Source organism: Rhinopithecus roxellana, chromosome 13 (assembly GCF_007565055.1).
Source record: "Rhinopithecus roxellana isolate Shanxi Qingling chromosome 13, ASM756505v1, whole genome shotgun sequence".
Taxonomy (NCBI): domain Eukaryota; kingdom Metazoa; phylum Chordata; class Mammalia; order Primates; family Cercopithecidae; genus Rhinopithecus; species Rhinopithecus roxellana.
Window position 1 is genome coordinate 4476280 of NC_044561.1, and position 140042 is coordinate 4616321.

The following is a 140042-nucleotide window of genomic DNA, read 5'->3' on the forward strand; positions in this document are numbered from 1 at the left end:
GATGTCTTAATTTTAACTTATTTACCTCTGAGAAGAAACTATCCCGGAATAAGATGACATTCTGAGGTAGTAGGAGTTAGAACTTCAACATGTGAATTTAGTTGGGGGAACGAGTCACGATTCAATCCATTACAGTCCTACCCAATTGTGAGCTAACAATGGGTGCTATTTTAAGCTACTAAATTTGGTGTAATAGTGTGTGCCTGTAGTCCCAGCTACTCAGGAGGCTGAGGCAAGAGGATGGCTTGAGCCCAGGAGTTCAAGGCTGCAGTGAGCTATGACTGCTCCACAGTACCCTAGTCTGGGTGATCTTGTCTCTCACAAAAAAAAAAAAAAAAAACCCAACAACAACAACAAAAACAAAAAAAAAACCAGCCAGGCACCAGCGCCCACGCCTGGAATCCCAGCACTTTGGGAGGCCGAGGCGGGTGGGTCACGAGGTCAGGAGATCAAGACCATCCTGGCTCACACAGTGAAACCCCGTCTCGACTAAAAATACAAAAAATTAGCCAGGCGTGGTGGGTGGGCCCCTGTAACCACAGCTACCCGGGAGGCTGAGGCAGGAGCATCACGTGAAAACTGGAAGGCAGAGGTTGCAGTGGGCCGAGATTGCGTCACTTCACTCCAGCCTGGGCGACAAGAGTGAAACTCTGTCTCAAAAAAAAAAAGGGCCAGGCACGGTGGCTCATGCTCCTAATCCCAGCACTTTGGAAGACCAAGGCAGGGGGATCACCTAAGGTCAGGAGTTCGAGATCAGCCTGGCTAACATGGTGAAATCCCTACATGTTAGCCTGGCTAACATGGTGAAGTGTCTACTAAATATACAAAATTAGCTGGACGTGGTGGCACACGCCTGTCATCCCAGCTACTCTGGAGGCTGAGGCAGGAGAATCACTTGAACCCAGGAGGCAGAGGTTGCAGTGAGCCAAGATCACAGCCATTGCACTCCAGCCTGGGTGACAGAGCAAGACTCCATCTCCAAAAGAAAAAAAAGAAAAAAAAGAATTGTACCAGCCCCTGAGAATCACCAAAGGTAGCAGAGCAGGGCCAAGTCAAAGCCACGAGTGTAGAAGCCTCAGATGAAGTTCAAAGCCATACAGTCGTAAGGAATGCTAGGAGTCGGTAACACAGCGAGTGAATATCTTTGGGTAGACATGCGCAGCTACAGCTGTGGAATAAGATTCCTCCTCAGAGTGAAACTCTACAGTGAACACCAGCTACAGTGCATTGAAGCAGACATTATGCAAACACTTCAAGAGAAAGGGCACTTGGTCTCAGACCAGCGAAGGCCGTGGACCCTCGGTGTGATACTCTCAGTGTATCTGTAGGAAGAGTAAGTCAGTGGCTGGTCAGCATTAGATAAAACAGTCAACAGAGCCAGCTCTGGTTGTGCCCATAGCTCATGGCAAGTCACTTCCTCCAGCTGCTCGAGCCAACATCCGTGGGTCATTCATGACTCCTCAGACTCTCACAACACCCAGCAGCAAATCCTGTTGGCTCCACTTCAAAATGGATTCTGGGCCTGGCGCTGTGGTTCACCCCTGTAATCCCAGTACTTTGAGGGGCTGAGGAGGGTGGATGACATGAGGTCAGGAGTTTGAAAGCAGCCCCTGGCCAACATGATGAAACCCCATCTCTACCAAAAATACAAAAAATTAGCCGAGTGTGGTGGTGGGCGCCTGGAATCCCAGCTACTCAGAAGGCTGAGGCAGGAGAATAGCTTGAACCCGGGAGGCAGAGGTTGCAGTGAGCTGAGATTGCAGCACTGCACTCCAACCTGGGCGACAAAGCGAGACCTTGTCTCAAAAAAAAAAAAAAAAAAAAGGTTCTAAGAAATCCGGGGGGGAAGAAAAAGTAGAGAAAGGACATTAAAAATACAGCTGATCCTTAGATATATAAAAAATGATTAAGCCAATTTATAAAAAGAAAAAAATTCTAAGCACTGTAAGATACAATTTCTCACCTATCAAATTGACACAATTTCAAAGACTGATACTGTCATCTGCCAAGGCCATAGGGAAGGAGGCAAGCTTGTCTAGTGCAGGAGGGAAGCAGAATAAGACAGTCTGGTGATGCAGAAACATCTAGAAAATGACAAATGTGTTTAGCTTTTGCCCTGGCTCTCCCACCGCTGGGAAGTTATCTCACAGTTATCTCTGCTAGTCATTGGAGCATTGTCTGTAAAGCAAAACATGGGAAAGTTTCCAATATTCTCTCTGTAGAGGGTAGACAAATACAACCGTGGAATAGTCACCCAGCAGAAGACTTCACAAGTATAAAAAAGAATGAGGCAGCTTTGTGATTTTTGGGGTTTTTTTGTGTGACAAATATAGGAGAAGCTCAGGAATATATTGCTAAGGTGCAGAACAGCATATACAGCCAACCTCCTTTTATTTATTATTTTTTTTTTTTGAGATGGGGTCTCACTCTGTCACCCAGGCTGGAGTGCAGTGGCGCAATCTTGGCTCACTGCAACCTCTGCCTCCTGGGTTCCAGCGACTCTCCTGCCTCAGCCTCCAGAGTAGCTGGGATTACAGGCATGCGCCACCATGCCCTGGCTAATTTTTGTATTTTTTAGTAGAGACAGGGTTTTGCCATGTTGGCCAGGCTGGCTTGAACACCTGACCTCAGGTGATCCACCCGCCTTGGCCTCCCAAAGTGGTGGATTACAGGTGTGAACCACCACATCTGGCCAAAGAGGAAGTTTCTTAAAACAGATGGTGAAAATAGGGTGGACAGGAAGAGGGTAAAAACAAAGTAGCCCTGTTGGGCGCGGTGGCTCATGCCTGTAATCCCAGCACTTTGGGAGGCTGAAGTAGGCAGATCACTTGAGCTCAGGAGTTTGAGTCCAGCCTGGGCAACATGGTGAAACCCTGTCTCTACCAAAAATACAAAAATTAGACCAGGCACAGTGGCTCACGCCTGTAATCCCAACACTTGGGGAGGTGGAGGCAGGCGGATCACTTGAGGTCAGGAGTTCGAGACAAGCCTGGCCAACAGGGTGAAACCTTGTCTCTACTAAAAATACAAAAATTAGCCAGGCCTGGTGGCGCGCACCTGTAATCCCAGCTACTTAGGAAGCTGAGGCAGGAAAATTGCTTGAACCTGAGAGGTGGAGATTGCACTGAGGCACAGTCACACCACTGCACTCCAACCTGGGCAACAGAGCCAACTCTGTTCCAAAAATAATAAAATAAAATAACTCAATGAAAATGAAAATACAGCATGTCAAATTATATGGGACACAGCTAAAATTTTTTTAGAAAGTTAGAGCGTTAGGCCCGTGTGGTGGCTCATTCCTGTAATCCCAGCACTCTGAGAGGCTAAGGTGGGAGGATTGCTTAAGCCCAGGAGTTCAAGACTCAATCTCTACAAAAAAATCAAAAATCAGCCAGGCATGGTGGTGCATGCCTATAGTCTCAGCTACTTGGAAGGCTGAGGTAGGAGGATCATTGGAGCCCAGGAGGTCAAGGCTCCAGTGAGCCGTTACTGCGCCACTGCGGTCAGCCTGGGCAACAGAATGAGACCCTGTCTCAAAAGAAAAAGAAAAGAAAATTAGAGCATTAAATGCATGCATTGAAGCTGGGTGTAGTGGCGCATGCCTGTAGTTTCCAACTACTCTGGAGACCGAGGTGGAAGGATTACTTGAGCCTGGGAGTTTGAGGCTGCAGTGAACTGTGGCTGTGCCACGGCACTTCAGGCTGGGCGACAGAGCAAGACCTTTTCACTAAAAAGAAAAAAAACTGGCCAGGCCCAGTGGCTCACACCTGTAATCCCAGTACTATGGGAGGCCGAAGCAGGTGAATCACTTGAGGTCAGGAGTTCGAGACCAGCCTGACCAACATGATGAAGCCCTATCTCTACTAAAAATACAAAAATTAGCCGGGTACGGTGGCACATGCCTGTAATCCCAGCTACTTGGGAGGCTGAGGCGGGAGAATTGCTTGAGCCTAGGAGGCAGAGGTTGCAGTCAGCTGAGATTGCACCACTGCACTCCAGCCTGGGTGACAGAGCAAGACTCTGTCTCAAAAAAGAAAAGAAAGAGAGAGAGAGGAAAGAAAGAAAAGAGAGAAAGAAAGACAGAGAGAGAGAGAGAGAGAGGGCCGGGCGCGGTGGCTCAAGCCTGTAATCCCAGCACTTTGGGAGGCCGAGGCGGGTGGATCACGAGGTCAGGAGATCGAGACCCTCCTGGCTAACACGGTGAAACCCCGTCTCTACTAAAAATACAAAAAACTAGCCGGGCGAGGTGGCGGGAGCCTGTAGTCCCAGCTACTCGGAGGCTGAGGCAGGAGAATGGCGGGAACCCGGGAGGCGAAGCTTGCAGTGAGCCGAGATCACGCCACTGCACTCCAGCCTGGGCGACAGAGCGAGACTCCTCCTCAAAAAAAAAAAAAAAAAAAAAAAAGATTAGCTGGGCATCGTGGTCCGTTCCTGTAGCCCTAGCTACTTGGGAGATTGAAGTGAGGATCCCTTGAACCCAGGTGTTCAAGGCTACAGTGAGTAATGATTGCACCACTGCTCTTCAGCCTGGGTGACAGAGCAAGACCCTGTACAAAAAAAAAAAAAAAAAAAAAGTAAAGCAAAGCAAAACACGCTCATTAATACTCTCATTAATGACTGTACATTTTGGCCGGAGAGGTGGCTCACATCTGTAATCCCAGCAATTTGGGAGTCTGAGGCAGGGGGATCACCTGAGGTCAGGAGTTTGAGACCAGCCTGGCCAATATGGCGAAACCCCATCTCCACTAAAAATACAAACATTAGCCGGGCGTGGTGGAGGGTGCCTGTAATCCAAGCTACTCCGGAGGCTGCGGCAGGAAAATCACTGGAACCCGGGAGGCGGAGCTTGCAGTGAGCCGAGATCTCACCACTGCACTCCAGCGTGGGCGACAGAGCGAGACTACGCCTAAAAAAAATAAATAAATGACTGTACATTTCAGTGTACACATATTTGCTAGCCACCCCATGTTTGTTTGTCTTTAAATCTAATGTTCTTCACGGTGAAACCCTGTCTCTACTAAATATAAAAATTAGCTGGCCGTGGTGTCACATATCTGTAATCCCAGCTACTCGGGAGGCCGAGGCAGGAGAATTGCTTGAACCTGGGAGGCGGAGGATGCAGTGAGCCGAGATCGTGCCACTGCACTCAAGCCTGGGCAACAAGAGTAAATGTCTGTCTCACCAAAAAAAAATAAAAATAAAAATAAATAAATCTAATCTTCTTGGCCATGTCTATTCCAGGGTCCAGTCCAGGATACCACACTGCATTTAGTGTCAGCGATTGTTTTTATTTCACTGACTTAGCTTGGGGGCCTTGTCTTGCTGATGAAGGAGGAGCTCCTGGGAAACACTTCTGTCTCACAAGTGGTTATGTGAACACTTCATACACTCCTATCTCTCTGGATGCGGCTACTATGTTACCATAAATAATGGGTGAGAAGATAAGATCTTAAGAATTCCCGCCAGAATCCACACCCTCCCCCACCCCTGCTTGCTGCTGCTTTTGTGAGCCCTTTTAGGGAGGCTGGGAGAAGAAGTTCTTAGCAGTTCTCAGCCAATTCAACCTGCAGACATTGAGGCCCTACTGTGTGCAAGGTCCTCTAGTAGACGCTATTGGAAAAAACAAAGTCGAGTGAAACCTTCTTCCGCTTTTTAGGGCAGACATTCAGCCAGAGAGGCAGCCAGACCCAATGGACTGCCACACCAGGTAGGGGTGAGAGGCAGGTGGCAGCAGCAGTAATGGAGATGGGGAGATGCGTTTCACCTGGGAGGATCGTAGAGCGCCTCCTGGAGCAGGTGATTCTGAACCATGCCTTACAAGAAGGGTATGATTTCAATGGTAAAGGCAAAGGGGAACCGTGTTCTGGGCTGAAGAAACAGCGTAAGCAAGGATACAGGAGTGTGAAAATTGGGAGCAGGTGCATAGAATAGGTATCCCAACATTCCTGGAGTTGAATGTGGTATAAAGGAGAGAGGGCCCCAGAGAAGGCTTTCCATTCCGGGGCAGGAATCCACCTCCCTCCAGCAGGCGGTGAGAAGCACCAGAGACTCCCCCATAGGGAAGTAAGATCGGAGCTACGGCTGAGCTTCAGGGGGGAGCTGGTGGTATGGCGCGAAGTGATTTCTCTTGTCTTCTTGGGGTGAGGACAAGCCACCCCAGGGGGTGGGAGGAGGGGAGGGTCACAGGAATGGAAGTGAGGAGAGGCAGGTGGGGAAAGGCCCAGGTGTGATAACAGGATGTGAGTGTGAAGATGAGGATGGGGGGGTGGAAATGGGGGGACTGAGGCCACGAATAGTCTGGAGAGAGAAGAGGCTGGATGTGTCTGTGTTGAAGGAGCTGGTGGAGCCACAACAGATTGAGGTGAAGATGCCGGAACTCAGGTCCCCATCCCTGAGTCAGGCTGGAGCCTGGTGCCCAGGCATAAATTTGTTGTAATCAGTGAAGAGGGGGCGCCGATGGGTCCTCAAGGCAGAAGAGGAAAGAGACCAACCCACCTCACAGGGGTTCATGTCTCAATGCCTCTGTCACCCCAGGACCTTTAAAAGGGCTGTGTCTGCTCCCCAGGCCTGGTCCCGCGAGGACGTGGGGGCGGCCGTCAGGACTACCCAGGGATTGGGACCCTGCTGGCTTCCAGCCGGTGGGCGCGGACAAGGTGGTGCGAACGCGGGGCCTGGCGGGTGTGGCGGGGGCCTTCCTGGGGTGGAGCCGGCGGAGTGGAAGCAGGGCCCGCCAGGGCGCGCTGGCAGGGTGGTGAGAAGGCGAGGTCTTCTGAACGCGGACGGGGACTGTTGGAGTTGCAGGGCCTGCGTGGAGTGGGGCGGGGCGGGGCGGCCTAGGGGTGGGGCCGGCGGCCCCCGGAGCGGGGCCGGCCAGGGCGCAGAGAGGGCGGGGTGAAGGCGGGGCGTGAGGCGTGGAGGCGTGGCCTGCATGGGGCGGGGCGGGAGAGACTAGAGGCAGGGCCTGGAAGTACCGGCGTCTCTCCACTCCGGCGACTGAGCCAGGTGTGAGGGAGTGACGGCCGCGCATTCGCGGGAAAAGAGCGATGGGTGAGAACGCCGCACCAGGTATCCTTAGACCCCAGTGGGACTAGGAGGCCTCGAGCGAACGCCCCGCTGCCCACCCACCTGATTGGGACTGTGGAGGAGGGCGGGATGGAGCGGAGGGTTCGCCGACGGTGTCGCCCTCCTGGGTGTCGCAGCTCCTTCCTCGGCAGTCCCGGGGCGTGAGAGCGAGACCGGCCGGGAGGTAGGGGCCCCGGGACGCGGCCGCACGTGGCCTCACAGGGTTCCAGGAGCCCCTGAGTTAGCCGAGAATGCGCGTGGGGTCGGGGGCGCGCGAGTCTCCAGCCCGGCAGGGATGGCGGAGGCTGCGAGCTCTGGGGGCCGTAGTGGGTCCTGGAGTCCCACCGCCTGTCCTAAATTTCCACTCCTTCCCTGTCGCCCAGTGTGATGTTGGGCATGTACTGCAGCTCCCAGTGCCTCAGTTTCCCGCTCTGTGCAGTGAGAGTGACAGTGGTCCCACCTGCTGCATGTGTGAGGGTTTGGCACCCCTCTGGCCCTTGGGAAAGGCTAAGGAAACTGGCTGTTTACTCTGTTCACTCCTGTTTTACAGGAAAGGAAACTGAGTCTCAGGACAGTTCAGTACTTTATCCAAGGTCACTCAGCCTGCAAGTGGTAGGGTCCGGGCATGACCAGCGCATCTGCCCCAGCACATTCTAGAAGGTTCTGCCCCAGTTTAAGTGCGGTGCATGCTGTGAGGCCTGTCTTAGGTTTTTCTGGCTTAGCTTATCTTTCCCTCCTCTGGGAGTCTCCACACCCATGTCTGGCTCTCTCTCCCCCCGTAACCTTCTGGGGGCAACTAAAGGTCTGAGTCTCTCTGGACATGACCCCTGGCTCAAGCGCAGCAGGTAGAGATAAGGGGCTCAGGGAGCACCAGCTTCATGGATGAATGACGTAAGGAATGAAAGACCCAGCTCTGTCTTTCAGGTCTGATCTCAGAGCTGAAGCTGGCTGTGCCCTGGGGCCACATCACAGCCAAAGCCTGGGGCTCCCTGCAGGGCCCTCCAGTTCTCTGCCTGCATGGCTGGCTGGACAATGCCAACTCCTTCGACAGACTCATCCCTCTTCTCCCGCAAGGTGTGAGGCTGGAGCTGAAGGGAAGTCCAGGGGGAAAGTGGGCAAGAAGATGAGGGGGGAGGTCTGCAGGGGAGTGAGGAGGGTGGGGAGACAGCTGGCATAGACACCTCTTCCTACCCTCCAACCCGCTTCTCTGTTTCAGACTTTTATTATGTTGCCATGGATTTCGGAGGTCATGGGCTCTCGTCCCATTACAGCCCAGGTGTCCCATATTACCAACAGACTTTTGTGAGTGAGATCCGAAGAGTTGTGGCAGGTAAGAAGCAGTGTATTTTTCAGCGCGGGGTTGCCCTGGGACACCCCCTCTTATCATTGGAGTCGGGGTAGGATCCAGGAAGCTGCACTGGCCTGGAAGTGGGGCCTGGGCTCTGGCCCCAGGTCTGCCAGCAATTCACGGGAGATCTTAGGAAAGTTGAAGAGTTTGCTTCCTCCTGTGGTTCCCCCAAGCTGGTCTCCTGGGTGGACACTCCAGATGCTGGGAAGGGATTTCCTGAGCCCGGGTAGTAGAAGCGAAAAGGCGGGCTGAGCCTGTGCACAGCCGGACGTTCTGGCTCCTTATGTTTCCAGCCTTGAAATGGAATCAATTCTCCATTCTGGGCCACAGCTTCGGTGAGTACACTGACCAGCAGCCACATGGGCCTGGAGTTGGGCTGGGAGGGAAGGATAGGAGCTGCTGCCCCACCGCTTTCCCCTGCACTTATGAGATCTGCAGAGAGATGAGAGCATCAGATTGACCACTGTACCCTCTGACCTCAGGCAACTGCTGCAAGGGACACAGAGATGAGGGAAATGTGGTCTTTTGAGTGGTCGGGTCTGATGAAGGGGCCATCATGGCCCAGATACTGAGCCCCCAGCCACCCATATGGAGCCCCCCTCTCCCTCCACCACTGGTGGGAAGAAGCTTTAGGGTTTGCAGCTGGGGAGGGAGTGAGGGAATGTCACTCACGGCTCTTTTGTCCCCCAGGTGGCATTGTGGGCGGAATGGTGAGTAGATGGCTTTGTGTGGCCAACTGGGGGTCCGTAGGGTGGGGTAGGGAGGGGAGCACAGAGGAGGAAGGAGAAGGCACCTGGGACAAGGAAGTGCCTCCTCCTGTCACAGTAATAGTCATTATGCCAGGAAGTTGGTGTAAACAGTGGAAACTCCTGGTAGAGTTAATGTTTTCACGCCCCCATACCCTGTCCCAGAGCATCCTGGAGTCCAGCCATCACCAGGGTCTGGAGTTCAGTGCTAGGTGCAGACTTGGGGGTGGTGGGGGAAGGCACACCATAGGATAGAATATTCTCCTTCTGGCCCCTTGGTCAGCACCCACCCCCTAGCCTAAAAGATGTTTCCGGGAGCTCCAGGGTCCCCTGGGAAAGGTGGGCGTGTCCTTTCCTTCTTCCCCCTATTCATTCTCCCCTTCTGCTGTCCTCACAGTTTTCCTGTATCTTCCCCGAGATGGTGAATAAACTTATCTTGCTGGACTCGCCGCTACTTCTCCTGGAATCGAATGTGAGAAGCGGGGCTTTCATGCGTGCTGTCATTAGGGGGACCTGGACTCCGGGCAGTGCTCTCAGCCCTGTCTCCTTTGGTGGACATTAGGGAAGCAGGAGAAGGCGGCAGAGGGTGGGAAAGGGGAGTCAGGGACGCGCTCTCCACCAGAGGACAGCTTTCTGCTGCTTATACCCCTAGGAGTGGTCAGGAGAAGGGGTGTGGGGGACCCCTTGGAAACTGGATGTGTGGCTTGGGATCTGCAGAATGCCAGGCTGATCATGCAGTGGCAGGCGGTGGAAGAGGGCAGGAGCCATGGGTGGAGGATGTTGTAGGGCACACAGCTGGGCAGGCGCACTGCACTCACACCCAGTCGAATGCCTTTGCACTGTGTACACGTTGCACCACCACACATGACTGCCCTAAAAGTGAACTGATGGAACAAGTACTGACCCCTCTGGCCACCACTACCCATAACCAGTACTGTCCCTGCATCTGGGTCCTGGCCTGGTTGTTTACCTGCTGGGTGACCCCTGGCAAGTTACTTTGCCTCTCTGGGCCTTAGTTCCCGCACCTGTAAAAATGAAGTTGGGCTCAATGACCTGGCCAGCCCTGACATCCTGTCATTTTCTTGCCAAGGTCTCAGCCTCTCAGTTGTGACACAACTCCCATCAGTTTCAGTTTTTTTGTCCATAGAAGGACCACAGATCGGCCAGATGCGGTGGCTCATGCCTGTAATCCCAGCACTTTGGGAGGCCAAGGCGGGCGGATCACCTGAGGTCAGGAGTTCGAGACCAGCCTGACCAACATGGAGAAACCCCGTCTCTACTGAAAATACAAGATTAGCCAGGTGTGGTGGCGCATGACTGTAACCCCAGCTACTCGGGAGGCTAAGGCAGGAGAATCACTTGAACCCGGGAGGCGGAGGTTGTGGTGAGCTGAGATCGCGCCTTTGCACTCCAACCTGGGCAACAAGAGTGAAACTCCATCTTCAAAAAAGAAAAAAACAACGACTACAAATGCCATAAGGGCAAGAATCATGTCCATCTCTTTGTCACCACTCCCCAAATCCTGGCACCTAGGAAGGGCTCAGTAAATGTTCCTTGCATGAGCTCAGCTAGCTCAGGGACTATTGTGAGGATCCAGTTCACAGATGGCAGACAGCAGACACTCCCTTCTTTCTGCATTTCACCCACTGAATTGACAAGCACAGTGCCCCCGGCGGCTTCCTCCTGGGTGAGTCAAGAGGGGCATTTGTTCCTCTTGTCCTCCATTCTCAGGGGTGGGTAGATGGGAGTTGCCCCCTCTGCAGCCCCAGGCAGTGGGCCCGAGGCTGTCCTCACAGAATGAGCCACGCATCCTGGGGGAGCTCGGAAACCCCAAAACGGCACCCTTTCCGCCCCCCCTTCCTGCCACTGAGAATGACGGCATTTGTTGAACCAGAAGAAATTGCCAACCCCGATGGTTCATGGCCTCTGGGCCCTAATTTCATGCCTTTGCAAAGCACTTAGCAGTTGACACAGATTCCCCTTCCTCCCCATCATTCCACCTGATCTCTTCAACTGCCCGTGGCCGCAGGCAAGACCAGGCTGGCTGTGACTGAGATGAAGCAGAGACTCGTTCAGAATCGCAGGGCTGACTAGCCAGGGCTGGGTCTGTGTGCCCTTTGCCGAGAGGGGCTCAGCGAGAGCAGAGGGCAGTGCTGGGAGGGGCGGAGGCCTGGTCTGCAGCCTGGATCCCTGCCCACCCAGCCAACTGTGCCTCCTTAGGAAGTGGAGAACTTGCTGACCTACAAGCGGAGAGCCATAGAGCACATGCTACAGGTAGAGGCCTCCCAGGAGCCCTCGAGCGTGTTAAGCCTGAAGCAGCTGCTACAGAGGTGAGTTCCTGGTGTGGATGGGGAGCTGTGGGGTCCATGGGAGGACACCCTGTGAGACGTGGGGAAGCTCCTGTCTCCCTCTCACCCAACATTCCTGTTTCTCTCTGGGGTCACACTGAGCACCAGGCTTCCCAGGGTCTTCAGGGACGTTATCTCCTTTCCCTCTGCCCCTACTCCAGCCATGCCCCTTACTTACTCCAATACCCTCCCCACACCTCTCAGCCCCCGCCTCTCCCCGAGCACACGCTGCTTCCACACCACCTCTCCCCTCTGGGACTCCAGCCTGGGCTCCCTTAGCTGGAATTCTCCCCGGTGCTTGCTCACTGGCTTCCCCACTCCTGAGTGCCTCAGCTGGGAACTCTGCCCTTACACCCCCAGGCGAGCTGTCCCTCCCTGCCCTGCAGGTAACCACACTGTCCAGTAAGAGCCTACTGACTCCCCTGTTTCCCAAGGCCTGTGATCCCCGCAACCCCCGCTATGGCTGACTTGGTCATGTTTATGCCTCCTGCATCTGGCAGTGGGCCTGGTGGGTCGGAGCTCCACACATATTTGTTGTCTGAAAGAGGAGAAGCCCCCCACTGCCCCACCACACGCACGTGCACACACACACCCTGCCGCTGTAAATATGCCATTGAAACACGGGACACAGTCCAGGCGCAGTGGCTCACACCTGTAATCCCAGCACACTGGGAAGCTGAGGTGGAAGATAGCTTGTGCCCAGGAGTAGAGACTAGCCTTAGCGACACAGTGAAACCCTATATCAAAAACAAAAAAAAATTAGCTGGTCACGGTGGCACACGCCTGTGGTCCCAGCTACTCGGCACCCTTAGTTGGGAGGATTGTGCAGCCCCAGGAGGTTGAGGCGGAGACCCATGATCATGTCACTGCACTCCAGCCTGGGTGACAGAGTGAGACCCTGTCTCAATTAAAAAGAAGGGTCGGACGCAGTGGCTCAGGCCTGTAATCCCAGCACTTTGGGAGGCCGATGCAGGTGGATCATGAAGTCAGGAGATTGAGAGCATCCTGGCTAACATGGTAAAACCCTGTGTCTACTAAAAAATACAAAAAATTAGCCGGGCATGGTGGTGGGCACCTGTAGTCCCAGCTACTCGGGAGGCTGAGGCAGGAGAATGGTGTGAACCCGGGAGGCAGAGCTTGCAGTAAGCCAAGATTGCGCCACTGCACTCCAGCCTGGGTGACAGAGCGATGCTCCGTTTCACAAAAGAAGAAGAAGAAAAAACACAAAAAACCACGGAACACATGCACCCTTTGTGGGTGACCTCCCTTTTCCTCCCTTTTCCTCCCTTTCACTGCACTTCTTTTTCTTTTTTTTTTCTTTGAGACCAAATCTCGCTCTGTTCCCCAAGCTGGAGTGCAGTGCCATAATCTCAGTTCACTGCAACCTCTGCTTCTTGGGTTCAAGTGATTCTCATGCCTCAGCCTCCCAAGTAGCTGGGATTATAGGCACACACCACCACGTCCAGCTAAGTTTTATATTTTTAGTAGAGATTTTACCATGTTGGCCAGGCTGCTCTCGAACTCCAGACCTCAGGTGATTCGCCCATCTCGGCCTCCCAAAGTGCTGGGATTACAGGCATGAGCCACCATCCCCGGCCCTCCTCTCCTTTTCATCTGACGTCCTCTGACCTCCTCTTTATTGGCCTCCAGGCACCCAGCATCCTTCTGTCTCTCCCAGGTTACTGAAGACCAATAGCCACTTGAATGAGGAGTGCGGGGAGCTCCTTCTGCAAAGAGGAACCACAAAGGTGGCCACAGGTAAGGGACTTCACTGTCCAAGGCCGTTGTATATTTGTAACTATTCTTACTGAGGATGTCAAGGACTTGCCCTAGACTAGGCAGGATACTAAGCACTTTGCAAATAGCATCTCACTGAATCCCCCTCCTGCCTCACCCTCATCCCATTTACAGCAGGAGAAACTGAGGCTCAGTGTTGCCAAGTGACCCGGGCGAGGCCATACAGCTACTGCACATCCCAGAAAGCCACACTCTGGGAGAGTTTGGTCAAGTGTCTTGGACTAAATGTTGGTGAATGTTGCGGCCATGCTCTGCTCGACCTGGGGTGGGTGCCCAGCGTCAGGGGCAGGCTGTGAGGACATACCAGGGGCTGAGTGACTTGGGAGAGGCTTTTCACAATGGAGAGGTGGAGGTGGTGTGTCTTGGCTTCAGAGAAGCTTCTGGAACAAGCAATTTCTGCACTTTGCTTTTTACCCAGGAATTTTTTTTCTTTCGTTCGTTCTTCTTTTTGAGACAAGGTCTCACTCTGTCATCTAGGCTGGAGTGCGGTGGCACCATCGTGGCTCACTGCAGCCTCCACCTCCTGGGCTCCAGACATCGTCCCACTTCAGCCTCTAGAGTAGTTGGGACTACAGGTGTGAGCCACTGTGCCTGCCCAGGAAATCTTTTCTAAGGTGCGCTGCAGGCCCGGCTCAGTGAGGCTGCCGTGAGCAAGAATCCACTGTCCCTCTCTCAGTGGGGCCAGACCCCCAGCATCACAACTCCAGGGTCTGCCGCTCACAAATGGCGCCCCCTGGAGTTGAGCAAGGAGGAGTCCGGGCAGAGGCCTAGACTGTTGGAAGAGAAGCAGATGATAAACCGGTCAACAGGCACATGAGCGGTTGGACATTCTCTGGATATAACGAAGGAAATACACAGTGTTCTAGAAGAGACTCGTGGCAGGTCCTGCTCCAGAGGGGTGGTCCGGGAGGCAGCTCTCCCAAGGTGAGGGAACAGCTGGAGGGAGATAGTGTCGTCGGACGGAAAATGTGCTGAGTTGAGCGTAACAACCTGGCTTCCTGACACTGCCCGCTGAGTGAACCTGGGACAGTCCTTTCCCTTTTAAACTCCCCTTGTTTGCTCAGGTGACAAGCAAGGTCTTGGGTTTTTGCGCTCATCGGATCAGGCAAGGTGGGCATGTGCCTTCCCTTTATAAAGTGCTGAGTGATGCAGGGGTCAGAAACTCCGACACCTGGGGGCGGGGTGGGGGTGTGTTGTGGAGTCCACCATGCCGGCTGGGAGGGAGGCTATGGGATGCGTAGGGTCTTTGAAGCTGGAGTCAGCCCACCGTGGCAGGCAGCTGGGCCAGTGCTAGTCAAGTGAGAATTCAGTCTTGTGTGGCCAGAATTTCCAGTTGCTCAGCTCTGCAGTTGATCTGCTGAGTTGTGGATTTTTAGGTGTCATGAATCCAGAAATGGATATGAGGGTCTAAAGAGCGGCACCTGTGGGTTGTTTTGGCCTCAGTTGCCAGTTTGGGACCTGTTGGGTCTTTGTGATCATCTCTGAACCTTTATCTCGCTTCCCTGGAAACCCATCATGGGGAGGGGAGGTCAAGCACCCCGGGCCCAGGCTTCCTGGACATGCCTCACAGATGGCTGACCTAGGGAGCCCCAGGCACAGAAGTGAGCTAATCTGTGATGAGGCCGGGGAATCTGATTAGGTCCAGGTCACAGGAAACAGTGAATGCAGGATGCTGACCAGGAATCCCTATGTGGGTGTCAGGGGGGTGAGGGAACAGGCAAGAGGGAGGGCTGAGAAGGAGGTGACCCCCGGGTCTGGGGAAGCTGGCTGGAATGTTGTGTGCGGACGAGCCCTCTACAGCAGTTATGGCCTTTTGGGACCCAGCTGCTGTAAATGAAGGAAATAACCTAAAAGAAGACAGTACCCAGACCCCCACCCAGTGCCTCAAGGACTATGTCAGTTCCTCCCAAATCCTTCCCTCCAGCCCCAGAGCACCTGAGAGTTCACATTCTATCCTCCCCCGCCCCCATCATCCAAACTGATCCCTCCAGAATCTGGAGCTTAAACCACCAAGACATGTTTCCCCATAGTTCCGGAGTTCAGGGTCCAAGGTCAAGGCCTTGGCAGGGCTGGTTCCTTCCGAGGGCTGTGAGGGAGAATCTGTTCCCGCCTCTCTGGCTGCTGGGAGCCTCTGGAGCCCATTGGCTTGTCTGTGAGGTTCTCTGGATGGGTTACAGAGTGCGTGAGGAGGGGAGGGCTTGTGGAGGAGGCAGAGTCGGGAGGGCAGCGAGCATTGCTGGAGAGGCTGCAGCTCCACTTCCTCTTCTGAATAGGAGGGTCTGGGTGGGCCTCATGAGAAGGTGACTTTTGAGCAAAGCAGTGCAGGTGTGGGAGCTGCTCCTACGGACTCCAGGAGGAGAAAGGAGCTGGCAGGACAGGCCTGGAGGTGTGAGCGGGTGGTGCAGGATGGGGGAGAGAGCAGAGGAGATGAGGTCTTTATTTTCTCATCTAAGTTCAAGGCCCACAATACTGGCTTTGTGGAAACCATCTTGAAGTGTTCCCATGAAGGAGGGAGGAGCCCACTCTGCCTGTGGCGCCCTAAGGACAGAGGGATAGTTTGTGTCCGTATCTGGCCCCTGGCCAATCATATTCACACATGCCTGTAATCCCCGCATTTTGGGAGGCCAGGTAGGAGGATCACTTGAGGCAGGAGTTCAAGACCAGCCTGGACAATATAGGGAGACCTCCCCATCTCTACAAAAAATTCAAAATTAAACGGCATCACCATGGCGGCGCACCTATGCTCCCAGCTACTTGGGAGGCTGAAGCGGGAGACTCACATGAGCGCAGGAGTCGGAGGCCTCAGGGAACCATGATTGTGCCACTGCACTCTAGCAAGACCCTGTCTTTTTCCTGTGTTTTTTGTTTCGTTTTTTGTTTTTAAAAATCAGGGTCTTGGCCTGTCACTCAGGCTGGAATGCAGTGGCATGACCTTGGCTCACTAAAGCCTTGGCCTCATGGGATCAGGCGATCCTCCTACCTCAACCTCTTGAGTGGCTGGGACCACAGGTGTGCACCACCACACCTGGCTAATTTTTGTATTTTTCATAGAGATGGGGTTTCACCATGTTGCCCAGGCTAGTCTCGAACTCCTGAACTCTAATGATCCTACTGCCTCGACCTCCCAAAGTGCTGGGATTACAGGTGTGAGCCACCTGTGCCCAGCCAACCCTGTCTTAAAAACAAAACAAAAATAGCTGAGCCCTGAAGCCCCATGCTGTGGGGATGGTTCAGATCTTCATAAGCTGGGCTGCATTCAGGTTGCAGGTATGATTTGTTTAACTTGTGCAGTTTAAACAAAAACATTTGGTATGGGGGGAATTTTGAATAGATTGCCCAGATTTTATTTATTTTTTCTTGTGCTCTTTTTATGTTTTGGAGGAAGGGCACAAGGGCCCTTATTTTAAATGGAAATATTTTATGTAAAGGTACAGATTTCTAGGCCGGGCGTGATGGCTCATGCCTATAATCCCAGCATTTTGGGAGGCTGAGGTGGGCAAATCACCTGTGGTTGAGAGTTCGAGACCAGCCTGACCAACATGGAGAAACCCCATTTCTACTAAAAATACAAAATTAGCTGGACTTGATGGTGCATGCCTGTAATCCCAGGTACTTGGGAGGCTGAGGCAGGAGAATTGCTTAAACCCGGGAGGTGGAGGTTGCGGTGAGCTGAGATCACACCATTGCACTCCAGCCTGGGCAACGAGAGCGAAACTTCGTCTCAAAAAAGAAAAGAAAAGAAAATATGTCTTGTGTATGGTTTCTGGAATTTGAGTCATAGTTAAAAGGTCATGCTTGACACTAATACTATTTTGGGTCTGGTACTTGCATTTAAATATTTACTACATTGGATTCTTATCTGGTGTACAGGGTGAGGTTTGAATCTGACTTCATGTTTTTCCTGATGGCTCCTCAGCTGCCTAATGCCATTTTTAGACAAGTCTGTCTTTACCCTGTTCACGTAAGGGGCTGCCTTGGTCAGACACTGAACACCCATCTGTACTTGGGTCTGTCTCTGACTGCCTGTCTATGATCGTACTGTACCACACGCTTTAAGTTGAGGCCTGACAGAGGATTTTCTTTTGAGATGGAGTCTTGCTTTTGTTGTCCAAGCTAGAGTGCAATGGCACGATCTCGGCTCACTGCAACCTCCACACCCCAGGTTCGAGTAATTCTCCTGCCTCAGCCTCCCAAGTAGCTGGGATTACAGGTGTCCTCCACCATGCCCGACTAATTTTTGTATTTTTAGTAGAGATGGGGTTTCGCCATGTTGGCCAGGCTGGTCTCAAACTCCTGACCTCAGGTGATCCACCTGCCTTGGCCTCCCAAAGTACTGGGATTACAGGTGTGAGCCATCGTGCCTACCCTGAGGATTTTAATATCTGACGGGACCGTCTCCCTTCATGGCTCTTTTACAGAATTTTCTACTAGTCTTTTTTTCTTTTCCTTTTTTGAGACAGGGTCTTGCTCTGTTGCCCAGGCTGGATTTCAGTGGCAGGATCTCGGCTCACTGCAGCCTCTGCCTCCCTGGCTTAACCCTCCCACTTCAGTCTTCCCAGTAGCTGGGACTACAGGCGTTTGCCACCATGACTGGCGAATCTTTCAGCTTTTTGTGTAGAGATGGGGTCTTGCTCCATTACCCAGGCTGGTCTCAAGCGATCCTCCCACTTCGCCCTCCCAAAGTGCTGGAATTACAAGTGCCTGACCTCCTGCTATTCTTGCCTGTGTAATTTTTCCATGTGAACTTTAAAATCAGGTGGTTTAGGCCCCCCCATACAAATCTTGTTGGTATATCATATATGTATAGTTTAGTGTTTTTTTGTTTAATTATTTGAGACAGAGTCTTGCTCTGTCACCCAGGCTGGAGTGTAGTGGCACCATCTCAGCTCACCACAACGTCTGCCTCCCTGGTTCAGGCCATTCTCATGCCTCAGCCTCCCGAGTAGCTAGGACTACAGGCGCCCGCCATGACACCTGGCTAATTTTTTTGTACTTTATTAGTAGAGACGGGGTTTCACCATGTTGGCCAGGCTGGTCTCAAACTCCTGGCTTTAAGTGATCCACCCGCCTAGGCCTCCCGGAATGCTGGGATTACAGGCGCAAAACACAGTGCCCAGCCCATATATGTATGTTTAAATAATAAAGTAGTCTTAATAACAGTAACCTGTGCACCCATCACACAGCTAAACAATGACACAGCACCCGTTCCTTTGAACCCTCTCCAGCCCCTCCTGGGCCCCACCCAGAGGTAAACACCTGTCTATTCATTCAGCGAGCACTTTGGGAGCCCCTCCTATGTGGCAGGCACAGTTCTTGGTCCTGAGGATACAGCTGTGAACAAGGCAGACCAAACTGTCCTCGTGGAAGCTGAACTCTAGCAGAGGAGAGAAGCAGTCAATAGGCAAAGGATGAAGTGCCTTAGAAAGTGCTATGGGGGCTGGGCGTGATGGCTCACACCTGTAATCCCAGCACTTTAGGAGGTGGACAGGTCATCTGAGCTCAGGAGTTTGAGACCAGCCTGGTCAACATGGCAAAACACCGTCTCTACTAAAAATACAAAATCAGCTGGGCGTGGTGGCGGGTGCCTGTAGTACCAGCCACTCTGAGGTTTGAGGCAGGAGAATTACTTGAACCTGAGAGGCAGAGGTTGCAGGGAGCCGAGATCACATCACTGCACTCCAGCCTGAGCGACACAGGGGAACTCTGTCTCAAAAAGGAGAAACTGCAATGGAGAAAAATAAGAAGGGGTGGTGGGGAGGCCTGGCCATGCAGGTATTTGAGAAAGATTTATACGGGGGAGGGAGCGGCCCTGCCTCTTATCCTGGACACCTGCAGCTCTAGTCCCCGTGTGTCCTGCTGGACGGGTTCCTTACAAACACCCCTCAGTTCACGTCTCCATCCCTTCCGACCGCCGGCAGCTTCCAGCTTGCGATTACCCCCAGGGCCACAGGGGACCCTCTGCCCTTTCTGGACACTCCCATACAGGCCGTTCTTGAGGGGACATTGCTCGGGAAGGAACTGCCGCGTGTTCAGCCTGCAGCTGAGGCCGAGTTGTTGGCTACCATCGGGATGGGGGCAGAGAACCAAGTCAGCACCCGAAGCTGAAGCTGGCACCACCCAGGCCCCGCAACTCCGCTCATGTTTCTTTTTTCATTCAGTGTCTTCTCCACAAACGATGACACGATTGGTACTTACTTGCTTTTTCCTATGAATGAGTTTCTCAGAGACGAGAGCTCCAGCATCCACCCGGCTGTCAGCCTAAGCTCCTGCCCTCATTTTGCACCGGGCCTTTGGGGTGGCCGGTGAGGGCCCATGTGGGCTGACAGGTCCGTGGTCAGGTGGCCATGGTCGAGCCCTGGTCCAGCTGGACCCCAGGACAGGGAGTCCTGGGCAGCTGAGGACGTCGGGGGCAGGTGGGAGAAATGAGCCCTGGCTGGAAAGGCCTGGGGGGTCCCAGCAAAGTCACGGAGTGTCCCCTGACCCTGACGGACAGCATTGACGCCACTGTCTTTGTGCTTCTGCCTCCAGGTCTGGTTCTGAACAGAGACCAGAGGATCTCCTGGGTGAGTACCGCTGCCTCTGCGTCCCCCCTCCCACAGTTTGCCTGTTAGCATTTTTGTCGTTTTTGAAAATTACAGGCTGAGCGTGGTGACTCACGCCTGTAATCCCAGCACTTTGGGACGCCGAGGTAGGTGGATCACCTGAGGTCAGGAGTTTGAGACTAGCCTGGCCAACATGGTGAAACCCCTTCTCTACTAAAAATACAAAAACAACAACAAAAAAATTAGCTAGGCGTGGTAGCACACGCCTGTAATCCCAGCTACTCGGGAGGCTGAGGCAGGAGAATCGCTTGAATGGGAGGCAAGGTGCAGTGAGCCAAGATTGCACCACTGCACTGCAGCCTGGGCAACAGCGAGACTCCATCTCAAAAAAAATAAAGAAAAGAAAAAGAAAATTACATAGATAACATAATACATAATAACTGTCAATGTAAGCATTTGTAAGTGTGCACTTCAGTGGCATTAAATAGAGTCAGTGGAGGTGAGGAGAGGAGAGAGATATTCTAGGCACTGGCCACTGCACAGGGAAAAGCTGGAAGTCAGCTCGGTGCATCTGTTGAGAGCGGGATTCCTGATAGAGGCTGTGAAGAGGGGAGGGGCAGGATGCCAAAGTTCTCAAAAAACAGCGTCCCATTTGGAGGCCTGGAAGTGTGTCACTGGAGCACTTGTATTAATAGAAACTTGTCCATCTCTGCCACTGATGGGCTGTGTGACCTTGGGCAAGGTGCTTACCCTCTCTGAGCCTTGGTTGTCTCATGTGCAGAAAGAAAGTGCTTTCATTCATTCAGCTGGTTTCTGAGCAGCTTGGCTAGGGGAGCCACACCCTGGGCCTCCCTTTGAGGGGTTGTTGTCGAGACTAGGTGAGGTCATGTGTGTTGAGTGGCCTCACACACTGCTGTCGCTTCAGGTGCTCATGGCCTGTGCTATTTTGTGATTGTTCAAAAACGATAGAACACGGGACACGTGTGAGACACTGTCATTAGAGGTGGGGACGCTCTAACTGCAGAGAGACTGCTGAGAGCTGCTCCCCAGGCCCAGGCCAAGAGATGAGGCTTGGACCAGGGTGTCAGCCAATGGTCTGGGAATGTTAATGTGTTTGTCTTTGATCCATGTGGGATTTGTTTTTGAGCATGGTGTGAGGTAGTGATTCGTTTTCTTTCTTTCTTTTTTTTTTTTATGTTTTAAAAGTTCTATTTTTCTTTAATTTTATTATTATTATTATTATTATTATTATTATTATTATTGATACAGTGTCTTGCTCTTGTTGCCCAGGCTGGAGTGCAATGGCACGATCTCAGCTCACTGCAACCTTCGCCTCCCAGGTTCAAGCAATTGTCCTCCCTTAGCCCCCAAGTAGCTAGGATTACAGGCACCCACCACCACACCCGGCTAATTTTTGTATTATTGGTAGAGATGGGGTTTCACCATGTTGGCCAGTCTGGTCTCGAACTCTTGACCTCAGGTGATCCATTTGCCTCGACCTCCCAAAGTGCTCAGATTATAGGCGTGAGCCACCATGTTCAGTCTATTTATTTTAATTTTAAAGACAGGCTCTCCCTCTGTCACCCAGACTGGAGTGCCATGGCTCAATCATGGCTCACGCAGCCTCAAACTGCTGGCCTCAAGTGATCTTCCCACCTCAGCCTCCCGAGTAGCTAGGACTACAGGTGTGCACTATCACACACAGCTAAGTTTTTCACTTTTGTAGAGACAGGGTCTTGCCACGTTGCCCAGGCTAGTCTTGAATGCCTGGGCTCAAGCTATCCACCTGCCTCAGTTTCCAAAGTTTATAGGGATTACAGGTGTGAGCCATTGCACTCAGCCATTGTAATTGTTTTTCTAGATGAACAGCTAGTTATTCCAATACCCGCTGCTGGGTGGTCCTCCCTACCCACCAATACTCAGTCCCTGGTGGCTTGTCCCGTGTGTGTGCTGACCTTCGTGGTGGGAGTTTATTGCCAGATCCTAGTCAATCTGGCTTTTGGAGATGCCCCCTTCCCTGTCCTTAGGGACCATGGCATATGTGACCTGTTCTGTAGTGAGAGCCGTGGTCACCCATCATGCTGGGAGAGGCTTCCCAGGGATGAAAGATTTCGTTAGGACATAAACTAAGTTGCAGAAGATACACATTCCAAGATGGAGCTGGCCCAAAATCCTTTTTTTTTTTTTATTTTTTAAATTTCTGGCCAGGTGCAGTGGGTCACACCTGTAATCCCAGCACCGTGGGATGCTAAGACGGGCAGATGACTTGAGGCCAGGAGTTTAAGACCAGCCTGGCCAATGTGGTGAAACGTCTCTACCAAAAAATAAAAAAATTAGCCGGGAGTGGTGACACACATCTGTAGTCCCAGCTATCCGGGAGGCTGAGGCAGGAGAATCGCTTTAACCAGGGAGGTGGAGATTGCAGTGAGCCGAGATCGTACCAGTGCACTCCAGCCTGGGCGACAGAGTAAGACCTTGCCTCAAAACAAAACAAAACAAAACAAAATCTTTTTCATAAATTTTTTTCTTTTTTTTGAGACAGAGTCTCACTCTGTCACCTGGGCTGCAGTGCAGTGGTGCGATCTCAACTCACTGCAACCTCCACCTCCCGGGATCAAGCGATTGTCCTGCCTCAGCCTCCAGAGTAGCTGAGACTACAGGCGCCCTCTACCATGCTGGGCTAATTTTTTGTATTTTTGGTCGAGATGGGGTTTCACCATGTTGGGCAGCTGGTTTTGAACTCCTGACCTCAGGTAATCTGAATTTTTTTTTTTGGAAAGGAACATTTCACAAATCTTCGTAACATGCTTGTACAGGGGCCATGCTAATCTTCTCTTGTATTGTTCCAATTTGGCAGTATATGTGCTGATAAAGCAAAGCACCCACATTCTATTTATTTATTTAGAGACCAAGTCTTACTCTGTCATCCAGCCTGGGGTGCCATGGCCCAAATTTGGGTCAGTACAACTTCTGCCTCCCGGGTTCAAGCAATTTTCCTGCCTCAGCCTCCTGAGTAGCTGGGATTACAGGTCCCAGACACCATGCCCAACTACATTTTTGTAATTTTAGTAGAGATGTGGTTTCACTCTGTTTGCCAGGCTGGTCTCGAACTTCTGGCCTCAGGTGATCCACCTGCCTCAGCCTCCCAAAGTGCTGGGACTACAGGCATGAGCCACTGTGCCCAGCCTAATTGTGTTTTTAGTAGAGATGGGGTCAAGTTTACCTGTTCACCTTGTGCCCAGGAAGCCCCTCCTGTGTGCAGGCCTGAAAGGCTTGGTCACACCCCACTGTGAGATGTGGCAGCTGCCATATGAGAGCACGCAGGCCTTGAGGACAGTATGGGAACCCGTTTCAGGAAAGCCACCTCAGGTCATTTTAGTCTAAGTAGTAGAAAATAGCTGGAGGGCCAGGGTGGAACCAAGGCAGTGCGTTTTCTCAGGTATGTGTGTGTGTGTCTGTGTGTTCACAGCCATAGCAATTTTATATTTACGATGGTGGAGGTGGAGGAGTGTCAGCTGTCACTTAGTGGAGCTGGTCCTTGCAGGAGCTTCCCGGAATTAATCCACTCAGAATGCCCTGCTTGCTGCTGTGTGCTGAGAACTAGGGATAGAAAAAATGCTGAGAGCTCCTGCCCTTAGAGTCCTCAAATCAGAGCAGCACAGTCCGAAGGAAGCAGAGTGTGAGCCTCATGGAACTTAAAATTTGTCTAGCAGCTATATTAAAACAGGCCCAAGGCTGGGCGCAGTGGCTCACACCTGTAATCCCAGCACTTTGGGAGGCCAAGGCAGGCAGATCACCTGAGGTTAGGAGTTCAAGGCCAGCCTGACCAATATGGTGAAACCCTGTCTCTACTAAAAATACAAAATTAGCTGGGCATGGTGGCGGGTGCCTGTAATCCCAGCTACTCAGGAGGCTGAGGCAGGAGAATCGCTTGAAACCGGGAGGTGGAGGTTGTGGTGAGCTGAGATCACGCCATTGTACTCCTGCCTGGGTAACAAGAGTAAAACTCTGTCTCAAAAATAAATAGGCCGGGTGCGGTGGCTCAAGCCTGTAATCCCAGCACTTTGGGAGGCCGAGACGGGCGGATCACGAGGTCAGGAGATCGAGACCATCCTGGCTAACACAGGTGAAACCCCGTCTCTATGAAAAAAAAAAAAATACAAAAAACTAGCCGGGCGAGGTGGTGGGCGCCTGTAGTCCCAGCTACTCGGGAGACTGAGGCAGGAGAATGGCATAAACCCGGGAGGCGGAGCTTGCAGTGAGCTGAGATCCGGCCACTGCACTCCAGCCTGGGCGACAGAGCTAGACTCCGTCTCAAAAAAAATAAATAAAAATAAACTCTATCAATTGTTCTCATATTTTTATTTAACATCCACGATGTGATTTCAGATGTAATCAACATAAAGCTTGATTGCATTATTTTGCATGCTAAGTTTTCCAAATCCAGCTTAGTGTCACACCTACAGCACATCTCACTGGAGCTGGCCACACCCCCACCATCCAGATGTGAAACTGTCACAAGACAGGGCAGGCAGGTTGTGGAGGAGGGGCAAAGGCCATAATGGAGTGCCCATCCTGCACTGTGGTCCCAGCAAGTTTCTTCCTGCTGGCAAGAAGCCTGTCCCACGCTGGCAGGGGACAGCATGAGGTGCAGCCTACGGACTGGGAAAGGGGTGTGGAAGGGCCACACCTCAGTCCTAAAATCCAGGCCCAGAAGTGGCCCAAGTCACTTCTCTGACTTTAATCACACAGCCATACCCGGTGGCAAAGGAGTATGGGAAATGGAATCAGGCCGGGTAGCCAGGAGCCCAGGAAGAGGGGAGAACAGACTTGGAGAGGGTGGGAGTCTCTGGCCACCAGGGGCTAAAGAGCCTTCAATGAGGTGGTGATGTGGTGGGGTCTTGGGCTCAGACCCAGGGTGGAATTCACCATGCTTTTGTCTCTGCAGCCTGAGAACAGTGTTGACTTAGTCAGCAGGGAGCTGTATGCGCATTCCATCAGGAAGCTGCAGGCCCATGTCCTGTTCATCAAGTGAGTCTGGACCAAGTGCCCTTCAGTCACCCCCAAAAGACACACGGGCAACAGGAATCTCCGGGAGGGAGCCCTGGCATGAGGCTCTAAGTTCTCTGTGTTGACCACACTGCTGAGGCTCAAGATCTTTTTCGGGAAGCCCCCCTGGCAGCAGGGTCATGGAATGAGGAAGGTCAGAGCAGGGGAGGGCTCAGGCAGCAGGGGATGGGCCAGGGCCGTCCCATGCCTTTCCACAGGTGTCAGCGGGGGGCATGCCCAGGAAAGGCTCCATGACCAGTGAGCACAATCTTGGCTCACTGCAACCTCAGCCTCCCGGATTCAGGCGATTCTCCTTCCTCAGCCTCCCGAGTAGCTGGGACTACAAGTGCCCGCCACCACGCCTGACTTGTATTTTTTTTTTTTTTGGGACGGAGTCTCACTCTGTCACCCAGGCTGGAGTGCAGTGGCCAGATCTCAGCTCACTGCAAGCTCCGCCTCCCGGGTTCACGCCATTCTCCTGCCTCAGCCTCCCGAGTAGCTGGGACTACAGGCGCCCGCCACCTCGCCCGGCTAGGTTTTTGTATTTTTAGTAGAGACGGGGTTTCACCGTGTTAGCCAGGATGGTCTCGATCTCCTGACCTCATGATCCGCCCGTCTCGGCCTCCCAAAGTGCTGGGATTACAGGCTTGAGCCACCGCGCCTGGCCTGTATTTTTAGTAGAGATGAGATTTCACCATGTTGGCCAGGCTGATCTCCATCCCCTTACCCCATGATCCACCCGCCTTAGCCTCCCAAAGTGCTGGGATTACAGGCATGAGCCACTGTGCCTGACCCACCACAATTTTTAAGCCATAAAAAGAAACGAAGCACTGAGATGGGCTCCAGCATGGATGAACCTTCACGCTAAGTGGATGAAGTCAGACCCGACCCAACCATCTACGTGTTGTATGACTGCACTCACGCTCAAGTCCAAATAGGGTACACTACAGAGACAAAGCCAGTTAGTTCATGGTTGCTCAGGACTGGAAGCCTGTTGCAGGGTGTGTGTGTGTGTGTGTGTGTGTGTGTGTGTGTGTGTGAAAGCGCAGAGATTTGGGATTTCTTTGGGGGTGATGAAAATGTTCTGTAATTGTGACGATGGTCTCACAACTCAACGTATTAAAAACCACGGGATTGTTGACTTTCAATGGGAGGATTGTAAGATGTAAATTCTCTCAGAGCAAGTGTGGACTCCAGAGCCTGTTCAGATCCCAGCTCTGCTATTCAGGGCTGTGCCTGTGGACAAGTGCTGAACTCCCTGCGCCCCAGCAGGGCTGTACCTTAAGCACTCGCTTGCGCCTGGCTTGTGCCAGCTGAGTGTGAGCTGAGATTAACTGAACCTCAAATCCAACCCAGGGTCAAGGGACCCAGCTGTGGGAGGTGGGGTAGCCCAGGCTTTGGTTTCTCCTCAGAAGCCTGAACCCAGGGCAGGATGAGGGCAGTGCTGGGAGGCAGTTCTAAGATGAACCCCAACTCCTCACTTTCCAGAGCAGTCCACGGATATTTTGATGTGAGAAGAGAGAGTTACTCTGACAAGGAGTCCCTGTCGTTCATGATACACACGCTGAAGTCCACCCTCAAAGAGGTAAGGCGGGGCTCAGGCACCTGGTGTCCGGCCACTGTCACCCACTCTGGTCCCACCTCACCCATCTCTTCTGGTGCACTGGGAAGACTCCTGGTCTGGCCCCAGGCCCAACAAGTGACCGCCAGGATCTCTCAGGCCTCACGCTCCACTGTGGTCAGTCCCTAGAGGCCTGGGGACACACATCGTCAGAATTCAGGAAACAGAGACCTTTGGTGGGGAGAGTCTTTTATCATCCTCGAGCACCCACCCCCCTTCCTGGGCCAGGCACAATTAGATGACCCAACTGCCAGAGACAGGCCCACAGTTGTTATTTTATTTTTTGAGACAGGGTCTCATTCTGTTGCTCAGGCTGCAGTGCCATGGCTCAATCATAGCTCACTGCAGCCTCAAACTCCAGGGCTCAAGTGATCCTCCCACCTCAGCCTCCTGAATAGCTGCGACTACAGGCGCACACCATCATGCCCACCTTATAGTGTCACTTTTTTTTTTTTTTTCTTTTTTGAGATGGAGTCTCACTCTGTTGCCCAGGCTAGAGTGCAGTGGCAAGATCTCGGCTCACTGTAACCTACGCCTCCCGGGTTCAAGAGACTCTCACGCCTCAGCCTCCTGAGTAGCTGGGATTACAGGCATCTGCCACCATGCCCAGCTAATTTTTTTATTTTTAAGATACGGGATTTCACCATGTTGGCCAGGCTGGTCTCAAACTCCTGACCTCAGGCGATCTGCCCGACTTGGCCTCCTGAAGTGCTGCTTTTGCAGACAGGAGCCACCGCACCCAGCCTAGTCTCACATTTTATAGGCTCCCAAACCACAGCAGAACACCTGGCTGCCTCATCCCTCTGCACCCATCGTGCCAGTGGGTGTGCTGGCTGTAGGTGGGGGTGGCTGTGCCCGGGTTCCTGGGAGCACCTGGTGATTCACGGTCACCTACCCACAAACACCTGACTCTGGGGCCTCTGCAGGTTTCCTGGTGTTGTCACAAAGGGAAGAAGCGCACCTGTGGCTGGCCGGTCACCTAGGCAGGGCCCTCCCGTCTGGCTTCTTGAAGGCAGGCACACAAGTCTGCAGGCTGCTCAGGTCCCCATCTCATTATCTGTTCTCAAGGGGACCTCCTCTAATACAATCACAGCCAACCTGGCCTTAGCCCCGCCCTGTCTTCCCGTCATGTCCCCGTTCCCCTCCCTCTCCCCGCCATGCAACTTCACAACTCAGCTGGGAGGCCTCCAAGTCCCCAGGGCTTACACACCTCCTGGAGTACTATGGACTGACCCAGCTCCAAGACGTTGAGTGTGTGGGAAACTCACCATGGGAGGTGCTCCTGCCCTGCAGGGAGCCAGAAGGCTGTGGGAGGGCCCTGATCCCAGGGCCTATGGAGCTCCCTAGGCTCCTCTGGCCACACCTCACCACACACCCTCTCTCTCCTCCAGCGGTTCCAGTTTGTAGAAATTCCAGGCAATCACTATGTCCACATGAAGGAACCCCAGCACGTGGCCAATATCATCAGCTCCTTCTTACAGCGCAAACACACGCTCACAGCCTAGCTGTAGCTCTGGGCCTGGAACTATGAAGACCTCGTGCTGCCAGACTCAATATTGGGAATGTGAGTTCCCGAGCCCCGCAGCAAGGCCAGGCCTGTGAGGAAAAGAGATCAGACTGTTACTGTGTCTATGTAGAAAGAAGTAGACATAAGAGACTGCATCTTGTCTGTACTAAGCGAAAGTTTTCTGCCTTGAGATGCTGTTAATCTGTAACCCTAGCCCCAACCCTGTGCTTGCAGAGACATGTGATGTGTTGACTCAAGGTTTAATGGATTTAGGGCTATGCAGAATGTGCTTTGTTAAAAAAAGAGCTTGAAGGCAGTATGCTTGTTAAAAGTCACCACCATTCTCTAATCTCAAGTATCCAGGGACACAATACACTCCAGAAGGCGCAGGACCTCTGCCTAGGAAAGCCAGGTACTGTCCAAGGTTTCTCCCCATGTGATAACTTGAGAGATGGCCTCCTGGGAAGGGAAAGACCTGCCCCTCCCCCAGTCCCACACCCCCGTCAAGGGTCTGTGCTGAGGAGGATTAGTAAAAGAGGAAGGCCTCTTTGCAGTTAAGAGGAAGGCAGCTGTCTCCTGCTCATCCCTGGGAATAGAATAGAATGTCTCCGTGTAAAACCCAATTGTATGGTCCATTTACTGAGATAGGAGGAAACCACCTTACAGCTGGAAGTGAGAAATGCTGGTTGCAATACTGTTCTTTAATGCACGCCTATGTTTGTATACGTGCACAACAAAGCACAGCACCTTTCCTTAAACTTATGACACAGACCTTTGTTCACGTTTTCGTACTGACGCTCCCCCCACTATTACCTTAGGGGCAATGGTAAAGATTAATGATCAATAAATACTGAGGGAACTAAGAGAGCTGTGGGTTCTCATATGCTGAGCCTGAGTGCCGGTCCCCTGCGCCCACTTTTCTTTATACTTTGTCTCTCAGTCTCTCAAGAAATGGGGACAGGCCTCACTGGTCTTGAAGCCCAGTCTAGGATGTAGTCAGGGGAAGGAGTAAGATTCCAACTTCAACATCTGTGACCTCAAGGGGGAGACAGAGTCTGGGTTCGGAGGGCTGCTGTCTCCTGGCTAATAATCTCCAGCCAGCTGCAGGAAGGAAGGGCGGGCTGGGGCCACCGAGCCTTTCCCTGCTGCCCAACTGGGTGGAAAATGAAAGCTGCTGCATTCTCACTGCGTTCTCGCCGCCGCGTTCTCACCGCTTTCGAGGCTGTTTTGTTGCCAGCAAGGGCTTTTCCATTGAGGGAAAAGGGAAAACAGAGCGGATTCATGCAGGGTCCTTGACAGGAGGGTGTGGAGGCAGGAGGCGGAAGGGGCAAGTCGTCCTCTGCGCACGCCCAGGTCCCCAGGACTGCTGAAGCCCAAGACCCGAGGGGTGGCCTGGCCCTTACTCCTGGCCTGTGTGGACTCTCATGGGGCTGTCGGACGTGGTGGCCTCAACCTGGGGCCGTTTCCCAGAGCTCGGCCTCTCGGAGACGGCTGCAGGCCCTGCCTCACCTCATGTTCCTCCTGGCCCTGCACCTCCAGCCATCCACTGCGGCTCTCGCGGCTCAGTAGGGTCGGAATTTGCGCTGGGCCCGCAGCAGCTCGACCCTCTGCTTGTCCTCCTCGAACTTCTTACACAGCTGTGCTAGATGTGGGGGCGAGAGGAGGAGTGGGGCAGGGTCAGACAGCACACCCCCGGGGCAGCCGGCTTGCTCATGCCCCACCCCTCCTCCCAGTTATTGTGGGGCACGGGGGCATGTCTCCCTCACCGACCCAGCCCCCTTCTCAACTCTGCTTTGGGGGCAGGGTCTGGATCCTGTAATTTCCTTACAACCCGACAGCAGGCCAAGTCCAAGGGCAAGGCCAAAGTGGGAGACACTGGCACCCCGAGCCTGGAGATGAAGCCCTAGCAACAAAGCAAAGGCATCCGCCCCCACCCCGACCCCTGCGCAAGGGGGAGGGAGTCCTGACCGCTCGGCCTGGAGTGACCCTGAGAATCGGTAAAGGGACCCCACCCCTAGTGCTGGTGAATGCTGATGGCAACTCTGGTCACCAGGTGGCCCAGGTCAGTGGCAGGCTGATGGCATGGAGGGGAAAGCTGAGGGTCTAGAGCGAGCACAAGTGGGAGCCAAGAGGGCCAGCGAGGCAGGGAAAGCACCAGTGACTGGCCACCTGACACCACACATACATACCCCAACACACACAACCCCCTCATCCCACATACCCAGCCACACCCCTAACCAAACACACATACTCTGCAGCATCCTCCCTGCACCGACAGTGGGTTCGGAGGCCCCCTCTGCACTCGAACTCCTTGCTGGCTGGAGGCTGACGAGCGCCAGAACTAAGTGCACAGGGGCCCAGAGGTGGGCACTGATGACCCAGGGTCCCACCCACTGAGCAAATGCATCTGCCCCAGGGGGTGATGGGGGACCGCCACAGAGGGTGCTGCCAGGCTAGGCCTCTTTCCATAGAGCCTGGTGGGAGCCCTGTGCTTAGAGACGCCCTCCCTCTGTGACCACCAGGTTCAGTGCCCACCATCAGAAGCCCTGGCCAGAGGCCTCATCCGAGGCTGGGGCCAAGGCGGAGGGGCCTGAGGATGGGCTGGGCATGGCTTACGCTCCATCTTGCTCTCTCGGTGCTGCCAGGCGTAAAAGTTGAGCAGCTCTTTTTGGGCGCACTTCCGTCTCTCCCTCTCCAGCACCCACAGGCTGGCTGCTTCAGTCCAGGGGAGCACAGGCCGCCGGCCCCGGCCCCGGCCCCGGCGGGTCACCATCACCTAACCCTCCTCATCACGGACTCACTCCTCCTCCTTGGCCTTAGCTTCTTCCTGCAAGGAAGGTGATCCCGTCGTCCAGTCAGCGCCTGGGACCTCCTGCAGCCTCCAGCAGCCCACCCTCCACGCCCTCCTCCCAAAGTCAGAACCGCCCTGAGCCCCTGCAGGGGCGGGCTGCTCCCCTCCTCCCAGCACGGTGTTGGGGCTCAGGATGGCAGGGAGGGCATGGACCTGCTGGCGCTGCCTCCTTCTCCACTATAGACCATGTGGAGACTAGACGTGTCACCCAGCCAGGCAGCCCAGGATCCAGCAGGGAAAAAGGGAGCCTGGCCTCTACAGAGTGGCTAAGGACAGGCCGCCACCGCCCTCCCTCTGGGGCGCCACCTTCCCACAGCCACACGGGCGATGCGGTGCTCGGCCGACCCTGCGGAGCCTCTACCTCAGCGATCTTCTGGTCATACGCCTCCATGAACGTGTCCACTTCCACCCTCAGGGCCTCAGGGTCGGGCATGGAGTCTGCGTAGTCACTGATCCACTCTGAGGAAAAGGGAGGCAGGGAAACGGGGCTTCCTCAGGCCTGGCATTTGGGCCCCACCCCAGGGCCTGCCAGGCTAATGGAGACCTTTCCCCACAGGGCCTGGGGCGCAGGTGCTAAGGAAACCCCAAGGGCTGCAAACTGGGCCCTCGCTCTGCCTGCCCAGTATGCCTGTGCCGCGGTGCCAGGGGCTCAGGCTAACGACTCCCTGGGGACCCAGACACAGCCCCGCGGTCCTCTTGCCCAGGCCTCCACACGCCACTCTCAGGGAGCATGGACTTGGCTGGTGACATTCAGACATGTCCCCACAGAGTGTCCTGCCAACCCAGAGCCCAGAAAGGAGGTGCCAGTCACCCCCGCAGTACTCACTGTGAATGCCAGTCTTCACAGGGTGGCTCTCTGTGGACACCAGCAGGGGGCCCTTCAGGGCCAAGGCCGCTGACACCCCACTTGGCTTCTGGAACACCACGTAGGCTACCTGGAACCCCTGAAGAGAGAGAGATGTCAGAGGCTGGGGGCTCCTCCGCATGCCAGGCACAAGGTCTCCAGGCCCGCCCTCAGCCTACCCGGGGGCTACACCAGGGGAGACAGTGCTAGGCTATTCCTGAGCCATGGAGGGAACCAGAGGCCATCCCATAATCCAGGTCAAGGGCAGCCACACTTCCAGTGATCCTGCTTCTGCGGGAAGTGACAGCTGTTCCCAGCTCTTCCTCAGGAAGAGGGGACACACAGGCTGCCGTTCTTCCAGTCACAGGAGGGATGCTGTGAAACGCAGGGGTCGCCCTGGGCCAGGGCAGGCTTTTGGAAGCCAGGCCTGGGCACACACACCCTGCCAGATGCCACTGTGTGGGGAGGAGGTGTGGGCTCCAGGGCCACTGGGAAAGCTGTGAAGAACAGTGTTCCTGGAGACCCGGCTCTTAAGCCTGGGGAAGGAGCTCCCTCAGCGGGGGAAGCAGGAGGGCAGCCGGGGGAGGCCCTGCAGGCGCCCAGCAGAGACGGTCCCTGAGCATTAACACAGGACGGAAAAAGACAGGCAGGAACTGCAAGGATGTGGCAAATCTGAGAAGGAATCGTAGGCTTTGTCACCTGGACAGCCTCCTACACCACACACGGTGAGGACGGGCTCAGGACCACAGAATGCTCTGACGTCCCAGTGCCAGCTCCCCCAGCACCCTGGGGACAATGCCCGACCCCCCTCACTCTAGTGGAACCCCGTGCTTGGCGGCTCACCGGAACCGGCTTGGGATGAAAAAACTTCGACCTTGACTCCTCTGGGCCCTCGGCCAGGTCCGGCTCCTCCTGCAATTCTACAGACTGGACGAGGCCACAGAAGGACAGGAGGCGGGACAGACTCTCTTGCTGCAGGGAGAGGGAAGCCAAGTGTGATCATCTGTAGGGGCATCTGAAAGCCTCCCTCCACCATGGGTGGCACTGCCAGGGGTCCAGTGCCCCTGAAGGACTCAGAGCCACAGCCACATCTGCCCAAGCCGGGAGCCTGTGGGCACCACGGCCTCCGACCTGTTCTGCAGGGATAATAGGAGGTCAATATTCCTGCTCTTTCTCTTTTTTATTTTTTATTGAGTTGCAGTACTGCTCTGTCGCCCAGGCTGGAGTCCCATAGCGTGATCTCAGCTCACGGCAACCTCCACCTCCGGGTTTCAAGTGATTCTCGTGCCTCAGTCTCCCAGTAGCTGGGATTGCAGGCGCCGACCACCACACCCGGCTAATTTTTGTTATTTTGAGTAGAGACGGGGTTTTGCCACGTTGGCCAGGCTGGTCTTGAACTCCTGACCTCAGGTGATCCGCCCGTCTCGGCCTCCCAAAATGCTGGGATTACAGGCATGAGCCACCGTGCCCGGCATATTCCCGCTCTCTCTCATTGGAGACAGGTGGGGACATTCTTGCTGTTATTCTGATTTTATATATATGACAAGTTTTACTACCTGAATCAGCAGTAGTGACACTATACTGTGACAGTCAGGATGGAGGTTGTCTGAATCAGCAGTAGTGACCCTATGCTGTGACAGTCAGGATGGAGGTTGTCTGTCTGAATCAGCAGTAGTGACCCTATACTGTGATAGTCAGGATGGAGGTTGTCTGTCTGAATCAGCAGTAGTGACACTATACTGTGATAGTCAGGATGGAGGTTGTCTGAATCAGCAGTAGTGACCCTATGCTGTGACAGTCAGGATGGAAGTTGTCTAAATCAGCAGTAGTGACACTATACTGTGACAATCAGGATGGAGGTTGTCTGTCTGAATCAGCAGTGGTGACCCCATGCTGTGACAGTCAGGATGGAAGTTGTCTGTCTGAATCAGCAGTGGTGACCCTATGCTGTGACAGTCAAGATGGAGGTTGTCTGTCTGATCAGCAGTGGTGACCCTATGCTGTGACAGTCAGGATGGAGGTTGTCTGAATCAGCAGTAGTGACCCTATGCTGTGACAGTCAGGATGGAGGTTGTCTGTCTGAATCAGCAGTAGTGACCCTATGCTGTGACAGTCAGGATGGTGGTTATCAGTGGGGGTTCTGGGATGTGCTGCTGTGTGTCCACCTGGGTGCTGACTACACAGGTATGTTCTGTCTCTGGGATGCAGTGAGCTGGACACCTGCCACCGGGGCCCTTCCCTGTACACATGCTGCACTTCAAAAAGGTCAGAACTCACACCCCCTCTTCTATACGCTTCTTGTTTTCTCTAAGTTTAGAGGAATGTTTTAGAAATTAGGGTTTATTTTTGAAAACTAATCCAGGAATTCCCTTGGCCAGGGGCGGTGGCTCACGCATGTAATCCCAGCACTTTGGGAGGCTGAGGGGGTTGGATTACTTCAGGTCACAAGTTCGAGACCAGCCTGGCCAACATGGTGAAACCTTGTCTATACTAAAAATACAAAAATTAGCCGGGCATGGTGGTGGGCGCCTGTAATTCCAGCTGCTCGGGAGGCTGCGGCAGGAGAATTGCTGGAACCTGGAAGCGGAAGTCACAGTGAGCCGTGATTGCTGTGCTCTAGGCTGAGCAGCAACAGAGGGAGACTCCGTCTCAAAAAAAAAAAAAAAAAATCCAGCAATTCCCTTAGTTTAGTTTTTGTAAAAAAAAAAAAAAAAAAAAAAAAAATAGTTGTGTTTGGATAAAATTAGAGGCACTTTTCATTTTTTTATACTTTCCTACTTTCAAATTATGGACACATATAATCTCAAAGAAAACAAGTAATTCAAACAACTTCGGGTAATACGTAAAAAAGCCTTGGGCTACTTAGGATTACACTTTTTTTTTCCTTTTTTTTGTTTGAGTCAGAGTCTCACACTGTTGCCCAGGCTGGAGTGCAGTGGTGCGATCTTGGCTCACTGCAACCTCCACCTACCAGGGTCAAGCAGTTCTTGTGCCTCAATCTCCCAAGTAATTGGGATTACAGGCATGTGCCACCATGTCCGGCTAATTTTTGGGGTTTTTTGGGTTTTTTTGAGATGGAGTCTCACTCTGTCGCCTAGACTAGAGTGCAGTGGCACAATCTCGACTCACTGCAACCTCCACCTCCCGGGTTCAAGGGATTCTCATCCCTCAGCTTCCCCAGTAGTCAAGACTACCCGCACACGCCATCATGCCTGGCTAATTTTTTGTGTTTTTTAGTAGTGGCGGGGTTTCACCATGTTGGCCAGGTTCGTCTCGAACTCCTGACTTCAGGTGATCCACCCGCCTCAGCCTCCCAAAGTGCTGGGATTACAGGCACGAGCCACCATGCCTGGCAGGATTATACTTTTAAAGACATCTTTGAAAAGCCAGTTCCCTGACTGGAGATCAAGGCAGCCCTCTTGACACTCTCCTCTGGGGCTCCCATTAGCTGTGTCCCTCTCACCACCAAGGACTTGGTGGAGGCCAGAGGAGCCCCCACCTAGAGCCCACAGGTCCCTTCCCAGACACTAGCTCACCTCTGTGCAGTATGGGGGCACATTGAGGACAAAAAGAGTCCTCTTCTGAGGCCAGATGGACTTGGTGCCTTGTCGAACGCCGTGTGCTCTCACATAGAGGTAGTGAGAAGCCTGCTGCTTTTCGGAGAACTTGATTGGAATAGCTGGAAAGGAAATGGGAGGGGAGGGATGGCCAGGCTACCCTGAGCTGAGGCCAGCAAGACATTCACACAACTTCCTTTCTCCACATCCCTGTCTAGTCCTATCTGCTCATCGATCCATCCGTCCCTTCACCAACCCCCCCAACCCTACCCTTTGGCAAAGCCTGTGCGGGTTCTAAGAGTCTGCCCAGGAGGGCCTCCCAAGGTGGTGCAGGGAGAGAGAAGATAAATGGGAAATGATTACAGATAGGGGCGCAATGAAAGGGAAGCTCGAACCCTGCGGCTCTTGGAGTGAACACCCAAATCCTAACTGTGGCTGGAAGCTCCGAGACCCTGCCTGCCACTGTGGCCTCTTCTCGTACCATCTTCCCCCACCACCTTGGATTCTCCCTGTTCCCCTGGGTACACCAGGGCCTCACACACGCTGGCCTCTCTACCGGGTGCATCACCCTCTTCCCTCCTGCTAACCTTCAGGTTTAGCTCAAACCTCACTTCCTCAAGAGAGCCTTAGCATCATCCCCAGCCCCTCCTGCCAGGTCAGATCCCACTGCCTGTGCCTTCACAGCTTCTCTTAACAGTCTGTAGGCTATACTGATGAGATTCTTTGCTTAATCACTGCCACACCCATGACTGTAATCTCATAAAGCTAGGAACTGCTTCTATTTTTCTCACACCTCCGTCAGACTACCGGTTGGTGTAGAGCTGCGGTCCCGGAACTCAGCAAGCTCGGTTGCAATAACGGAGAAGACAATTACCAAGGAAGCATACAGCAAGCTTGTATCAATTATGAGAGAAACATTCCAGGGTCATGGGCTGGCAGAGGCCTTCTTTCCATCGGCTGTCAGGGATGGCCTCTTTGAGGGAGCAACATTAAAGCTCAGACCAGAGACGCCGCTGTGCAACAGACTGGCACAGCACGTGCAGAACCCACAGGGGGAAAAGCATGTTGCCTCAGATGAACAGAAAGAGCTTTAGGTCAGCACCAGCCGGACCACGTGGCCCACACAGGTTAAGAAGTCTGCTTTTTGTTTTAGAAGCTACCTGATAAAGCCACTGGAGGGAATGCAGTGGGTGTGGGGCCTATCGTGGGCGTGTGAGACATGATCTAATTTAAATGGCCTTAAAAAGAATATTCTAGCACGTGGGTGGAGAACAGAAGTAGCGGCAAGATGAGAAGGAGGAGGGCAACCAAGTAGGAGGGCCCGTAACAGCCCAGGTAAGAGCTTTTGGGGGCTGGACTAGGAGCAGAGACGATAAGAAGGGGATGGGCTCACCTGGATGAGCGGGTGTGGACGGAAATGGGTTTGCCCTGGGTGAGAGGTGCACAGAGGTGGGCTCACCCAAGGGAAGCGTGGACGAAGATGGGCTCGCCCCGGTAGAGTGGGAAGACAGAAGGGCGCCTCCTGCGTCCTCGGAGCCTCACAACCTCCCGAGCCTGGGGCCAGAGGCCGCCGGGGCTCACACCCAACCGTGCGGCCGCTCCTAGGGACTCTCGGCCGCCGCCAACCCCCAAACACCTCCTGGCGATGCCTGACCGCCCCCGGTCTCGCCTCCCGGAGCCCCTCACCTGCGTATCCCGGTGGGCTCGGGATACGGTCGTCCCGTTCCCGCGCCGGCCGCTTCCTCCTGCGCGCCACCATCCTACCGCCCGGGAGCGCGGGGAACGCCAGAAGTTGTGGTTCGGCGCAGGCGCGAGCGCGTTTCCGTGGCGTCTGTCCCGCCCCCTGGCTCCAGGCCCTCCTCTCCGGCCCCGCCCGCCAGGGTCCAACCTTCATCAGCTGAGTCAAATCAGCGCGCAAAGTGGGAGGGAATGTCAGCGTTGACCCCGGCCAGTCACGAGGGCGAACTCAGCTTTCCACTCATGCATTCACACATTGAATAGGCACTGTGAGAGAAATCCACGATGGCTGCTAGGTTTTCAGTCGGGCCAACTAAGAGGATGGTGTCGCCATTGACTGAGATGGGGAGACTGCAGGAGAGGGGCCAGCTTGGGGAAAATCGAGTGGATCAGTTCTCTGTGGGCCATGGTGAGACGCCCATTAGGCCTCTCAGGGGAGATGTCAGGTGGGCAGTTACATGTGAGACTCAGTAGTCAACTTTTGTTTTCCTGCAGTCTCACTCTGTTGCCCAGGCTGGAGTACAGTGGCATGATCACAGCTCACTGCTACCTCTGCCTCCTGGGTGCAAATGATCCTCCACTTTAGCCTCCTGAGTAGCTGAGGTCATTTTTCGTTTTTTCTTTTTGTTTTTTGTTTTGTAGAGATAGGGCTTCACTCTATTGCCCAAGCTGGTCTCGAACTCCTTACGCTCAAGTAATCTTCCTGCCTCTGCGTCCCAAAGTGCTGGGACTACAGGCATAAGCCACCATGCCCAGCAGAAAGTCAACTTTTTTTTTTTTCTTTTGAGAGTCTCGCTCTGTTGCCCAGGCTGGAGTGCAGTGGCATGATTTCACCTCACTGCAACCTCCACCTCTCGGGTTTAAGTGATTCTCCTGCCTCAGCCCCCCAGTAGCTGGGATTACAGGTGCCCACCACCATGCCCCTCTAATTTTTGTAATTTTTAGTACGGAAGGGGTTTTACCATGTTGGTCAGGCTGGTCTCAAAGCTCCTGACCTCATGTGATCCGCCTGCCTCGGCCTTGCAAACTGCTGGGATTACAGGAGTGAGTGAACGTGCTGGCCCCAATAGGCAACTTTTAATGTGGTGTGTCAAGGCTCCCAGAGAATGTTCCACGCACAGAAAATGGGGAAGTGACAGTCTTTGAACGGCTAGGCCCAGAAACGGCAGTCACATCTGGTCAAAGTAGTAACAGAGCACACTTGGGTTCAGGATGGGCATGGGACCCCATCTTCTGAAGAAAGGAGTATCAAATAATTTGCATCCCTGGAGGGGAGCAGTGGCTCATGCCTGTAACCCCAACACTTTGAGAGGCTGAAGCAGGAGGATCACTTGGGCCCAGGAGTTAAAGACCATCCTAGGTATCACATCAAGAACCTATTTTTTAAATAATTAAGTTGCACTCCAAATGTTGAAATCCCTGAAGATCAAAACCCTTGACTGAGCGTGGTGGCTCACGCCTGTAATTCCAACTTTCGGAGGCTGAGGCAGGCAGACCACCTGAGGTCAGGAGTTCAAGACCAGCCCTGTGCAACATGGTGAAACCCCATCTCTACAAAAATTAGCCAGGCATGGTGATGCACGCCTGTAGTCCCAGCTAATTGGGAGGCTGAGGTGGGGGGATTATTTGAGTCTGGCTGCGGAGGTTGCAGTGAGCCAAGATAGTGCCCCTGCACTTCAGCCTGGGCAATAAAGTGAGACTTTGTCTCAAAAAAAAAAAAAAAAAAAAGATAACTCAATGGTAGGAATAACAAATGTTTATTCAGAAATGGATAATACATAATCACCCTTCATCCCTTAATGCCTCTTCCTCTCCTTCTGCACAGGAGACACAGACGGGTAACACAGGGGCATGGGAAATGAAGGAGGACACAGGACTAGCCCACCACCTTCTCTTCCTGGTCTCCCAAGATTACTGCTTATAGAGTGGAGGAGGCAAACAGGTCCCCTCAGTGTACCAGATGGTCACCAACAGCACCGGCTCCAGACGGCCACGTGGCTGCAGCTGGACTCAATCAAACTGTGACAACCAGAAGATCCCTGCTTTGGGATCAGAGGGAGGGTAAAGCCATGCAGGCAGGATATTTACCGTCCCTACCCTAAGCAGAGTCCAAGCACTGAGTCCCCTGTTCCCAGTACCTGAAAAACCAGGTCCTACTGCCTTCTGGATGCTCTCTTGGGCCAGGAAGGGTAAAGTGTGGGAGGAATGTCTTCCAGCTGCTAACGAGAAGTCTGCACCCACTTGAAGGGGTTAAGAGAATAAAAAGCAGCATTCTTTAAAGAACTGGAAGTGGAGCACCACCGGGCCCCTTCCTTGGACTTTCCCGGCCTGGGCAGCCTCAGAGTCTACAGACTGAAGCTGAGTTCAAACCCTGGGTCCTTCCTGCCTGAAAGACTGACCTCTGGAAACATGAGTCTCTGGGTTTCTCTTCACTGGGTTAGCCTCAAGCAAGTCTCGGGAACTCTTGAGAATCTCTGGCATGCGCCTTTCCCAGCACTTGCTACTGATTTTACAGAGCTCCCAGAACTGTGCTCCCCAATTGGTTCCAGCTCTGCTAGCCTGGATTCCCTTCATTCCCAGCAAACCAGCAGGGGACCACTCAGTGACACCAGGGGCAACACTGGCCTGGTCATTCAGGGACTGCCCCGGGGCTCTATGGTTTTGTCCCAACTGCCTGTGCTGGGGAAACAGCTTGCCTGGTAGAGCTGCCCTGCTCCCTTGACTCCTCCTCTGCCAAGGCAGGAAAATAACCCTCTGGTCATGGATGGATGGGTCACTCACGTAAGTGGGAACAAACAGTGCCCCTTGGTGGCAGCTGGATATATGCCTCCAGGCACTCCTGACCACTGTCCTGTAGACAACTTAGGCCAGAAATGGAGAGTCAGGAGCAAACCGACCTCTTCCATTCAAATAAGCTCCAAACCCACAGCATTGCAGAATGGGAGGTTGAACCTTTGAAGGGCCCAACCGGAGGAGAGCTGGCAGCTGCACAAAACCAGGGTGTGATGAGTGCCAGGCGAGGTGAGAACCGGGAGGGCTCACAACACAACCCTCTCCTAGCAGAGACACCCAGAAAGGAAAGAGAGCTGGGGTGGGGCATTCAGCACAACTCAAGGAAAAAGGAAAGGTGAACTCTGGAGAACTTCCTCTGGGCAGAGACAGGACGGGCCTCCAAGCCAAGAGCTTGGACAGACTCTTCCCAGCGGTGCAGCCCCATCCTGCCCTTGCCATTAGTGAGGCCTGGAGCCACTGGGGAGAGGACAAGAGGCCTGAGACCCGCTCCCCGCCCAGGCACCTCCACTGACCAGGCAGAGGAGCGGCACAGCTCTCAGGCCGACCTGGCTCCCATCAGGATACCAGGGTTTTCCATCCCCTCCGTTGTCTGAAAAGCTTAATACACACAAAGGACAGGCAGCCCGTCGGCCCCTGGAAAAAGCAGGGTCCTTCAGACAGCCCCCGCCCTGCATCCCATGGGGCCACAGGAAAGCCACCCAGAGAATTCAGTGTACCATTTCCAGATAAGAAATCAGCTTGGGGCTGAGGCTGGCGGAGGCACACTGAAAAACACAAGCCTACCTTGGTGATGAGATGGAGAAGAAACATACTACAGGAAACGTTAACGTACAGAGAAGAGCACATGGCAGAACGCAACACAGAAAGGCGGGTCCCATCCAGTGAGGAAGCTCTTTACCCCTGGTGACCCTTCCCACAATCAGGGGTCTCCAGTCCGACGGCCCATTGGTCATAAGCTTTGCCTTGGGGAAACAGAGCCACCCTCCTCTGCCCCCACTTCCGGCTGCCTCACTCCCCTGCTCAAAGCTTGATTTTGAATTCTGTGGGCTGCGTAGTCACAGAGACCCCTGAGGACTTGAAGAGTGCCTTCAGGATGGTGTCAGGGTCCACTTCGGCAGGGGGGTTGGAGGAGGAGGCAGAGTTCACCCTGCGAGGCAGCTCACTCTCCTTTTTCACTGACGGGCTGTCACTCAGCCGCCTGTGGAGAGCAGAGAAGGGTCAAAAATTCTAGCCAGTTTTTCCTTAGATGGGGAGGGACCCACCACTTACTGGGTATCTGTCATGGGCTAGGCACTGGGTGTAGCGCTTTCCATACCCCTTCATCTCATTCCATCTTGCAGCAAACTCAATCACAGCTCACAGCAGCCGTGATCTCCCGGGCTCAAGCAGTTCTCCTGCCTCAGCCCCCGAGGAGCTAGGACTATAGGCGTGTACCACCATGCCTGGCTAATTTTTAAAAATTATTTGTAGAGACCAGGTCTCGCTATGTGACCCAGGCTGCATTTTTTTTTTTTTTTTTTTTTTTTTTTGAGACGGAGTCTCGCTCTGTCGCCCAGGCTGGAGTGCAGTGGCCGGATCTCAGCTCACTGCAAGCTCCGCCTCCCGGGTTCACGCCATTCTCCTGCCTCAGCCTCCCGAGTAGCTGGGACTACAGGCGCCCGCCACTTCACCCGGCTAGTTTTTTGTATTTTTTAGTAGCGACGGGGTTTCACCGTGTTAGCCAGGATGGTCTTGATCTCCTGACCTCGTGATCCGCCCGTCTCGGCCTCCCAAAGTGCTGGGATTACAGGCTTGAGCTACCGCGCCCGGCCAGGCTGCATTTTTCTTATTTACTTATGAGAAAATGGAGACGCAGGCAGTGCTGTATGTTCTAGGGTTTTGTGGGGTTTTTTTGAGACAGAGTCTTACTCTGCAACCCAGGTTGAAGTACAGTGGCATGATGATGGCTCACTACAGTCTCGATCTTCCAGGCTCAAGCAATCCTCCCACCCCAGCCTCCCAAGTAACTGTGACTGTAGGTACATGCCACCACACCTGGCTAATTGGGGTTTTAAGTTTAGGAAACACTGCATGTTCCTTCTGGATGGTAGTGTACATTAGCATAGCATACAATCTGAGAAGCCCAAAAGTGAAACAGATTTAACTCTGTTTAGCCCAGTGGTTCCCAAACTTATTAGGTCACAAAACCCTAAGAAATATTTCTTATTCCCAGCACACAGGTCAAGAACTTATCCAAATCACGTAATTCATTACCCAGGGTTCAAATCCTAGTCTTTTTCAATCTCAAAGTCTATTTCAGGCCTGCCCCACACTATCCCACTCACCCTGGCAAGTCAAACCTCTTCCCTGGTATCTGCTTCCTTATCTAGAATGTGAAGTCCTCACAGTCTCAACATTTTATGCATCTCAGGCTTCAAAACATCCCTCAGTCCTGGGCCAGACACGTATACTCAGCTGTGTGTAACAAAAGCCTTCAATGGCTTCCCATTGTACTTAAAACCAAATCCAGCTGGGCGTCATGGTGTGCACCTGTAGTCCCAGGTCCTCAGGAGGCTGAGACAAGAGGGTTGACCCCAGGAGTTTGAAACCAACCTGGGCAACACAGTGGGACTCTCAAAATAACAACAACAACAACAACAACAACAAAAAAAACCTAATTGGGGAACAAAATGAAGGGTAGCATCTGGCACTGTCTCCATCAGAGCCAATCATGAGGTGGAGTTCTGTGTTCCCAGAAGGATGATGATGCACACAGCTGGGAGACCCAGGCAGCCTCCCTCCACCTTCCCCTCAGATGTTTCTAAATCAGAAGGCTGAGAGCGAGATCATAATGCTGGCCCCTGTAGGGTCAACCCCTGGGGAAATGACAAAGCACACCATTCTGGTTGAGTTCAAGCATTTGAAACCACCAGCTGCCATCAGAACACAGGAAACGGGACGGGGGGATGAAGGGGAGCTGTGATGCAGGCAGTTTACCCATTAGAATACAAAGAGATGGACGGAGCTCCCTCTCCCCAGCACCCCGCCTTTGGAACTCACAGCAGGATGGGCTGGTCTGAGGTGATAACGTTCCCATTCATGTGAAGGTTGCACTTCATCGGCTGCCCTGAAAAACCAGAGAAAGACAAAGGCTCTGCTATGAGACCTCAGCTCCTCACACAAGAGGACACGGGCTGTACCTCCATTATCAATGGTCAGAACACCCACCACGGCAGTTCTGGCTCCACAGACGGAGACCTGGCTGCTAGGTTCCAATCAAGCCAGACACTAGGAAAATCCCAAGGCGTGAGAAAACCTCAGCAATGGAGCACCAAGAGGCAAAGTGGCCACAAACCTTGCTTCATACAGGAGGAGATGAGTGGAAGTGAAGGAGAAACCAGACTCAATGTGAAGCTATCCAAGTAGTAAGGGAAAAGGTTTATGCTATCAGATTTAGTGAAAAGATGATCAAAAGCATTCGTACAGGCTTCTACTCTGTCTACAAAGGATGAAGCACTAGGAAAACCACACTCCCACTGAATACAAAGCACAGTGTGTGTAATGGTAATAGCACAAAAAAGAGGAAGAAGGAACAAGGCCATTTGGGAGTAACATTTCCATATCTTACTCGAGTTAAGTCAGTGAATACATCATGAAAGGAATTAAAATATTAGGGAAAAAATGTGAAAGAAAAGCCACTGAAGACGAACAAAAAACTAAAATGTGGTCAGGCACGGTGGCTCACGACTGTAATCCCAGCACTTTGGGAGGCCAAGGCGGGCGGATCACGAGGTCAGGAGATCGAGACCATCCTGGCTAACACAGTGAAACCCCGTCTCTACTAAAAATACAAAAAATTTGCCAAGCATGGTGGCGGGCGCCTGTAGTCCTGGCTACTCGGGAGGCTGAGGCAGGAGAATGGCGTGAACTCGGGAGGCGGAGCCTGCAGTGAGCAGAGACCGCGCGCCACTGCACTTCAGCCCGGGCAACAGAGCGAGACTCTGTCTCAAACAAACAAACAAACAAAAAGTAAAATGGAAGAAATAAACCTAATTATCAATATTAAATATGAATGGATTAAATAATCCAATCCAAAGACAGATTGTCAGATTGAATTAAAATAAAAAATAATCAGTAAGAGCTAACTATACGCTCTCTACAGGAGACAGATTTTTCTTTCTTTTTTTTTGAGATGGAGTTTCGCTCTTATTGCCCAGGCTGGAGAGCAGTGGCACGATCTCAGCTCACGGCAACCTCCACCTCCCAGGTTCAGGCGATTCTCCTGCCTCAGCCTCCCGAGTAGCTGGGATTACAGGCGTGTACCACCATGCCTGGCTAATTTTGCAAAGTAGAGATGGAGTTTCCTCATATTGGTCAAGCTGGTCTTGAACTCCCAATCAGGTGATTCTCCTGGCTCAGCCTCCCAAAGTGCTGGGATTACAGGCGTGAGACACTACGCCCAGCCTAGGAAACACATTTTTACAGTCGATGAGAGAGAAAGATTATAGGCATGGTGGCTCATGCCTGTAATCCCAGCACTTTGCAAGGCTGAGATGGGCAGATCACTTGAAGCCAGGAGATTGAGAGCAGCCTGGCCCACATGGCAGAAACCCCATTTCTACTAAAAGTACTAAAAATTAGCCGGGTGTGGTGGTGGGCACCTGTAGTCTCAGCCACTCAGGAGGCTAAGGCACAAGAATCGCTTGAACCCGGGAGGCAGACGTTGCAGTGAGCCAAGATCACACCCCTGCATTCCAGCCTGGGTGACAGAGCGAGACTCCATCTCAAAAAAAAAAAAGAGTGAACAAAGATATATTACCCAAATACCAACCCTGGGAAAGCTGGTTTTTTCCTTATCAGCTATTAGTAATATAAAATGAAATAGACTTTAAAACAACAAAAAAAAGTTACTAGAGGTAAAGAGGGATTTAAATTTAATTAAAGGGTCAATTCATCAGGAAGAATACAATCAAACATATATGTAAGTAACAACAGAGCCTCAAATATATACAATAAAAATACACAGAAGTGAAAGGAACAGACAAACAGTAATAAAGATCTCACCGGGCGCAGTGGCTCACGCCTCTAATCCCAGCACTTTGGAAGGCCTAGGCGGATGGATCATTTGAGGTCAGGACTTTGAAACCAGCCTGGCCAACATGGTAAAAACCCCATCTCTACTAAAAATACAAAAATTAGCTGGGCGTGATCCCAGCTACTTGGGAGGCTGAGACAGGAGAACTGCTTGAACCCAGAAGGCAGAGGTAGCTGTGAGTCAAGATCATGCCACTGCACTCCAGACTGGGTGACAGAGGGAGACTCCGTCTCAAAAAAACAAAACAAAACACTCCATATTTCACTTTCAATACTAGATAGAACCGGGCAGATCAACAATGAAACAACACTTGAACAACATGACAAAGCAACTAGACATAATAGACATGTACAGAACACTCCACCCAACAACAAGAAAATACCTAGTTCTCCTTAAACACTCAAAGAAGAAAAGAAAATCTGGAAAATTCATGAATATATGGAAATTGAAACAATCCTAAATAACCAATGGGTCAAAGGAGAAATCACAAGGGAAATCAGAAAATAATTCAAGATGAATGAAAATGAAGGCATGATATGGAATGCAGTTAAAGCAATGCTTAGAATATATAGCTGTAAATGCACATACAGTCATGTATCATTTAACCATGGGAATACATTCCAGAGTGCAGTGGCATGATCACAGCTCACTACAGCCTCAACTTTCCAGGCTCAGGTGATCCTCCCACCTCAGCCTCCCCAGCATCTGGGACTACAGGCACATGCCACCATGCCCAGCTAATTTATTTTTTGAGACAGGGTCTTGCCACATTGCACAGGTTGGTCTCAAGTTTCTAGGCTCAAGTGATCCTTCTGCCTCAGCCTCCCAAAGTGCTGGAATTACAGGCTTGAGCCACCACACCTGGCTGTACAGCATGTTACTCTACTGAGTAGAGTAGGCAACTGTATTTGTACATCTAAACATAGAAAAAATACAGTAAAAATATGGTATTATAATGTTATGGGCCCACTGTCATATATGTGGTCTGCTGTTAACCAAAAAGTCCTTATACAGCATATGAATACATTAACAAGCAGAAGTAAAAAAACCTACAGAATGGGAGAAAGTATTGGTAAATCACTTATCTGATAAGGGACTTAAGAATATGTAAAGTACTTTTACAACTCAATAATAAAAAAGAAACCTAAAAGGCAGACAAAGATTCTGTACTGGCATTTCTCCAAAGAAGATAGCCGGGCACAGTGGCTCATGCCTATAATCCTAGCACTTTGGGAGGCCAAGGTGGGCAGATCACCTGAGGTCAGGAGTTTGAGACCAGCCTGGCCAACATGGTGAAACCCCATCTCTACTAAAAATACAAAAAAATTAGCTGGGTGTGGTGGCGCGTGCCTGTAGTCCCAGCAGGAGGCTGAGGCAGGAAAATCGCTTGAACATGGAAGGCAGAGGTTGCAGTGAGCCAAGATCATGCCACTGCACCCCAGCTACAGAGAGAAACTCAAAAAAAAAAAAAAAAAGAAGAAAAATAAGTATCTTTCCACATCCAATATGACAAAATAAGAAAAAACAAGAAAAATTTAAAATTTAAAACAAAATTTAAAATGATTTTTTTAATGACATACAAATGGCCAGTAAGCACATGAAAAGGTGCTCAACATTATTAGCCATGGGGAAATGCAAATCGGAACTCCACTGACTCACCCAGGGGAGTTCACCCAGGTGCCAAGATTTAGCCAAGGCTCCAGGTCTTTTATTTGTAATTTTTTTATTGTTGTATTGTTTTATTAGTCTCTGCTTCTCCACTTCTAGCACAGGGCCTTGGTCCACAGTAGGCACTCAATACATACTGAAAGAACAAATGAGTGGAAAAGGAACATGGCAGACAGAATTCTTCTCTACAGGCTCTCTGGAGATGAAAAATACGAACCTCAAGTCAATAAAGTCTGTTGTTTACCCACTAGGAGTAGCTCTCACCCAGGAGCCAACATTCAGACAAGACTCTCGGGCTTTGAGGAACGTCTGCCCTAGCACTAAGCAGATCAACATCTGGGAGGGAACGGCTGTGCCTCTTGGCTTCCCTGGCAAGACCCCTTAAGAGAACCATCCATGGAGAAACGCTGTTTTCCTTCTTGCTGGGCTCAAAAGCTTAAGGACTGGGTGAAAATCCAGGGCCCTGTGTAACCCACAGCTCAGGACTACTCAGAGACTGCACAGCAGTTCCTGGTGCAGACGAGGCCCCGGAGATGGGTTCCACCCATCTCAGAGAAACTTCCCCTGGAAACCCTGCTACCTGACAGCAAGTAGAGAGGAGTGGGAGGGTCAGGGGGCTGCCTTCTCCCTAACTTACCATCCAGACACCGGTTGTTGTACTTCTTATATGCGGTGATGGCATCATCCTTTTTCACAAACACCACTTCTGCTACCCCAGGATGGACCAGTCGAGCTCGCTTGAGGGCCCCACACACACAGAAAAGTTCCTGCACACAAGAGGGGTTGGGATTGGGGAAGGATTTCTCACCACCTGCCACTCACACACTCTGAAGGCCCTGGGGTGTGGTGGCTCCACTGCAGCTAAATATGGCCCTGTGCCTGAGACTGCAGGGAGGTTCCACGTTAGGTGGTGTTCTTGAGACATCCACAGGCCTCAACACAGCATCAGATGAAGTCAGCAGTGGGAAAGGGGCTGGCCTTACAAGCCTTGGATCACCTGGGATCTCCCAGCAAGCCACCAAAGTCTTCAGTGCCCACCTCAGCAGGGATAAAATAGTTACGAAAATTTTCTGAGAGAGCCCTGTCATGAGAATACATGTATACAGCTGCTAATATGTCACCTGAGAATCTGTTAGAAATACAAATTCTGGAGTTCTACCCAGAGTCCTGGTTTGGCTGGACTGAAGGGTTTCCCTGGACATAAGACTTTGAGTGATTGGCCGGGCGCGGTGGCTCAAGCCTGTAATCCCAGCACTTTGGGAGGCCGAGACGGGCGGATCACGAGGTCAGGAGATCGAGACCATCCTGGCTAACACTGTGAAACCCCGTCTCTACTAAAAAAAAAATACAAAAAAACTAGCCGGGTGAGGTAGCGGGCGCCTGTAGTCCCAGCTACTCGGGAGGCTGAGGCAGGAGAATGGCGTAAACCCGGGAGGCGGAGCTTGCAGTGAGCTGAGATCCGGCCACTGCACTCCAGCCCGGGCGACAGAGCGAGACTCCGTCTCAAAAAAACAAAAAAAAAGACTTTGAGTGATAAAACCAGGAGAGTCCCTAGCAAAACTGGGACAGTTGGTCACTCGAAGTCAGACCTGAGTTTGATCCCCCAGGCTTTGCTTCCTATCTGCTATGGAACATCTAGCAAGTTACTTAACTTCTCTAAGCCTGTTTCCTCTTCTGAAAATAAAAAGAACTAGCTTACTTTCGAGGGTTACTGGAAAGCTCAACTGAGGTAATTTTTAAGCAGTGCTTTGCACACATCATTGACTGCAATATCTACCCCATTTTACAGACAAGACAATTAAGGCCAGAGAGGGAGCAGAATGTGAAGATAGACAGAGGCTGACTAGCACTCATGCCATTTCTTCACCTGCAACTGCCTTCACAAAGTTGCTGTGAGGGCCAAAAGGTTTATGAAAAGGTCCTTGACATGATTTGTTTTTAATGGTAAATATCAAAACAAGATGGCCCTCTGCACCTGTGGGAGACTGGTTCCAGAACCACTCGCAGATACTAAAATCTGTGGATGCTCAAGTCCCTGCTATAAAATGCTGTAGTATTTACGTATAACCTGTGCACACTGTCCACTATACTTTAAATCATCTCTAGATTACCTACAATACCAATGTAAATGCTATATAAATAGTCGTAGGCCGGGCGCGGTGGCTCAAGCCTGTAATCCCAGCACTTTGGGAGGCCGAGACGGGCGGATCACGAGGTCAGGAGATCGAGACCATCCTGGCTAACACAGTGAAACCCCGTCTCTACTAAAAATACAAAAACTAGCCGGGCGAGGTGGCGGGCGCCTGTAGTCCCAGCTACTCGGGAGGCTGAGGCGGGAGAATGGCGCAAACCCGGGAGGCGGAGCTTGCAGTGAGCTGAGATCCGGCCACTGCACTCCAGTCCGGGCGACAGAGCGAGACTCCGCCTCAAAAAAAAAAAAAATAAAATAAATAAATAAATAAATAAATAAATAGTCGTTATACTGTATTTCTAAAATTTGTATTATTTCTCATTATACTGTTATTTTTTAAAATTTGAAAATTTTCATTCAGTGGTTGGCTAAATCCGCAGATGTAGAACCCACAGATATGGAGGGCCAACTATAAATAGTAGGTGTAATTCCAACTTTATTACCATTGTCCTTTTAACATTGCCTATTTGGGTAGAAGAGAAGAGAGGGTGATTATCATTGGCAATCTCCCCTGAGCGCTGATCATGACTGGCGTTCAGTTTTCCACCACTATGAATCTCCCAAGAGTCTGCCTAAAGTGACTGGCACATAGCAAGTACTCAATAAATGGCAGTCGTTATTACGCTTATAAACAGTTTTAATTCTTTCCTTTTTTTGAGACAGAGTCTCACTCTGTCACCTAGGCTGGAGAGCAATGGCGTGATCTCGGCTCACCGCAACCTCCGCCTCCCGGGTTCTAAGTGATTCTCCTGCCTGAGCCTCCCGAGTAGCTGGGACTACAGGCACGCGCCACCACGCCTGGCTAATTTTTCTATTTTTAGTAGAGATGGGGTTTCGCCATGTTGGCCAAGCTGGTCTCGAACTCCTGACCTCAGGTGATCCACCAGCCTCGGTCTTGCAAAGTGCTGGCATTACAGGTGTGAGCCACCGCACCCAGCAATCAGCTTTAATTCTTAATGACTTGTCAAGTATTACACAAAACAAGCTACAATTTCCATCCTCACGTGCACCATTCACAGCACTGTCCCTGTAAAGGCGAAGGGCATACAAGGGACCCATTTCACAGCATGTCTGTGTTTCATAATTAAGATTTAACCTAGGCCGGCCGGGCGCGGTGGCTCAAGCCTGTAATCCCAGCACTTTGGGAGGCCAAGACGGGCGGATCACGAGGTCAGGAGATTGAGACCATCCTGGCTAACACGGTGAAACCCCGTCTCTACTAAAAAATACAAAAAACTAGCCGGGCGAGGTGGCGGGCGCCTGTAGTCCCAGCTACTCGGGAGGCTGAGGCAGGAGAATGGCATAAACCCGGGAGGCGGAGCTTGCAGTGAGCTGAGATCCGGCCACTGCACTCCAGCCTGGGTGACAGAGCAAGACTCCGTCTCAAAAAAAAAAAAAAAAGATTTAACCTAGGCCGGGTGCGGTGGCTCCAGCCTGTAATCCCAGCACTTTGGGAGGCCGAGACGGGCGCATCACGAGGTCAGGAGATCGAGACCATCCTGGCTAACATGGTGAAACCCCGTCTCTACTAAAAAAAAAAAATACAAAAAACTAGCCAGGCAAGGTGGCGGGCGCCTGTAGTCCCAGCTACTCGGGAGGCTGAGGCAGGAGAATGGCGTGAACCCGGGAGGTGGAGCTTGCAGTGAGTTGAGATCTGGCCACTGCACTCCAGCCTGGGCAACAGAGCAAGACTCTGTCTCAAAAAAAAAGAGAAAAAAAAGATTTAACCTCAGCAGGGCACAGTGGCTCACGCCTGTAATACCAGCACTTTGGGAGGCCAAGGCAGGCAGATCATGAGGACAGGAGTTCAAGACCAGCATAGCCAACATGGTGAAACCCCGTCTCTACTGAAAAATACAAAAATTAGCCGGGTGTGGTGGTACGCGCCTGTAATCCCAGCTACCAGGGAGGCTGAGGCATGAGAATTGCTTGAACCCAGGAGGCGGAAGTTGCAGTGAGCCAAGATCACACCACTGCACTCCAGCCTGGGCGACAGAGCAAGACTCGTCTTAAAAAACAAACAAACAAAAAACCAAACCAAAACAAAAAAAAACCCGAGGCGGGCGGATCATTTGAGGTCAGGAGTTCGAGACCACCCTGGCCAACATGGTGAAACCCTGTCTCTACTAATAATACAAAAATTAACCAGGCATAGTGGCAGGCGCCTCTAATCCCAGTTACTCGGGAGGCTGAGGCAGGAAAATTGCTTGAACCTGGGAGGCAGAGGTTGCAGTGAGCTGAGATCACACCATTACACTCTAGCTTAGGCAACAGTGAGACTCTATCTCAAAAACAAAACAAAACAAAACAAAAAGATTTTAACAAATGTAGTGACCAGTGCAGTCTGTTAGTCTGGGACTCAACTGTAGGGAGAGGCTGGATTCTCCAACTGTATTCATTTTGTGATCTGACAGTTCAAAGGATGCCTGGATTTCTAAACTAATGGCTCTTTTGGGTGCCTGAATGAAAATGATGTTGAAAAGAAATCCTAAAAGAAAAAAAAAAAAAAAAAGACAAAAAAACAAACAAACAAACAAACAAAAATAAAGAAGTCCTAGCTGCATCCAGAACCCCACTCACAGGCACTTGACAGGTTTTGCCCATGACTGCCATGGGTGGGACAGGATGGACCAGGAAGGTGGATACCACCAGTCCATCTCACCTCTTTCACTTTGGAATCATCTTGTAAAACCTCCAAAGGACACAGAAAGTTCCAAAGACTCACAGGAAAACACAACTACTGGATATCGCCCAGTGGGACTAAAGGATCCCATTTAGACCCATTACATCACAGATATCCCCTGACTCTGAGATTCAGGCCAGGCACCTGGCCTTGGTTAGAAGCTGTGCAGAAGAGTGAAGCAGCTGGGCTGACTGCTACTGTTTGAAAGGCCCGATTCCAGGGGTGGCCCTTGGCTGGCATCTGGAAACTCGGAACTCAGGAGGGCTCCTGCCACCCCACAGTTCACTGTGCCTGGACTGTGCAAACAACATGGTTTCTGCTCAACAGCTGCTTTCCTTCTGGGAGTCTGGAATTTTGGTACGTGCTACACAAAGAATGCCGAAGTGACCAGTCCCCAATAAAATCTTCGGGCACTGAGTCTTTAATGAACTTCCCTGGTGTCACATATGTTGTCACAACTTGCTGCGAGTTGCACCCAGCACCCTGTGCAACTCTGCTGGAAGGGGCTTCTGGAGGCTTGTGCCTGGTTTCCCCCCGACTTCACCCCATGAGCCATTTGCTCTGCATCCTTTTGCTGTCATTAGTCTCAGTCCTGAGCGTGACTATATGCTGAGTCTGGTGAGTCCTAGCAGTCATTAAACCTAAGGGTGGGTCTTAAGAGACATTTGCCACAGAGGCGGTTTGAGATTTAAATGTTTGGTAGGTCACAGTACTTACAACAATGTCCTCCTCAGTGACCCGAGGGTGCAGATTATTCACAGTCATCTTGGTGCCTTCCAATGGGCTGAGAACAGGCTGCCACAGACAAGAGCATTACCAGAAGCTGGATAGCTGATAAGCATTCCCACAACAGAAATTCCTCCAGGCAAGTGACTAGGAAGGCCCAGAGGAAAGCTCCATGGAGAGTTACCACAGCTGGGCCCCCTGAACTTCAGTGTCCACTACACCCCCCACCACTCTATGCTAAAAGCATGGACCGTTTTCCATCTCCCAAATACGCAAGCCTCTCAGACCCTGAGCCTCTACCTGGAAGGCTGCTGATGCTTCCAGACCCACTCAGCTAAAAGAGCCCTTTTTCCCAGATTTCCCAACTGGAATGAGATGCTCTGTCCTCAGCACTCCTAACAGCTTTCTTCTGGGAGAGTCTAACATATCACCAGATACTGTACCCTCTCAGCAGGTCTGCCATCCCCAGTAGCCTGCAAGGTCTTCGAGAGTAAGAGTCCCTAGGTCTTGGTTTGCTCATCTGTAGAATGGGGGTGGCAATGCCCACCTCACAAAAGCATTGTGGGGACACAATGAGATACATATAAGCATACAGCCCTCCTGACCCCAACTGCTGTGGTCACCACCATCACCTCACCTCAGCAGGTGGCAGCTCTTTGGGGGGTTCTTCCTTGTTCACCAGTGTCCGGGACATGTTGGTCAAGGCTTTTGTTCGAACAGAGGAAGGGAGAGCAGGAGCTGTGTATGCGTCATTCTGAACCACTTTGGTAAGAGGGAGGGCCTTGGACATGGAAAGCTTGGAACTACTTAGCCCAGCCTAAACAAAGAGACAGAAAAGAATCTGAGAAGCCAGACCTGGAATGTTCTGAAGAAGCCCCAAGGGGCTGACAACTTGCTGAGAGCATGAACCCTCTATGCCTCCCAGCTCTCCAATTCTATTAGAGGTCTAGAGCCAAAAAAGCTGCCGGCTGCCAGTGACATCCCATAGTGAAGGGGCAGGGGGAGGAAAAAAAAACACAGCCTGAGCGCGCACTCACAGAAGCCCCTCTCCACAGTGCTAGAAGCTCTTGGCAGGAAGCTTCCACACAGCCCTGACCTGGAAAATTACCTAGGAGCCACAGCCTCACCCATACCACTTAGACTTCCTAAAAATTCTACAAAATGAAGCTGGTCAGAAGGCCAAAAGCTCGGCCAGGCATAGTGGATCACACCTGTCATCCCAACACTTTGGGAGGCTGAGGTGAGAGGATTGCTTGAGGCCAGAAGTTCAAGACCAACCTGGGCAACACAGTGAAACCTCATCTCTAAAAAAAATGTAAAAGAGCCGCTCTGCCTATGGAGTAGCCACGATTTTATTCCTTTGTTTTCTTAATAAAGCTGCTTTTGCTTAAAAAAAAAAAAAAATTAAAAGGCCAAAAGGTTGAGGCCAAGTTCATTCCCAGATATGCTTCTATCACAGTGTGCTGATCACCACGCTTAAGAAGCCCCAGAACTCAGCTTTCTGGTTCCTCTTCTGGCCATCCAGAGGAACCACACACAGCCTTGGCCTCATCAGCTCCTGGACAGTCAGGGAAACGTGGGCATTCGGCAGCGCAGATCACCAAAAACAGCCCCTCTCATCTGGATATGGTCGCTTGGAAACAAAACTCCCCTGTATTAATGTGTCTGAGGAAAAAGGCGCATAAAGCAGAAGTAACGGGAACCCTGCTGATTGAGGGCAGTGTTTAAAGGCACTGACCCAGGGAGAAGGGAGGAACGCAGCAGCCAGAAAGGCAGATTAGAGCATGGGCAGGGGCAATTCACCATGCTTCTCCAAGTCTAGGTGAAGTAGTGTCATCCCCAGGCTGGATTCCACATTCCTCAAGCGGCTTTCTGAGTCTCCAGAGCCAGGACAGCACAGTGACTACACACAGGGCACTGAGAACCAGACTGCTCAGGCTCCATTCCTAAATCCATTGCTTCTCATCAACTAGGTGATGTTGAACAGGCTTATTTTACCTCTCCATGCCTGCTTCCTTATCCATAAACGAGGGTAATCAACAGTACCCATCTCACAGGGCACAAAACGCATTGGTATAAATATTGCATTTATTCAATTAGGGTATCAAATAGGGATAGAGACTCACTGAGCAAGGTGATAGTTCCCTTGATAGCAGACTTGAGCAGTCTAATTACTGGAAAGGCCTGGTCCCTTTGTAAAGAAACAAACTGGCATCATTCAGCTTCACGATGTATCTCTCTTTTCTTTTTTTTTTGAGACGGAGTCTCACCCTGTCACCCAGGCTTGAGTGCAGTGGTGCAATCTTGGCTCACTGCAACCTCCATCTCAGGGTTCAAACAATTATCCTGCCTCAGCCTCCCGAGTAGCTGGGATTACAGGCACGCGGCACCATGTCCAGCTAATTTTTGTATTTTTAGTAGAGACAGCGTTTCACCATGTTGCCAGGCTGGTCTCGAACTCCTAACCTCGGGTAATCTGCCCACCTCGGCCTCCCAAAGTGCTCAGATTACAAGCATGAGCCACCGCGCTCATGTTTCTCTCTTTTTTATTTTCCAGATGGAGTCTCACTCTGCCACCCAGGCTAGAGTGCTGTGGCGTGATCTCGGCTCACTGCAAGGTCTGCCTCCCGGGTTCACGCCATTCTCCTGCCTCAGCCTTCCGAGTAGCTGGGACTACAGGTGCCCACCACCATGCCCGGATAATTTTTTTGTGTTTTTTAGTAGATGGGGTTTCACCGTGTTAACCAGGATGGTCTTGATCTCCTGACCTCATGGTCTGCCCACCTCTGCCTCCCAAAGTGGTGCGATTACATATGCGAGCCACCGCGCTCAGCCCATGTTTCTCTTAATTACTAACCAGGAGTCTGGTCCACATATTCGAGACAGTAACCAAAACTGACTCTTTAAGCTTCTGAAGGAAAAACAAAAGAGGTGTCTGCCATAAGGACCCACCTGGGCAGCCCACTGGCCTCCCTGTCTGCCACTTGGCTGTACTACTGAGCTGAGCAGCATGGACCTCCCTGATGCTCCCAGATGCTGTTTTCTTTCCTTCTCTGCATGATGTCTGATCAACACTCGAGCCCAGCAAGCTTTTCCTGCATGCAGGCTGCACCTGGCAGAGCCCACAGATCAGGTGAGATGTATTCCTGTTAACGTCAACCAAGGGAATCCAGACTCCAAGAGCAGCGCCCGAGCTGCTGACCATCGAGGGTCACAGAGCATGCAGAATGGCCAGCCACCAAGGAAAGAACACAGACTCCCCACTGTGGGATCACTCACATTTTCCCTATAGTGTCTCAAACACAGCACCTGGGAGCTGCAGCCCTTCACTTCACTTGCTGTGGGACCTTGAACAAATCAGGAGGCACCCCAGTGTCTCAGCATTTACAAAACTAAGGGGTTGGACTAACTCCAGCTCTGAAAATCTTACGGCCCAAAGGAAGAAATATTTCTGCATTGAAAGGCTCTATTCACACGGGGAGCAGTGGCTCACGCCTGTAATCCCAGTACTTTGGAAGGCTGAGGAGGGCGGATCACTTGAGGTCAGGAGTTCGAGACCAGCCTGGCCAACATGGTGAAACCTCATCTCTACTAAAAATACAAAAATTAGCTGGGCACGGTGGCAGGCGCTTGTAATCCCAGCTACTAGAGAGGCTGAGGCAGGAGAATAGCTTGAACCCAGGAGGCGGAGGTTGCAGTGAGCCGAGATCGTGCCACTGCACTCCAGCAGCCTTGGGGACAAGAGCAAGACTTCGTCTCAAAAAAACAAAAAAAAACAGGCTCTATTCACCACAACCTCTCCCACCTGTCTGATCAGACACGCAGCATAAGAAAACATGAAATGCCATACCATGTGGTGGAGAAAGCCGCCGGAGGCTGCAAACTTCATCTGTTTAGTAGGAACAGAAGCTACACCATCATCATCTTCATCCAGGTCATATAAATTCTGAGAATATAACATAAAGAAATATAAGCAAATGTGGCATGTATGCCCTCAACAGACATCTAGAACAGGCATGGCAAGGAAATGGCTGCTGGAGAGAGAAAGGTACCAAAGTAGAAGTGGGCACAGGGGTGATGGTGCCCGGAAAGACTGGGGCCCAAGTCCTGACAGGTTAACTCCCTGTCAACAAGGGCCCAGGGAAAGTCCTACAACTTCCAGATACATCAGAAGTCCCTTTTTCCCAGTGGGCAATATCTACGAAGAGTCCCTAAAATGTTCCTTTATATCCTTTGGCTTGGAAAGTCCATCCTTGTTAATATGACCTACAGAAATAAATCCAAACCCTAGAAAGAACTTTATCTACAAAGATGTTCATAGCAGAAGGATTTGTAACAGTGAAAATGACAGGAAAATGGTTTAAATAAAACTGGAATGCCAACTATATGGATTTTGCAATTACTAAAACGTTTACAGTAAATGTGAAATGTTGCAGAAAAATGCTTGAGTTACAAAGTGAAAAAAGAATGATAGAAAATTGGGTAAGAATATAACCATGGCTGGGTGCAGTGGCTCACGCCTGTAATCCCAGCACTTTGGGAGGCCAAGGAGAGCAGATCACGAGGTCAGGAGATTGAGACCATCCTGGCTAACACGGTGAAACCCTGTCTCTACTAAAAATACAAAAAAAAAAAAAATTAGCCGGGCGCAGTGGTGGGTGCCTGTAGTCCCAGCTACTCAAGAGGCTGAGGCAGGAGAATGGTGTGAACCTGGGAGGCGGTGCTTGCAGTGAGCTGAGATGGCGCCACTGCATCCTAGCCTGGGTGACAGAGCGAGACTCGGCCTCAAAAAAAAAAAAAAAAAAAAAAAAAGAATATAACCACAACCACAACTATGAGTTAAGGAAAAAGCAGACTGGGGCAGGGCGTGGTGGCTCACACCTGTAATCCCAGCACTTTGGGAGGCCAAGGCGGGCAGATTACCTGAAGTCAGGAGTTTGAGACCAGCCTGACCAACGTGAAGAAACCCCGTCTCTACTAAAAATACAAAATTAGCCAGGCATGGTGGTGCATGCCTGGAATCCCAGCTACTTGGGAGGCTGAGGCAGCAGAATCACTTGCACCCGGGAGGCGGAGGTTGTGGTGAGCTGAGATTGCGCCACTGCACTCCAGCTTGGGCAACAAGAGCGAAACTCCGTCTCAAAAAAACAAAAAAACAGGCTGGGCATGGTGGCTCACACCTGTGCCTGTAACCCCAGCACTTTGGGAGGCCGAGGCAGGAGGATCGACTGAACCCAGGAGTTGGAGACCAGCCTGGGCAACATGGCAAGACTCTATCTCTACAAAAATAAGCCAGATGTGGTGGTATGCACCTGTGATTCCAGCTTCTCAGGAGGCTGAGGTGGGAGGATCATTTGAGCCCAGAAAGTCAAGGCTGCAGTGAGCTATGCACCACTGCACTCCACCCTGGGGGACAGAGTGAGACCCTGTCTCCAAAAAAAAGAAAAAAAAAAAAAAAAGGCGGGGGCGGACGGGACATGTAAGGAACTATGGCAAAATTTCAACAGTGATTGGCTTTGGAGAATAGGAACTTGAGGGACTTTTTGGCAAGTTTTCTATATTAAGCACATAGAACTTTTATTTTAAAAAAATTAACAACAACAACAAAAACTCTATTAGCCTCTCTGCCCCCTATGCCTCCCTTCCTCTATTAAGAATCTATTAAGAAGTCGCTTCTTGGCCGGGCGCGGTGGCTCAAGCCTGTAATCCCAGCACTTTGGGAGGCCGAGACGGGCGGATCACGAGGTCAGGAGATCGAGACCATCCTGGCTAACACCGTGAAACCCCGTCTCTACTAAAAAAAAATACAAAACACTAGCCGGGCGAGGTGGCGGGCGCCTGTAGTCCCAGCTACTCCGGAGGCTGAGGCAGGAGAATGGCATAAACCCGGGAGGCAGAGCTTGCAGTGAGCTGAGATCCGGCCACTGCACTCCAGCCTGGGTGACAGAGCAAGACTCCGTCTCAAAAAAAAAAAAAAAAAAAAAAAAAAAAAAAAAAAAAGAATCTATTAAGAAGTCGCTTCTTGGCCGGGCGCGGTGGCTCAAGCCTGTAATCCCAGCACTTTGGGAGGCCGAGACGGGCGGATCACGAGGTCAGGAGATCGAGACCATCCTGGCTAACATGGTGAAACCCTGTCTCTACTAAAAATACAAAAAAAAAAAACTAGCCGGGCGACGTGGCGGGCACCTATAGTCCCAGCTACTCGGGAGGCTGAGGCAGGAGAATGGCGTGAACTCGGGAGGCGGAGCTTGCAGTGAGCTGAGATCCCGCCACTGCACTCCAGCCTGGGTGGCAGAGCGAAACTCCGTCTCAAAAAAAAAAAAAAAAAAAAAAGAAGTCGCTTCTTGGCTGGGTGCAGTGGCTTACGCCTGTAATCCCAGCACTTTGGGAAGCTGAGGCGGGCAGATCACAAGGTCAAGAGATTGAGACCAGCCTGGCGAACATAGTGAAACCCCATCTCTACTAAAAATACAAAAATTAGCTGGGTGTGGTGGTGCGCGCCTGTAGTCCCAGATACTCAGGAGGCTGAGGCAGGAGGATCAATTGAACCCGGGAGGCAGAGGTTGTAGTGAGCCGAGATTACGCCACTGCATTCCAGCCTGGCGACAGAGCGAGACTCCGTTTCAAAAAAAAAAGTTTCTTCTTTAAATTGCAAAAAGTTCACTGTAACCCTGCCTCCAATACTACCAACTGGGAACCTTGGGAGCAAGTCTCAGTCCATGCACCCAAGTAGGCCTCATCAAAACATGTGCACGCCTACATGTTCACTACGTACACACACACTCTCTCTCTCACTCACTCTACCTGTTTGGCCTGGTGGTTATTGACAACATTGATTCTCATTCCAGCAGGATGGGGATGAAGTGGTGCCATGGCTTTCTGCTGTGGAACCTGGAAACACTCAGTGGTCAGAATCCACCCCACAGGGTCCACATGCATCTCTAGAAGGAGGGGGTTACTGAACTTGATACATGGTGCACATGCAGCTTTGGTCTTTGGTAAAAGGCACTACAGAGGGCCTTATCCCCCACAGCAGGAAGTAAAAGAAGAATCATCAACCCAGAGACCACATGGTAATGCACATGTAGGGCTTCACGGACTTGGCTCAGTAAATGTTTGCTGCGGCCGCTGCTGTTCCTATTACCAAAGCTGCTATGAAGGTTAAATGACATTGTTTCCTTTCCCTCTGTGGTGGCAGCTGTGAAGGGTGGCCAGTACCCTGGACTCGGGGCCAAATCCCACTGGGCCTGGGGGTGGAGTGAAGACGGTAAGATCATGTATGTTAAGTGCTTGCCACACGGCATGTGCTCAATGCATCTTTTGTCCTTTCCTCTCTCTTTCTTCCACCAGTATCTCACCTGGGAAAGTCACTAAATTTCTATGGGCCTCCTCTTTCTTTTATACAGAACTGAGATAATACCTTTCCTTCCTTGTATAGTTCCTTGGCTATAACGTACTGAAAGCCTCTGTAAGAGCAAAGTGCTATACCAACACTTGAGAGGATAGTTTTGCCCAATCACTCCTGGCACCTTGCCTCTAAATCTACCTTTGTTACTAGCTTTCTGGGAATTCATGACAAAAGCCACAACTTACCTGGATGGTTTTGGTGAGTTTCAGAGCAGGGGTCACTGTCCCAATGGGTGGGTTTATGAAGGCAGCAGGGGAACTCCTCTTCAAGCTAATCTTCTCCCGGGCATCAGCGACCTGGCGGGGCTTCTGGGGCGCCGTGGTCTGCTGCTTGCGAGAGTTCAACATCTCTCTGGCATCCTGCACTTTCCCTTTGATCCGAAATCGGGCATCTTTCTGCAAAAGCTTCTCCCGGGCATCCTTGACTCCCAGTTTGAGCCGGGCATCTGAGAGGCCAATCTTTTGCCGGGCATCAAATCTCTGCTGGAAGGTGGCTGTGCGTGTTGACTGGCTGAGAAGGCCTTGTTGGATCCCAACTCGAGATCGGACACCTCCAACTCCTGGTCTGGCATTAAGCCTGTAAATATAAATTGCAATCAATATTAAGTGGATCTGGACAACAGCAGTCTATGAAAGTGGAACTGTGGTAACACCGGGGACAGAGGAGGTCCTGGAGAATCAGAAAGCAGCTCCTTGCCTGTGCCTGAATAAATAATTATGCCTACATGATGACTCCTTTCCTGGTTTCATGATGGCTTTTAACTTTGCATTTTAAGCAAAATTAAGAGGGAGGGGCTGGCAAGTTTTATCACTAGTTAAGACTGTTTTGCTTCCGAGACCACTTGTCTTGAGACACCAACATGGACAATAACTTCCCAACAATGCCAGTCAAATAAAATAAACATCCACCAAATATAATCCCACTCATCCGAAGAGTAACTTTAGTTTCCAAGGCCCATCCCCATCCACGTTCTCACTCAGCCCTGTCAGCACCCTGAGAAGTACTTCCTATGCCCACTTTACAGTGGGAGAAGTAGGTTTGGAGAGGCTCAATGACTAACAAAGAGTGTCTTTAAGGAAGGCAGACACCATCTACTGGGCTAGGACCAAGAGAGCAAACCTGTGGGTCTCGCCTAGAGCTAGAGGAAAACAGAAAACACAAAGACTTGGTAGGAAAGAAAAAGTTGCAATAGCAAAAATATCAAATACAGAAACCACTGAAATTGGAAATGATGAGTTCAGGGTTCACTATGAGTAATGGGTACACCAGAAGCCTAATCCTCACCAGTATGCAATACAATCCATGGAACAAACATGTACATGCACTTTCTGAATTTAAGATAAAATATATATTTATAATTGGAAATGAATAAAACTCCATAAACAGGCCCTGGTCTCTTTCTTGGGTTCCTCTGTTGGCCTACAATGGCTTGAAAGTGAACAGAAGGCCCTCCCCAGTACAGCACTGGAGATCCTCCCCAAGGTCTTTGGGCTTCTTCTGTCACCTGCCACTCCCGGGCCTCTCTACAGTAGCTACCATCAACGGCCACTCCTGTGGCAGAAGCTCCACCTGGGGACTCCTATGTCAAGGTGTGCTCTTTGGAAAATCCTCCCTGATTTCTCCAGACCAACTCTCCTCTGTGCCTATTATTACACATGCTTGTTTCCTTTTTTCTCTCCCTACCTGGGTGGGGCTGGGGGAGGAGAATGGGGTTCATTCCTTTTGCAGGGCCCAGCACCTCCTAAGCAGCATCGAGCCCTGGCTGAGTGTCAGAAACTCCAGTGGCGCTTCTTAAATACGGAGCTATCCAGATCCCACCCTAGATAATGAATCCAAAATCTGCGGGGAAGCCTGGCCATCTGCAATTTTTTTTTTTTTTTTTTTTTTTTTTTTTTGAGACGGAGTCTCGCTCTGTCGCCCGGGCTGGAGTGCCATCTACATTTTTAACTCCATGGGTGATTCTGGAGAAGAGCCATGTTGAGGATCTCTGACCTGGTGTTAGAGGGTAAACTGCTGCATAAACGAGTTCCTATACTGCCTCCCACTTCACTGCCTGGACCTCCCAGGAAGCATCTCTCATACTGGGCCAGTAACTGACACTGTCCCATTGTTGCATTCAAGTGGTTGGAGTGAGACTGGCTGTCGGTTCCTTTGCTAATAAATACCAGAAGTGTAGCCAAAGGTGAGCCTGCCTGGTACCAATAAAAGCAAACCTGGACCTTCATCTTGTTATACCTCAAATAATGGAAAAACACCCACTGTCTCCAATATGCCAGTACCAGACCTAAGGCGGCAATACAGACTGAACATCTGTGTCCCCCCAAAATTCCTCTGTTGAAACCTAATCTGCAATGTGATGGTGGGGGCCTACAGGTGGGGGCCTTTGGGAAGTGACTAAGTCATGAGGACAGAGACTTCATGAATGGGATTAGTGCCCTTTATAAGGAAGAAGCCCCAGAAAGCTCCCTGGCCCCTTCCACCATGTGAGGACTCAGCAAAAAGACCATCTAGAACCAGGAAGCAGGCAGGCCCTCGTCAGACATGGAATCTGCCAGCGTTCCGATCCTGGACATCCCAGACTCTCTGTGAGAAGGAAGTTTCTGGTTTTTTGTGTGTGGTTTTTTTTTTTCTTTTTTTTTTGCGAGACTCCTCTCGCTTTGTTGTCTAGCCTGGAGTGTGGTGGCGCCATCTCGGCTCACTGCAAGCTCTGCCTTCCAGGTTCACACCATTCTCCTGCCTCAGCCTCCTGAGTAGCTGGGACTACAGGCGCCCACCACCACGCCCGGCTAATTTCTCATATTTTTAGTAGAGACAGGGTTTCATCGTGTTAGCCAGGATGGTCTCGATCTCCTGATCTCGTGATCTGCCCATCTTGGCCTCCCAAAGTGATAGGATTACAGGAGTGAGCCACTGTGCCCGGCAGTTTCTGTTTTCTATAAGCTACCCAGCTTATGGTATTTTCTTATAGCAGCCTAAATGGACTAAAACAGGCAGTGATGCATGCCATCATTTTTCTCTTTGGAAAGTGGCAAATTAAGATTTAAAGATTTTCCAGTGGGTTCTGGGTAGAAGGGTCATTTATACAATTAATCGGATAAGGCTTAAAGGTTTACTTGCCCATCCCTGCCCTATTTTTTAATGTGAGGACTCTGGGAGATGGAGGCACTAGAGAAAGCAGGGCCAAAGGAAGGCAGTGTTCAGGGGGCTGGCATGCATGATTAGAAAGAAATGGTTGTATGTGGTAGATGGCATCCACTCTCCCTAGGACTGGGCTATCCTAGGCTTCGTGTTCCATGGCCTGCAAAGTCATGGACAAACTGGGGCTATCCTTTGGGGTAACCTCAGAAACCTGCAGCTAGGCCAGGTGCAGTGACTCACACCTGTTAATCCCAGCACTTTGGGAGGCCAAAGCAGGTGGATCACTTGAGGTCAGGTGTTCAAGACCAGCCTGGCCAACACGGTGAAACCCCGTCTCTACTAAAAACGCAAAAATTAGCCAGATGTGGTGGCACGCTGTAATCCCAGCTACTCGGAAGGCTGAGGCAGGAGAATCGCCTGAACCCAAGTGATGGAGGTTACAGTAAGTCAAGATCACACCGCTGCACTCCAGCCTGGGCAACAGAGCAAGACTCTGTTTCAAAAAAAATAAAGGACACGATCAATGAAAACTTTTGAGTATTACTCACTACAGGTTGACAATTTTTGGCACAGACTTTTTTTTTTTTTTTTTGAGAGACAAGTCTGGGCACAGTGGCTCATGCCTGTAATCTCAGCACTTTGGGAGGTCAAAGTAGGAGGATGGCTTGAGCCCAGGAGATCAAGAACAGAATGGGCAACATAGCCGGACTTCCTGGGCATGGTGGCTCACACCTGTAATCTCAGCACTTTGGAAGGCTGAAGCAGGACGACGGCTTGAGCCCAGGAGTTCAGGACCAGCCTGGGCAACAAAGTGAGACTCCATCTCTATAAAAATGAAAGCAGAGGGCCCAGTGCGGTGGCTCACGCCTGTAATCCCAGCACTTTGGGAGGCCGAGGCGGGCAGATCACGGAGGTCAGGAGATCGAGACCATCCTGGCTAACATGCTGAAACCCCATCTCTACTAAAAATACAAAAAACTAGCCGGGCGAGGTGGCGGGCGCCTGTAGTCCCAGCTACTCAGGAGGCTGAGGCAGGAGAATGGTGTGAACCCGGGAGGCGGCGCTTGCAGTGAGCCGAGATCGTGCCACTGTACTCCAGCCTGGGTGACAGAGCGAGACTCCGTCTCAAAAAAAAAAAAATGAATAAATAATAAAATGAAAGCAGGAAATTATCTGGGCATGGCAGCGTGAGTCTGTAGTCTCAGCTACTCCAGAGGCTGAAACAGGAAAATCACTTGAGCCCCAAACTGCGATGATGCCGTGAGCCAGGGCCGTGATACTGTCCTCCAGGCTGGGCAACAGAGCAAGACCCTGTCTCAAAAATATATTTTAAAAAATTTGAAAGGACAGAATCTCATTCTGTTGCCCAGGCTGGAGTGCAGTGATCACAGCTTACTTCAGCCTTGACCTCCTGCCTCAGCCTTCTAAGTCTGGAGCCACCATGCTCAGCTTTAGACATCCTTTAAATGTTACAACCCCGTGAATCAGGTTATTGTTCACATTCTATCAATGAGGAAACTCAGAACCAAGGAGATGAACTACTCCAAGAGCTACTAAGGGGTGAGGAATGGGTTTGAACTTCACTGTGCCTGGTTCAAGCATCAATTAAATAAGCATGGGTTAAAAGTAAACATCAGAACTGGAAGAGTTAAGAAAAAACTTTAAAAAATAAAAAAGGCCGGGAGCAGTAGCTCATGCCTGTAATCCTGACACTTTGGGAAGCCGAGGCAGACAGATCGCTTGAGCCCAGGTGTTCAAGACCAGCCTGGGCAACATGGCAAAACCCTGTCTCTACAAAAGATACAAAAAAATTAGCTGCAAGTGTTGATGCACACCTGTAGTCACAGCTACTCAGGAGGCCGAGGCAGGAGGATCAACTAAGCCCAGGAGGTCCAGGCTGCAGTGAGCCAAGATCACGCCACTGGACTCCAGTCTGAGTGGCAGAACAAGATCCTGTCTCAAAAATCAAAACAAAACAAACAAAAACAAACAAACAAAAAACAAAAACAAAAAACCACCACCAAAACAAAAAGAAACAATCTTCCTTATTATTAGTGTCTGGTAATTCAGTTTCAATATGTTGTTAAACCCTTAAACATTTACACATGTATAAAGGAAGGATGAACACTGTCCCCAGGATGAAGAAATATTAGGACTCCGGTCATGCCCAGGGATACGGAGCACTCTCTAGTGACCAAAGGGCGAGCACAAGCAGCGACACAAGCGGGCAGTGCACGCACTGAGAACTCACACAGCGCAGTGCCTGCCTGGCAGGGAGGACCACCAAGATGCTTTGTGCTGGCATTTTTATCTATTTGAACAGCCTAACAGGCACATTTGTGGGTGGGAGATAACGGTAGTTGAGGATGTACTAGGAGCTCCTCACAGTGGGAGGGAGTAAGCTATTTCCCCTCAATCTGATGCACTCAGTTCCCTGGTTCCACCAGTGCTTTCAACTTCTTTCGTGAACAGCTTGAGGGGGCTTCAGTGTTCAGGCTTTTTATAATCACAGCTGCTCTTCCTGCATGAAAAGACAGCTACTCATCCCAGCAGGCAGCCGTACTGGTTTCAGGCAGGCATTAGTCATCGGAAATTTTTCAAATCAACACTCCTGCTAGGGGTAGGTCTCTAAAACATAGACTCAATTATGTTACCCTTCCGCTTCTAGAACTGCTGAGGGCTCCTTAACAAAGCCCAACCCCTGGGGGGAGCCTCGGGTCTGGCTCTAGCTTATGGCTGCAGCCTCACTCCCCACTGTAGTGACTACTGACATTCCCAAAACACATCCTGCACTTTTATCCTCAGTAAATGTTTGGGAGGGGGAAGGAGAGAGGTTTTGAGCGGGTCTCGTAATGCCCCACCTCCATCGCACTGAAACTACAGCTCTGCAACTGCTTCCAGGCCTTCAGCAGGTATTCCACGAGGTCCTGGCAAGAGTGCTGCTGGCAGGTGAGAAGGCAAACACTCCCTGGACCCCAAATTCTCTCCCCTATATCCCCAATGGGAAACTGGCATACATGTGATGACCAGCAGGGAGGGTCTGTCTGGGCTATAGGAATATCTCACCCTCCTGGCTCTGTCTGGGGAGGGCAGGGCTACAGCCCGCTCAGGACAGATGTCCAGTCCAAAGGATTCAGGCCCATGAAGTGGGGCCCTGGATTATTATAAAGTAGATTTTAACCCACGGGTTTCAAATCCTCTGGGTTACGGGAGGTGGAGGTTGCTGTGAGCCAAGATCGCACCACTGCACTCCAGTCTGGGCCACAGCGCAAGACTCAGTCTTAAAAAAACAAACAAACAAAAAAACTTCTGGGTTAGGGGATGTACGTGTTTAGGTCATTTTTATAGAGAGAAAGCAGCTTAATTCTAACTATGACTGAGGGTCAACTCTGATTTAGGTGTTTTAGAAATACAAAGAAAAGGCCAGGCGCGGTGCCTCACGCCTGTAACCCCAGCACTTTGGGAAGCCGAGGTGGGCGGATCACGAGGTCAGGAGATCGAGACCATCCTGGCTAACACGGTGAAAACCCGTCTCTGCTAAAAATACAAAAAAAAAAAAAAAAAAAAAAAAAAAAAAAATTAACCGGGCGTAGTGGCAGGCGCCTGTAGTCCCAGCTGAGGCAGGAGAATGGCGTGAACCCGGGAGGCGGAGCTTGCAGTGAGCGGAGATCGTGCCACTGCACTCCAGCCTGGGGCACAGAGAGAGACTCCATTTCAAAAAAAAAAAAAACACACACACACAAAGAAAAACAAGACACTAAAATACTTTCCCCTGCTGGGCGCACTAGCTCACACCTTTAATCCCAGTACTTTGGGAGGCCAAGGCGGGCAGATCACCTGAGGTCAGGAGTTTGAGACCAGCCTGACCAACACGATGAAACCCTGTCTCTACTAAAAATACAAAAAATTAGCCAGGCGTAGTGGTGCACACCTGTAGTCCCAGCTACTCAGGAAGCTGAGGCAGGAGAATCGCTTGAACCCAGGAGGCAGAGGTTTCGGTGAGCTGAGACTGCACCATTGTACTCCAGCCTGGGCAGCAAGAGCAAAACTCCATCTCAAAAATAAATAAAATAAAATAAGATACTATCCCCTTACCCAAGAGTCTTGTGCAGATGTTTCATTTTAAAACATAATTCTTTGCCTAGAGTTATGTAATAACCCATTTCCTCCCTTTTGTGTTTAGGTCTATATTTCCTTTATCTTATTTCAACAAGGAAACAAGCAGTCAGTACCAGGATCAGAGTCCTGAGCTGAACTGCAAAGTTTACAATCCACCCTGTCCCCCTACAACCTCCCACTTCCAGCTCCAAGGACTCCCCAGATGAGGTATCTGGCCCAGAGAGCTGCTTAACTCTAGCCTCTAGCACACTCAAGGCTGCCACACTGAACTGCTTGGAGGCAGCAGATAGCAAGCTATTCACTGAGGGTTAAACTCACCAAACTAACAAGAGGGGACATGTCAACTGACTTAACTGGGGATGCCCTCATATCTAAAGGAAGAAACTGCTGGGCACAGTGGCTCACGCCTGTAATCCCAGCACTCTGTAAGGTAGAGGCAGGAGGACTGCTTGAGTCCAGCAGTTCGAAACCAGCCTGGGTAACATGGCGAGACCTTGTCTCTACAGAAAATACAAAAATAATTAGCCAGGCATGATGGCATATGCCTGTAGTCCCAGTTACTTGGTAGGCTGAGGCAGGAAGAATGCTTAAGCCCAGGAGGCAGAGGTTGCAGTGAGCCGTGATTTTTGCCACTGCACTCCAGCCTGGACAACAGAGCAAGACCTTGTCTCAAATAAATAAAGGAAGAAACCAAGATGAGGGGCAGGCCAGCACTGTAACTGGTGCCTAATGCTATCCTGAGGAGACTCTCTACGGATGTTTCACAACTAAAGTCACTGGAGATGTGCTGTGGTAAGAAAAGACAGTATCTCACCATGGAGGAAGGTATCACTCAAAACCACCCCCTTCTGGTTCAATCATTTCCCATTAGTCAAGGAATCTTTTAATAATTTTTTTTTTTTTTTTTTTTTTTTTTGAGATGGAGTCTCACTCTGTCGCCCAGGCTGGAATGCAGTGGCCGGATCTCAGCTCACTGCAAGCTCCGCCTCCCGGGTTTACGCCATTCTCCTGCCTCAGCCTCCCGAGTAGCTGGGACTACAGGCGCCCGCCACCTCGCCCGGCTAGTTTTTTGTATTTTTAGTAGAGACGGGGTTTCAGCATGTTAGCCAGGATGGTCTCGATCTCCTGACCTCGTGATGCGCCCGTCTCGGCCTCCCAAAGTGCTGGGATTACAGGCTTGAGCCACCGCGCCCGGCTGGAATCTTTTAATAATTAATTGGAGGCCTAGGTAATAATAATGGTAATGACTCTTTTCTTTCTTTTTTAAAGAGATGAGGTCTTGCTCTGTCAACCAGGCCAGGGTGCAGTGATGCAAGCATGGGTCACTGCAGCCTTGAACTCCTGGGCTCAGGCAATCCTACTGCCTTAGCCTCCCTCACAGCAGCAGTCACAGGCACGAGCCAGCACTGCATCCAGCTATGACCCTTTTCTTGACTCAAAAGGTGTGAAGAACACAAAACAGAACGGCTGCTTTTGAGAACAAGCACATTCCACAAATGTGATCCTTGGGATCACAGGAAACAAAGTGAGCAGAGTGGTGGGGAAACAGGTTATTTACACTTCCTCAAGCTGGATCTTTGGCTATTTCTACCAAGAGGAAAAAAGCTTTCTTAAACAACAAACTTCTTCCTGGAACATCCATGCAACATTAAAACCAAACTTCCAAGTATGCAGATTTCTTCTAGGCAGTATGTAAAATAGAATATATGGCCGGGCGCATTGGCTCACACCTGTAATCCCAGCACTTTGGGAGGCTGAGGGGTGTGGATCATTTGAGATCAGGAATTCACGACCAGCGTGACCAACATGGTGAAACCTCATCTCTACTAAAAATACAAAAAATTAACCAGGCGTGGTGGTGCATGCCTATGGTCCCAGCTACTTGGGAGGCTGAGGCAGGAGAATCGCTTGAACCCGGAAGCCAGAGGTTGCAGTGAGCTGAGATCACGCCACTGCACTTCCAGCCTGGGCAACAGAGCGACACTCCATCTCAAAAAATACAAAGACATAAAATAAAAATAAACTTACTGCAGGAAATGACATCTGTTCATTGAATTTGTTCAGATCCTTCACATTATCTTAACAGGGACCCTTAGATCTAGTTTTTCTTTGTTGGCTGTGCAAGTGAGATAAAAATGGAGTTTCCAGAAGATTTAAACTCAAACCCAGCATGCACTCCAGGTTCTTCCACGCTAGTCTCCCTGCCTGCACTCTTTGGCCCAATCCAATCCTCACATAATGACAAAGCAATATTCTCATGCTAAAAATTGAATCACCTTAAGAAGCCTTAGGCCGGGCGCGGTGGCTCAAGCCTGTAATCCCAGCACTTTGGGAGGCCGAGACGGGCGGATCACGAGGTCAGGAGATCGAGACCATCCTGGCTAACATGCTGAAACCCCGTTTCTACTAAAAAATACAAAAAACTAGCCGGGCGAGGTGGCGGGCGCCTGTAGTCCCAGCTACTCGGGAGGCTGAGGCAGGAGAATGGCGTAAACCCGGGAGGCGGAGCTTGCAGTGATCTGAGATCCCGCCACTGCACTCCAGCCTGGGCGACAAAGCGAGACTCCGTCTCAAACAAAAAAATAAAAAAACAAAAAAACCCTTCTCACATTTAATCCCCTCAACCAGGAATCACCATTACAAGTGAGGAAACTGCCTAGTTTAGAAGTCCCCTGGCCAGGGAAACAGAACCCAACAGTTGCACGTGCCAGGTGTATCCAACTGCAAGGCCCCTGTTCCTGTGGATCCACACATACCCCCCAACCCATTCCTGCAGCCCCACCTACTGCCCAACACAAAACTCTGCACACACTAAAGCCAAAAACACACAGATCAAATAGACTACAGTGCAGTCCACCTGCAGTCAGAAACTGGGGGAGTGACCTCAGAGAGAGAAGAACCTGGTGTCGATCATTCTGTCGTTTCCAAAGGAACCTACAAAACCTGGATGGATTTAGAAGTGGCCAGAGGAGCCAGCGCCAACTTCACATCAGTCACTAGGCGGAGATGTGAGAGAGCTTTCACAGTCAGCAGTTGAGGAAACAAATACCAATGCGTGCCCGCTATGAATCAGAAGCCCGGTAAGTGCTGGCTGCTCATTACCAGGTGGTGGTGGCAGTTGTAGCTGATACAAGTATCCAGGATGGGGAAGAAGGTGAGGGATACATTTCAGACATCAAGAGAAAAACCTAGCCACAGGCACACGGGTGATATTAATAAACATCTGCTGAATGGTCGGGCCTGTGGCTCACGCCTGTAATCCCAGCACTTTAGGAGGCCAAGGCGGGCAGATCACCTGAGGTCAGGAGTTTGAAACCAGTATGACCAACATAGTGAAACCTCCGTCTCTACTAAAAATACAAAAATTAGCCAGGCGTGGTGGTGCACACCTGTAGTCCCAGTTACTCGGGAGGCTACGGCAGGAGAATCGCTGGAACGGGGAGGCGGAGGTTGCAGTGAGCCGAGATCGCACCACTGCACTCCAGCCTGGGCGACGGAGCAAAACTCCGTCTCAAAAAAATAAACAAACATCTGCTGAGAAAACATATGTCTGAGAAAACAATATCTAACATATTTACATCCTGGCTATTTACAAAGACATTTAAACTTAATGCGTGTTGAGAAACTATTGGGCAAAGTTCTCACTTCTTCATACAGGTGAACTCAGCTCACAAAGACTTGAAATGGCTAATAACATTTAAGGATCATGGGGAAGTTTGGGAGACATGACTGCAAATCACCTCCATGGCTCCTCACCCAGCTCAAGCACTTTCTTCTCCCTAAGGAAATAACCAATCTCCAGCCCAGCCCACTTGTTTTTCAAGCCCATGCAGGAGGCCAGCTCAGCCAGCAATTAAATCGCACTCAGCCCCGCCGCTCAGTTCTCCGTGGTCTCGGGCAAGTAACTCTACCACTCCCAGCCTCAAGTTCCCCATCAGTAAAAGGGGAGTAACGTGAATTGCTAGCAGACAACAGGACCGTGAAAGATCAAACGAGGCATCGTGTATACGAACGGGCTTAGAAAACTTAAAACGCCGCACAAAGGGAGGCGAGTGTTAACAGAGGCCGCGTGGAGAGGGATTTGGGCTTGTGCCTCAGCTTCGGCCGTCGGAGCAAGTCACTTCCCTGCTGCTAAACTTCGGTTGTCTCAACTATAAGATAGGTGGAGACCAGGCAGCGCTGAGATCACGGAGCGGGGCCCAAATGCCAGTCCAGACAGGCGAGGGGGCTGCACCGCCGAGACTCCCGGACCCCGGAACGCGGGGGCCCCCAGGCGGCAGCCCCTCAGGTCCACGAGGCGGCACCCCGTCCCGCCGCGGCCCCGTCGGCCTCCCAGGCCTGCCGGAGGGACTGCGCCTCGGCCAGTGGGCGGGCGGCCAGGGCCGCTGCGGCGACGGCGGCGGCCCGGCCAATGAGGAGCGCAGCTGCTGTTGGGGGCGGGCGCACCCGGTCCTCCGCGTCGCGCCCGGGCCGCTCCCTCCCCCGCCTCGAGGTCCACTATGCCGCGGACCCTAAACCCCGAAGAAAAGAAAGGCCTCTCACCGTCCTTTCGCCGCCGCCCCGCGCTTCCTGATGAGTTCGTCCAGGGAGATGTCCGCCATCTTGCTCCGCCGAGCGAGCCGAAAGCTGCCGAGACACCCCCAGCCCGCTAGCCCGCCCCTTCGGCCGCTACAGAGCGACGAACTACTTCCGGCGTCCGCCGACCAACTCTCGCGACGGCCAGCTAAACGCAAGCAAGAACCGGAAGGGGCGGGGACGCTCCCCGTGAGCCTTCGCGGAGCTGGCTGCTCATCTGCATACAGAAGGTCGGCACATTATGAATTATTTAATCTCCCCGACGGAAAAACATTAAATGAAGAGCAACAAAATAATTTCATTAACAAGTAAGACAAACTTCAATGGAACTAGATCATGACCTCAACAGTCAACTATAATACTCATCATACGCCTAATAAGAATGCGATTCATTACCTAGGAAATAAGGCTGGTGATTCTTTATGCCTTAAACTTATGAGTAAGGAAAATAACGATTCGGGGTGACGCCCGAATCCTCACTGCTAATGTGAGACGAATTTTTGAGCGGGTAAAGGTCGCCCCTAAGGTGACCCGCCTACTTTGCGGGATGCCTGGGAGTTGCGATCTGCCCGATACCTTTGCGGCTGAAAAGTAGACTGCGCGGGGGGTAACACGATTTCTGTTTCTTTTCGGCGTATGGTGGGTTCTTTCTCATTCCTGTTTTCTCAGCCTGCTCATGCTGGTAGTAGCTAGAGAGTCTTTGTTGCCGGCTGGGGACGCTCTGCACTTCATCATTGTCCCCAAATGCGCATTGGGCCAGTCCAAGGTTGCCCACAATATTGACGTTGTGACCCACGAAACTGGCAACTTCCATACATGCGGACTTAAGCCAGTTCTCCCAAACTTCCCTGTATAATCGCTTTTCTGTGCTTCAGAAAGATAACGTCCGGCCCGGGCCTCACACAGCACCTCAGTTAACGACAGCGTGTGTTCACTTTGCGACCTTATAATATAGTGCTCTTGGGGGTGAGAGCCGGACGACTGCCTGGCTCGCGTCCCGGTGGCGGCGTGACCGTCACGAGCAAAGCACTTCATCTCTCTGCCTCTGTCTTCCTAATATGTATTATGGAGCAAATAATTTATAGGGCGCTGGGAGAGTTAAAGAGACTAATTCATTTACGTGTTAAATACAGGGAATGGCTTTTGCATTGATACAACCCCAGCCTCCAGCGTGCGCCAGGCATGAGGTAGGTGTTCGCCACATATTTGTCCAATCACTCTAAAAATACACTCCATGCCCTTAGAACAGATGGGGTTAAGTCCTCTTGGCCATCAGGCATCAGGGAGCTCCGTACAGACACTGGGTAAGAGGCCAGTGATGGTGGCTCACGCCTGTAATCCCAGCACTTTGGGAGGCCGAAGCGGGTGGATCACCTGAGGTCAGGAGGTCGAGACCAGCCTGGCCAACACGGAGAAACTCCGTCTCTACTGAAATTAAAAAAAAAAAAAAAAAAAAGCCAGGCGTGGTGGCACGGCCTGAAATCCCACCTACTCAGGAGACTAAGGCAGAAGAATCACTTGAACTTCGGAGGCGGAGGTTGCAGTGAGCCAATGTCGCACCATTGCACTCCAGCCTGGGCGACACAGCAAGACTCCGTTTCAAAAAAAAGAAAGAAAGAGGGTAAGAGCGATCGTACAATCCTTCTGCCTCAGCCTCCCGAGTAGTTGGGACTACAGGCCCACCCCACCACTCCGGGCTCCTTCCCAGGCCTCTTTTCCTCACCCATAAAACGGGACCATTAAGCCTTTCCTCCCTTCCAGGCGTGCCAGGAGGAACGCGCGAGGGGAGGACAGGCTGGCCAGTGGGGTCAGCTGGGCAGTGTAGGGCAGATGCGGAGGACGATTTTATTTTTGTTTTTATTTTTGAGATGGAGTCTCGCTTTGTTGCCCAGGCTGGAGTGCAGTGGCATGATCTCAGCTCACTGCAGCCTCCGCCTCCTGGGTTCAAGCAATTCTCCTACCTCAGCCTCCCGAGGAGCTGGGATTACAGGCGCGTGCCACCACGCCTGGCTAATTTTTGTATTTTTAGTGCAGACGGGGCTTTCACCATGTTGACCAGGCTGGTCTCAAACTCCCGACCTCAGGCGATCTGCCCACCTCGGCCTCCCAAAGTGCTAAGATAACAGGCGTGAGCCACCGCGCCCGGCCGACTTTTTTTTTTTTTTTTTTTTTTTTTTTAAAGTCAGCACAACTGATCATAAACATGTAATCTAAGTTTGGGATGGCCCCTCCCCCGGGGCATTTCAGAGCTTTGTTTGGACGTTTGGTCCCACAGACAGGGATGGGGGGCACGTGGAGGTGGGGACTGGTGGGGCCCTGGCCCTCCCAACGTCCCAGGGCATCCCCAGAGTGGAGAAGCCCCTTGCGGATCTCCCAGCCAGGGCCCCACTCCGTCTTTTGTGGACTCGCAGGACTTTTTGCTCAGTGAGAACAAACGGAGTTTCTAGCAGAGCAGCTGCGCCGCAGCGGAAGGAATTCGGGTCCCACCCGGGAAGCCGCGCCCCAGTCGGTAGAGCCTGACAGCGTCTGCGGCCGCGACTCCAGGGATTCTGCTCCTGCCCCATGTATCCGGGGAACCCGCTCAGCGTTTGCGTGCAGAAATAGTCTGTTTCACTAGTCTTTTTTTTTTTTTTTTTTTTTTTTTTTTGAGACAGTGTCTCACTCTGTTGCCCAGGCTGGAGTGCAGTGGCTTGAACTCGGCTCACTGCAAGCTTCGTCTCCCAGGTTCAAGCCATCCTCCTGCCTGAGTACCCCCAGTAGCTGGGATTACAGGCACACGTCACCAAGCCCTGCTAATTTTTGTGTTTTTAGTAGAGATGGGGTTTCACCATGTTGGCCAGGCTGGTCTCGAACTTCTGACCTCAGGTGATCCACCCGCTTCGGCCTCCCAAAGTGCTGGGATTACAGGTGTGAGCCACCGTACCCAGTCTCCTTTCTTGCTCTTTTATAACTCATTTGGAGCTGTGTTGATTTTTTAAATTCTTCCCATAGGTAGGTGACACTGCCTGTGAATCCTGGAGTGTAAAGGACCTGTTACAACTGTTTTAAGGTGTTGTCCAGGCGCAGTGGCTCACGCCTGTGATCCCTGCACTTTGGGAGGCCGAGACAGGTGGGTCACCTGAGGTCAGGAGTTTCAGACCAGCCTGACCAACATGGTGAAACCCTGTCTCTATTAAAACTACAAAAAAATTAGCCGGTGTAGTGGTGCACACCTGTAATCCCAGGTATTCCAGAGACTGAGGCAAGAGAATCACTTGAACCCGGGAGGCAGAGGTTGCAGGGAGCCGAGACTGTGTCACTGCACTCCAGCCTGGGAGACAGAGCAAGGTTTCGTCTCAAAAATAATAAATAAAGATGTTGAGTATGAATGGAGAATCGCTGCCCTAAAGCCCTCTCCCATTTTCTGAATGGGGAAATAGACCTGCAGGGGGTGGGAATCGGGTCCAATTCATCCCCTTTTCCCAGGTCCCGGAGGCAGCCTCTTGTGGGCTCAGGCAGGCCTGTGTTCAAATCCTGTGCCTTTCAGCCTCAGACAGGGACAGAAATGAGGATGAGACCTAATGTGTGTCCACTGCTAGCACAGTCCTCGGCCACAGTGTGGAAAAGGCCCTTTTGGGTCTGAGATTCCTTTTCCTGCCCCTATAGGTAGTGAGGTGGCCAGAGACAGAATGGAAAATGAGAGGTGAGAGGAGACAGGGCTTTCCTAGTCCCCGGGGTTGGTCTTGGGCCCTCCTTCCTGTGAACCTGCCCGGTCCCCTCTTCTTCCCCACTCCCCTCCAGCCACACTGACCTCGCTGTGCTCCTGGGGCCACCCAGCAAGTCTCCAGAGCACCAGCCTAGCTCCGCCTCCCTCTCCAGCCTCGTCATCACTGCCTTCTCCAGCCACCCACCTTCTTTGATCTGTTTCTGAAAGTTTATTCCATAAGCTGGTTCCAATGGCAGGGCCTTTGCACTTGCTGTTTCTACCACTTGAACACCCACCCAGCCCGGCAGGGCCGGCTCTCTCTTCCCATCCCAGCCCAAATCCATCTCCTTGGGGCCTTCCTGCTACCCCATTTTAAGAACAGCCCCACACCCACTTTGCCTCATCACCTCTGTAATCTACCACTGTGCAGATGGCATCCTCTGACTTCCCTGAGCCTCGAGACTCATCTGACCCTGATGGGAGGCAGCAGCCTAGCGGTGGATTGGGGTGACTAGGGTTGCTTGGTTCCAGCTGGTTTGGTTCTGGGGATTGGGAATTTTTCTTCCTGTGTATATTTCTCTGCACTTTCCACATTTTCTATCACAAAGATACATCAAAAATAAATGCCTGGCCAGGCGCGGTGGCTCAAGGCCTGTAATCCCAGCACTTTGGGAGGCCGAAGCAGGCGGATCACGAGGTCAAGAGATCGAGACCATCCTGGCTAACACGGTGAAACCCGTCTCTACTAAAAATACAAAAAATTAGCCAGGCATGGTTGCAGGCACCTATGGTCCCAGCTACTTGGGAGGCTCAGGCAGAATGGCTTGAACCCGGGAGGCGGAGCTTGCAGTGAGCCGAGATCACACCACTGCGCTCCAGCCTGAGTGACAGAGCGAAGAGACTCCGTCTCAAAATAAATAAATAAATAAATAAATAAATAAATAAATAAATGCCAGAGCTGGGCGCAGTGGCTCAAGCCTGTAATCCCAGCACTTTGGGATGCCGAAGTGAGTGGATCACTTGAGGTCAGGAGTTCGAGCCCAGCCTGGCTAACATGGCAAAACCCTGTCTCTACTAAAAATACAAAAACTAGCTGGGTGTGGTGGCGGGCACCTGTAGTCCCAGCTACCCAGGAGGCTGAGGCAGGAGAATCGCTTGAACCCGAGAGGCGGAGGTTGCAGTGAGCTGAGATCATGCCACTGCACTCCAGCCTGGATGACAGAGGGAGACGCTATCTCAAAAAAAAAAAAAAGAGAGAGAAAGAAAAACAAAATGCTAGGTCTTCCCCAGCCCTTTCCTAACCCCCCACCCCTTGTGATGCAGGTCACAGACCCTCGAGGAGCTAGAGAAGGGTAATATTAGCAAAGTTTTACTTTTTTTCCTACTCATAAATGACTCTGAAAAAGCCGATACGCAAGAGGCTAATGCAACTGTAGTCTAAAGGCAACGTCGAGGTCACCTATATGTCCCTCAGACGAGAGGCACTGCTCAGAATCCCCCTGTGCTGGGGGTGAGGGCAGGAGGGGATGGTTTAGGACAGAGGAATAAATTCATGTGGTTGTGGGAGTTCTGCCATCAGGGATGGTGGCCCCAGCCCAGGACCCCAAAACCCTGAGGTGGCTGCCGACCCCACAGCTCGGGGTTCCCCAAGGCTGCCTCAGTGTTTGGATGGATTGGAAGGAAATGCTGAGGTTCTGGGAGGGCCCCGTGGCCAGCTCCCTCTTCCCACTCTAGCCAGAGAAGAACCAAACGCCCGGCTGACCAGGGCCCTGGGGCAGGGAGCAGTGCTCCAAGAGGGCTTTCTGGTGTCAGTGTCTCACACAGTGTCAGGTGGTGAGGCCTGGGCCTGGCCCTGAGGCGGGAGTGGGGGTGCCAGGCGAGGCTGGGGTGGGCCCTGGCCCCCGCAGCTCTGGGCTGCCTGTCTGTGTCTGCTGACCTCCTGACTGTGGTCCACGGCCGGGAAGGGTGGGCAGACGGCTGCTGGCAGCCCTCAGCCTTGTAGTGTGTGTGTGGGGTGGACGAGGGGTCATGAGGACAGGGATGGGACTGGGCGTCTCTGGTAAGGACCAGTAAATGCCAGACAGGACCTACCCTGAAGGATCAGCTGTGACCCACCTGGGACACAGCCCTGCTCCCGAAGGGGCCCCAGGGGGCCTGCTCGGCTGGGTGACTCACCAGGGCACGGGCAGGCCAGGCTGAACCCGGGGCCCCAGTGTGCAATGAGGGGAGGTGACTGGGTGAGTGTGGACAGGGCATGGGGTGTGTGGGGCGGGTGGCCGTGTGGCCATGCCCGGCCCTCAGAAGGCGAAGCAGCGCTCCTTGGGGTGGCCCACGCGGTCCAGGTTGGGCAGGCAGGCGTACTGGATCATGGGTGGGGGGCCACACATCAGCACCAGCGGCTCCTCCTCTGGGGGCGGAAGGTGGTCCCGGATCATCTCCTCATTCACGAAGCCCTGGCTGTAGTCCCAGGCTGTGGGGTGAGAGACCAGGTAAGCTGATGTGTGGCTGTGGGGTCACCAACCTACTGACCGACCAACTCTAGGCGGTGAATTCCTTAAATGCTGAAGAATGGAGAGGCTGATCCCAGCAAACTGTCACCAGGACCCCCTGCCCCCAACCCTGACTCAAGCCTGTGGCCTCAGGCCCTGTAGCCTGAAACCAGAATGCAAGCCCGACATGCTTCCCTTCACTGCACTTTATAGTTTGCAAAGCCTTTTGCTTCCATTTGGCCTCCCATGTGGCCCTTGGAACAACCCAGTGGGTGGACAGGGCGGGGAATATGAATCCCATTTTACAGATGTGGCAACTGAGGCCCAGAGGACCCAGAGTTGAGTTGCTCAAGGTCACATAATGAGACAGGGACATGACCGAGATGTACCTTCCAGGATCCAGAGGTCCCCAGGCTGGTGCTCTGCCCCAGGCTGGTCAGGGTGACAGTCTCTAACTGCCCCCACCTCCATGAACCCACTGTGACTCCCCCACAAGAATGTTGGCCCATGCGGAGCCGAGTCTCATCCACAGCTGTGTGTCCTGCCCCCTCGAGCCCTGAGCACCCACGATGATATGGCTGGTCTCTATCCTTAGCAACCAGAAACAGCCACCCCGCAGCCCTCAACACCAACAGAAAAGCTGCTGAAGCCTCAGGCCAGGAGGGCTGGCACTGGCTGACACAGACACCTTGCCTAGATGGCCAAAGTTTACAGCATATAGTCCACACTATGGAGGGCCTGACGGCGAGAGGCCAAAGCAGTCCCAGCTTGCCCTGGAACCAGGAAGAGTCTACCGTGCTGAGCAACGGGGTCCTCTTTATCTCATGGACACCACGAGCTAAGTAACTGGTCACATTTCCCTTTTCACCTTGGCTGCTGGGAAGCCTGGAATGATAGGCATGGCCCATTCACGGCAAGCGTGCATTATAGTCCGTTTTCGTACAAACCCCATTCCTGAGTCCATTCATTTTATGGCCCTGCACTTGTTTTCCATTTGTGCCACTCTGACTCACCAGATGAGTCTTTGTAAGCTTCCTAAATCCCTCTGGAACAAGGCAAGGCACAGAAAATATTTTTATAGGCCAGCTGGGCGCGGTGGCTCAAGCCTGTAATCCCAGCACTTTGGGAGGCCGAGACGGGCGGATCACAAGGTCAGGAGATCGAGACCATCCTGGCTAACACTGTGAAACCCCGTCTCTACTAAAAAATACAAAAAACTAGCCGGGTGAGGTGGCGGGCGCCTGTAGTCCCAGCTACTCGGGAGGCTGAGGCAGGAGAATGGCGTGAACCCGGGAAGCGGAGCTTGCAGTGAGCTGAGATCCGGCCACTGCACTCCAGCCCCGGCGACAGAGTGAGACTCCATCTTAAAAAAAAAAAAAAAAGAAAATATTTTTATAGCCGGGCAATGGATCTGAAATGGATCTGAAAGTACTTTGTAAAAACTGCACGGGAATAAACTGTATTTGCTAGTGTACAAAATGTGCAGGTATGTAAGACACCTTTTAATTTCATAGGGATTTCTTTTTAGTGTGTTATGTGGTTTTTTGGTTTTTTTTTTAAGACAGGAATTGGCCATGTTGCCCTGGCTGGCATGCAGTAGCTATTCACAAGTGCGATCATAATGCCCTCCAGCCTGGAGCCCCTGGGCTCACGTGATCCTCCTACCTCAGCTTTGAGTAGCTGGGACTACAGGTGCATGCCACCGTGCATGGCTTAGTGTATTTTTCTCTGTACCTGTCCTGAAAGTGGCTCTGGGAGGGAAACAGTCACTGCCCCTGCCCGGAGACCTTGCCGCTCTCCTCATCCTTCGCCTAGCTACGGTACAGCCAGACTGGCCTGTTACCACTTTCTTTCTCAATCTCTGGAATTTCAGCTTACATCTAATGCTACAGCAGCACCTCAACTAGGCTTAAATTGGGGGTAACAGTGGCGATAAATGTACATGAAAAATGCTAGGCGATCACCCAACTAGTCCTCTCATCGGCAGGTAACTGTCCCTAGGTGGTGGTGCAGGCGCTGCTGCCTGTTGCCACCAGGGGTCAGCATTGGCCCCTCCCTGGGGGACCAGGCCTTGCTCTGGCCACAGGGCAGGGGCTCCAGCATGCACCAGGGACCCAGATCACTCATCTGGAATCCGGATGGGGCTAAACCCTGCCTCCCAGCGAGCTGGCCCCACTCATGCTATTAGAAACTGCAGTCAGAAGGAAGCGAAGCCGCCTATCACTTCCTCCCTTTGCTCTCTTTGGACTGACACATGGGTACAGGATAAATGCTTTTTTTTTTTTTTTTTTGAGACTGGCTGACACAGACATGGTGCCAGTCCCAGGGCCCACGTGCTCCTTGCTGGGAAGAGCAGAGGGTGGTGTGGACAGAGCTCCCTCATCAGCAAAGGGTGAGCGCCCCGCACAGCGGATAAGTTCCGGGGAAACGGGCCGTAGGAGGTGCCGGAGGCAAAGCAGGGGCAGATGGCAGGACGAGACCCCAAACTGGCGCTCACGCGGGTGTTCAAAAATGGTGCTTCCAACACTTAGAAATTTCCCAGAAAATGCAGGTCCCCAGCTTCTCTTGGAAACAGAGGCCCTGGCCACACAGGGCTGTACTCCACAGCAGGACTGCCCACGGCGGGTGGGACTATGTCCTCCGGACCAGGCAGATGCACTCCAATTTACCACAGTCCCTATAGTCTCTCAGCCCGGCAGCTAAACATCACCAGAATGATCCTAAGCTAAGTAACTGGCCTGGGGAAGCCTGAGCTTTGCTTTTCTTACAGCAAAGAAACTGAGATATTACTTATTCCTACATCTCTATCTGAAGCCGAAAAGGGAAGGGCGCTTTAACTCCCAGAGGCAACCTCACTGCAAGTGGTGGGTGTGGCGGTCCTCACCGCTGCCTCCAGTGCGGTCTTGGCTCTCTCACAACTCCCTTGGCAAGCAGCTTAGCCACTGGACAGGTGGAACAAGGGTAACCCCAATGTCAGCCTAGCCCACTCCCCAGGGTTGACGATGGGAGAGAAGATGGCCTTGGTGTACTCGGCAGCTTCTGAGAGTGTGCACGCTGGGACGTGGAAGAGGCAGCCGCCACCGCTGCCCCAAGACTTGCCCTGAAGTGAGCCCTGCCCAGGGAGAGGACGGTGGCCTTCTCTGCCCAGCCGGGCAGTGCAGTGCACCCGGGAAAGGACTCCGCCTCTGGAAGCAAGGACCTGGGTTCCAGGCCAGGCTGTGGTGGTTTCCAGCCATGTGCTTCAGTGAGCCCTCGTTCCTCATCTGTGAGACAGGGCCACACCACCTCCCTCCCACAGGGCCATAGTGTCTGCCAGACATTGTGCAAAGGCTCAACGCCACGAAGGGCTGGGCAAAGGTGAACCGCGGGCTGGCACCTACCACCCACCCAGCACGGGGCCTCCCTCGCTCACCTTCAGGGGCTCTGTCCAGCGTGTACCAGAGCTTGAAGCGTGCAGAATGTTCGTTCCTGAGTTCCTCCAGCTCAGGTCGCAGCAGGATGTCCTTCTCGGTCTGCAAGGGACAGGGCCAGGGGGTCAGGAGGGATGGGTGGCAGAGACTGCCCCTGGAGACACTCAACAGAGACGCACCTGGTCATCGCACCCGCCCATGTGCCACAGGCTTGTGGAGCTTCCAGGAGAAGACTCGGCCAGAGATCACCCCACCACCCCCTCTCCTTGTCTAGCCTACAGAGCCCCTCAAAGCTGTTGCCGAAGCGGCGAAGGCGTTCGCTAGAAACTCAGTGTGTCGGCCGGGCGCAGTGGCTCAAGCCTGTAATCCCAGCACTTTGGGAGGCCGAGACGTGCGGATCGTGAGGTCAAGAGATCGAGACCATCCTGGCTAACATGGTGAAACCCCGTCTCTACTAAAAAATACAAAAAACTAGCCGGGCGAGGTGGCGGGCGCCTGTAGTCCCAGCTACTCAGGAGGCTGAGGCAGGAGAATGGCATAAACCCGGGAGGCAGAGCTTGCAGTGAGCTGAGATCCGGCCACTGCACTCCAGCCTGGGTGACAGAGTGAGACTCTGTCTCAAAAAAGAAAAAAAAGAAACTCAGTGTGTCAACTGCTTCTGCTGTTGTGCGGAAATGGGCTCAATGTCCTGAGAGGGGGGAAAATGGAAAAAACTAAAGGCGGCCGAGCTGCGTGACACGTAACAGGGAAAAGACGGGAAATGCGACAGACCCTCCAGGCAGTCAGCCTGGCAGCGAGTATAACACATACAATAAGCAATGGCCGTGTGAAAAGGCGCAGGGTTTGCCACCCTGAGCCTTCCAGCAAGTCTTTTTGAGTTCTGAGATCTCATTCAGATTGTACCTCCAGAACCCAGGAAGTACAGACACCACTCCCCACCCCACCTGGCCCCCTCGGGCCTTGCCCACACCCCATGCCCCTGGCTGGCCTGAAGCTCCCCAGCCCTACCTGGCAGTCACAGAGCTCTACAGAACTCAGTCCAGCATCATCCCTTCCAGGAAAGCTTCCTGGACCCTCCAGGGGCTACCAAGGATCTCCTCCTGAATCCCCCACCTGCCTCGCCACACGCGCCCCCGCCCCCCCCACCACCCCTCTCCCCCCGCCATCCCCATTCCACTTCTGATCACATCACAGGCTGCTGCCCAGTGTTTGCAGGTCACACAGGGACAGAGGGGGCTCGTCAGGCCAATGTGCAGTGTCCCTGACCCCATGGGACTCAAAGAAACCGGGGGCCAAAGACTGCTGCCACCCAGAAAGGTCTGCCCACTAACAAATCGCTACTGAGTCCCCAGGCTGGGCAAGGGCGGGGTGGACTCTCCCCAGGAGGCAGCCACAGATGTGACTTCTCTGTTCCCAGGGTGGGGAACAGCACCCAGCCTCCACGTAGCCCGAGGCGCCTGAATATGGGAATTGCCAGGGTGGGGGATTGCAGGTCCAGCTCCTCGGTGCTCCCCTCCAGGAGATGAGCTGTGTGAGGGGCATGAGCCTCGACACATCCTAGGGAAGACGGGGTGTTAAACAGTTTTTCCAGTTTCTGAGGGTAGGAGGCTGAGGGCCCTTTCTGCTCTAACGGGGTGAGGACAGGGACAGAGACAGGCTTTGGGCTAGATGAGCTCAAGGAAAAAAATGCAGAAAATATGGAAGAAAAAGTACCTGAAACCCTTCAGAAATAATGACTGTTAGGATTTGTGTGTGCATCTTTTGACTTTGTTTTCTATTAACTATGTGTAACTTTCTTTTTAGGCTAGACACGGTGGTTCATGCCTGTAATCCCAGTACTCTGGGAGGCTGAGGTGGGCGGATCACTTGAGGTCAGGAGTTCAACACCAGCCTGGCAACATGGTGAAACTCCATCTCTACTAAAAATACAAAGAATTAGCCGGCGTGGTGGTGGGCGCCTATAATCCCAGCTACTCAAGAAGCTGAGGCAGGAGAATTGCTTGAACCTGGGAGGTGGAGGTTACAGTGGGCCGAGATCATGCCATTGCACTCCAGCCTGGGCAACAAGAGTAAAATTCCGTCTCAATTTTTTTAAAAAAGTTATGTCTTCCTAACTAAAGTGTGTCTCATGCTTTAATCCTCACCACCATCCTGTGAGGTGGCCACCGCCTCGACCCACTTGACAGATGAACAGAGGGAAGGAACCTTGGGGGTGTGCTACTCGAGGGTAGGGGGCTCCCAGCTCAAAACCAGGCACTGAGGTCACAGAGGAAGGAAGGAGAGGAAAGGAGCGGCGATGACCTGACTGGCACGGTTCTCAGAGTGTAGCGTGGGGACCCGTGGGGTTGGGACCCTGAAGAGGATCCCTGAGGCCAAACAGTTTTCATATAATACTGAGACATTATTGGCATTTTTCCCTCTTGCTCTCTCAGGAGTAGATGGGGCCACTTTCCAGAGGCTGCGCGTCTGGCCACATCACGCAGATGGGATGCAGAAACAAACAGGAATCCAGCTGTCCTATAAAGCGAGACATTCCAAGGTTTGCAAAAATGTAAAACAAAATGATGTTTTCTAAAGTACAGTTTTTTAAAAATAAAAATAGGCTGGGCGCAGTGGCTCACGCCTGTAATCCCAGCACTTTGGGAGGCCGAGGCAGGCGGATCACCTGAAGTCAGGAGTTTCAGACCAGCCTGGCCAACATGGTGAAACCCCGTCCCTACTAAAAATACAAAAATTAGCCGGGCGTGGTGGCAGGCACCTGTAATCCCAGCTACTCAGGAGGCTGAGGCAGGAGAATCACTTGAACCCCGGAGGCAGGGGTTGCGGTGAGCCGAGATCGCGCCACTGCACCCCAGCCTGGGGGACAAGAGCAAGACTTCATCTCAAAAATAAATAAATAAATAAAAATAAAAATATGCCCTGGTTTGAGTCCTGGTTTGAGCACTTCCCATGAGACACGCAGTCAAGCCCCTCCCGGAGTCTGTGTCTGGAGGTACAAAATAAGGTGACCACACTGTCCTCATTACCAGGTACAAAGATGGCCTGTACAGGTGACAGTCTGGGGGCCTCCACAGACTCTGACCCAGCACCACCAAGTCTCACTGCTGCCCTCCCTCCCTCCACACCAGCAAGCCTGGAATTTCTTCCTTTCTCCCCTGGGCCTAACAAGGCCATCTCGGTTTGCCTTGGGGCAGTTTTCTGCAGCTGTGGGGAGGCAGGGTGGGGCAAGGACCCACATCCAAGGACCTTAGGCAAGTATCTTCTCCCCCAGTCTACGTCATCAGTCACAAAACACTGAACCTGGAAAGACCTTGGAACAACCCAGTTTCATCAGCTCATTCTACAGATGAGGGAGTGAAGCCCAGAGAGGGAAAGCAGCTCGTCCAAGGCCACACAGCAGGCCAGAGAGGCAGGCAGTGGGCTCGTGGACAAGGATATGAATCAGAAGCCAGAGAGACCAACATTCAAATCCTGCCCTGACACCCTGTAGCTCAGGGGCTTCGTGCAAACGTCTGGTCATTTGTAAGATGAGCCCCTCCATCTCCAGGCCAGCCCAGGCCATTGTTCCTCCCACTCCACCGGCGGGTTCCAATCCGTGCTCATGGTGAGGGGAGTTCTGAGTTTTGGAGGAAGCAGCCAGGGGATGGGGTGCTCAGGGAGCTCCCCGCAGGGCAGCCCCCTCAGCCAGATACAGGCTCTGCACCACAAAGCCTGCCTGCCATGCTGCTGCGAAGGCCGCCAGTGCACAGAACGTTCAGAGCTCCCCCCATGCTGGTCATCCCCAGAATCTTAGCAGAGCTGTGCACACCCCTGAACAGCACCTGAGCAGGCCCTAAGTCCCCTCTCAGGAGAAGCCGAGTTTGCCCATCAGGGGGACACCCACTGACCTGGTTGGCAAAGAGCAGATGGCACACGGTGTGGTCATCAGGGTCCTTCATGATAGCGCGGATCACCTGCAGCATCGGAGTGATGCCTGCAAAATAGCCGGCCACGTGCTGAGTGAGGCCTGCTCACAGGCACCGCCCCGCCCAGGTGTACTGGGGGAGAGCGGCCAGGACCACTGGGCCTAGGCCCCTGACCTCTGGTAGCTCCCAGGCACTCAGAACCTGTGCCTTACCCACACCCCAACTCCACCCTTAACATCAGCCGCCGGACGCCTCAGAGGGGGTTCCATGTACCTGTCCCTCCCGCGATCATGCCCACGGACTTCACTGTCTTGATGACGGGGTTGGACTTTTTGTCAGGCCGGATGGCGAACTTCCCTGGGGAGAGAGAAGGCGTGAGGCCCGGCCGTCAAACATGCCATGCGAGGGGGCTGGAGAGTCTGGAGAACCTGCCCCCACTGTGAGGTCCAAAGTGGAGGCGGCTGCCATTCTATGCCAGCCATTAGGAGGGTGCAGGAGCAGTGGAGAGGCTGGGAACCTGGAGGCTCAGCTCCGTCCTCTTGCTTGCTTGTTTCAGATGCTGAGAAAGCCAAACGGAGGCTGGCAGTGGGTGAGATGTGGTCCCCAGGAGTGGCCTGTCTGCAACCCCTGTGCCAGCAACTTATCCCCTCTACAGGCAAGGAGACTCAGGTCCCAGAAAGGGACAGCTGGCCCAATGGGAGTCACCCATCCACAGAGAGCCAGGGACCTGCACCCTGCACCCAGCACCCCCAAGCTCTCCAATTCTCTGAGCCTGCTCTGTAATCAAGGGATTCCGACCCAAGTCACCTTTGCCCTGGTAGACCAGCAGCCCGTTGGGGCCCCGGAACTCAATGGTGTCTCCAATCTGCATGCTTTCCAGGTACTGAGACATCTTTCCTCCAGCGGGAAACTTGGGATGGGTGTCCTTGAAGTAAACCTGCAAGACACCCCCGCAGCCCTCAGCTCCCGGCTCCAGGTCTCAGGGGTGAGCGCTTGCCCACAGCGGGGGGCAAGTGCCTCTTCCGCAGCTCTTCTGAGGCCCACACATGGCCTTCTCCTGTGGAGCCCAATCCACCCAGCCGTCAAACTGTAACCGTCCTGCACCCTGTCCTTCACCCCATCCTCCCAGGAGTCAGCCTCCCCGACATCCCCAGGGAAAGCAAAGCACCAGCCTTGTGTACAAGGCCAACCAACTCCAGGGCTGGATGTGCTCACATTTCACCAACTGTCTCCAGGGTCCCCTCCCAACGGGAGACACTGACACCCATCAGCAAAGTCAAGGCTCTGGGAGGTCCACTCAGCCACACTCCTCCTGGTGGACACTCAGTCCCTTCTGTTGTGTGCTGTCATAAAAAACCTCGCTCACGCTTGGAACTACCTCCTGCCCTGCACTCTCTGGGATTACTGTCTTGGGAAAGAGAAGGGCCTCAATCTGACACCTACAAAGAGATGGGGAGACAGAGGAGTGGCTCACCCTGCCCAGGGAGTCTGATGGATGGAGAAGGGGAAGGCAGCTGGGGGAGGGACAGTGTGTATACAGGGCCTCGGGGAGGGGAGCCTGTTGTGGCTTCAGCACGGAGGGTGGCTACGGGGCGTGGAGGTAGAGGGGAGTGGAGGGCCAGGGAGAGGCAGACAGAGCACACTTTCCTGGGCCCTGGGTGCCAGGCCAGGACTCTGACCTTTACCAAGGACCAAGGGAGCCAGCAAGGTCTGGTCACCTTGCGTTTTTCATCCCCAACTTGAATCCTCCTAATAGCTTTTCCACATCTGGCCAGAGAGACTTCAATGTGAACAGATGCTTGAGCCCTCACCACCTCCTCTGTGCTTCTGGACAAAGCCCCAAACCTTACTGGGGCCTCCAAGGCCCTGTCTGGCCCCACTGACCTCTCCCACCCCTTGCCCCAACCCTCCAGCCACTTCAATCCTCGAGCCTGCTGCTGACCTCAGGGCCTTTGCACCTGAAGCTTCTTTTCTTCCTTCTTCACCTGGTCAGCGCCTACTCAGTCCCAGATCTCACCTTCCCTGTCGCCTACTAGGGAGCCACTCTCACCAGCCAACCCCACCCATCCCTGGTGGTCCTTCTGGAAGCTCGGTCGCAGGTACCTGTCCCCTGCAGGGAGCACTGGCTTCCCCATGACCATGTGCCCAGTGCCCAGTGCCCGTCCTCCAGCCAAAGACAGGTTCCTGAGGCCAGGTCTGGGTGCCCCAGCAAGGAAGGAGCCCAGGTCAGGGCCCCTCCCACTCTTGAGATCCAGTGCCTGCCCCAAGACCTGGCGAGATCCAGGGCCTCAGCTGCGGCCCAGTAAGGGAGCTCCAGGGACACCTGAGGGCACTGGGCTGGGAAGGCTATAGGGCTTTGGCCTTGACCGGGGAGGGTCTCCAACACCCCATATACCTACCGGTCTAGGCTGCTTCTCACCCTCTGTTCTGCAGGAAAACTTGTATTTCTTTTTTTTTTTCCTTTTTCTTTTTTGAATGACTCTCGTTCTATTGCCCAGGCTGGAGTACAGTGGCACAATCTTGTCTCACTGCAACCTCTGCCTCCCAGATTCAAGCAATTCTCCTGCCTCAGCCTCCCAAGTAGCTGAGATTACAGGTGCACGCCACCATGCCCAGCTAATTTTTTTGTATTTTTAGTAGAGACGGGGTTTCTCCATGTTGGCCAGGCTGGTCTTGAACTCCTGACCTCAGGTGATCCACACGCCTCAGCCTCCCAAAGTGGCTTACAGGTGTGAGCCACTGTGCCCAGCTAAAAGCTTGTATTTCTAATTTTCATAAAAATGTCCCTGCTGGAGCCGCTGTGTTGCCTCTTACTTCCCACTCAGCATGTATGTTTCAGGCTCTGGGCTGCGGCCCCAGGTCTGTGGTCTGCTGCCCCTAACGGCTGCATCTTCTACTGTGAACCTCCACCTCGAACTCCGCAACAGACCCCAGAAAGCCCATCACCCCAGCTCCCAGACCACACCGCACGAGCCCCTCACGTTTCCCTAGCAGGCCTGAGGGACATTTCTCAGAGAAAGGAGTAAGAACAGGGCCTGCGTGTCACAGAGGCCCAGCCGCTGACCACAGTGGAGTGGCTGCCTCACCCCGCACACTCGGGACCCAGCTCCCAGGAATCTCCCGGCATGAGAGCAGGGACAGGGCTGTGCTGTCACACCTCGCAGCAGGGGCGTCTGCACCACCGGCCAGCCTTCCTGGCGCCTCTGCTGCAGGTACCTGTCCTGGTTTAAGGGCGCTTGCCCTGAACCCTGGCCCCTGATCTCTGCCAAGACCCCCTTGTTTGGCTTTTGTTGGTAAACGATGACGTGCTATTTACTCAGAAACCAGGCACAAGGGAGCCCTGGGTCTTTAGAGTCCAGGCCGTGGGGGACGTGGACTCGAGAGGAGTTCTAGAAGCCACTGCATCTGCAAGCCCCTGGGGAAGCAGGGCAGCCATGACCAAGGCTAGGCTGCACAGCGCGGGAGTGGGAGCCTTCCCTGTCCGGGGGGGTCCACGTGGGCTGTTGCCATGGCCACCCACCCGCACCTCCTCCACAGTCATGGCCCAGAGGCTTTACCTTGATGACCAGGTCCACGAAGCCCTTGTCATCATCACTGGAGACAGGTGTATAGGGCCGGATGACCAGGTTTCCGTCAATTCGAGCCGAGAGGTAGATGTGCTGGCCTGCAGGACACAACGGGGTCACTCTGGGCCAGAGATCATCTCTACAGGTGACCCCTGGGTCTTGTCAAGCCATACCCTGCACCCCCACCCAGCATTCAAAGCCTGGCCTGGCCTCAGCTCCCACGGCCCCCTCCCACCCCTCCTGGAGATTCCCCTCACATCCCAGCTTCCTGCCTCCATGCCTTCACTCCTCCCGGTGCCACTGTCAGGGACCCTGGGCCTTCCCACTCTCATTCCAACAGACTCTCCCTCAAAGGCCCAGGGCAGCTGTCACCTCCTCCTGAAGCCTTCCCCGCTCTCCCTGGTGGAAATATGAAGCTCCCATCTCTCTGATCTAGTGCCCCAGCTGCCTGCCAGGCTTCAAGTGGGCCTGGCAGGGGCGTGACTCACCGACGGGGAGGCCCAGGATGTGCTGGGGTGACGGCAGGGCAAAGCGGAAGCGCCGGGTGTCATGGCTGATGATCTGGAGAGAGACCCAGAGCTGCTGAACGGTCCCCAGGGCAGAGGCCTCCCAGGGGGGCTCCCAGGCCTCAGAGTCCCCATCCCATTCCTCCTTTGTGTCCCCACCCTTCCCCATTGCCCAAGTGTCCTTGTAAGAAGTGACGCCGATGCCACATGCGGATGCACACACCTGCACACTGTGTGTGAGTTGCTGAGGTCAGGCGCACACTGGGTGTGTCTGTCCTGGCCCAGAGGGGCCACAAACAAGGTGGCCAGAGCGGGGAATGAACCCAGGGTCCCAAAGGGAGGATGCCAGACAGCCCCAAAAACTTCCAGGACAGGGAGGGAGGAATCCACCTCTGCCTTCAGTTCAAGCACTGGCCTGAAGGGGCAGGAAGAACTCGGGGGCTGGATGGGCAAACTGGGGCAGAGCTAGACAAGGCTGCATGTGCCCAGGCCTGCACCCCAAGAGAGGGGCTGCAGGGCCCACTGCGCCTGAGAGCCCCTTGGGAAATGGGGCAGCCAGGACTGAGGTGGGCTTCACAGGGCAAAAAGTAGGAGCCTTCCCTGCCCAGGAATTCCAAAAGCCCAAAGCCAGGCTTCCACCCTGCACGGGGTGGGCACCCAGGGCATGGCCAGTGGCTGGGACAGTGGCAGAAGAGGAGGGGGGCTGGCTAAGAGCCAGATTGGGCCAGGGACGGAGCTGAGACTAAAACCCCTGAGGTCTTGTTAAGTGGGTCTTATGCTGAGGCCAGGGCCAATCACATAACCAGTTCCAGTCGGAGCTGGAACCAAACCCAGCGTCCTGAGGGTGCACTCCCTGTGGGGTCCCCAGTACCTGGCATGGCCAGGAGAGGGAGTGTGAAGGGGCCATGCGGAAGGTGGGTGCTGCAGAGGCGCTTACATCCAAACATGGCAAAGTCCACACGTGGACGGTGTCATCACTTAGTGGGGGAACAACAGACCTCTCCAACGGGGCAGGACATCACAGATGCCCATCTAGGCTCAGTACAAGAACCCTCTGACCTCAGCAGTGTTCCAGCACAGAGCAGCTGCCTCAAGGAAAGACCCGTCCCTGCACGTGTGAGCAGAGGCAAATAGCAGGAAAGACGGTGCAGACACTACTCAACAGGATCAGGTGTGCAGGTGGCCCACCAACCTCTGCCCGGCAGCCCAGGCCTCAAAGGTACCTCTACCAGAAGCCTCTGCACTATGGGCAAACAGAGCCCCAAGGCCTTCTGGAAGTGAATTCCAGGATTATCAATTGGTCCCAACAGTCAAGGTCAGAAACCCATGCGCCAGAAAACATTTGGAGGAAGAATAGAAATGAGATGGCTGGGCATGGTGGCCTGTAATCCCAGCACTTTGGGAGACCTCACCTGAGGTCAGGAGTTCGAGACCAGCCTGAACAACATGGAGAAACCCCATCTCTACTAAAACTACAAAATTAGCTGGGCGTGGTAGTGCATGCCTGTCATCCCAGCTACTCAGGAGGCTGAGGCACTTGAATCAAGAATCACTTGAATCCAGGAGGCAGAGGTCGCAGTGAGCCGAGATTGCGCCATTGCACTCCAGCCTGGGCAACAAGAGTGAAACTCAATCTCAAAAAAAAAAAAAAAGGAATAGAAATGAGGACAAGAGACGAATAATTATGGTGCTGGCCAACCTCTAGTAGGGCAGCCAGGTGGGGCAAAGCACAGAGCACCCAGAGCAGGCCTGCTGCGGACCCCGCAAAGCCACCACGGGCACAACGCAGGGGCAAAGCTGCAATCCTAGGACATCTGCCACACACTCCCTTGTGTAACATCCCTATGATGAAATACTAAAAGGATCCATGTTGTATGGCTGGCTAAAAAACCACGTTATCAAAACAAGAAGCTGCGTGTGCACACCTGCACCTCCACACACCCCCGTGTACGAACGAAATACCCACATAGGGTCTGGCAGGCTCACGCTGAGCTGTGACCTGGGCCATCTGCATGGGGCCCTGGAGATGCGGCAATGGGGTAGGGATGGAGGTCAACCTTCACAGAGTTTTTATTGTGAGCACATATAAATAATACATTATTTCTGAAATTAAGAAACAATAGGCCGGACGCGGTGGCTCATGCCTGTAATCCCAGCACTTTGGGAGGCTGAGGCGGGCGGATCACCTGAGGTCAAAGTTCGAGACCAGCCTGACCGACATGGAGAAACCCCGTCTCTACTAAAAATACAAAATTAGGCAGTGGTACATGCTTATAATCCCAGCCACCTGGGAGGCTGAGGCCTGAGAATCACTTGAACCTGGGAGGCTGAGGTTGCGGTGAGTCGAGATTGTGCCATTGCACTCCAGCGTGGGCAACAAGAGTGAAACTCCGTCTTAAAAAAAAAAAAAAAAAAGGAACAACAGTAACAGAGCCAGGCATAATGGTGCATGCACATGGTCCCAGCTACTTAGAAGGTTTGTGCCCAAGAGTGTGAGGTTGCAGTAAGCAGCCTGGATGACAGAGCGAGATCTTGTTCTAAAAAAACACAAACACGGCCGGGCGCGGTGGCTCAAGCCTGTAATCCCAGCACTTTGGGAGGCTGAGGCGGGCGGATCACGAGGTCAGGAGATCGAGACCATCCTGGCTAACACAGTGAAACCCCGTCTCTACTAAAAATACAAAAAAACTAGCCGGGCGAGGTGGCGGGCGCCTGTAGTCCCAGCTACTCCGGAGGCTGAGGCAGGAGAATGGCGTAAACCCGGGAGGCGGAGCTTGCAGTGAGCTGAGATCTGGCCACTGCACTCCAGCCCGGGCGACAGAGCAAGACTCTGTCTCAAAAAAAAAAAAAAAAAAAACAAAAAAAAACACAAACACAAAAAAAACCACCAATAACAAGGGAAAAGAATGTTAACAGGTTTCAAAATGTTACGATTTCATTTGGGTAAGAAAAAAACATGTGTGCCTGCTTACATAAGTATAAAACATACCACAGGGCCAGGTGCGGTGGCTCACGCCTATAATTCCAGCACTTTGAGAGGCCAAGTCGGGTGGATCACCTGAGGTCAGGAGTTCAAGACCAGCCTGGCCAGCATGGTGAAACCCCAATTCTACTAAAAATACAAAAAAAAATTAGCAGGGTGTGGTGGTGGGCACCTGTAATCCCAGCTACTTGGGAGGCTGAGGCAGGAGAATCGCTTGAACCTAGGAGGCAGAGGTTGCAGTGAGCTGACATCACGCCATTGCACCACAGCCTGGGCAACAAGAGCAAAACTCCATCTCAAAAACAAACAAACAGCCGGGCACGGTGGCTCATACCTGTAATCCCAGCATTTCGGGAGGCCGAGGCGGGCGGATCACGAGGTCAGGAGATCGAGACCATCCTGGCTAACATGGTGAAACCCCGTCTCTACTAAAAATACAAAAAATTAGCCGGGCGAGGTGGCGGGCACCTGTAGTACCAGCTACTTGGGAGGCTGAGGCAGGAGAATGGCATGAACCCGGGAGGTGGAGTTTGCAGTGAGCCGAGATTGCACCACTGCACTCCAGCCTAGGTGACAGAGCAAGACTCCATCTTGGAAAAAAAAAAAAAATTCATATCCCGAGGGTAAGTGTGGTCTCATCTGGAAGGTGGTGATTTACTTTTTTTTGTTTTGTATTTTTATTTTTTTTGAAACAGAGTTTCGCTCTCATCACCCAGACTGGAGTGCAACGGTGTGATCTCAGCTCACTGCAACCTCTGCCTCCCGCTTCAAGCGATTCTCCTGCCTCAGCCTCCCGAGCAGCTGGGATTACAGGCACCTGCCACCACGCCTGGCTAATTTTCGTATTTATTTATTTTTTTTGAGATGGAGTCTTGCTCCGTAGCCCAGGCTGCAGTGCAGTGGCGCAATCTCGGCTCACGGCAAGCTCCACCTCCCGGGTTCACGCCATTCTCCTGCCTCAGCCTCTAGAGCAGCTGGGATTACAGGTGCCCGCCACCACACCCGGCTAATTTATTTATTTATTTATTTGTTTATTTCGAGACAGAGTCTCGCTCTGTCACCCAGGCTGGAGTGCAATGGTGCCATCTCGGCTCACTGCAAGCTCCGCCTCCCGGGTTCACACCATTCTCCTGCCTCAGCTTCCCCAGCAGCTGGGACTACAGGCGCACGCTGCCACGCCCAGCTAATTTTTTGTATTTTTAGTAGAGACAGGGTTTCACTGTGTTAGCCAAGATGGTCTCGATCTCCTGACCTTGTAATCCGCCCACCTCGGCCTCCCAAAGTGCTGGGATTACAGGTGTGAGCCACCGTGCCTGGCCTAATTTTCGTATTGTTAGTAGAGATGGGGTTTCACCATGTTGGCCAGGCTGGTCTCAAACTCCCGACCTCAGGTGATCCACCGGCCTCAGCCTCCCAAAGTGCTGGGATTACAGGTGTGAGCCACCGTGCCTGGCCTAATTTTCGTATTGTTAGTAGAGATGGGGTTTCACCATGTTGGCCAGGCTGGTCTCAAACTCCCGACCTCAGGTGATCCACCGGCCTCAGCCTCCCAAAGTGCTGGGATTACAGGCGTGAGTCACCATGCCTGGCTGGTAATTTACTTTTCATTTTGTATTTTTTTTTTTTTGCTTCTGAATGTCAACATCTCTGTGAGCTCCTGGGACAATTACAGACACTTGTTCCAAAAGTTCCAGGAAGTGGCCAGCTCCGTGCCATGGAAGCCTGAGATTCCTGTGAAGCCTGAGTCAGATGCACCAGGCACAAGCCCAGGGTGGAGACCTGGGCCCTGGCAGATGACATTCTCTGCTGTGACTCAGTTCTCCCTGCCACACCCCTCCTGTGCCTGCTGGGGGTGGCCAGAAATAGAGCAAGGGAGGGGCTCCGAAGAGGGCAAGCGACCGAAGGAAGAAGCCTTTACTGAGCAGCAAGGCAAAAGAGGGAGAGGATGGTTTTAAATCATAATCAGTGCTTTGAAAAAAATGAGTCAGGTCAGGAACCATGGCTCATGCCTATAATCCCAACACTTTGGGAGGTGGAGGGGCGGGGATCACTAGAGCCCAGGAGTTTGAGACCAGCCTGGGCAACAGGACAAAACCCCACCTCTACAAAAAATACAAAAATTAGGCTGGGCACGGTGGCTCATGCCTGTAATTGCAGCTACTCAGGGGGCTGAGGTAGGAGAATCACTTGAGCCTGGGGAGACAGAGGTTGCGGTGAGCCGAGATTGCACCACTGTACTCCAGCCTGGGACACAGAGCAAGACTCTGTCTCAAAAAAAAGTATGAACTAACTAATGCAAGAAAGTAAGAAGCAAACAGGGCAGAGGGAGCCCACACAGCTCAGAGCACCCAGGGAATCTGCACAGATGTGAAAGGTGTCCAGGTCCAGAAGTACCAGGCTGTGGGGAATGAGGCTGGGGGAGGGGGAGGAGGGAAGAGACCTTATCTTCAAATCTCTCACCCCCTGCACTCCTACTCCATAAATGGACCTAAAAGTTCTGAGGGGTTCCTTCCACTCTGACCGTCCATGAGGCAGTGAGTGTGGTTCAGAGAATGGGCTCTGTGGACAGAGAGACCAGGGTTTAAAGCCCTAGGCCACTTCCTGGTGGCCTTAGCAAAGGACATCACCTCGCTTTCTCCATCGGTAGAATGGGCGGACAACAGTATCTACTTCAGAGCAAGACCATGCCCTGAGCACAGAGTAGATGCCTGTAGGTGCCTGGGCAATGCTGTGATGCTGGCAAGGCAGCGGCAGCAGCTGGCACTCACCTCCCGGTCGATGAGCCGCAGCGAGTACTTGATGTCCGGACTCTCGAGGGTGATGGCCGGCGTGGAGCGCTGGAAAAGCTTCATGAGCAGACTGTACAGGAACCAGACGGGGGAGAGCACTACATGGCCCAACTGAAACGACAGGGACCCGTGGGGTCAGCACAGGAGCCTGCCTTTCCCTAAACACACCGGCTCGTCCACACTCCCAGGCCTCTGCTCATGCTGTCCCCTCTGCCGGGAGCACCCTCTCCCCACCACCCTCATCCAGACAGCATCATCAATTTTGGTGCCCACTAGGAGAAGCTATAAAGACCAGACTGAGCATTACACCTGTTGCTCATTACACCTGTCACTGAGCATTACCCAGGCTTCTATGCTCAGTACCATGAGAAAAAGCTCCGTTTCCTCTGAGGAGCCAGGACCAAAAAGTGCTGTGTCTCTAAGCACATATCCTTTTTCACTTTGGCGACTAGAAAGCTCAGAGCAAAATTAATCTTGAGCATAATATATTTGTGCTCCCTCCTTCTTTTCCTTCCTTTAGTCAACTTCCCTGGTCTTTTTTTTTTTTTTTTTTTTGAGACAGAGTCTTACTCTGTCACCCCACCCAGGCTGGAGTGCAGTGGCCCGATCTCGGCTCACTGCAACCTCTGCCTCCTGGGTTCAAGCAATTCTCTGCCTCAGCCTCCCGAGTAGCTGGGATTACAGGCACCCACCATCATGCCTGGCTAATTTTTGTATTTTTAGTAGAGACAGGGTTTCACCACATTGGCCAGGCTGGTCTTGAACTCCTGACCTTGTGATCCACCTGCCTCGGCCTCCCAAAGTGCTGGGATTACAGGCATGAGCCACCACGCCCGGCAACTTCCCTGGTCTTATTAAGTGATGTCAAGTTCTAGCTTGATTTAGACAACCAGACAAGTAATAACCCCAAGTCAGAATCTATCTGAAAGGCCTACACTGACCAAACGGCTCTATGGCACCTTTAAATCCGGTCCCTTGGGGCCACTGAGATTGATGCTCTCCTCTTTGCTCTCCCACAGAGCACACTCGAACAAGTCAGTGAAGCTGGGTGAACTGAGCCACTTCCCCCAAATGACATCCATGAATGTCCCTGAGCCCTGGGGTTTTGCCATCAGGTGTAAGGGAAGCGAAGCACTGAGCCAGGCACTGGGAAGGTCACTGGCTGTGTGACCCCAACAAAGTCCCTTCCCCTCTCAACCGGAGTGGACCAGGTGATCTGCAAGGCCCCCAGAGCTGCGACTCTACTACTCAGATCACCAAGGTCAACAGCCTCAGGGATCCCAGGGCCACATCGGGCACCACACAGGCACGGCCCTCGCAGTAACCCCACGCGGTAGGCACTGTCACCGCCACCATTTCGCAGACGAAGAAACAACCCACAGAGGCAAAGCAACTCACCCAGTCACCCAGCTGGCAGGTTGGAGCTGACCCAGAGTCCACTCATCTCTTATACCACGCTGGGATACCTCAGGCTCAGGCGGACCACGCCATACAGCCCTGAGGGGCTGTTCCTTTCCAGCCCCTGCCCCCGACATCTCAGCCTCACGAAGGCCCTAAAAGGGGGCCAGGCATAGTGGCTCACGCCTGTAATCCCAACACTCTGGGAGGCGGAGGCAGGGGAACAGTTTTGAGTCCAGGAGTTTGAGACCAGCCTGGGCAACAAGGTGAAACTCTGTCTCTAGAAAAAATATAAAAAGTTAGCTGGTTGTAGGCTGGGCGCAGTAGCTCATGCCTGTAATCCCAGCACTTTGGGAGGCCGAGGCGGGTGGATCACCTGAGGTCAGGGGTTCAAGACCAGCCTGGCCAACATGGCGAAATCCCGTCTCTACTAAAAATACAAAAAGTAGCCGGGCGTGGTGGCGTGTGCCTGTAATCCCAGCTACTTGGGAGGGTGGGGCAGGAGAATCGCTTGAACCTGGGAGGAGGAGGTTGCAGTGAGCCAAGATTGTACCACCACACTCCAGCCTGGGAGACAGAGCAAGCTCCATATCGAAAAAAAAAAGAGGCTGGGCCCGGTGGCTCACACTTGTAATCCCAGCACTTTGGGAGGCTGAGGCAGGTGGATCACCTGAAGTCAGGAGTTCGAGACCAGCCTGGCCAACATCGTGAAATCCAGTTTCTACTAAAAATACAAAAAATTAGCTGGGTGTGGTGGCGCATGCCTGTAATCCCAGCTACTTGGGAAACTGAGGCAGGAGAAATGCTTGAACCCAGGAGATGGAGGTTGCAGTGAGCCGAGATTGCGCCATTGCACTACAACTTGGGCAACGAGAGAGAAAGTCCATCTTAAAAAAAAAAAAAAAAAAAGGCCAGGCACGGTAGCTCACACTTGTAATCCCAGCACTTTAGGAGGCCAAGGCAGGCAGATCACTTGAGGTCAGAAGTTCGAGACCAGCCTGGCCAACATGGTGAAACCCCATCTCTACCAAAAATACAAAAATTAGCTGGGTGTGGTGGTGGGCTACCCCAGCTATTTGGGTGGCTGGAGCAGGAGAATCGCCTGAACCCGGGAGGCGGAGGTTGCAGTGAGCTGAGATCGTGCCACTGCACTCCAGCCTGGGCGATAGAGCGAGACTCTGTTACACACACACACACACACACACACAAAGTGGGGGGCCGGGCATAGTGGCTCATGCCTGTAATCCCAGCACTTTGGGAGGCCGAGGCGGGTGGATCACCCGAGGTCAGGAGTTGGAGACCAGCCTGGCCAACATGGAAAACCGCGTCTCTACCAAAAATACAAAAATTAGCTGGGTGTGGTGGTAGGCGTCTGCAATCCCAGCTACTTGGGAAGCTGAGGCATGAGAATCACTTGAACCCGGAAGGTGGAGGTTGCAGTGAGCTGAGATCACGCCACTTCACTTCAGCCTGGGCAACAGAGCAAGACTCCCTCTCAAAAAAAAAAAAAACCCAAAAAAATTAAAACCCAAAAACTGCTGACAGACTCCAGGAGCTGAAGGATCCTCTCCTAAATGTCAGAGAGAGCACAACCCTGCCCTGCTGACACCTGGATCTCAGACTTCTGGCCTCCAGAACTGTAAGAGAATAAGGTTCTGTTGTCTTCAGCTGCCTGGTTTGCAGAAAATTTGTTATGGCAGCCCTGGTAAACTAGTACAGAAGCCAAAGAGACAGGACGAACTCCGGCATGTGGTTTTAGATTAGCACTGGCCCAAAAAAGAATTGTTATAAAGGCCAATACTGAGACAATTGATGAAATTTGGCCAGCCTGGCCAACATGGTGAAACCCCATCTCTACTAAAACTACAAAGATTAGCGGTACATGGTGGCGGGTGCCTGTAATCCCAGCTACTTTGGGGGCTGAGGCAGGACAACTGCTTGAACCCAGGAGGCGGAGGTTGCAGTGAGCCAAGATCATGCCACTGGACTCCAGCCTGGATGACAAGAGCCAAGACTCCGTCTCAAAAAAAAAAAAAAAAATTGAATAAGGCTTGTGGATTAGATAATAGTGTTGTAACAATGTTACTTTCCTGTAATTATTCTGTGGTTACACAAAAGAATGTCCTTGTTCTTAGGAGATACACACCGAAATATTTAGGGGCAAAGGGGCAAACTTACTCTCAAATGGTTCAAAAGATAGACACAGATGACCCTTGAACATAGGTTGGAACTGCTTGGTTCACTTTTTTTTTGGAATTTTTGACAAATCTTATTTTATTCAGATAGCAGTCAGATCACACCTGGTCCAACAACACTCAAATAATAAATCAAATATAATCAGATGTTAAAGATTGGTCTTCAAACATTCTAGCCAATGATGCCACGCTTGCCTAGGATCTCTCCGACATAAAACCACATCAACACCTCAGTGGCCAGCAAACCATTCTGCACAGCTTCCTTAACCGTGAGCTGTTTGAAGCTACCAGGCTGAGCACTACTGACTATTTTTTTCAGGCTCTGAATCGCTCCAAGAATCTCAGCAGGGGTGAGAGGAACCAGCTCAACCATGGCATAGTACCAAAATGTGGCCAATCGAGGCTTCGAATAAGTCACAGCGGCCTTCACCACTGCTGGGGTCTTCTCCCCAAGGTTATGGACAAATTGAGCCAAGGTTCTGGGATGCAAAGTCCATCATCCCAAACGGTCAGCTGAAGGTCACCCCCCCGGAAGGACCCTGTGTGGTTCATTTATTTATTTATTTATTTTGAGATGGAGTCTCACTCTGTCACCCAGGCTGGAGTGCAGTGGTGTGATCTCACTGCCACCTCCCCCTCCCAGGTTCAAGTGATTTCCCTGCCTCAGCCTCCTGAGTAGCTGGGATTACAGGTGCATGCCACCACGTCTGGCTAATTTTTGTATTTTTAGTAGAGACAGGGTTTCACCATGTTGGCCAGGCTGGTCTCAAACTCCTGACCTTGTGATCTGCCCACCTCTGCCTCCCAAAGTGCTGGGATTACAGGCATCAGCCACTGTGCCTGGCCAGGATGTGTGGTTCACTTATACAAGGATCTTCTTCCCCCTCTGTCACCTGAGACAGCAAGACCACCCCCTCCCTCCTCCTCAGCCTTCTCAACATGAGAACAAGGATGAAGACCTTTATGATGATCCACTTCCTCTTAATGAATAGTAAATATGTTTTCTCTTCCTTATGATTTATTTTCTCTTTATTTTTTGAGACGGAGTCTTGCTCTGTCACCCAGGATGGAGTACAGTGGCATGGTCTCAGCTCACTGTAACCTCCACCTCCCGGGTTGAAGCAATTCTCCTGTCTCAGCCTCCCGAGTAGCTGGGATTACAGGCACATGCCACCACGCCCAGCTAATTTTTGTATTTGTAGTAGAGATGGGGTTTCACCATGTTGGCCAGGCTGGTCTTGAACTCCTGACCTCATGATCCTCCTGTCTTGGCCTCCCAAAGTGCTGGGATTACAGGTGTGAGCCACCACGCCCAGCCCCTTATGATTTTTAAAATAACAGTTTTCTCTAGCTTACTTTACTATAAACATATAGTATACAATACATAAAATATACAAATATGCTATTGGTAAGGCTTCTAGTCAATAGTATACTACTAGGAAAGTTTTGGGTGAACCAGAAGTTATACATGGATTTTCTTTTTTTTTTTTTTTTTTTAAAGACAGGTCTGGCCCAGGCTGGAGTGCAGTGGCATGATCTTGGCTCACTGCAACCTCTGCCTTCCGGGCTCAAGCGATTCTCCTGCCTCAGCCTCCCAAGTAGCTGGGATTACAGGTGCACGCCACCACACCTGGCTAATTTTTATTTTCTGTTTTGTTTTGTTTTCTTGAGACAGAGTCTGGCTCTGTCGCCCAGGCTGGAGTGCAGTGGTGAGATCTCAACTCACTACAACCTCCGCCTCCCGGGTTCAATCGATTCTCCTGCCTCAGCCTCCCAAGTGGCTGGGATTACAGGCGCCCACCACCACACCTGGTTAATTTTTGTATCATTAGTAGTGATGGGGTTTCACCATGTTGGCCAGGCTGGTCTCGAACTTCTGATGTCAGGTGATCTGCCTGCCTCGGCCTCCCACAGTGCTGGGATTATAGGCATGAGCCACCGCACCCGGCCTATACATGGACTGTCAACTATACAGGTCAGCCCCTAACCCCCATGCCATTTTCAAGGGTCCACTGTATGTATATGCACACATGTAGTATCTAATATATTTAATATACATTAGATATATACTGTACAGAGAGAAATAAAGCAGATGTAGCAAATAATAACATTAGGTACATCTGGGTGAAGAGTACCTAAGAGCTCTTTTTTTTTTTTTTTTTGAGACAGGGTTTCACTTTATCACCCAGGCTGGAGTGCAGAGGCATGATCTCAGCTCACTGTAGCCTTGACATCTTGTACCCAAGCAATCCTCCCACCTCAGTCCCCGAAGTAACTGGGGCTACAGGCACGTACCACCAGGCCTTGGTAATCTTTTTTTGCAGAGACGCAGTTTCACCATGTTGCCCAGGCTAATCTCAAACTTCTGAGCTCAAGCAATGGGCCAGCCTCGGCCTTCCAAGTGCTAGGATTGCAGGTATAAGCCACCGCGTCCAGCCCATAAATGCTCTTTTATAGTAACTTTGAAATTATTTCTTTTTTTTTTTTTTTGAGATGGAGTCTCGCTCTGTTGCCCAGGCTGCAGTGCAGTGGTGCGATCTCGGCTCACTGCAAGCTCTGCCTCCTGGGTTCACGCCATTCTCCTGCCTCAGCCTCCCGAGTAGCTAGGACTACAGGCACTCGCCACCTCGCCCGTAAGTTTTTTGTACTTTTTAGTGGAGACGGGGTTTCACTGTGTTAGCCAGGATGGTCTCAATCTCCTGACCTCGTGATCCACCCACCTCAGCCTTCCAAAGTGCTGGGATTACAGGCGTGAGCCACCGCGCCCGGCCAGTAACTTTGAAATTATTTCAAAATAAAAAGTGTGTGAAGCCCATACTGGTAGTTCAACTAGAGAGGCTGAGAAGTCAAAGTTCATATAAAACACCGGCTCTCAAGAAAGCTGTTTCACAGCTTGTTTATATAGCCTCCCCATATACCTCCCTGACTGTAGTTCTCTCAGCAAATGTGCATGTGTGTTCTCTTCTTATCATTACCCTACTAGTTCCCTTTTCACCTTGACTGCTAGGAAGCTCAGAAACAAGTTCCTTGCGTGCGTGCAGGCCTCTCTACTTCCTTTGTGGGATCTGCTATGGGCCCCTTGAGGTAGTGTATCCTGCAGAACACAGACAAGTGCCTCCGCTCTATGCAGGGCCAGGTAAGACACTACTAACCTCTCAAAGCCTAGCCCCATTGCCCCTCCCCTTCTGGAAACCCTACCAGGAGTCCCTACTCTGCAACAATTTGAGGAGGGTGCTCTGGCGGAGCCGCGTGTCCTGTCCCTAGAAGGCAAGGGTCACTGCCTGGCCTATCTCCTTGAAGAGCTGTGAGATGAGATGAGCAGGGGCCCAGGTCACGTAGGAGTCTATAACTTGGGAAGTGCCAGCTCACACACAGGAGCTTTTCCTGCCACCCTCATGGGGCCACTACCAACTGAGAGGTGGAATAGCCAAGTGAAGGAAGGGCAGGGTGCTACAACCTCATACCAGGCCTGGCCCCCACCCCCAAACCAGCCCAGCAGCTCCAAGCTGCCCGGCTACAGTTACAGGCCCTTTGTTGGGCTTAAAACAAAACGCCTCTCTCCCAGGCAGGGCCTCCATGATGGGTGCAGCTGAGGCCTCGCTCCATGGGGCCCTTGGTATTTGACCCACGGGTCTAAAGGAAGGGCTGTGGATGCCCACCCCTCACCCATGCCCAGGGCCACCCAGCTGGGGTCTCTGGCACCACCCATTTAATCAGCATGGCCCAGGTGTTTCACTCATCCTTCAAGGCCCCAGTTGGCAGCTGTGGACTTGGGTCAGAGAGACCAGGATTTGAGTCCCAGCTTAGGACGGCAGGAGAGTCGCTTCACCTCCCCGGGCCCTACCTGGAGGATGGGGAGGGTGGGGAGGAAGGAGGCACCTAGCGGTCAGCGTCCCTGAGCTGGCGCTGTTCCGAGTAGGGGCCACGGGTTTCCTGGGATATTCCCCACCTCAACCCTAGGCTGCGGGTGTGGTGATCATCCCAGCACGTGAGGAAACCGAGGCCAGGAAAGGGGAGTGACCTTCCCCGAGTACACCAAAGCCAGCCCTCCAAGCACCGCTCACCACATGACACTGTTATCTGTCCCTCAGATAGATGAGGTGACCTGCCAAGGTCATGCAGTCCTGCGGGGTGGGCCGAGACTGGACTCCCAATGTCCAGCCCAAAGTGCTGCTCTTCCTGAGTCACCACCCAAAACAGGTGCCCTCTCTCTGCTCCAGTCACAGAGCTCACAGCCCAAATCTGATATCCTGCCTCCCACAGTGAGGCCTGAGCACCTGCCCCCAGCCCCGGGGGCCCAAACAAACAGGCGGCTCCACCCTCTCCTCAAATACCCACCATAGCTCCCCACTGCCTACCTGAAGGCACTCTCTCTATGGCCCCAACTCTGGACTCACCTCCCAGCTCTCTGCTCTCTCAATATTAAGCCCATCTTGCTTCAGGCGTTTGCATAAGCTCTCCTCTCTGCCCCAAATGTCCTTCCTCTGCGGGCATCCAACCAGCAAACTCCTATTCATCTCTCAAAGCCCAGCTCAAACATCAAAATCTTCCCTGATGAGCCCTTCCCTAGCTAACCAGGCCCTTGGTAGACTTTTCACAGCCCCTGGTCCCCTCTGGAAACTCCCTGGGGTGAGGACAATTCTGATGATTCCTCTGCTATCGACCTCTCCCTCAGTCACAGAAACCACACCCACGGGGAATAGCGTCTAGGGAAAAAGTTGGCAGAAGTTACCTTCCCAGGAAATCACCATTGTTGGGGGCCCTGGCAATGAACCTGAATGACATTAGGAGTTGGAGTTGTGCTTGCTGCTCCCTAGAGCTGTTTTTCCAGCACAGCTGTGTCAGCGCACAGCCCAGCTTAAGGCCCCTCTGCGGGCAGCTGGCTTCAGGGGCTGCGAGGCACCTTCCCCCATTTCCTCCCTGGCCCTCCCACAGTGATGCAAGGTGGGAACAACCATGTTCCCCATGTGACAATGAGGGACAAATGTGTGACAGTGAGGGCACAAATGTAGCTCAAGAAGGCCCAGGGTGGAGCCTGGGTGTTGGTTTCTGATTTTCTGTTGCTTTCCCACTTCCCTCACTTGCCCTAACCCTAAACCCATGGATGTGGGCCTGGGTGGGCGCCAGGCCAAGAAAAAGATACCCACGTGTCAGTGGCCCCGATGGCAAGGCCCTGAATGCTGGCTTTGGCCGTTGCACAGACCTTCGTCCAACCCCAGGTGCCGGCTCCCCACAAGTATCCAGAGGTGGCCCTGGAGCAGACCCCGGGATCTGTGTCTGTCGTCACCACTGTATCCCCAATACTCCACGCAGAAAGCACTCAACAAATATTTGTGGAATGAATTAGTGAAGGGACAACAGGCTCCCACCCTCCCAGTCTTTTTATTTCGCCTAGAAGTTTCCAGAACCAGGACAAGAGCCCAGACTCCTGGGTAAGGGCGGGGCACAGCCTGTCCCGAGTGTCAGAAAAGCCCGCTTGTCCCCCAAGAGCACAGGCATCAGAGGTGGGCTTAGGATCTGGCTCCAGGCTGTTCCCACGCCTGTTCCACACCCAGAGAGGATACACGCAGCTCCCAGGGCTGAGCTGGGAGTCAGGCACTGCTCAGAAAGCCGGGCTCGCCGTGGGCAGCGGATGAGAGTCAGGGGCCTTCCTTCCGGTGTCCGCTCCCAACAACGGGGGCTGTCGGGAGCCGGAGGGGGCAGCCTTTGCTCCCGCCACCTCATTCAGTCCTCAAGCCTGTTCATGACTCCTCCCACTTCAGGTGAGGAAACCAAGCCTCAGGGGACAGACTTGAGCCGGGCGAAACCTTCTGGGCACTAAAGAGAAGGGGTGGGCTTTTTACAGGTAAAAGTTCTTATCTGGGGAGGCAGCCACGGGCAGACCATCACCATCTGTCAGTCATTTAGTCCACAAACCCCAGTGGGCACTCAGGTGGCAGGTCCCATGCCCAATGCGGGGGACACAGGCCAGGAGGCCCCACCTGAGTTCAAGCCGAAGTGGGAGACAGACGTCGGCAGAGAGGGTGCACCACAGCCAGGAGCAGCGGAGGGGCAAAGGTTTTACCTCCAGAAAGCTAGAGGCCCTACCAGACTCACACGGTGGAGTACACTCTATTCCCACCAGCACTGGTTGGAACAGGCTCTGCCCACCCACAGCACCACCCCCACCCCCACCAGCAGTGGGCCAAGTAAACAGGAGGCAGATGGCTGAGGCCAAGGTCCCACCCCTGTGCCTCCTCAGTTGTGCTGCATGCACACTTACACATTCACACACTCTCACACACATACCGCCTCACCCCAGCCACCTGCAGGCCCAGGGGACAGCTGCCTCCCAGCCCCTGACCTAATGCCCACAGGCCATGCTCTGCCCCACCAGAGAACCCACCACCCGCCTCTCCTTGTCTCTAATAACACAGAGGGGAAGAGGGACACAGGGTGCCAGAGTCCCAGGGAGCCCCCAGCTAATACATCATAGCTGAGGGGTTGCGTAGCTCTACTCCCCACGCATAGAATGCCCTGCTCAGCTGCCCATCCCTAGAATTCCCTATGGGGACCCTGGCCTCCACTCTGCCCAGACCAGGTTTGGGATGGGCAGAGAGAGCTGCCAGGGCCCCTTACCTGACAGGCCTGGTCGTCCCCAGGTGCCAGTTCCCTGCCCTGGAGCTTGGACAAGCCAGTCAGGTTACTTGCTTACCTGTCCCCCACCTGCCCGCCAGCGGTCCCACCAGAATCTGAGCAGCACCTCCCTCCTGGTACTGTTCTAACAGGGAGGAAGTGGGAGGGAGCAGAGGAAGTTCTGCAGTGGGGGGCTCTGGCTTGGCTGGGAACTGTGGGGGAACTCAGGAGGAGGAACAGGTGGACATAGCGCTGGGATCTGGGCCACCGACTAAGCATGGGGCTGCCAGGGACAGTAGGAAAGCCGGGCAGACTCTACCTGTCAGCCTGTCAGGGTCGCTGAGCACTCATAGCCGGGCTGGGAAGCAGGGGAAACACAGTTCAGAATGGCAGGCCAAGCTCCAACGTTCTCCCAGTGTGGCTGGCAGACTCCAGGGCCAACCCCTGGCCTGGATCCCCCAAAATGTTGGGAGAGGCCTCCTATGGGGCCTGCACGTCCTAGATAAGACACCTAGTGCACCAGGTCCCCAGCCAGCCTCCTGCAGACTGTGGGGAGCCCTTAAGCCAGGAGGCCTGGCTCAGAACGTGCTGGAGACATTCTGGGCCAAGCGGGGATCCCAGCAGCACCCACAAAGGGTAATCCCCACCCACCCTTGGAGAGATGGGGCTCGGGGGGTTGATGAAGGTCTCCTGACTCCCAGAGAGGGCTCTGCCCCTCACGGGGGACTACTCAGTCATTCAACAGAAATAAATAGAATGAGGCCAGGCACACCAGCTCACACCTGTAATCCCAGCACTTTGAGGAACTGGGACGGGAGGATCACTTGAGCTCAGAAGTTTGTGACCAGCCTGGGCAACATAGCAAGACGTTGTCTCCATTAAAAATACAAAAAATTAGGCGAGGCACAGTGGCTCACTCCTGTAATCCCAGCACTTTGGAAGGCTGAGGCAGGTGGATCATCTGAGGTCAGGAGTTCAGGACCAGCTTGGCCAAGATGGCAAAGCCCTGTGTCTACTAAAAGTACAAAAAATAGCTAGGTGTGATGGCGAGTGCCTATAATCCCAGCTACTTGGGAGGCTGAGGCAGGAGAATTGCCTGAGCCCAGGAAGTGGAGGTTGCAGTGAGCTGAGATCATGCCACTGCACTCCAACCTGGGTGACAGAGAGAGACTCCATCTCAAAAAAAAAAAAAAAAAAAATCAGCCGGGCGTGTTGGCGCGTGCCTGTACTCAGAATGCTGAGGTAGAAGGATCACTTGTGCCCAAGAGGTTGAGGCTGCAGTGAGCTATGATCACGCCACTACACTATGGTCTGGGTGAGAGACTCTGTCTCAAAAAAGAAAAAAAGAAATGTGTACAGCAGCCAGGTGCTGGGGAAGTGGCCATAAATCCAACCACCAGCTGGAAGGTAAGGAGCACCACCAAAAACAGCAGGTAAGGGTTGAGTGGAGACCAGGGGAAGCTCTGGAGACACAGGGAGGACATTTCAACAATAAAGGAGGCAGGTGCTTTCTGGGGAAAAATGGGGAGAGTGCTGCATGAAGGCTGGGGTGATGCCCACAGGTTCACCCTGGGGTCTGAACATTCCCAAGTTCTGGGTTGAGCCACATTTTCCTGAGCAACCGCCCAAGCCAAGAAGCCTTTTGCCTGATTCCCCAAGGAGAAGCCTCCAGCGCCAGAGGGAGGGCCCAGGTGCCCTCCAAGTGGCAGATGCCAGGTGTGGAGGTGGAGGGGTGCTGGGCTGATGATTCCTTCTGTGTCTGCCTCCCCACACACAGCGGGTCACAGTTGATGGAGGAGCTGCCCTCTGCAGCTGCAGCCTCCACGTGTCCACACAGACTCAAGCCTCCAGCCCCACCACGATCAACTTTTGAGAAACTGGAGAGAGGAGGTGGCCTGGGGGGAAGGGAAGGTGGTTCTAGGCCAGCCCAGAAGTGACAGCAGCAGAGTGGACTTTGAAACCCCATGGAGCAGGCTCCCTCGGGCGGCGGCGCTGTGGGACGGTGGCCAAGACTAGCTTGCATTTCCCCATCTGTGAAATGGGGCAAACAGCGCTGGTACCACCAAGAGTGAGGTCCCCAGCACAGCTTGCAGAGTCAGTGGGAGCCTGGCCTCGCTGGGAGCCTGGCCCACTGCGCACTGGGAGGACGCCCCAGCATCATCGGGGTTCTGTTCCTTGTTGCTAAAACGTGCAAAACCCTCTGACTCAGTGACATCGCGCACACACACGTTCAGTCACAGTCACATCGCCCATTCACATACTCCCGACACACACACATCACACGTTTCCATGCCCGCCCTTCACACCCACCGTCACACTCACACACTCACTCTCAAGCCACAGTCATTCGCACGCTCGCTCACATACTCACACTCAGCCGCACACACACTCACAACCACGGGTCCCTCCAGCAGCCAAGGCCCCACGGCGGCCAGGGCAGGGTTCGGGTGCTCCCCGTTGCTTGGCTCTGCCGCGCACCCCGGGCAGGAGGGCTGGTTCCCCGCTACAGACGGCCAGGGCGTGAGTCACCGTCACCACGTTGCTCGCCCGGGCAGGGCTAGGGTGCGGTGGGGTGGGGCGCGGCGGGCTGGGCGGGCCGAGTGGGTGCGGCCGTGTGAGGTGCGGCCCGGTTCGGCCCGGGTCCTGCGCCCCCTCCCGCAGGCCAGCCCGCCCCCTCGCCAATGGGTCCTTGTCCCTCGCGACGCCCCGCGGCCCCGGCGACCCCTCCCCGCCTACCGTGCTCAGCTGGGCCCCCATGGTGGCCCTGCGCTGCGCTCGCTCTGCAGCCGCCGCCGAGACCGTCGCGCCCCAGCCCGCGTCACCCCGGAGGAGGGGCGGGGCCGAGGGGCCAGGCGGGCGCGCGGGGCGGGCGCGGGGGCGGGGACCGGGTCGCTCCGCCCGCTTCTGCCGGGCACTGGAGACGGGGAAGTGGGGATGCGCCCCTCTATGCTCTGAGCTCTCCCGCCGCTGTGCGGCCCCATGCAGGACGGTGGCCTCTCTGGGCCTCGTTCGCCGCCATAAAGGAAGCAAGATGGCGCCCCCCGAATGGGAGCGAGAATAAGAAGCGGAATCTTCCCCCGGCCTCCGAGCCTGCAGGGGCCGGCCCTTTCTGGCCTGGACTGGGCCTGGGCCTGCAGTTGCTCAGCACGGCCTTTCTGCAGGCCTTTGAACTTGCAATTCCCAGGGCAGCACTGTTCCCAGCTGCCTCTGGCTGGGCCGTTCTGATTGCTCACGTCCCAGGTCAAATGCTGCGGTCTCAGCACAGCCCGCCCAGAGCCTCCTCCCCGGCTGCGCCTCCGCTCCCCACCCCATTGTCCCACTGTGGAGTGGTCTTTGTCCCACGTAGCTGAAGGCCTCCTGCGTGCTTCCCCCACTCCCACCCCATCTCAGTGGACTGTGGGCTCCCGGAGGGCAAGGCCCTGTGTGGTTTGAAGTCCCCTACATCCCCGGAGCCTAGCACAGAGCCTAGCACATAGTAGGTGCTCAATAAATGCTTTTTTTTCTTTTTTTTTTTTTTAAAGCAGGGTCTCACTCTTGCCCAGGCTGGAATGCAGGAGCCTGATTACAGCTCACTTTAACCTCAACCTCCCAGGCTCAAGCGTTCCTCCTGCCTCAGCCTCCTGAGTAGCTGGGCACGTGCCACCATGTCCGGCTAATTTTTTTTTTTTTTTTTTTTTTTGAGATGGAGTTTCGCTCTTGTTGCCCAGGCTGGAATGCAATGACGCGATCTCGGCTTGCCGCAAACTCCGCCTCCAGGGTTCAACAGATTCTCCTGCCTCAGCCTCCCGAAATTACAGGCATGTACCACCACGCCCGGCTAACCGGCTAATTTTTTTTTTTTTTTTTTTTTTTGAGACGGAGTCTTGCTCTGTTGCCCAGGCTGAAATGCATTGGCACCATCTCGGCTTACTGCAAGCTCTGCCTCCTGGGTTCACGCCATTCTCCTGTCTCAGCCTCCCGAGTAGCTGGGACTACAGGCGCCCACCACCACCCCCGGCTAATTTTTTGTATTCTTAGTAGAGACAGGGTTTCACAGTGTTAGCCAGGATGGTCTCGATCTCCTGACCTCGTGATCTCTCCTCCTCGTCCTTCCAAAGTGCTGGGATTACAGGCGTGAGCCACCACGCCTAGCCTAATTTTGTATTTTTAGTAGAAATGGGGTTTCAACATTTTGGTCAGGCTAGTCTCGAACTTCCGACCTCAGGTGATCCACCTGCCTCGGCCTCCCAAAGTGCTGGGATTACAGGCGTGAGCCATCGCGCCCGGCCATTTTTGTATTTTTTTGTAGAGACGGGTTTCACTATGTTTCCCAGGCTGGTCTGGAACTCCTGGGTTCAAGCCATCCTTCCACCTTGGCCTCCCAAAGTGCTGGGATTACAGGCGTGAGCCACGATGAGCAGCCTAAATACTTGTTGAATGGGTGAATTCAATGGACAGTGGGCACCTTCTCCGTGTAGGCTCATGCTGGGCCCTAGGGTCATTCTCTGGCCTTGCACTCCTAGTACGGTCTTGGACCCAGATGTGAGCTCCTGGTGCTCTGAGGGGGTGGAGTGGGCCGTGTGTTCAGGCAATGTGGCACGGACCAGGCAGAGAAAGGGAGAAGCGCCTTGCTGGCAGGGCCTGGAGGTGGAGACAGGTGAACAGAGGCCTGATGTGCAAGGTTAGAGAGGCTGATACAGCCGAGCCGGGGGCACAGTGGTGCGATGTGACGTTGTGGAGGCAATGTGGAGCCCCAGGTGGAAAGAACTGGAATGTCAAGGAGAATGGGGAGCCCTGCAGGATCTAGACAGGTGAGGGAGTGACTTACTGGGTTTATTTGTTTACCTAGAGATGAGATCTCGCTCTGTTGCCCAGGCTGGAGTGTAGTGATGCAATCACAGCTCACTGCAGCTCAAGCCATCCTCCCACCACAGCCTCCCAGAGCACTGGAATTACAGGCATAAGCCACCATGTCCGCCCGCCTACCCACCCACCTGACCTACTGTTTTTTTTTCTGTTTGTTTGTTTTGTGGGTTTTTTTTTGAGATGGAGTCTTGCTCTGTTGCCAGGCTAGAGTGCAGTGGCGCGATCGCGGCTCACTGCAACCTCTGCCTCCTGGGTTCAAGCAATTTTCCTGCCTCAACTTCCCAAGTAGCTGGGACTGCAGGTGCACACCACCATGCCCAGCTAATTATTATTATTATTTTATTATTATTATATATATATTTTGAGACGGAGTTTCACTCTTGTTGCCCAGGCTGGAGTGAGTGCAATGGTGTGATCTCAGCTCACCGCAGCCTCCGCTTCCCAGGTTCAAGCGATTCTCCTGCCTCAGCCTCCCGAGTAGCTGGGATTACAAGCATGCGCCACCACACCCAGCTAATTTTGTATTTTTAGTAGAGACAGGGTTTCTCCATGTTGGTCAGGCTGTTCTAGAATTCCTGATCTCAGGTGATCCGCCCGCCTCGGCACCACGCCCGGCACGCCCAACTAATTTTTGTGTTTTTAGTAGAGATGGGGTTTCACCATGTTGGCCAGGATGGTCTTGATTTCTTGACCTCATGATCCACCTGCCTCTGCTTCCCAAAGTGCTAGGATTACAAGCGTGAGCCATTGCGCCCAGCTGACCCTACTGGTTTTAAAGAGGGAACTCTGGGGGCAGTGTGGAGGGAGGGACCTACTACGTAGAATACAAGAGTAAATCTTGGCCTGGGATCAGTCAAGCATTATTTCAATGTTATTTTATTTATTTTTGTATAACTTTGTGGAAAGTATCCTGCATTCATGATGGATCTTTCTGGGTTTTGCCACATATTTTCATGTTAAAGTTTAAATTATTTTTTGCATACAAGTAATCTGAATAGTTTTACCCCCATGGGAACACTGATTGTAGAAAGATGACACTACATGGGTTAGGTGTCTTTTTTTCATTGAAAAACTAGCCAAAAAAGGAAAAGAAAAACACACCACAGCCCAGGCGCGGTGGCTCACGCCTGTCATCCCAGCACTTTGGGAGGCTGAGGTGAATGGATCATCTGAGGTCAGGAGTTGGAGACTCAAAAAAAAAAAAAAAAGAAACAGCAAAGAAAGAAAAACAAAGCTAATAAATTGTCCAGTTGCATATTTCTCTCTCAAAAAAACAAAAACAAAAACTGAGTCGTAACTGAGACTCTAGGCAATATATTCAAAGCTAACAGGATTAAAAGTAAAATAAAATTTAAAAATCATCAGATGCAATTAAGGGAGCCCTGCTACATACAGGCAAGTCAATACTAGTGCTACTCCTGGACTCTAGGAAGCTGGAAGACATCTTAACAACTCCTCTGAAGGCAGGGAGCCGTGGCTCACGCCTGTAATCCCCCAGCACTTTGGGAGGCTGAAGCGGGCAGATCACAAGGTCAGGAGTCTGAGACCAGCCTGGCCAACATGGTGAAACCCCGTCTCTACTAAAAAAAACCCTGTCTCTACTAAAAATACAGAAATTAGCCAGGTGTGGTGGCGGGCGCCTGTAGTCCCAGCTACTTGGGAGGCTGAGGCAAGAGAATCACTTGAACCCGGGAGGCAGATGTTGCAGTGAGCCAAGATCTCACCACTGCACTCCAGTCTGGGCAACAGAGCAAGACTTAGTTTCAAAAACTAAGAAAGATAACGCCACTCAGAATAATTTACTTCAAGTAGCCTTTTTTCTTTTTTCTTTTTCTTTTTTTTTTTGAGATGGAGTTTTGCTCTGTTGCCCGGGCTGGAGTGCAGTGGCATCATCACAGCTCACTGCAGCCTCCATCTCCCAGGGCTCAGATGATCCCCTACCTCAGCCTCCCAAGTAGCTGGAACTACAGGCACGCATCACCATGCACCACCACGCCCAGCTAGTTTTGTTTTGTTTTATTTTTGTTTGTTTTTTTTTTTGTAGAGATGGGGTTTTGCTATGTTGCCCAAGCTGGTCTCGAACTCCTGGGAACGAGTGATCCTCCTGCCTCAGCTTCCCAAAGTGCTGGGATTACAGGTGTGAGCCACCACATCTGGCTTCCTTGTGAAATGTGGAGGTGACTAAGTTGGCTTTCTCCTTTTAATCGTCCCTCACAAGTTGTAAAGAACTTTGAGGTCAGGAGTTCAAGACCAGCCTGGGCAACATGGTGAAACCCCATCTCTACTAAAAATACAAAAATTATCTGGGCATGGGCATGGTGGTGCACACCTGTAATCCCAGCCACTTGGGAGACTGAGGCAGAATTGTTTAACCGGGACCCAGGCAGCAGAGGTTGCAGTAAGCCAAAATCGTGCCACTGCACTCCAGCCTCAGCTACAGAGCAAGACTTCGTCTCAAAAAAGAAAAAAAAAAAAAAAAAAAAAGCAAACTGTTTGAGGCATGCATCACGCATTACCTATGGTTCTCTCAGGCAACTAATAAATGATACCCACAAGTCAGTTGTGCAGAACAAAAGAGCTCTGACTGGGCAGAGTGGCTCATGCCTGTAATCCCAACACTTTGGGAGGTTGAGGCAGGAGGATCACTTGAGCCCAGTAGCTCCAGACGAGCCCTGACAACATAGTAAGACTTCATCTGTTAAAAAAAAAAAAAAGGCCGGGCGCGGTGGCTCACACCTGTAATCCCAGCACTTTGGGAGGCCGAGACGGGCGGATCACGAGGTCAGGAGATCGAGACCATCCTGGCTAACACGGTGAAACCCTGTTTCTACTAAAAATACAAAAAATTAGCCGGACATGGTGGTGAACTCCTGTAGTCCCAGCTGCTGGAGATGCTGAGGCAGGAGAATAGCATGAACCCAGGAGGCAGAGCTTGTATTGAGCTGAAATCGCACCACTGCACTGGGTGACAGAGAGAGAGTCCGTCTCAAAAAGAAAGAAAGAAAAGAAAGCTAGCTGCACACGGTGGCACATGCTTGTAGTTGCAGCTACTCAGGAGGCTGAAGTGGGATGATGTCTTGAGCCTGGGAGGTTAAGGCTGCTATGAGCGTGGGCGACAGAGCAAAACCCTGTCTCCACAAAAAAAAAAAAAACAAAAAAAAAACCAGACTGGGCACGGTGGCTCATGCCTGTAATCCCAGCACTTTGGGAGGCCTAAGGCGGGCAGATCACCTAAGGTCAGGAGTTTGAGATCAGCCTAGTCAACATGGTGAAACCCTGTCTGTAATAAAAAATACAAAAAATTAGCTGGGTGTGGTGGCGGGCACCTGTAATCGTAGCTACTCGGGAGGCTGAGACAGGAGAATTGCTTGAACCTGGGAGGCAAAGGTTGCAGTGAGCCGAGATCACGCCATTGCACTCCAGCCTGGGGGAGAAGAGTGAAACTCCATCTCAAAAAAATAAAATAAAATAAATTTTAAAACCCATAAACCAAACAAAAACAAAAGAGCTCTGCTACATGGCAGCCTCTGTGCACCAGTACTATGCTGGGAGATGGAGGGATGAGAGAACCAATGGCAGGGACAGGAGGAAGCCAAGGTAGAGACTAGGCTGTGGGCTGATGGGCTCATCTACCACTTCCTTCAACCCACACATTTGCCCTGAGCGGGATGTAGGGCAGGGTTAACGGCCTCATTTCCCAGATGCTGTGAGTGAGGCTCAGAGAAGGGCCTGAGTGGTTAATGGACTTGCCAGGCTCTTTCCATGGTTCTGGTTGCAGCCCTCACAAAGAGCATCATGGGAATAAACATGGCAAACAAAATGAGTGCAGAGAGAGCCCTAAGGTAGGTCCCCAAGGAATCAGCCTCTGGGTGCATGTCCTCGGTGCAGCTGGCAGCTGGGGCAAATGAAAGAACACGGGTGACAGGTGCAGTGGCTTATGCCTATAATCCCAGCACTTTAGGGGGCCAAGGCAGGTGGATCACCTGAGGTCAGGAGTTCGAGACCAGCCTGGCCAATATGGTGAAACCTTGCTTTTATGAAAAATACAAAAATTAGCTGGGCATGGTGGCGGGCGCCTGTAATCCCAGCTACTTGGGAGGCTGAGGCAGGAAAATGGCTTGACCCCTGGAGACGGAGGTTGTAGTGGGCCAAGATCTTGCCATTGTATTCCAGCCTGGGTGACAAGAGCAAGACTCCGTCTAAAAAAAAAAAAAAAAAAGAACACAGGCTCAGTCGGGTGTGGTGGTTATAATCCCAGCACTTTGGGAGGCCAAGGCGGGCAGATGACCTGTGGTCAGGAGTTCGAGACCAGCCTGGCCAACATGGGGAAATCCCATCTCTATTAAAAATACAAAAATGGTCAGATGCAGTGGCTCATGCCGGTAGTCCTAGCACTTTGGGAGGCTGAGGCAGGAGAATCACTTGAACCCCAGAAGTGGAGGTTGTAGTGAGCTGAGATCAAGCCACTGCACTCCAGCCTGGATGACAGAGGGTGACTCCATCAAGAAGAAAGAAAAGAAAGGAAAGAAAGAAAGAAAGAAAGAAAGAGAGAGAGAGAGAGAGAAAGAAGGGAGGGAGGGAGGGAGGGAAGGAAGGAAGGAAGGAAGGAAGGAAGGAAGGAAGGAAGGAAGGAAGGAAGGAAGGAAGGAAGGAAGGAAAGAAGAGAGAGAGAAAGAAGAAAGAAAGGAAGAAAGAAACAGGCTCTGGTGTCAGACAGGCCTGGGTTCCAATCCCAGCCCTTCTACTCTCTAACTATGTGGCCTTGAGTACATCACGTGGCTGGAGTCTCTTTCCCCATCGGCAGTGTGGAGATAATGATACCTATCCCTTTGGATCTCAGCTCCCTCCCCCGTGGAGGGGACACTGCACAGGGCTGTGTTAAGGCATCCTCATAGTGGAAAACAAATATTACTTGACAGAAATAGAACGGAACCATAAAGATAAGCACAATGGAAATAATGTAATTCAATTCTAGCCACATGCCAGTCTGTTGCTGGCCAGAGGCCTAAGCCTGGGTCTTCTCTTCCCTGGGTCTAAAGGCTGGAAAGAGACTTGTAAAGGCAAGAATTTTCGAGGCCCAGCCCCAGGCCATTGCTTGGTGAACCCGGAAGTCCCTGACGCAGGGGCTGCTGGGCTTGCAGCCTAAGGGCTTCTCGGCCCCCAGCACCTCAGGCAGGTCACCCCCGAGGTACATCCATCTGGGTAGATTAGGACCTCGTCACTATGGGTTCTTGGCCAGTTTCTTGGAATCTGGTTAGCAGAAAGCCAGCCCTGTGGCCACCTAATGCTGAGAATGCTGGCACAGAGGACCCAATCACAGCGTCCCTGTCCCCCAGAGCCCTGACATGTCTGAACACCCTCCCTCTGCCCTCGCAGAAGCCATTCGCTGTTCACTCACCACGCCCTGCACAGAGACTGCCCTGGAGACCATTCAGGGCCTGTCCTCAGGGAGCTGAAGATCCTGGGACTCAGGCCCAGAAGCAGTGATGATAGGACAGATGAGCAGTGGGGCAACAAGAAGGGAGCACCCCGTGAGGCCACTGGGCCAGGTTCAGAGAGAAGACGGCATCCAAGGAGGAGTTCTGGAGATGGAAGAGGCGGGGAGGGCATGGCTGGGTCCTGCCGGCTGAGACGCCAGCAAGGTTGGGGTGCTAGGCCGTCCAGGGCTAGAGCCGGCATGGGTGGGAGAGACGAGCCAAAGATGGCACCTGGGTGGTGGTCTGCCCAGGCCTGGGTGGGCGTGGAGGAGGTGTAGGTAGAGAAGGCTGTGAGCTTGGCTCTGAGAGGCAGGAGGGGCCGTGGGGCCCTGAGAGGAGACATGCAGGCTGGCCAGGCCAGCGGTCTCTCTGCAGAGCTCTGACCACAGCCTCCTTAGGCAGCGGCAGCCCTGATCGCCTTGCTTCAAGAGCGGCCAGAGGCCACCAGCGCCCTCAAGTGATTAATTTAAGAATGACTGAAAACGTTGAAAAAGGAGAAGAGCTGCAGTTCCTACTTCCTGGATGGGGAGCTGAAGTCACCTTGCCAAGCAGCCTCTGGTAACTTCACTGGAACCTAGCCTCCAGCCCTTACCTGCTCCAGGACCTCGGGATTTAGGCCAGGTGCAGCAATTTGGGAGGCGGAGTTGTGAGGATCGCTTGAGCTCAGGAGTTCGTGTCCAGCCTAGGCAATACAGCGAGACCCCATCTCAACAAAAATTCAAGAAAAATTAGCCAGGCGTGATGTCGCATGCCTGTACTCAGCTACTTGTGAGGCTGAGGCAAGAGGATCTCTTGAGCCCAGGAGTTGGAGGCTTCAGGGAGCTATGATCTCACCACTGCACTCCAGCCTGGGCAACAGAGCAAGACCCTGTTTTGAAAAATAATAATAATAAAATAAAATGGGGTTCAATCCTAGAAGGACCACAGATGATTGTAGGTGCCTCCCCATCCCCTACACCATTTGTTTTTCACTGGCGTGGCCAACTGGTGGCAGGATGACACAGCCACACAGTGACCTATATGATCTCAGAAGCTGGGTGCAGTGGCTCGCACCTGTCATCTCAGCTTTAGGAGGGCTAGGTGGGAGGATCACCTGAGCCCAGGAGTTTGAGACCAGACTGGGCAATATAGACCCCATGTCTAAACATAAAAAAGTAGCCAGACATGGTGGCACACACTTTTGGTCCCAGCTACTGAGGCAGGAGGATCCCTTGAGCCCAGAAGGCAGAGGCTGCAGTGAGCCATGATTGCACCAATGTTCTCAGCCTGGGTGATGCAGTAAGGCCCTGTTTCAAAAATGACAAAAAACAAAACCCCCAAACAAAGTTAAACTATAAATCAAGTTCCTCGCAAACTTAGTTTGGCCCAGGAATGAATAATGACACCTTGGAGGTTAGAGGCAAGATGGAGTCGGTTAGGTCAGATCTCTTTCTCTGTTATAATTTTCTCACTGTTACAATTTTTGCAAAAGCGGTTTCATTTCTTTTCTTTTTTTCTTTTTTCTTTTCCTTTTTTTTTTTTTTTTTTTTTTTTTTGAGATGGGGTTTTGCTCTTGTTGCCCAGGCTGGAGCGAAATGATGTGATCTCGGCTCACTGCAACCTCTACCTCCCGGGTTCAAGTGATTTTCCTGCCTCAGCCTCCCAAGTTAACTGGGATTACAGGCATGTGCCACCACGCCCAGCTAATTTTTGTATTTTTAGTACAGATGGGGTTTCCCCATGTTGGCCAGGCTGGTCTCGAACTCCTGACCTCAGGTGATCTGCCCACCTAGGCCTCCCAAAGTGCTGGGATTACAGGTGTGAGCCACCTCGTCCAGCCTTTTTTTATTTTTTGTAGAGACAGTCTCGCTATTTTGCCCAGGCTGGTCTTGAATTCCTGGCCTCAAGCAATCCTCTTGCCGTGGCCTCCCAAAGTGCTGGGATTACAGGTATGAGCCACTGCACCCAGCCAAGCCATATGGTTTCTGTTGAAACTACTCAGTTCTGCTAAACAAAACCAAACAGTTGTAGACCAAATGTAAACAAATGAACTTGGCTGTGTTCTGTCTGAACTGCACTCATAAGTCACAAATGGGTCAATATGTCAAAAGACAAAATTTCAACAAAATTAGTTTGAAGAGCTAATTGACTTTTTTTTTTTTTAAGAGAGAGAGAGAGATGGGGTCTTGCTATGTTGCCCAGGCTGGGGTGCAGTGGCTGTTCGTAGGTATGATCATAGCACACTACAACCCTGAACTCCTGAGCTCAGGTAAACTGGGCCCCTTCTGGTTGGTTGCTGTGAATCTTCTATTTTTTGGACAACTGGCCCATTTCAAAGTTCGGCTTGATTGTGTGGCACCTAGCACGAGTGATTCAATTCTAGTTTGGTCTGGTCTGTTGGGGCCTAGGGCAAGAGCTCTGTCCAAAATAATGGCCAATTTGGGCTGGGCACAGTGGCTCATGCCTGTAATCCCAGCACTTTGGGAAGCTAAGGCAGGTGGATCACCTGAGGTCATGAGTTCGAGACCAGCCTGACCAAAATGGTGAAACTCTGGTTTCTACTAAAAATACAAAAAATTAGCCGGGCATGGTGGTGGGTACCTGTAGTCCCAGCTAATCGGGAGGCTGAGGCAGGGGAATTGCCTGAACCTGGGAGGCGGAGGTTGCAGTCAGCCAAGATCACACCACTGCACTCCAGCCTGAACCAAACATCGAGACTCCATCTCAAAAAAAAAAACAAAAACAAAAACAAATTATGGCCAATTGAACTTGACGTACAGGTCTTTGATGGGTCAATATTAACTCCTGATTGTGTTTTTGTGGAGAATATCTTTGTAGGAAATGTTTGGGGTTGATGTTGCAACTTAAGTTCACATGGTTCCCAGGGGGAAAAAGCTCTTTGTACTTCAGGAAATTGATTGAAACAAAAAAGATGATGGGGAGGAGCGGGTCTCCTCTGCTCCCCTCTGCAGGGGTGCGTGTCCCACCCATGAACCGTAGCATGCCAGACCCAGTTTGCCTGTGAGGAAGTCCTCTCTGTCTTACCCTGTAAGGAAGGTCAGATGGAAACGACCAGTCTGCTTTTCGTTCCTTACTTCTGCTTTCTTCAGCCCTTGCGTTCCCTCACCTCCCTGTACTGGGCAGGCTCTCCAGACTGTGTCACCGCCCTGTCCTTCTTTTAGCCACCTCCTGTCCCATTTTACTATTAGAGTTAGAGCCTCACTTGTTTAACTTGATTTGGTGAACACTCCAGCTATTTCCTGTGTGGCTTTGAAGGAAATAAAAATAGTTTACCCCAAAATATATTTCTTTCTTTTTTTTTTTTTTGAGACATCATCTTGCTCTGTCGCCTAGGTTGGAGTGCAGTGGCGCGATCTCGGCTCACGCAAGCTCCATCTCCCAGGTTCATGCCATTCTCCGTCCTCAGCCTCCCGAGTAGCTGGGACTACAGGTGCCCGCCACCATGCCTGGCTAATTTCTTGTATTTTTACTAGAGACGGGGTTTCACTGCGTTAGCCAGGATGGTCTCGATCTCCTGATCTTGTGATCCACCCGCCTCGGTCTCCCAAAGTGCTGGGATTACAGGCGTGAACCACCACGCCCAGTCTCTTTTATTTTTATTTTTTTTTTGAGGCAGGGTCTTGCCCTGTTGTCCAAGCTGGAGTACAGTGGTGTGATCACAGCTCACTGCAGCCTTGACCTCATAGGCTCAAGCAGGCCTCCCCTCAGGAGCAGGGGGGAGTACAGGTGCATGCCACCACTCTGAGCCAATTTTAAAATTTTTTGTAGACACAGGGTCTCGTCACGTTACCCACTCTGGTCTCAAACTCTAGGGCTCAAGTGATCCCTCCGCCTCCCAAAGTGCTGGGATTACAGTTGTGAACCACTGCGCCCGGCCGGGGCTGTCATTTAACTCTGCCTAGACCATAGCAGAACGCAGGAGGTGAGACCCCCCGTGGTCAAAGCTGCCTGAGTGCCCCCTTAGTCAGTCCCAACTCCTAGAAGCCATCAAGGGGGTCTGTGTGATCTAAAGATCATTGTTCTTTATTTTTATTTATTTTTCTTTTTTTCTACTGGCATCCCATTTTTCTTTTTTTTTTTTTTTGAGACGGAGTCTCGCTCTGCCACCCAGGCTGGAGTGCAGTGGCCGGATCTCAGCTCGCTGCAAGCTCCGCCTCCTGGGTTTACGCCATTCTCCTGCCTCAGCCTCCCTAGTAGCTGGGACTACAGGCGCCCGCCACCTCGCCCGGCTAGTTTTTTGTATTTTTTAGTAGAGACGGGGTTTCACCGTGTTAGCCAGGATGGTCTCGATCTCCTGACCTCGTGATCCGCCCGTCTCGGCCTCCCAAAGTGCTGGGATTACAGGCTTGAGCCACCGCGCCCGGCCCCCATTTTTCTTTAAAAGAAAAAACAAGTTTATTAATCTTGCAGGCAGCCTGCCAGGGTTGTGGGGGGATGGTTAAGACAGGAAGACAATGAATTATTAGTGACTACCGCTTATGGAAATGATTGCTGGCATGCAACCATGTGAAGAGGAGGAAAAGGTTGGAGAGAGAGGAAAATGTCTTAGCAAAAGTCAGGCCCCTGCCATAATTCTTTTTTTGGGGGGCGGGGGTCACCCAGGCTGGAGTGCGGTGGCATGATCTCTGCTCACTGCAACCTCCGCCTCCCAGGCTGAAGCGATTCTCTTGCCACAGCCTCCCAAGTAGCTGGAATTACAGGCATGCGCCACCACACCACGCCTGCGTCATTTTGGTATTTTTAGTATAGACGGGGTTTCGCCATGTTGGCTAGGCTGGTCTTGAACTCCTGACCTCAGGTGATCTGCCTGGCTTGGTCTCCCAAAGTGCTGGGATTACAGGAGTGAGCCACCACACCTGGCCCCCTTTCCTCATTTTAATGCTAAAAATCATTTCCAGGGGTAGAGATTTGAAATGCTAATGCTACACATGATGTATGCAGAAGTATGTTGAACCACCATGCAAGAGCTAGACAAACCCTTCCCATATATGCCCTGACATAACCCTTCCTATAGAAAGACACTATAAGCCAGAACTATCTGAGACAGGTCTCAGTCAATTTAGAAAGTTTATTTTACAAAGGTTAAGGACTCGTGCCTGAGCTTCAATATTTCAAGGAGAAAGGGTGGATATTGGGGGAAGAGGAAGACATTTTATTTTATTTTACTTTATTTTATTTTATTTTATTTTATTTATTTTTGAGACAGAGTTTCACTCTCGTTGCCCAGGCTGGATCGCAATGGTGCGATCTTGGCTCACCACAACCTCCGCCTCCCAGGTTCAAGTGATTCTCCTGCCTCAGCCTCCCTAGTAGCTGGGATTACAGGCATGTGCCACCATGCCCAGCTAATTTTGTATTTTTTTTTTTTTTTTTTTTTTTTTTTTTTAGTAGAGACAGGGTTTCTCCATGGTAGTCAGGCTGGTCTTGAACTCCCGACCTCAGGTGATCCACACACCTCAGCCTCCCAAAGTGCTGGGATTACAGGTATGTGCCACTGTGCCCGGTCATAAGAGGAAGAAATTTTAAAAGTGTGTGGGTAGATAAGAAACAAATAGTTGCATCCTTTTGAGTCTTTGATCAGCCTTTCACTGAATACACAATTTCCATGTGGGAGTGGGGTAGAGGAGTAGTCACTTACGCCTTAGTCTGGCTCAGTGAATCTGCATTTTACATTAGATATAGCATAAACAATAGGGCAGAGGAGTCAATCAGATATGCATTTGTCTCAGGTGAGCAGAGGTGTGACTGAGTTCTGTCCTTTGTCCCACACCTGTGAAGACAAGCGATCAATTTACATCGCCAGGGTGGAATTCAATAGAATTATTTTAAGGTGAAGATCTTGGGGACCCCAAGGAATTTCCTTGTGGGTAAATCGTGAGAGAGGTATGTAGATTTTTTTTTTTTTTAAATATCTGTAGTTATTTAAGAATAAAATGGGCAGGGCACGGTAGCTCATGCCTGTAATCCCAGCACTTTGGGAGGCTGAGGCTGGAGGATCATGAGGTCAGGAGTTTGAGACCAGCCTGGCCAATATGGTGAAACCCCGTCTCTGCTAAAAATACAAAAATTAGCCAGGCGTGATGGGGCACGCCTGTAGTCCCAGCTACTCTGGAGGCTGAGGCAAAACAATTGCTTGAAACCAGGAGGTGGAGGTTGCAGTGAGCCGAGATCACGCCACCACACTCCAGCCTGGGCGACAGAGAGAGACTCCATCTCATAAAACAAAAACAAACCACAAAAACAAGCAGAATAAAATGGGGGCAGGTTTGCCTGATGCTGTTCCTAGCTTGGCTTTTCCCTTTGGCTTAGTGATTTTAAGGGTCCTGAGATTTATTATCCTTTCTTTTTATTTTATTTTATTTTATTTTATTTTATTTTATTTTATTTTTTGAGATGGAGTCTTGTTCTGTCACCCAGGCTGGAGTGCAATGGCGCGATCTCTGCTGTCTGCAACTGCTGCCTCCTGGGTTCAAGTGATTCACCTGCCTCAGCCTCCTGAGTAGCTGGGATTACAAGTGTGCGTCACCACGCCTGGCTAATTTTTTGTATTTTTAGCAGAGACAGGGTTTCACCATGTTGGCCAGGCTGGTCTCAAACTCCTGACCTCAGATGATCTGCCTGCCTCAACTTCCCAAAGTGCTGGGATGACAGGCGTGAGCCACCGCGCCTGGCCCTATCCTCCTTTCACAACCCTATAAAACGGGGGTCCTCAAACCCCAGGCCATGGACTGATACTGGTTTACGGCCTTTAGGAACTGGACCACACAGCAAGAGGTGAGTGGCGGGCGAGTGAGCAAAGCTTCATCTGTATGTATCTCCCCATCACCCCATCGCTTGCATTACCGCCTGAGCTTGCCTCCTGTCGGATCAGCGGCAGCATTAGATTCTCATAGGAGAATCCTATGGTGAACCCTATTGTGAATGGTGCATGTGAGAGATCTAGGTTCCACACTCGTTATGAGAATCTAATGCCTGATGATCTGTCGCTGTTTTCCATCACCCCCAAATGGGACCGTCTAGTTGCAGGAAAACAAGCTCAGGGTCCCACCGATTCTACATGATGGCCAGTTGTATAATTATTTCGTTATATATTACAATGTAATAATAATAGAAATAACGTGTAAATAAATGTCATGTGCTTGAATCATCCTGAAACCACCCCCTCACCCGCCCTCCCATCCATGGAAACATTGTCTTCCATAAAACTGGTCCCTGGTGCCAAAAAGGCTGGAGACGGCTGCTATCCAACTAACCCACACACCACCCCTGGGGAGCAGCCCGTTCCTGTTCCTGTCTCAGTGCTGGCTCCCTTGTGCACAAGCTAAAATAAACTTGCTTTTTGCTGCTATGTCTGGTGATCTCTCTTGATTTCTATCCTGGAAGATTACAAGAACCCAGGGTGCTGGTAACACTTCTGACTGTCCAGCTGTAAGGTGGAGTTCCCAAGACCTTCCACTTAAGTTTGATTAATTTGGTAGAATGGCTCACAGAACTCAGAGAAACACTAACATTTACAGGTTTGTCATAAAGGATATTTAGGGGCCGGGTGTGATGGCTCACACCTGTAATCCCAGCACTCTGGGAGGCTGAGGCAGGTGAATTGCTTGAGCCCAGGAGTTCAAGACCAGCCTGGGCAGCATGGCAAAACCCCCATCTCTACCAAAAATACGAAAAATTAGCTGGGCATAGTGTAGTCCCAGCTGTAGTCCCAGCTACTTGAGAGGCTGAGCCAGGAGGACCACTTGAGCCTGGGAGGTAGAGGTTGCAGTGAGCCAAGATCGTGCCACTGCACTCCAGCCTGGGCGACAGACGGAGACTCCATCTCAAAAAATAAATAAAATAAAATAGAATAAAATTAAATTAAAATAAAATAAAATGATATGCAGAAAGACACAGAAGAACCACCAGATGGAAGAGATCTGTAGGGCAAGGGAAGGGGAAATGTGTGGCACCTCCATGCCCTCTCCAGGCACACCACCCTATAGGCACCAGCAAGTGTTCAGCTGTCCAGAAGCTCTCCCAACCCCGTCCATTCTTTCTTTCTTTTTTTTCTTTTCTTTGCTTTTTTTTTTTTTTAGACGGAGTCTTGCTCTTGTCACCCAGGTTGGAGTGCAACGGCGTGATTTTGGCTCACTGCAACCTCTGCCTCCTGGGTTCAAGCGATTCTCCTGCCTCAGCCTCCCAAGTAGCTGGGATTACAGGTGCCCGCCAGCACGCCCAGCTAATTTTTGTATTTTTAGTAGAGATGGGGGTTTAATCATGTTGACCAGGCTGGTCTTGAACTCTTGACCTCATGTGATCCACCTGCCTTGGCCTCCCAAAGTGCTGGGATTACAGGCGTGAGCCACTGCGCCCGGTCTATTTATTTCTATATATTTTATTTATTATATTTAATAATATATATTATTATTAATTTACATATTTTAAAATTTATTTTTTTGGCTGGGTATGGTGGCACACGCCTGTAATCCCAACACTTTGGGAGGCCGAGGCGGGTAGATCACCTGAGGTCAGGAGTTCAAGATCAGCCTGACCAACATAGTGAAACCCCATCTCTACTCAAAATACAAAATTAGCCGGATGTGGTGGTGCATGCCTGTAATCCCAGATACTCAGGAGGCTGAGGCAGGTGAACCGCTTGAACCCGGGAGGCAGAGGTTGTAGTGAGCTGAGATCGCGCCATTGCACTCCAGCCTGGGCAACAAGAGCTAAACTCTGTCTCAAAAAAAAAAAAAAAAAAAAATATATATATATATATATATATATATATATATATATATTTATTTATTTATTTATTTTTAAAAATTGAATTAACTTGGCTGGGTGTGGTGGCTCACCTCTGTAATCCCAGCACTTTGGGAGGCCGAGGTGGGAGGATCACCTGAGGTCAGGAGTTCGAGACCAGCCTGGCCAATATGGTGAAATCCCCGTTTCTACTAAAAATACAAAAATTACCCTGCAGTGGTGGCACATGCCTATAATCTCAGATCGCTTGAACCCGGTAGGTGGAGGCTGCAGTGAGCGGAGATCACGCCACTGCATTCCAGCCTGGGTGGCGGAGCCAGACGCTGTCAAAAAAAAAAAAAAGAGTTCTATTACTATTTGTAGATGAAGAAAATTGGTTCTGTCCAACCAATGCAGAATAGGCCTCAATGGATCTTTGAGAGTCCAGAAATAGACCTAAGTATAAAGGGGGCGTTTGCAGTTGAGGAGGACAGGCTGGGTGCGGTGGCCCTGTCTGCAATCCCAGCAATTTGGGCCCGCCTGATGTCAGGTTCTGGCCTCCAGGGGGCGCGCCCGAGCCAGGACAAGGCTCCCGGCGCCTGGGTGCCAGGGCGCCGGTCCAGCCGGCTCCGTTCGAAATCTCCACTCTCACCGGCTTCGGCTAGGTGTTCTGCCGCTGCTCTGCGCCAGCTGAGCCCCAAATCCTGCCTCCTCTACCCCTTCCTCGGACCCAGCCCGTGCCCACCTTAGGTCCTGGCAGCCTGGGAGGGGTGTGCGCCTCTTTGGGCTCATCCTCCACAAGCTCCGCGCTCTGGGGGTGTTCAGGTTCCTCCGCGTCAGTGCCCCCGAGTCCCGCGCCGCGACGGGGATCCCTGCAGACGCCTCCGTGGGGAAGAGAGGCAGCGGGCCCCGGGGTGGGTGCTGCCCCCTCGGGCTGCGGGGCTCTGCGGAGAGCGGCCGAGAGAGCGGGAGCCCGGGCAGAGCCGGGGTGGACGGTCGTGGGGGCTGCCGGGGAGGCCCGGGAGCGAGAGGAGGTGACGGATGGAGACGGGTGACTCTTGAGAGGGCACGCAGAGCCAGGGGCGGGATGGGGGCCCTACCTCGTCCAGGCGCGGTCTGGATCCTCAAAAACAAACAAACAAAAACAAGAAAGTAGGAGTAACCGGTGCGATGGCTCACACCTGTAATCCCAGCACTTTGGGAGGCTGGGGCAGGCAGATCACGAGGTCAAGAGATCAAGACCATTCTGGCCAACATGGCGAAACTCTGTCTCTACTAAAACTACAAAAATTAACTGAGCGTGGTGGTACACACCTGTACTCCCAGCTGCTCGGGAGGTTGAGGCAGGAGAATCGTTTGAACCTGGGAAGCGGAGGTTGCAGTAGGCCAAGATCGTGCCACTGCACTTCAGCCAGGTGACAGAACAAAACTCCGTCAAAAAGGAGAAGAGAAAAGAAAGACAGGAGCTCCTTCCCTTCTGTAATTACAAACTATTTTTTGGTTTTTTTTGAGACGGAGTCTTGCTCTGTTGTTCAGGCTGGAGTGCAGTGGCACCATCTGGGATCACTGCAACCTCTGCCTCCTGGGTTCAAGCGATTCTCCTGCCTCAGCCTCCCGAGTAGCTGGGATTACAGGTGCCCACCACCATGCCCAGCTCACTTTTGTATTTTTAATAGAGACAGGGTTTCACCATGTTGGTCAGGCTGGTCTCGGTCTCCTGACCTCAGGCGATCCGCCCGCCTTGGCCTCCCAAAGTTCAGGGATTACAGGCGTGAGCCACCGCGCCCAGCCAATTACAAACTTTTAATAGTTTTCCCTTGGGGTATCATTTCTATTTCATGAGGTCAGGAGTCTACTAAAAATACAAAAATTAGCCGGGCGTGGTGGCACACACCTGTAACCCCAGCTACTGAGGAGGCTGAGGCAGAATAATCGCTTGAGCCCAGGAGGCGGAGGTTGCAGTGAGCCGAGATCATGCCACTGCGCTCCAGCCTGGCTGACAGAGCGAAACTATGTCTCTAAATTAATAAATAAATTAAGAAATCCCTATCAGCCATTGAGCCAGGGTTAGGTGCTAAGCCCAGTGGCAGTGGGAGGACGGGTTTCCTGAGCACAAACTCTGGGTTGAGCCATTTCCCAGGGGGCTTCCTGCAGAGTCTGAGCAGGTGAGGACCAAGGAGGTGAGGCCCAGGCCGATTCAGCTGGAGGAGTACACGCTGCTGCAGGACAGCAGCTATCGCAGGCCACCTGTCCTCCTGGGCCTTTCCTGTCACTGAGGCCATCTGTGCCTTCTGTGAAACACTGCCCCAAAGTTCAGAGTTCAAAGAGGGGGCCAGAGGGGCCTGGGCCTGGCTCTGACACTGATACTGACCTTGAGCTGGTGACTTAACTCCCTGAGCCTCAGTCTACTTGTCTATAAAATGGGAATAATTCTACCTATTCTATTCCTGGCAACCTTTTTCAGTGGCCCCAAGCCTCAATTTTTCTCATCTGTAAAATGGGTTTAACCATGGACTTTCCTGTGTGTCTTACAATTTTGTAATTAAATCCATCCATCCAGTTATCAAATAATAGTAATAAAGAAATGAGAGGCTGGGCGCAGTTGCTCAAGCCTGTAATCCCAGTACTTTGGGAGGCTGAAGCAGATGGATCCCTTGAGCCCAGGAGCTCGAGCCCAGCCTGGGTAACATGGTGAAACCCCATCTCTACAAAAAAATACAAAAACTAACTGGGCGTGGTGGTGTATGCCTGTAGTCCCAGCTATGTGGGAAGCCTGAGGTGGGAGAATGGCTTGGGCCTGGAAGGCGGAGGTTGCAGTGAGCCAAGATCGCACTGCTGCACTCCAGTCTAGGTGACAGAGCCAGACCCTGTCTCAAAAAGAAAAGAAAAGAAAAATATGAGACTGCTTGCTATATGCCTGGTACTGTGTACATGCCTTAACTCATCCATTTCTCCTGGCTACCCTGGGAGGAGAAAGTCTATATTACTGCCATCCCACAGAAGAGAAAACAGACCAGTAATTCACACACTCAGCATCACATAGCTGAATGTGCTGCAGATGCAGGCACTCTGGCCTCACTGGCTGCCTTCCTCTACCCAGGCTACCTCCCTGTACACAGGCTGCCTCCCTGTGCCTAGGCTGCCTCCCTATGCCCAGGCTGTCTCCCTGGGTACGGTCCACTGTGTGCCAGGGCCTGGAGCATGGTGGCCCTCAATAAATAATGGTTGAATGAATGACACCACAAAAGTGCCCTTAGAGTGGAGGCCCAGCACAGCTGCTCTGATGTACCCAGGTCAGAGTGGAGTCTGAGGGCATCCACACACCATCCTGCTTGCTGAAGCAGGTGAGTACCACAGGTTTTGCATTGTAACATGCAAATGATGGCATGTATTTTTATCCTCATCTGAGATCTGGGACTTTTATGGGTCTCCTGGGTATTCACAGGGCAAGGGCTTTGGGAGAAAGCTTGAAACCCCCTGATGTAGTTGACAGAGCATGAGTTTATCCTCAAAGAGACCACAGTTCAAATCTTGGCTGGGTGACTACTTTTCTGAGCCTCACTTGCTTCATTGTGGCAGCCCGAATTGGTCTGACCATTTCCTGCAAGTTCCTTGACACCTGGAGGAAGATCACAGCACCCAGCCCTGAGCATCACTGACTTGGCATCACAGGTCACCTCTTGCAGGGAGCAATTTGTGGTTGATGGAGGGAGAGGGGGATACCAGAAAAAAAAATTTAACTTTGCCTGGAAAGTACCTTCCTGATGGCTTTTAGTCATCTCAGCTCCCCAGATGCCCTACTTTTTGCTGGAGTCACTTGTTCTGCTCTTGCTTTTTTTGTGGTAACAGACTTTTGTCCGTTTGCTGGCAGGAACTTGAGAAATAGAGGTTGAACAAGTCTCAGACCGCATTTGTTCAGATGTCAATGTGGATAAGCACCATGCCAGGTTCTGTCCTAGGCGCAAAGACTGCCAAGATATTTTTAAAAATCTTTTACTGCGAGGCTAAGTTTATTATAAAAGAAACTAACCTCATTGTTTAAAAAATGAAATTAGGGCCAGGTGCGGTGACTCACGCCTGTAATCCCAGCACTTTGGGAGACTGAGGCAGGTGGATCACTTGAGGTCAGGAGTTTGAGACCAGTCTAGCCAACATAGTGAAACCTCATCTCTACTAAAAATACAAAAATTAGGCAGGCATGGTGGCAGGTGCCTATAATCCCAGCTCCTCAGGAGGCTGAGACAGGAGAATTACTTGAACCCAGGAGGCGGAGGTTGCAGTGAGCCAAGATCATGCCATTACACTCCAGCCTGGGTGACAAGAGGGAAATGTCTTCTCAAAAAAAAAAAAAAAAAAGGAAAGAAAAAAACAAACAAGAACTGAAATTAAGTTGGGTGCAGTGGCTCACGCCTATAATCCTAGCATTTTAGAAGGCTGAGGCAGGAGGATCGCTTTGAACCCAGGAGCTGGATTCCAGCCTGGACAACAGGGCAAAACCCCGTCTCTACCAAAAATACAAAAATTGGCCAGGCATGGTAGTTTGCACCTGTAGTCCCAGCTACTCAGGAGGCTGAGGTGTGAGGATGGCTTGAACTGGGGAGGCAGAGGTTGCGCTAAGCCAAGATCATGCCACTGCACTCCAGCCTGGGTGACAGAGCTGGAACCTGTCTCAGAAAAAAAAAAAAAAAAAAAAGAGAGAGAGAAAGAGAGAAAGAAATTACATGATAGTTTATATGTTTGAAACCAGCAAATCCTGGCTCCTTTATATGCCCTTTTAATTCTACCCGAGACCTGAATCCTTCCTTTTTCACTCATTATAATCTTGAATTTTATAATAAGCAGCTCTAAGAAAATAGCTGGTTGGCCGGGCGCAGTGGCTTACACCTATAATCCCAGCACTTTGGGAGGCTGAGGTCAGGAGTTCCAGACCAGCCTGGCCAACATGGTGAAACCCCATCTCTACTAAAGATACAAAAATTTGCCGGTGGTTTCAGGTGCCTGTAATCCCAGCTACTCGGGAGGCTGAGGCAGGAGAATCGCTTGAACCCGGGAGGCAGAGGTTACAGTGAGCCGAGATCGCACCATCGCACTCCAGTCTGGGGGACAAGAGCGAGACTTCGTCTCAAAAAAAAAAAAAAATAATAAGCATTTTCAACATTTCAACATAATGTACTCTAGCCAAGCGCTGAGCAATCCTCCTTATCAAGTGGACTAGGTACAATTCCTGCTTCCCCCTGAGTAGCTGGTTTCAGTTCCCAGCCAGCCCATGGAATTATACAAACAAGCCAATCACATATACCATGAAACCAGGGAGGACCTCACCGTTTTTTTGGTTTTGTTTTTTTTTTTGGTTTTTTTTTCGAGATGAGTCTTGCTGTGTCACCCAGGCTGGAATGCAGTGGCACAATCTTGGCTCACTATAACCTCCATTTCCATGTTTCAAGTGATTCTCCTACCTCAGCCTCTCAAGTAACTGGGATTACAGGCACTCGCCACCACGCCTGGCTAATTTTTATATTTTAGTAGAGATGGGGTTTCACCATGTTTGGCCAGGCTGGTCTCGAACTCCTGATCTCAAATGATACACCCACCTCAGCCTCCCAAAGTGCTGGTATTATAGGCATGAGCCACTGTGCCGTGCCAACCTTACCCTCTTGATTCTACAAAGCCTCTTGTGATCCACTGGTACCAGTCACAAGCCCTGTGTGGCCTGCAGAGTGTGGCCTCCTCTCCTGAGCTGTGAGTACATGTGACTCATAAACTGCTCTGGATCCCTTCTGTCCAGATTTGGGTGTCCTGTGTTCAGCCATCGCCATAATCCTAGGGCAGGAATCCCTCCTGCACCGATGAGGTAAAGAGAGGTGATTCAAACAAGTGTTCCAGTTTATCTCACTGGGTTACATAACTGGGTCTTATTTTCTTCAGCATCCAATAGTAATATCCTGGGCTGGGCACTGTGGCTCATGCCTGTTATCCCAGCACTTTGGGAGGCCAAAGTGGGTGGATCATGAGGTCAGGAGTTCAAGACCAGCCTGACCAACATGGTGAAACCCCGTCTCTACTAAAAATACAAAAAAATTAGGTGGGTGTGGTGGCACATGCCTGTAATCCCAGCTACTCAGGAGGCTAAGGCAGGAGAATTGCTTGAACCCAGGAGGTGGAGGTTGCAGTGAGCCGCGATCATGCCACTGCACTCCAGCCTGGGCGACAGAGCTCAGCTCCATCTCAAAGAAAAAAAGACAGGCTCTCACTCTGTTGCGCAGGCTGGAGGGCAATGATGGAATACTAGATCACTGCAGACTCAGACTCCTGGGCTCAGGCAATCCTCCCGTCTCGGTCTCCTGAACACTTTGGGACTATAGGCACATGCATCACGCCCAGCTAATTTTTAATTATTATTATTATTATTATTATTTTGTAGAGATGGGGTCTCACTATGGTTGCCAGGGCTGGAGGTACGTGTTTTTAATAGTAGATAAAGTAGTCCTGGAAGTGAGGGTAATCAGAAGTCAACATGGCAGATTAGCATCTAAGACGGAGTGGCTTTGGCCTCCAGATACATCTTGACAGGACTGGTATATGTGTGCAGACAGGGAAAGAATTGTTTGAAACCATCTTTGGAGATTAGCTACCACGCCCCTGATTACACAAATGAAGAAGCCGAGATTCAGAGATGGGACTAATGGCTCAGGGGACAGAAGAATAATAGAAATGACAGCGTTAATTGAGCCATTTGTATGTGCTTATGCCGTGCTGGCTGCTCCTAGATGCAATCTCTTTTTTTCTTTTGAGACGGAATCTTGCTTTGTCACCCAGGCTGGAGTGCAGTGGTGTGATCTTGGCTCATTGCAACCTCCACCTCCCGGGTTCAAGCAATTCTCCTGCCTCAGCCTCCCGAGTAGTTGGGATTACAGGTGTGCGTCACCTTGCCCGGCTAATTTTTTCTAATTTTTAGTAGAGTTGGGATTTCACCATGTTGGCCAGGCAGGTCTTGAACTCCTGTCCTCAGATGATCCGCCTGTCTTGGCCTCCCAAAGTGCTGGAATTACAGGCATGAGCCACTGCACCCGGCCACCCACATGAAATCATATGAGGTAGAATCAAGTGTGTGTGTGTGTGTGTGTGTGTGTGTGTGTTTTCCTGAGATGGAGACTCACTCTGTTGCCCAGGCTGGAGTGCAGTGGGGTGATCTTGGCTCACTGCGACTTCTGCCTCCTGGGTTAGAGCAATTCTCCTGCCTCAGCATCCCTAGTAGCTAGGATTACAGGTGCACCCCATCATGCCTGGCTAGTTTTTGTATTTTTAGTAGAGATGGGGTTTCGCCATGTTGGCCAGGCTGGTCTCAATCTCCTGACCTCAAGTGATCCACCCACCTCAGCCTCCCAGCAGAGGAGTATGACTCCTTAGCAGAGTCAAACCTGAGCAGTTTGACTCTGAGCCAGGAGCAAAGTCCAAAAACCGTTACATTTTTGCCTTGGGACCTGGATTTGGCATTAACAATAAAGTGGAATTGTGCCCAAGATGCTAGCAAGTTCAAATAAAACAAAATGTGACATTCTTCATGCTTCAGCATAGTGCATTCTGGGAAATCATAGCATACAAAGACTTAGATTTTCCCAGAGAAACCTCTCTAGCAGACATGGCTAGTTCTCTGCAGCACCCACTCTACTGTCATACACCACAGTGGGATTTTTAGGTCAGCACCTGGCTCCCTACCTAGCAACTGTTTTTCCCAGCTCTTCTTGCAACGACGGGAAATAAGGGTTGGCCAATGGGATAAGAGAAGGAAGAAGTGACATAATGATCTCTGGGTCAAGTCAGCTGGCTCAATGTGGGTGCAACAGCATGAACTGGAGGAGCTGCTTTGGACAATGAGATGAGAGCTTGAATGTTAAGGAACAGAGCAGGGTTGCAGGAGTCTGGGGTGTTTGGATGACTTCAGGGAGATGGTCAATCTTTGGGCCCTGACTGCCCACCTCTGGTCTCTTACCTCAGATGGAAATACAATTCCACCTTCTTTAGGCCATTATTAATGGAGGGTGTTTTCCTCCCTGTGTGGGTCTCCTGGGTATTCTGTATGGTACTGTGTAGTAACTTACAGATTGTCTTTTGTTTTCTTTTACTTTTTTTTTTTTTTTTTTTGAGACAGAGTCTAGCTCTCTCCCCCAGGCTGGAGTACAACGGTGCGATCTCGGTCCCTGCAACCTCCGCCTCCTGGGTTCAAGCCATTCTCCTGCCTCAGCTTCCCGAGTAGCTGGGACTACAGGCGCCGCCACCTCGCCCAGCTGATTTTTTTGTATTTTTAGTAGAGACGAGGTTTCACCATGTTAGTCAGGATGGTCTTAACCTCCTCACCTTGTGATCCGCCTGCCTCGGCCTCCCAAAGTGCTGGGATTACAGGCCTGAGCCACCGCTCCTGGCCCAGATTGTCTTATGGTGGGAAATGTGTGCTTCTCCAGGGATGTGCCAGCTGAACCAGTAGATCTCTATGGTCGATGGTCCCTCACAGTTTTTTGTTTTGTTTTGTTTTGATTTTTTGAGACGGAGTCTCACTCTGTCTCCCAGGCTGGAGTGCAATGGCACCATCTTGGCTCACTGCAACCTCTGCCTCCCGGGTTGAAACGATTCTCCTATTTCAGTCTCCCGAGCAGCTCGGATTACAGGTGCCTGCCACCACGTTTTTTTTTTTTTTTGAGACAGAGTCTCACTCTGTCACCCAAGCTGGAGTGCAGTGGCCGGATCTCAGCTCACTGCAAGCTCTGCCTCCCGGGTTCACACCATTCTCCTGCCTCAGCCTCCCGAGTAGCTGGGACTACAGGCGCCCGCCACCTCGCCCAGCTAGGTTTTTTGTATTTTTTAGTAGAGACGGGGTTTCACCGTGTTAGCCAGGATGGTCTTGATCTCCTGACCTCGTGATCCGCCCATCTCGGCCTCCCAAAGTGCTGGGATTACAGGCTTGAGCCACCGCGCCCAGCCACGTCTGGCTAATTTTTGTATCTGTAGGAGAGACAGGGTTTCACCATGTTGGTCAGGCTGGTCTCAAACTCCTGACCTCAAGTGATCCACCCACCTTGGCCTCCCAAAGTGCTGGGATTACAGGTGTGAGCCACCAAGCCCGGTCCCTCCCAGTCTTGAAATTCTGCGGTTATAGGATGGGACAGGTTTTGGTTAGGCGGAGGACCCCCAAAGTTTCAAGGCTGTGGACTGGATTCTGAGTTTTCCTTTCCTTTCTTTTCTTTTAGACAGGGTCTTACTCTATTGCTCATCCTGGAGTGCAGTGGCATCATTGCTCATCACAGCCTTGATCTCCTGGGCTCAGGTGATCCTCCTGTCTCAGCCTCCTGAGTTGCTGGGACTACAGGCTCATGCTACCATGCCAGCTAATATATATAGCTTTTTAAGAACAGACAGATCTTGCTATGTTGCCCAAGGTGGTCTCAAACTCCTGGGCTCAAGTGATCTTCCTGCCTCACCCTCCCGAGTAGCTGGGATTACAGGTGCTCGGCTGATTTCTTTTGTATTTTTTGTAGAGACAGGGTTTTGCCATATTGCCCAGGCTGGTTTCTAACTCTTGGACTCAATTGATCCACCCGCCTCGGCCTCCTGAAGTGTTGGGATTACAGGCGTGAACCATCACACCCAGCCTGACCTTTTATCTGCTTCCTTTTTTCATGTGAACTCTTTTCCCTCAACCTCAGTTCTGGCCTTCTGTAATTGAACTAGAAGATGGACTGCACTTACAGAAAAGTGTAAGAAGCTCTTTGGGAATTTTCCTTTCAGTCTCACTGGGAAGTTGGGAGAGTCGATGACCATTTTGCAATGCCAAAAATCCAGTTTGTGAAATCTGTTTTTTCCTCCCCTTCTGTCAAAACACAACAGAGTCATTTGGGGATTTTTATTGCCTCTAATTTTTTTTTAAGCCTTGTTTTCCCAGCATGGCTGGGATGTTGTTTCCTGTTAAAGAAATATTTGGGTTGATTTGGCTCTGAGGCCTGTTAGGCAGGTGGGGGACTTCCCTGGGACAGGGAACAGGATGAGGGGGCACAGAGGTTGGAGCTTACAAAAGTAGAACTGAAGTGGGGAGAGGTTTCTGGGGCTGGAGTGGGTGGGGCTCAAGCCCGAACCCTGGAGAAGCTCGAGGCAGGGGCAGAAATGGAAGAGGGGGCCAAGCACAACGGCTCGTGCCTGCAACCACAACACTTTGGGAGGCTGAGACAGGCGGATTGCTTGAACCCAGGAGTTCAAGACCTGTCTAGACAACATGGTGAAATCCTGTCTGTACTAAAAAATACAAAAATTAGCTGGGCATGATGGCATATTCCCGGTCCCAGCCACTCGGGAGGTTGAGGTGGGAGGATGGCATGAACCCGGGAGATCACGGTTGCAGTGAGCCATGATTGTGCCACTGCACTCCAGCCTGGTGACAGAGCAAGACCTCAAAATCTTGCTCGAATCTCCCAAAAGAAAAAAAAAAAGAGAGAGAGAGAAAGAAAAGAAGAGAAATGGGCTGGGCACAGTGGCTCATGCCTGTAATCCTAGCACTTTGGGAGGCCGAGGCAGGCAGATCACCTGAGGTCAGGAGTTCAAGACCAGCCTGGCCAATATGGTGAAATCCCATCTCTACCAAAAAAACAAAAATTAACCAGGCATGGTGGCATGTGTCTATAATCCCAGCTACTCGGGAGGATGAGGCAGAGACTTGCTTGAACCCAGGAGGCGGAGGGGTTGAAGTGAGCCAAGATCCAATCACTGCACTCCAGCCTGGGCGACAGAGTAAGACTCCATCTCAAAAAAAGAGAGAGAAATGGAGGAGGTGACCCAGCACCCAGCAATATTGGCCAAGAATAGAGATCTGATCCTGGGAAGACAGGTAGCTGGTTCCAGGGCCACAGTTCCTAAGACCAGGCCATCTCTCAGATGAGGTGCTCCTGTCCAGGGGGTCCCAGTACACAGCACCCAGAGCAGTCAGGCTAGCCAAACCTGGAAGAGATAAAATTGGTTAAAGGCCAACATCAAAATGACATTGACCACAAGTGAATCACCCTGACTTGGAAGGTGGTCCTTGATCTTTTAGAGTTGGCCAGGTATGGTGGCTCACCCCTATAACCCAGGCACTTTGAGAGCCCAAAGTGGGCAGATTGCTTGAGCCCAGGAGTTTGAGACCAGCCTGGGCAACATAGGGAGATCGTCTATACTAAAAATAAAAAAAATTAGCCAGGCATGGTGGCCTGTAGTTATAGGCAACTATTCACTGGAGGTGGTTTTTCTTGACCAAGAAAGGTTTTGTCATGAGGAAGTTTCACACTGCTATTAAAATATTGAATTGCTAAAGGCAAAGAAGGAAGGTGCTGAAATTCTCCTGAAATTTGAGGAACTTTAGGGTTGGCATTTGTGTTTTTTTTAAGCACAATTAGTGTTGACACATATTTGTTGGATGGGTTTCAAGTTCAGACATGGATTTTGTCATAGTGGTCCCTAGTTGATATGGTTTGGCACCACATCCCCATCCAGATCTCACCTTGAATTGTGATAATCCCCACATGTCAAGGGTGGGACCAGGTGGCAGTTATTGGTTTATGGGACCGGCTTCCCCCATGCTGTTTTCATGATAATGAGTGAGTCTCAGGAACTCTGATTGTTTTATAAGTGTCTGACATTTGCCCTGCTCGCACTCATACTCTCTTCTGCCACCCTGTGAATAGGTGCCTTCTGTTATAATTGTAATTTTTCCTGAGGCCTCCCTAGCTATGTGAAACTGTGAGTCAACTAAACTTATTTATAAACTACCCAGTCATGGCCAGGTGCAGTGGCTCATGCCTGTAAGCCCACCACTTTGGGAGGCCAGGGCGGGTGGATCACTTGAGTCAGGAGTTCGAGACCAACCTGGCCAACATGGTGAAACCTCATCTCCACTAAAATACAAAAATTAGCCAGGTATGGTGACAGGTGTCTGTAATTCCAGCTATTTGGGAGGCTGAGGCAGAAGAATTGTTTAAACCCGGAGGTAGAGGTTGCAGTGAGGCAAGATGGCACCACTGCATTCCGGCCTGGGTGACAGAACAAGACTCCCTCTCAACAACAAACAAATGAACAAAAAATACAACAACAACAACAACAAAACAAAACCCAGTGTCTCAGGTATTTCTTCATAGCAGCATGAGAACAGATCAGTACAGTAAATTGGTAGCAGGAGTTGGGTGCTGCTATAAGCACAACTGAAAATGTGGAAGCAACTTTGGAACTGGGTAACAGGCAGAGGTTGGAACAGTTTGGAGGGCTCAGAAGAAGGCAGGAAAATGTGGAAAAGTTTGGAACTTCCTAGAGACTTGGAGGGCTCAAAAGACAGGAAGATGTGGGAATGTTTGGAACTTCCTAGAGACTTGTTGAATGCCTTTGCCCAAAATGCTGATTGTGATATGAACAATGAAGTCCAGGTTGAAGTGATCTCAGATGGAGATGAAGAACTTGTTGGGAACTGGGGTAAAGGTCATTCTTGCTATGCTTTAGCAACAAGATTGGCAGCATTTTGTTCCTGCCCTAGAGATCTGTGGAACTTTGAACTTGAGAAAGATGATTTGGGGTATCTGGCAGAAGAAGTTTCTAAGTGGCAAAGTGTTCAAGAGGAAGGAGAGCATATAAAAGTTTGGGAAATTTGCAACCTGACAATGCGATAGAAAAGAAAAACCCATTTTCTGGGGAGAAATTCAAGCTGCCGGCAGAAATTTGCCTAATGAAGAGCTAAATGTTAACCACCAAGACAATAGGGAAAATATCTCCAGGGCATGTCAGAGACCTTCATGGCTGCCCCTCTCATCACATGACCTGAGGCTTAGGAGAGAAAAATGGTTTCCTGGGCTGGGCCCAGGGTCCCAGGCTCTATGCCACCTTGGGACATAGTGCCCTGTGTCCCAGCTGTTTCAGCTCCTGCCATGGCCAAAAGGGGCCAAGGTCAGGTCAGGCCATTGCTTCAGAGGGTGCAAGCCCCAAGGCTTGGTGGCTTACACAAAGTATTGGGCCTGCAGGTACACAGAGGTCAAGAACTGAGGTTGGAGAACCTCTGCCTAGATTTCAGAGGATGTATAGAAATGCCTGGATGTCCAGGCAGAAGTTTGTTGTAGGGCCGGAGCCCTCATGGAGAACCTCTGCTAGGGCAGTGCAGAAGGGAGAGGTAGGATTGGAGCCCCCACACAGAGTACCCACTGGGGCACTGCATAGAGCAGCTGTGAGAAGAGGGCCACCATCCTCCAGAACCCAAAATGGTAGATACACCAACAGCTTGCACTATGTGCCTGAAAAAGTCACAAACACTCAACACTAACCTGTGAAAGCAGTCAGAAGGGGGAGCTATATGCTGCAAAGACACAGGGATGGAGTGGCCCAAGGCCATGGGAGCCCACCTCTTGCATCAGCATGACCTGGATATAAGACATGGAGTCGAAGAAGATCATTTTGGAAGTTAAAGATTCAATGACTTCCCTATTGAATTTCAGACTTCCATGGGGTCTATAGCCCCTTTATTTTGGCCAGTTTCTCCCACTTGAAATGGTGAATTTACCCAATGCCTGTACCTGCATTATGTTAGGAAGGAAATAACTAACCCATTTTTTATTTTACAGGCTCATAGGCAGAAGGGACTTGCCTTGTCTCAGATGAGGCTTTGGACTTGGACTTTTGGGTTAATACTGAGTGTAGACTTTGGGGACTTTGTTTAGACTTTGGGGGACTGTTGGAAGGGCATGATTGTGTCTTGAAATATGAGAAGAGATTTGGGAGGAGCTAGAGGCAGAATGATATGGTTTGGCTCTGTATCCCCACTCAAATCTCACCTTGAATTGTAATAATCCCCACATGTCAAGGGCAGGACCAGGTAGAAGTAACTGGTTCATGGAGGGCAGTTTCTCCCATGCTGTTCTCATAATGAGTGTGTCTTATGAGATCTGATGGTTTTATGTGTCTGGCATTTCCCTTGCTAGTGCTCACTCTCTCTCCTGCCGCCTTGTGAAGGGGTGCCTTCTGCCATGGTTGTAAGTTTCCTGAGGCCTACCCAGCCATGCAGAAGTGTGAGTCAATTAAACCTCTTTTCTTTATAAATTACCCAGTCTTGTGGATGGCTATACCACCCTGAATATGCCCAATCTCATCTGATAAATTACCCAGTCTAGGGTATTTCTTCATAGCAGTGTGAAAATGGAGTAATACACTGACCTTACCTCACACTTCCCATCTTATTATTATTATTTTAATTTAATTATGGTAAAACAAGCCTGGTGCAGTGGCTCACTTCTGTAATTTCTACACTTTGAGAGGCTGATGCAGGAGGATTTGTTGAGGCCAGGAGTTAGAGACCAGTCTCAGCAACATAGCAAGACCCTGTCTCTATTAAAAAATAATAAGACCGGGTGCAGTGGCTCATGCCTGTAATTTCAGCACTCTGGGAGGCATTTTGAGCCACTGCACCCCAGCCTGGGTGACAGAGCAAGACCCTGTCTCAAAACACAAAAAAATTGTGGTAAAATATACACGACATAAAAATCGATCCTTCTGGCCAAGTGTAAGTGTACAGTTCAGGAGTGTTCAGTGCATTCACATTGTCATGGGATGTCATCCTCTTTATTTTGAATATTACCCTGGAGGGTTGTGGAGGTGTACATTTCTTGTTTCTCACTGAGACTTCACTGTGATCAATCCCTGTTGTTTCCTCCCAGACTCAAGTAGAATGAACTCCCCGTGATATTTTAGCCAGGAGGGGATCACGTTTGGGGACTTTAGACCAAGCTGGGGTCAAAGGTGATGTTCCACCACCCAACTCCCACCCTTTGCCTTTAGCCCCCAGCCTGGTTCAGCAGCACAGGCGAGGACTGCTGGGTGGGCTTCATCCATGACCTAGTGGAGGACTTTCCAGGGCAGAGTAGGCCCTTATTGTCTCTGAGATACCCCTCTACCCAGAAACAGCTGGTACAGCAGGATGGTGGCATGACCTCCTGAAGGCTCAGGTACAACCCCAGTTGGGAGGCAACACACTGAAAAGATGAGGCTCTGTCTTGTAGGATACAGTGTGTGGTGACTCAGAGACCCGCACATTCCATGACAGAACACACAGCCAGAAATCATGACTACACCGAGTCATCACCGACAGAATTGTCATTTCCAGTTCCTAAAACTTGGAGCTCTGTTGGGTAAAGGTCTTGGTCCCCAACAGAGGAGTGTTTCTACCAGCAGACAACAATGGTTCCACTTAGTCGGAAGCTGAGATTGCCACCTGGCCATGTTAGGCTCCTTATCCACTGAACTAAAAATGCATGCACACACACAGAAAATAATGCACGCACGCACACACACGTGTATGTATGTATTTTACACATACATACATACATTTCTTCTTTTCCTCCTCCCCACTCTTCTCCCCTCCTAACTTCCTATTATCTTCTCTCTTCCTCCTTCCCCTGATTTATTTCAGCATTGATGTTGGTGATTAAGTTTAAAATGTATTATATAATTTTTTATATATATTTAATTAATTATTTTATTTATTTATTTATTTATTTATTTTGAGACAGGGTTTTGCCACGTTGCCCGGGCTGGTCTCGAATGGTCTCGAATTCCTGAGCTCAAGGGATCCACCTGCTTTGGCCTCCCAAAGTGCTAAGATTATAGGTGTGAGTCACCATGCCCGGCCTATACATCTGTACCTTTTCTTTTCATTCCTTTTTTTCTTTCTTTCTTTCTTTCTTTTACTTTCTTTCTTTCTTTCTTTCTCTTTCTTTCCTTTTTTCTTTTCTCCTTTCTTTCTTTTCTCCTTTCTTTCTTTTCTTTCTTTCTTCCTTCCTTCCTTCCTTCTTTTCTTTCTTCTTTCTTTCCTTCCTTCCTCCCTCCCTCTCTCTTTTTTTTTTTTTTCAGAGTCTCACTCTGTCACCCAGGCTGGAGTGCAGTGGTGTGATCTCCGCTCACTGCAAGCTCCGCCTCCTGGGTTCACACCATTCTCCTGCCTCAGCCTCCCAAGTAACTGGGACTACAGGTGCCTGCCACCATGCCCAGCTAATTTTTTGAATTTTTAGTAGAGACAGGGTTTCA

The 140042-nt window shown here is 51.8% G+C and overlaps 5 protein-coding genes and 2 non-coding genes across 9 annotated transcripts; 2 read left to right on the forward strand and 5 right to left on the reverse strand.

The window, feature by feature from the left end:
- The first annotated feature begins 6940 nt into the window (after positions 1 to 6940).
- Positions 6941 to 28883, forward strand: SERHL2 (serine hydrolase like 2). Of its 2 annotated transcripts, none has more exons than XM_030915342.1 (12): positions 6941 to 7047; positions 7987 to 8136; positions 8279 to 8392; positions 8704 to 8745; positions 9101 to 9120; positions 9554 to 9628; positions 11377 to 11486; positions 13183 to 13262; positions 19830 to 19864; positions 24792 to 24874; positions 26381 to 26477; positions 27905 to 28883. In XM_030915342.1, exons 1-12 carry the CDS (start codon positions 7044 to 7046, stop codon positions 28016 to 28018), a joined length of 924 nt encoding a protein of 307 aa, XP_030771202.1. In that variant the 5' UTR covers positions 6941 to 7043; the 3' UTR covers positions 28019 to 28883. The 2 variants fall into 2 exon arrangements, with proteins under 2 accessions (XP_030771202.1, XP_030771201.1); XM_030915341.1 differs by having other exon boundaries at positions 6947 to 7065.
- Positions 22619 to 22725, reverse strand: LOC115893006. The gene has a single exon (XR_004052969.1). It is a non-coding gene; the product is annotated as a U6 spliceosomal RNA (small nuclear RNA).
- Positions 28884 to 29225: 342 nt separating the features above from the next.
- On the reverse strand, positions 29226 to 37557 carry LOC104669604 (ribosomal RNA-processing protein 7 homolog A). The gene is given in 7 exon segments (XM_030915339.1): positions 29226 to 29662; positions 30637 to 30847; positions 31233 to 31330; positions 31698 to 31815; positions 32559 to 32687; positions 35252 to 35394; positions 36959 to 37557. Coding segments are annotated over 7 exon segments (987 nt in total). The 5' UTR covers positions 37167 to 37557; the 3' UTR covers positions 29226 to 29582.
- A 1193-nt stretch (positions 37558 to 38750) lies between these two features.
- On the reverse strand, positions 38751 to 71531 carry POLDIP3 (DNA polymerase delta interacting protein 3). 2 transcript variants are annotated; one of them, XM_010372346.2, is made up of 9 exons: positions 71352 to 71529; positions 59738 to 60128; positions 58949 to 59035; positions 55995 to 56090; positions 52782 to 52961; positions 52136 to 52213; positions 47182 to 47311; positions 42842 to 42908; positions 38751 to 41000 (listed from the first exon to the last, which is right to left on the reverse strand). In XM_010372346.2, the coding sequence occupies exons 1-9, from the start codon at positions 71408 to 71410 to the stop codon at positions 40823 to 40825; spliced, it is 1266 nt and encodes a 421-aa protein (XP_010370648.1). In that variant the 5' UTR covers positions 71411 to 71529; the 3' UTR covers positions 38751 to 40822. The 2 variants fall into 2 exon arrangements, with proteins under 2 accessions (XP_010370648.1, XP_010370707.1); XM_010372405.2 differs by lacking the exon at positions 58949 to 59035 and having other exon boundaries at positions 71352 to 71531.
- Positions 71532 to 71806: 275 nt separating this feature from the next.
- LOC115893115 lies at positions 71807 to 71956 on the forward strand. The gene has a single exon (XR_004053061.1). It is a non-coding gene; the product is annotated as a U12 minor spliceosomal RNA (small nuclear RNA).
- A 4466-nt stretch (positions 71957 to 76422) lies between these two features.
- On the reverse strand, positions 76423 to 107917 carry LOC104669273 (NADH-cytochrome b5 reductase 3). The gene is made up of 9 exons (XM_010372246.2): positions 107662 to 107917; positions 94697 to 94828; positions 88928 to 89000; positions 88431 to 88537; positions 85681 to 85810; positions 85147 to 85230; positions 84856 to 84941; positions 80971 to 81070; positions 76423 to 77539 (listed from the first exon to the last, which is right to left on the reverse strand). Exons 1-9 carry the CDS (start codon positions 107680 to 107682, stop codon positions 77367 to 77369), a joined length of 906 nt encoding a protein of 301 aa, XP_010370548.1. The 5' UTR covers positions 107683 to 107917; the 3' UTR covers positions 76423 to 77366.
- Positions 98483 to 101482, reverse strand: ATP5MGL (ATP synthase membrane subunit g like). Its single transcript, XM_030914360.1, has 2 exons — positions 101463 to 101482; positions 98483 to 98789 (listed from the first exon to the last, which is right to left on the reverse strand). Exons 1-2 carry the CDS (start codon positions 101480 to 101482, stop codon positions 98483 to 98485), a joined length of 327 nt encoding a protein of 108 aa, XP_030770220.1.
- Positions 107918 to 140042: the final 32125 nt, after the last annotated feature.

Excerpts from the sequence above, each read along its gene's own strand:
- SERHL2 (XM_030915341.1), top strand. The coding sequence starts at position 7,044 with ATGGGTGAGAACGCCGCACCAG. Across the intron at positions 8,137-8,278 it reads CATCCCTCTTCTCCCGCAAG|ACTTTTATTATGTTGCCATG; the intron begins GTGTGAGGCTGG and ends TCTCTGTTTCAG. Across the intron at positions 8,746-9,100 it reads CATTCTGGGCCACAGCTTCG|GTGGCATTGTGGGCGGAATG; the intron begins GTGAGTACACTG and ends TTTGTCCCCCAG.
- POLDIP3 (XM_010372346.2), bottom strand. The coding sequence starts at position 71,410 with ATGGCGGACATCTCCCTGGACGAACTCATCAGGAAGCGCGGGGCGGCG. Across the intron at positions 56,091-58,948 it reads ATAACCACCAGGCCAAACAG|AATTTATATGACCTGGATGA; the intron begins GTAGAGTGAGTG and ends TTATATTCTCAG. Across the intron at positions 41,001-42,841 it reads TCAGACCAGCCCATCCTGCT|GCGGCTGAGTGACAGCCCGT; the intron begins GTGAGTTCCAAA and ends TGCTCTCCACAG.
- ATP5MGL (XM_030914360.1), bottom strand. The coding sequence starts at position 101,482 with ATGGGGCTAGGCTTTGAGAG. Across the intron at positions 98,790-101,462 it reads ATGGGGCTAGGCTTTGAGAG|AACCTTGGCTCAATTTGTCC; the intron begins GTTAGTAGTGTC and ends TTTGCATCCCAG.
- LOC104669273 (XM_010372246.2), bottom strand. The coding sequence starts at position 107,682 with ATGGGGGCCCAGCTGAGCACG. Across the intron at positions 85,811-88,430 it reads TCGTGGACCTGGTCATCAAG|GTTTACTTCAAGGACACCCA; the intron begins GTAAAGCCTCTG and ends GGTGTCTTGCAG. Across the intron at positions 77,540-80,970 it reads GCTGGACAGAGCCCCTGAAG|CCTGGGACTACAGCCAGGGC; the intron begins GTGAGCGAGGGA and ends CTCACCCCACAG.